The sequence below is a fragment of the Thermobia domestica genome, chromosome 6 (genome assembly GCF_964235325.1).
Source record: "Thermobia domestica chromosome 6, izTheDome1.hap1.1, whole genome shotgun sequence".
NCBI lineage: Eukaryota > Metazoa > Arthropoda > Insecta > Zygentoma > Lepismatidae > Thermobia > Thermobia domestica.
This window is the reverse complement of record NC_137459.1, coordinates 94002246-94146424: the sequence shown is the minus strand read 5'-3', so window position 1 is coordinate 94146424 and position 144179 is coordinate 94002246. Positions and strand designations below refer to the sequence as shown.

The 144179-nt window shown below is 34.5% G+C and overlaps 1 protein-coding gene across 3 annotated transcripts; it reads left to right on the top strand.

The window, feature by feature from the left end:
• The first annotated feature begins 50516 nt into the window (after positions 1–50516).
• On the top strand, positions 50517–86994 carry LOC145688097 (DNA repair endonuclease XPF-like). Of its 3 annotated transcripts, XM_081761831.1 has the most exons (3): positions 50517–50862; positions 73142–73275; positions 82549–86994. In XM_081761831.1, exon 3 carries the CDS (start codon positions 82615–82617, stop codon positions 84229–84231), a length of 1617 nt encoding a protein of 538 aa, XP_081617957.1. In that variant the 5' UTR covers positions 50517–50862; positions 73142–73275; positions 82549–82614; the 3' UTR covers positions 84232–86994. The 3 variants fall into 3 exon arrangements, with proteins under 3 accessions (XP_081617957.1, XP_081617956.1, XP_081617958.1); XM_081761830.1 differs by lacking the exon at positions 73142–73275; XM_081761832.1 differs by lacking the exon at positions 73142–73275 and having other exon boundaries at positions 82528–86994.
• The last annotated feature ends 57185 nt before the right edge of the window (positions 86995–144179 follow it).

Genomic DNA, 144179 nt, shown 5'->3' with positions numbered 1-144179 from the left:
AATAGCACATATGCTAAGTATTTCGTTTAAATTATGAAAAACTTCTTCAGTTCCACATGATCTCTCATTGTGTGCAACTAAATTCAAAACTACTTTTTCTTTTCTTTTCTTCTGATCCAAAACAGAAACAGTAAGAAATGTGTTAAAACTACACAAAATGACTACCACATTAACGTGTTACTTGTGTGTTAATTTAACACCAAAGCACGCTGAAGGCATGCTAGCCTCTTACAAGGGTTACGCTTATTTCTTGGGAAGAGAAGGATTCAATAAATGGAAAAAGCGCAGCGGGGATGGTCTGAGCAATTTATTAAACCAAATAACTTTATTGAGCAAAAACTATATACTATTGATATGTGTTGACATAGAAGACATTATAGCCGTTAGCCATAATTATTACGAAGAGTGATGAGATGGAGGTGAGGTGCATTTAACGCCACAACAGAGTAGAGGAAAAGGGTTAGTGAGACAAGTGCATGCTATATTCTGATCCTGGGGCTGCTTTGGATCACGACGAAAAATACGATGAGCCTTGTTAGAAGAAATGGATTACTGTGCGTATGACGGAAAGATGTAATGCGAATCTGAATGACTGGCAAAGGCTGATGGGACGTTTTCGTCAGTTTAATTTGATGGAAGTGAAAACTGATGTTGCTTGAAAAGTAGGGAGAATGGGAAGTGACAATCAGGATTGTGTGTAGCGTAGTCCATATCACTGTGTAGAATATTGAGAAAAAAGAGGATGCTTTTGAGCCAGTTTTTTGGTGGTGTAGGAGAGTCGAAGTTTTTCTATGTGGCAAAGTATATGAGGAAATGGGAGGCAATCGTACAAGTCTTGTGTAGGGCTAGACAGTTTTATAGGAAACGCAATGCGCAGGGCGTGGCGTCTAGGATCTTGAGCTTATTGTAGAAGGTAGAGTGTGTAGCGAAACAAACTGTGAATCCATAGGTGAGCACAGGTCGGAGGAACACTTTGTATGTCTCGAGAATAGTATTTGGATGTAATCCCCAAGTTGTGCCACTGAGGCGGCGAAGAAGATTCAGTCTGTTGTTGGCTTTAGTGAGAAGCTGAGTGGAGTGGATCACCACTAGTAGGGGAGCATATGTCATCCCGTGACAGCTTTCGTGAAGATAAGATGAGAGGGTGATTTTTTGATTTAGAGCAACCTTCTGATGAATAATTTTGATGGTGTCACTCACTGGTGCGTGGCGTGTAGACATGATTACGTCATCTAAATGGCGGACAACTCGCATCAAGAAACAAACATTATCTCCGTGTTTATGGACCGATCTTCTCTTTTCATAGCTCATTTTAAAGGAAATTAAATCTCCCATAAAAACTGTTATGTAAGTATTTCTTCTAAAAATTTAGAAGTTATTTAATAATTTAATTAATTATTGAAGAATTATTTATGAAATAAACAAAAATAACTCCGAAACCGTTAACTTTAGAGAAAATACTTAGATAACAGTTTTTATGGAAAATGTACTTACCTTTAAAATGAGCTATTAACAAAGAAAATTGGTCAATAAACAACGGAGATATTACATATAATATATTCATTACGTCATCGAAATGGCAGTCACGAATAAAATTTTACTTCTTAACATGTCATCCCGAGGCGAATTTCGTGAAGATGAGTGGGTGACTTTTTTATTTATAGAAACCTTCTGGTGAATGATTTGGATGGTGTGACTCACTGGTGCATGGTGTATACACATGATGACGTCATCAAAATGGCGGACAAGTCAATTAAAGAAATAATAATATTCGTTGTTATATTATGAGATATAACAAAAGGAAATCGCTGAAAAATACCTGAGATATGATATCTAATATATTTGTATGATGGAACCTCGGTCAATGGTAGTGACAGTGATAGCCAAATAAACATTATCTTCGTTGTTTACCAGCCTACTCTTGTTTCTTAATACCTTATTTGCTTGTTAAATAAATTTCCTTGCAGTTATTTTCGAACGAGGTTCTAATATTATTTGTAAAATGAGTTACTGAAAGAAACAGTAAAAGTATATATATATATATATATATATAATTAACCAAGAAAGCTATGTCGCTTTTTGTGGATGTCTATGTTCAATTCGCCCTCACACCGTGAGTTGAATGCGAACGGAGATAAGGCGAAGGCCAGTTGTTGGTGTGGGTACATAAAACACACTCAGTGGTTGTGACACTTCAGTTACACCGTGAACTTGTGTAAGGACATTGTAAACATGGAACCTCCACAGTGCTTTATATGGGCTTGTATACTGTACGAGTTCAAACTGGGGTCAAACGCCGCTGCATCGGGGCGAAAGATATGCCGGGCCTTTGGTGAGGATGTCGTGACTACGTGGACAGTGCAGCTGTGGTTTAACAAGTTTAAGGACGAAGACGCACCACGTCGCGGAAGTCCAACACATGTACAAAATGAAGATCTTCAGGCAGCAGTTGAGGCGAACAGTGGTAAGATATGTGAGAAATTAGGACTACAATTCAGTGTGAGTGGATAAACCATATGTCAACACCTCCATCAACTTGAGAAGCACTACAAGTTAGGTCGATAAGTCCCACATAATTTGACTCCGGGCCAGAAGGCAACGCGAGCACACGTCTGTGTTTCTTTGCTTTCTCGTCTGAGGAAGGAGCCATTTCTGGACAAGATGTTGACATGTGATTAGAAGTCGGTCCTGTACGAAGCTCCACCTCGCCGTCATCATTGGTTAGCATCCCATGAACCGGTTCCAAAACAACCGAAACCAGCACTGCCCAGAAGGTCCTTCTGTGTATTTGGTGGACTGCTCGCGTCATCTGTGCATCGGAAACTGCTACCAGCTGGTCAGAACACCAATGCAACTGTGTACTGTCAGAAGTTGAGCCGTCTCCAAGAAACACTCAAAACTCTGGAGCCAGCCCTTCTGAATTGCAAAGAGTTCTTCCTGCTACAGGACAACGCTAAGCCCCATGTGGCTAGGATGACCCGGGACACTATTGTGTGTCTTGGATGGGAAACACTATTGCATCCGTCGTACTCCCGGATATTGCACCGTCCGATTATCACCTGTTCCATTCCTTGGACTGTAACCTGAGAGGTCACCAGTTCAAATCCCTAGTAGAGGTGCAAAATGCAAAATGCACTTGATACCTTCTTTGCTTCACGGCCCACCTAGTTCTACCGCGATGGGTGAGAAAGCGATAGAACCTTCTTGGTTACCTTATATATATATATATATATATATATATATATATATATATATATATATATTGTACAAATGAAAATGAAAGATAGTACTTGTTTACAAGAAGGCGAGATCAACTATAATTTTTACATGAATGAAAGATAAAAATAATTAATATAATGCAGTTACATTAATCTGAAATTTTTGGTTGAGAATTACAGTCTTGATTTAAAATCATAAGTTAATAATTAATTCTTTTCATGGCAGGTATAAATGAACTCTGTTGGTGGCAGCTTTTCCCAGCTTGTCTGTTTATTCGGGAAGATGTACCATCGCAAACATTGAAGAATGCAAATATTTGATTTTGGTTGGGAGATTTGGCAGATGAAGTTTCTAAGGCTATCTTCATTTTATCAGGAATAAAATCTTCACTGCGTAATGAACAATGCAGAACAGAAAACTTTCCAATATGAAATTTTCCCTTTTACTAACAAAATATCTGTGCTATTACATCCGGAAAGCGAATGAAATGCTGGGAGTGCAGAAGCTTTTAATGCACCTAGAGCATTGAATACATCTCCAATCGAAATTGTCTTTTGAACTGGACACAAAATTTGACAACACTGTAAGTACAGGATATTTTCGTATGATAAGGACCAAAATATCTATACTTTGTGCAAAATTAAACAATTTATCACACTTGCCTTTTTTTCGACAGAATGGAGAATTATTTTCATATCTGACTCTTCTTGAGTGCTACGTAGATGATCCAATGAGCAATGCGTAGAAGAATTTTCTGAACGCCATGAAACTACAAAATTTTTCCTCTTCCTTTTTCTACAATAAAGCGTTTCCTGGTCCAAGTATTATGTTAGTTCATTTTTTTTTACCATCATGTGAAAGTATTTTCTGCACCTTGATATTTACTGTTTGTGCTGTCGGTGATTTTGCATTAAGTAGGTATAGTTGTATTACTTCTTTTTTGCAACGTAGTATCCTTTATGGAGTTTCCTTAATAAATGTCAAAAACAGATGAAACTCATCGTAGTTCCAGTACTTCGTTTTAATATTTTCATGAATACTTCTGCCAGATCTTCGCAGTTTTTGATATATTTGCCTTTACTTATGTTAAGTGATTGACGTTCTTTCATATACCATCTAGGACTACAACTGGAAATGATCTTTTATCAGCCGAACCTGCTTCCGAATGGAGTTGATTTTGTTCTGAGACTACTGTTTTGTGTGTAGATTTCAAAATCTCAATCATCTTACTTTTCCTGGAACATAGAATCACTGTACTATCATAGTTAAAAGTGATCTTGAGACAGCTGATAACTCGTACGTTCCAATCGTTTCATGTAAGTCGAAAAAAAGGGAGAAAGTAATCAATGATTGATTCTACAGATCTAAGGTGTTATTCCCAGTCATCAATTCTTATTGATTATAGTAACCCTAACAAATGTTCGACTATGGTCATGTATGTTTGTACTAATTTAAATGTTGTGTTGTTTTGTTCTTGTATTTTATCAAATTTCTTAATTTTTTCCATATAAATTGCTTCTTCGAACAATATTTAATAAATCTATTATCCCAGTACTTGCCTTAACTCTTTAACGTTCTTTATAATCTCTGGGTATGGATACTTCGTTAGATGTTAGTAGTAGTACCGATGTTGCTATATATGATAGTTTTTATTATTGATTTACTATTGAATTAGTATTGTCAGAGTAATGGAACTGATAATCTGCTTAAAAACAAATGTTTTCTCTATTTCGACTATCTATTGAAATAGTTACTCGGAACAATCTTATTTTTTGTTTACCACAGAGACTATATTTTATACTTTAATAATTAAATAAATAAATAAATAAATAAATAAAATCTTTTAGCTTTACGATCACGGTTATACCTGAAAGTTAAAGGAGACGGTGATGGTTTTATGTAGTTTCGCTTTATGAAGCTCTTGAAAAAAGTATATGAAGAAAGTATAAGGAAACCACTGACATAGTGTTTGTCCAGTTAGTACCCCAGACATATGAAGTGAACGCTTTACCACTTTTCTAATAAATAATTTTGTATGAACTTTATAGTTTTTATACCATCAAAACTTTGTTTGTTGGAGGAGAATCCGAATCATATGAGTTTTCAGTAGGATTGAAATATAGGATTTTTTCACAACCGCGAAACATTTTGTGACCGTCCCTGTTGGGATTCAAATTTAGCTTTTATACACCGGGGAAAGTTTTATCTAAGATTGAATTGATTTAATTTTCAGTTTACCGTGTCGTTCAACAGTAAGGCTACTTCAGCATTACGGTTATTTTTTGTAGATTCTTACAAAAAATTGTGAGGATGATTCCGAACCGTATGAAGTACTGGCGGGAATCAAACTTAGGTTTCACACAACATTGAAACTTTCTTCTGAACTCTCATCGAGAATCAAACCTAGGTCTCACACAGCAGGGATAGTTTGTGCCGATTTATCGAGAATCCGAACTCTATGAAGTACCACCAGGAATCAAACTTACTTCGTGCATACCAGGGAAACTTTCTTGTGACGCTCCCGCCCAGAATCGTATATACATTTCAGACATGAGCAAAACTTTCATGTGGTGCTTTTACCAACAATCCGAACTGGATGAAGCACCGCCCAGAATCCTACATTGGTCTTGCAAACTAAAGATATTACATAGGTTTTGCACGGTAAAGAAACTGATATTTAAATCTCGTACGTGGTTGGAATAACAGAAGTTTGTGACTGATCTTTCTTACGAAGTTTTATTGCTATTAGTTTCACATTGTGTGCATTAAAAGCAATAATTATAATTTGTACCTATTTGGTGAAAATATGTTGTACTAATAACACTCTTATTTTTATTGCAGGAGAAATGGAGCAAGAAGGATTAACCTTTTATGAATTTGAAGATTGTTCAGCAAGTGCTTATTATATGATCAGCGAGAATTAAAAAAAAATAAACTAATCCCATATTTTTCAGAAGAATGTCCAGAAAACAAAAAACAGAAGGCATATCTCTGACATCTGTGCTAATACATCATTGGCAACCATAATAATGAAAGAAGTAATAAAAGAAGAGATGCGTTTGAAGGAACATTTAGTGATACCGTGGGATTTGGAGGGGCGGAAAGAAAAAGAGCGAGAAGGAGAACAAGAAGAAGAAAAGCAAGACAATAATGTTGGGAAGGAAGAGGACTGGGAGGGGGTAAAGTAATTGTTGAATTTTAAAAAAATGAAAGAGTTTGTAAATATACTGTAAATATATCCTTCTTGTTTGGGTACTGGAGAAAAGATTTTTCTTTCTGAATTTCTACCCTCTTTAATCTTCTCTACAGTGCTGTGGTATTCATAAATGTGTAATTTTGTATTTTCTGGTAAGGCTGAAGTCATATCGAAATAAAATCAGTAAATATTGTCTGTTGAACATTCATTTTATGCAGAACATATAAGGTTATCTTTCAAGTGCAAAGTCTTACAAGAAATTATGGTAAGTACTTTTTGAAGGATACATGGATGGATTTTGAGTTTATTGTTTCTTTCAACAGTTAGGCTATTTCTTGTAGATGCTGAGGAAAAATATTGTTCCTGAGGAATAATCCGAGCCACATGAGTTCCCGTTGGGAACCGAACCCTCAATGACAGTGAACAATTTAAAGTGGCATTAGAAACTGCGGTTCGTACGAATAAAAATTTTATATGCCAAAGGAGCGGGCACTAACCACTTAGCCATAAAAGAAGTTGCTAAATATTTTAGAAAATAAAATCTTTTTTCTTTCTTTTTTGTTTTACAGGTATTACACGTTTCCACAGTAGAAAACAAACTATGATTTTTTAAATCGAGGACATATGAAAAATGTAGATACAGGCTGATTCCGTGACAAACAAACCTTCAATGAGAATTGAAGTAGTATTTTCTTAATGCTAACTGCTTAGTTGTTTTTTTAGCAGTATTACTATTTCTTGCTCGTGTTTAAAATGTTCAGAGTTTTCAACTAATGACATGAATTCAACTTAATTTTGGTTGTTTAGTATAGTTAGTATTGGTAATGTGAATAATTGGTCCCAAATACAGTATACTTAAAGGAAAAATGAAATAAAATGAAATCCTTGAATTTTACGTCCCATACTTATGCCGTTTTGGCTAAAGGAGACGGCGATGGTTATATGTAGCTTCGCTTTTTGGGAAGAGCTCTTGAAAAAGTATAAGAAACTGGGGGATACGGGAGGATTAAAAGAAAAATCCACAAGCATGATGTTTGTCCACCAAAAACTTATTTGGCCAAGGATTGATCCCGGGATCCCAAGCACCTAAGGTGTAGTATGCTTAAACAACTAGAAATAAAGTTTCTGTACGGTTGACATTTGAAATAAATAGTTTGAAATACGTACATGAAGGGCTTTGGAGAGTACAGTTTCAGTGTGAAAAGGAAAGAAGAAAAGCAGGCTATAAGTTGTATGTAAAGTCTCATTCTAACATTTAATTGATGAAAACCTAGCTTGTTTTTTCTAACTTGCGACCACTTGCAGGAAAAGTGAAAACGATCTTATTTATTTAAAAATACTAGATATCTATTTGACATGGCATTTGCCTGGCAGGACTGAGGAAAACTTCAGTTAAGATAGTCAATGGTGTTGGTGGTGGTGTTCGGGGTTGAGTTTAACGCTCCGCTTAGCAGTGAGGCTATATGAGACGTGGACCTACAGGGTAGTGTTGAATCCGAATCACAAGAATCCCCACCGAATCCGAACCACTAGAATCTGAACCCTCAATGACTGTGAACATTGGAAATAGGGATTAGAAAATGTGTCGTACGAATAAAGAATACACGCCGAAGGGGTGTAGGCTAACCGCTTAGCTATGGAGGAGCTCTGATGGTGTTTGGAATTATCCTGAATGCCCTACCACTTAACCCACATTACTCATTCAGTTTAACATGGTATGATTATATCCTATAAGTTAAGAGAGATGGATAACGCTGAAAAGTAAATGCCATTCAAAAGAATATGCACAAGAGGTGAGCACTTTACCACTAAGCCATTGCAGTCTGCAAAAAGTTTGAATTCAGTAAGCTCCATGGTTCTTCAAAAAATGTCCCTATCTTTCTCTACAACAATTTGATAGCTCACATTATTTATTTATTTTCCAACACGTTGATCTTGAGATTCAATAGGAATTGAATTCCTCAAAGCAATACTGAGTTATGGCTAACGTACTGATAGATTTGTCAACAATTGTTTGGAAAACTAAAAGTATTAGGATCAATTCCAAACTTTGTATAGCTTCTCTGCTTTGAGCACTAAATAAGTGATCAGAAAACACTCCAAAAGTTACACGTGATATACACTGTACGTCATATAGCTAAAGCTATTGAATACCTACAAGATGAGTGGTCTCAAGAACTTGAACTCAGAAGGTATACTTAAACTGAAATCTTTGTTTCTAGTGGGTATGAAGAACTCCTTTTAAGACAAGTGGATGAATGAAATGAAAAGAAGGAAGATATGACTGTGGGGGATCGAACCATAATCCATCAGAGATGTGTAACCTATTACATATACACAGTGGTATTCGAAAAAAATATTTGTTCTTTGAGTGCACAGCATATATGTTCCAGATAAATAGGAGATATACACACTTTATACGTAAAAATAAATTCTAATTTCATGAAACAGTAATTCGAACATAAGAAGAAGGCTTGGAGGAGGATGTTGGAAACTATAATTTGCACAGTTTACTAAAATATTGAAAGGAATTAGTTGTTTTTTTTCTTTGAGCTTTCACCATCTAAGGTTATGTTAGTATCTATCTATCGATAAAAAATGTACTATGCTGTAATCAATATTAGCATTGGAGATTTATCGAGTGTACGTGAGAATTTTCATGTGTTTGCAACAGTCAAAATACGTGTTTGGGCACCAAATGCAAGATAAAACCGGGACCATAAGCACTAAAGGCACGAACATAGAGTATGCAATGCCAACAAACATTGTCGTGGTCCTTAACTCTTAACGTATCTTTTGGTACCATCTGATCTTGCTTATTACGTTTGATCAGTATTATTTTCAGGTATTGTTCGTTTTGCTTATTTGTGTGCATACTTTCCGCGATAGTAAACAGATGGTGCCTCCTGGTGACAACTCTGCTGAATTTTACGCTGGAAGTAGTCTGTGGATATATTGTCTTGCAAGCAGTGCTGGAAGCAGAGGATGTTCAAAGTGGTGAAATGAAGGATAGTAAGACCTAAGCATACTCAAAGTATAAAAATGAGTATTAGGAAGGTCTGAGCGTGCTCAAAGAAGGAAAATGACCATTAGAGATTCCCAAGTATGGTCAAAGGTAAGAAAATGATTAATAGGATCAGCTTAGGATGTTTAAAGTGGGGAAATGACGAAAGGAAAGACCTAAGTATATTAGAATCTAATAGGCAAGAATTAGATAGGCTCTCTGCTGTCTTTTTAAAATTTTTACACTACACTATATTTGGGATAGTCTTTATTAAAACGAGAACAATTAAAATATAACATTACTGGTTCACCATGTACTGTGAATTCAACCTATGACCACACATACATTGAATAAATAATTAGGTGGATACAGTGAACAGTTTTTCAATTATGTGAAAACGAAAATGTTAGTATTTTTATGAAAAGATGTATCATAGAACTTAGAAAAGTAGTCTTAAACTGAACATGAAAATGAAAGTACACTCCATAATCATAAAATAATGTAGCCTATTTGCAATACAAAATAAAAACTAAGAGTTTCGGGGTCAATTGTTTTTTCATTTACCATCCCAATCTTGTTTAAACCTGTTTTAATTGGTCGTTCTAAATAAAACACTAAAAGGTCCGGTGAAAGTTATACAATGTGGTTACTAAAAATCTATGTAAATACCACAGTTAAGAAAGGATAAATCCATGTGTAACTGTTTATTTCATATCTCTTCGTACTGTTTTACATATATACGTAAAAAGAATATTTTCAAAAACTTTTTCAATAGAGGGATATTCTACTTCTTCTTTTTGTGGGTGCTAGAGATTAGAAGCCAAAATATCTAATGAAGAAGTGAAGATGTGTGTACCTGCTACTGCAATAACATTCACATAGGCATTCAATGTCTAATAAACAGAAATGTGTGAGTCTAAAAGAACCTTGTTTCTTTGCAGTAGATATACAAGAAGACACAATAAACCATAACTGCATTCTGTTAGATAAAAAAAAATGTAATGAAGACAAATAATCCCAGATTTATTGTACTCCTGCAAGCATGAATTAAAAAATCCTTCTGTTCCCAATAGATTACGTACGCTGGTGGCCAATTAGCAATGTTTGTCCTCATATAAGATAAATATCTGTTTGCTATTCTCTATGTGTGGAAATAACACATGAAATTCTCAACTATTAAGATTTTTTCGTATACAATGATTTGGTATTCGTGTGATGGGTACTGTTCAAAATTTTAACATCTTCGAGAGTACACACGTTTTGATCTGCATTTATTCCCAAGTTTTTGGTTAATTTTTCTGCTTGTTTTAACAAGTGTTTTGGATTGTCCTTCAACTGATACATTTGGAGAGGAGTTTCGTCAGCCCTTGCCATTCCTAAAATAAAGATCCTTCTCCATAGGAATTAGTTTGTCTTCTAAAAATTCACCCAATGATACATATTTCTTAATGGATCGGTTTCGTCTTTTCCTTTTTGGAGATGCAGACTATACACTTTAAACATGACATCACCACCAATCAGGAACTGCTCATTACTTTTGAGTATGTTCTATATCACAGAAAAGAGGATCTCCGGGTTTAATTCCGATTTGCGTCTCCATGAGATATATAGAGCCTTATTCAACTTCGAGACAGTACTCTCAATTGTTATTATTACTAAGTTGTTTTTATCTACATCTCTTAACGAGTATCGCATTACAAAATCAAATAATGCACGGATGTAAGTTTCCGGATCTTCGATTTCATTTTCACTCGAGCACTTAATACTTATTTTTCCCCTTAATTCCAAAGTAGGTATAATTACAAACTATAGTCTTTACTATTTCAAATTATGGTGCACCCATATCACATTGTATTTGATGTGTCTCGATTTTGTTAAGATCATAGGATCAACTAATAGTTCACCAGCCATCTCAACAAAAAAAGCCATAGGTTTTACTTACCAATATCAAATAATTGAACTTTTTACAAGTCTAGTTCTTTATCTTACCAACGGAAAAGAATCGTGCCCCATAAAGATCGGTGATAGCATGCGAAAATAATATCCTGTCTACCCTCAAAATATCTCTATAGTTTGATCAAAAACTGTTAATACTTTTCGTTGGCTACACGTATCCCCTTGGAATGGTAATTTTCAAGTAACCTTGTCCGTCTATAGTATGCAACCGCGAGGAAAGCATAACCAAATCGATACAACGAGTTCTTCAACTTTTTTGACCAATTCCATACGTGAAAATTGTAGTAACGAAATTATATTCCTGTAATAAAACCATTATATCTCACCCTACTTGAACTTCACTAGTTAGTTAGTTCTCCTAAGTAAAACACAATTGTAACTTTGAGCTTTGCACAAATATATTATTGTCCGTGTAATATTGCATTAAGTCCCACTCTTGTCAATAGTTCATAAAGCTTTAGCATTATCGGTGTGCTTTCCAATTCCTTTCAAACATTAACGTTTCATTTTTATTATCGATGTTCTTGTATGTGACAATCATATATTCGTCACCAAAGATGCACTGCACACGTTGTATTGCGCTAACACTAAGTAAGTTAAACATTTTTGTCTGCGGTAAGTCTGTTCGTTGCGACCATTTTCCGTATAATGAATTGTGGAATATTTTTGCAATATGCTTCCTGTTCGGGTTCGTTCCGATATTGTCTTGATTTAGTTGCATGCCTTCATATGCATGATATGCTTCAATGTATTTTTTCTTTGTCTTCTTCGCTTTGGCAGTAAGCAGGAAAGAATTTACATAGCCGCGGAAAAGACTATTTGAATTACTAACCTCAGAACGAACTAGTTCGAAATCCCATCTTTGACATTTCATTTTCTGTGATAATTCTGTTTATTTATTATTATATCATTTGTTGTAGGAACGCGGTAAAGCTTGAGCATACAGTAAGCGTTAGTGATGGTATCACAGTGTTTGCAATGTTAACATTACTTTCATCCACAACATAACTCGTACGTGTCTACTGTTACATGTATATATCAGAATTAATCCTTTGATATTCCTTTACTTTGTGTATATTTTTTGTGTTATGAAACTTTACTCATGCATATAGTGTTGTAACATCCAAATACTAAATTGATAGATTAGTTTTACATTTATATGAATAAAAGTCTATGTTTTCTCACAGTATATCTTCATAAGATCATGTATATAATTATCATAATCAATCAGAATTAAAAAATAAAAGTGACCTTATTCTGACGGATCGAATTAAATATCTTTCTATTTAAAACACATGGATTGTAATTCAATACGAAAACAAGTATTGCATTGAAAATCTTTTAACCCTTTCCGGATCCTATGGTACAATTTTGTACCATACGCGTTTTTCATGGTACATTGCGTTATTTCTCTTCTATTTGAGCTTTTTCGTCCGGGTATTTTTTGTTTTCCAAGTCCAGAGGCCTTGTAGAAGACATTACGTATGGTTCCAGACCGTCCTGCGTCCAGACATAGGAGGTAATGACGTCATAAATCAAAATTTTCTTTTCTCATTTTCTAAGCCTATGTTCAATATTTTTTGGCGGGCTTATTTTTCTACGTAGAAGATTGAAATTTTGCACAAACATTCCGTTCACCGAGTAGTATTTACCAGATTTTTTGTTTCGATGTCAGTGCTCAAACAGGGGGAAACCAGAGGGGCAAAGTGGTAAAAAAAGGAATTTTTTACCCCAAAAATCCCGTTCTTCGTCATTTTCCCGCCTTACGTACATGATAGGACCACGTGAGTCATACCGTCTGAAAGGCAGTTCCATTCTGAACAGAACGACGGTCGAATTATTATCCTAGGGTAATTAGGGATGTCTCAAGGAATTTTTAAAAAATATACTTTTATATAGGGAAAAATGGGGCATTGTCGGTATATATATTTTTGGCGGGCTTATTTTTGAACGTAGAAGATTGGAATTTTGCACAAACATTCAGTCCACCGAATAGTATTTACCAGATTTTTTTCCGATGTCAGTGTTAAAACAGGGGGGAACCAGAGGGGCAAAGGGTTAAAAAATGGGTTATTTTTATCCCAAAAATCCCGTTTTTCGTCATTTTTCCGCCTCACATACACGATAGGACCACGTGAGTCATACCGTCTGAAAGGCAGTTCCATTCTGAAGAGAACGAAGGTCGAATTATTATTCTAGGGTAATTAGGGCCGTCTCAGTGAATTTTTATCCAAATATACTTCTGTATAGGGTAAAAGTGGGGCATGGTAGGGAAATTTTTTCTGGCGGGCCTATTTTTTTACGTAGAAGATTGAAATTTTGCACAAACATTCAGTCCACCGAGTAGTATTTACCAGAAGTTTTTTCCGATTTCTGCGTAAAAACAGGGGGGTCCAGAGGGGCAAAAGTTGAAAAAAGGGATTTTTAGATCCAAAAATCCTTTTTTGGGAATTTCCCCCTTTACATACATGATAGAGACACGTGAGTCATACCGTCTGAAAGACAGTTCTGTTCTGAAGAGAATGATGGGCGAAACATGACCCTAGGGTAATTAGGGATGTCTCAGGAATTTTTTTCCTTCAGATCATGGTGTTTTGCGGTCGTTTTGGGCATGGTGGGAATTCCTGATAAAATTTCTCCCGCCCTTACTATTCAAGATAGAAACTTGAAATTTGGTACACGCATTTAGTTTACTAAGTACTATTCATCAGATTTTTTGGAGGTCTCTACGTTCACACAGGGGGGGCCAGGGGGCCCAATGTTGGACAAAAAAATTTTCCCATCAAAATTTTCTTTTGAAATCAATTTTCCATCTCCTGGTATATGGTATGGGCATGAAAGTGATACCATTTGAAAGCCTGCTCTATTCTGAAGAGAATGAGGTATGAACCATGATTCTAGGATAAATAGTGACGATGCAGTAGCTGCTTGACTGAAAGTCTAAAAAATAGTCAAAAATGCCAGGATCCGGAAAGGGTTAATATATTCATACATATTTTCTGCGCATTTTTTCGCGCACCCTTCTTAGTATAAATGATGCGCATGTGCTTGTACTAGTACAAATAAAGTGATTGGTACGTTGTTAAGATGTACAGTGAAAAACTATCTGTTTCAGCGGGTGCTAAGCGAAAAATGAATAAATACTTGCATAATGTTAAACATGTAAGAACATATTCTTCTTCTTATAATAAGAAAAAGGAAAGGTGAAATTCAAACCAATCTTTCCTTATCCCAAAGTAAATGTGTAAAGTCTAAGTATATTTCACCACGTGAAAATGTTTTCAACTTGAAAAACAAAAGAAAATTATTCTTGTTCATCCAAATGATCCTGACATTCCTGAAGAAGATGATGCATTTAAGATATTTATCCCACACAAGATATAATACGAGATTATGTGTATAGACGAGATTTCACATATCCAAATGAAATACTTTTTGAAGCGGAAGTAGTGTGTCCAAACACAATTTCTAATGACATTCTGATGTTCAATAATGTGAAGTATGATTATACTTCTAACGAAGTAAGTGAAGTTTGTGTAAAACAATTGCTAAAAAATTATAAACTTTCTGAACCATTACTTTGTGAAAGTTGTGCGATTCATACTGAGAAAAAAACTGTGTATAAATTTCTAAGTGAAAGTGATGAAGAATGAAATGCTATTGTGTGGAATTTCCTAATTAAGAAATCAACACGTGAAGAAATATTAAAACAATATATAAAAGCGCATGTGAAATATATAGATGCAAACATTATTCCATATCTTATAAACAAATTTAACAATACATATCAGGAGATTACATATAATGATTATCATATTTCTGATTTAAGAGAATCGTATCTTGAACAAGATAACTATGTGTTTCAACAATCGTCAGTGTGAACATCAGTTCTTTCCCTAAATGTGTAAGATCATTCCGAAAATCAGTGTACTTCTTTTTCTGTGAATGAACAATGTGTTACTGTGTATTGCAAGATTGAAGCCACAACATAAACTTTTGTGTTACGGTTGTTTTGAAAAATCGTAGTACTTTGGATGAATATGAATGCATTACTTTAGACTATGATATGGTATTCTATAACACATGGCGTGCTATAGTAAATGGGCAAACTTTTGATGCATTATATGAAGAATTTGTATCAGTGCATAGTGATATTGAAATTGACGATTGGACATTTACATACACAATTAAAAATAATAATGATAATTGTAATAAATATAAACAGTAGATTTAAAAAAGAGGAAAATAAGGCATGGTTTATATAATTATGCACTATGCCATAAAACAGAGCCTCACCTCAAATCTATCGAGGACGAAAGCCGAATAGCAGAGAGAGAAAATTGAAATAAAAGTGTATATGAGAGAGAAAAAAGGCAGAGGCAAGTTGCGACTGGCCTATAATAAGACCGTAAGAAATCGGCCAAGGCATGCAGAAGTGGAGGCTTAACAAAAAATTAGATATACACTATATAACATATTATTAAACAAACACAACGATGAGTTAATTACGAAGTTATTCTTACAAAAAGATTTGCAATATAATATGCATTTTTAAACTTGTAAAATAATAATAATGGAAAATAAAAACTCTTCTGTTAATCATACAAAATATTAAAAACAATGTGTGTAAATTAATGAAAAACTGATAAAAGACTCTCAGCATTAAGTTGGTCAACATTTAAATGTACATATAATATTATAAATATTGATTGTATAAAACAATATTTCAATGAATGTTAACATTTTAAAATCACAATTGTATTTGTAACATATAACTTATTGAAATTTGAAAATAAAATTTTTATCACTTTATATTACTTGTTTTTATTATTATTTCCCTGCATGTGTTTTTAAATTTCTTATGTGTAAATACGTTTTACATTATCGTATTAAAATATTCTGTAAAAAAATATTTCTTGCAATTAAACATTTGTGTGCATTAACATGTGTATATGAAGCAGACCTTTTTGCATTTTATAACGCACGTATGTGAAAAAATAAGTTTCTGCATTTTATAATGTGAAAAAACTTTCTGCATTTTATAAAATGAAAATTTTTTCTGCATTTTATAATACGCAAAAGAACGTTCTGAATTTTATAATGTAACTATGTGAAAAATAACTTTTTGTATTTTATAATGCAAGTATATGAAGGAAATTTTCTGCATTTTTAATGTAAGTATGTGAAAAAACTATCTGCGTTTTATAATGTATGTGAAAAAACTTTTTACATTTTATAATGTATTTGAAAAAAACTTTATGCGTTTTATGACGTGAGAAATAACTTTCTGCATTTTTATAAGGTAAGTATATAAAATAAAAATCACACTATAACATTACAGGGTTTCTAGAATTATTTAATATATCAGTTTCTGTTTTTTATATTCACTTTTCCCATTGGGAAGTCGGTATTAAGTTTTTGATTGTGAATATTTTATTCTCTCGTATTATTTAATATCTCGTATTTATTTACTCGAACACTTTGTGTGAACGTATTAAGAATTCGATGAACAATATTCGATTGTGAACTTACAAAAATTCACTTCATGTAGAAGCTCTCAACACTCGATGAGTGTGATTATTTTATTCGCTCGCTTCCTATGGAAGCTCTTTGTTAAATAATTGTCTCGTAAACTCCTAAGAGCACCTGCGGTGCGAACGTACAAGTAATTCGTATTATTTACAATACTCTTTCAGCAACATAGTTGTGTACTGTTAAATAATTACTACGTTAAGTCCTAAGAACACTTACAGTGTGATTATTTTATTCGTTACAAAAACTCAGCTTATGTTTTCTTTCGTTTCGATTGGAAACTCATTGTTAACAATGCCAGAATATTAAATTTCTTGTAGAAACTCTGCTTATTTACTTATATGCTTCTTTCGTTACACGAACTCTTTAGAACAGAACTTTCAAAAATTCGTTTCTTTTATTTTCCTGGATCACTTCATCCGAAGCTCATTAGATCACTTACAGTGTGAACTTGCAAAAATTCGTTTTCAATTATGAAAAATAAACTAGCTGTCAAATGTAGTGTAAACTTTTAAATAATTCAATGTACAGTTATCAAGAAAACAAAAAATACTCATCAAACTTTTAAATAGTTCAAACTAATAGTAAAAAATTCAAGAAAAATAAAAAACACTCATCAAATATCAAACTTAGAGGAAAGAAATAAAATCATGTACCATAAATTTAAGAGTATAAAATAAGGTTATATATGATGTATTTAACCCTGTAAAATACCAATGATACCTTTCCTTTAGGATTTTTTATTATATAAAGATCAAGAAACGATATTTGTATACATTTATTTCCATATAAACACATAATATATATAAGGAAAGATACAAAAAGATTAATATATACAAGTATACAAACATAATAACACAGATAACAATATAAAAATAATATATACAAGTATACACAAATAATAATACATACACTCACACACAACTATAGAAAAATAATATGCATACACAGAAAAAACAAAAAAATGCAAATCATGATACTATATACAGAAAAATTACACATTACAACTTTTACTTATGTCTTTCTCCAGCAGTTAATTTGCCAAATTTTCAATATAGTCTGGATTTGTTAATAACTGTTCATATTGTTCATCATAGAACTGTTCATTTGTTTCGCTATTAGAATATGATCTCACATAGACATCATACACTTCGTTTTTTACATTTTTATTTGTTATAATGCACCAGGCTTCCGCCACAAGTGTTAATGTGTTCACGAGCTGAATTGATCAAAATAATTTAAGCTGCACCCTTGACAAAGTAGTCTTTGCTTTCAGTTTAGAACACTGTTTTTAATGCAATTTTAATGTACAAAGTCACACTTACACTTGCACATAGAGTTTTTTCCCTTTTTACTGCACAGACAAATCCAATGGAAACTTTAGATGTGAAGGCAGAAAATCCAATGGTTAAATAGTTGCTGGTGGTGTGTCCGGTTTGCAATCATCCAATTCGTCAAAGAATCGCTGCAATTTTTCTTCCTCTTCTTCATTAAATAAGTCGGGAGATGCTGACCTTTCTTCTTCAACTAGGGTCCACTTTATCGCTGGAACTTGAAAACTTAGTTCTAATATTCCTGCTGCTGTTGCGGCTGCTGCAGATAACCGTGATAGTGGTGAGGATGATGTTGTTGTCTACATTAATGATGGTGTTGTTCTTGATCCAACAGGTCAAGTAGGAATCGATATTGGCTCCCCTCTCAAATCTATAATTTCTGTTTCTATAAAACGGTCCGGCGAAGCTGTCGAAAAATTGTAGGTTTCCTCCTCTATAAACAAGTCCGGAGATTCCCTTAAAGGTTTGAACTGTTTCTTCTTGGGGGATTCAACAAACTCGAACGGAGAATCCCAGTCTACCTCCTTGCAGAGCTCAAGTTCTCGTTGTACCTGACTGTCAAACGACTCCATGATGATACCATGCCAGTCTTCTCTTCATACCCCATAATTAAGGAAAACTTTACAACGACGTCATATCACGTGGTACTTTAAAACAATGTTTTCAAACACTCCTCGTACAACAAATAAAATATTTTCACCAGTACTTTCCTAATTCTCTATACATTTTCCATAGCTATAGGACGCAGAAAACATGTAATTACATTACATTTACGTTCTCATATATCATTCACCTGATCAAACCATTCTTTTGAAACATCATCATTAATGCTAATTACACTGTGCTACGGTCATTCACATCTTACAACAATATTCCCTCAATAATGTGATTCATATGGAGTACCAATCAATCACTTGTCACCTACGTACAAAGAAAAGATTTACAAGGTCCGTGTGCAAATAAATGGTTTACATGTTTTTAAAAGAAAATCTATGGTATTCATATGGCCATTTACATATTTTATTACAATAACATTCCACCATTATTGTTATTTGCGTAAACAAAACATCTACCAGGCAATCACATATCATCTACGTAAAATAAAAGGATTACAACTAATATTCTCTTATCAATACCCTTCATGCTAACAAACTTCCTTTGTATTCGCATTCGGTATTACATCGCGTTCATCCATCAATGTGACAATCTTCTTTTGTATTTGCGTTCAGTACCGCCTCTGTTTAATAGGATCATCCATCATTTAACAAATGTTCTTTTGTATTCGCGTCATGTTCTACCATTTGTGGTGCCAAACTTCTTTTGTATTCTCCGCTGACAATGTCTTATGTCTACCTACCACTCAATCAACTTCTTTTTTATTACCTGCCGGTATTCTGTGATCTTTATCTACTGCAACCTCAATCTTCGTTTGTATTCAACACGGACATTGTCTCGTGTTCATCTACCACACCATCAAACTTGTTTTTATTACTCTGTCGGCATTCTGTGATGTTTATCTACCGCAATCTTAATCTTCTTTTGTATTCTCCGCTGACAATGTATGATGTCAACCCACCGCGGTACCAAACTTGTTTTTATTACTCTATCGGTATTCTGTGATGTCTACCTGACGGGACATCGCTCTTCTTTTGTAATTGTGTTCATGTTTTAACATGTACCTGTAAGGTCATTATCCAACAACGCCATATTTTACTTCCACCCAACAGGTTTCAAAAAGTTCTTTTCGTCTCTTGAGTTCGACAGCGAAAGACGTACGAAAACCATGCTCTGTATATGCAACAGTATCAAGAGCTTTCACAAGCTCTTCGCAACGAGTATGATATGCATACGATCCATCAAATTAAAAATAAAAATATGTCCCAAATGAATAAAGTTTATTCCCTCCCATTTATAACAACGAGTATTATTATTAATAATACGAAAGAACAAATATTTAGTGTGATCACACTTTTAAGTATTTTCGGAATATAATTCCTCTGTGCTTCCTTTAAAAGCAATCTCTAAAATAATTTGATCATAGAATAGCTGTTCTAATAGCTCCATATCAAATCGAAAGAATAAATAATTAGCAATGAGTTTTTTAATATTTCGGAATATTTTTACAACGAGTATGTTTTGGCATACGATCCAACACATATGCTGAGTTTCCTATAGAAAGAATCCCTATAAAAATCATATGATACAGGTCATTCAACCTTTCTAGAAACTACTCCTAACGGTCAACCTTTCTAGGAACCAGTGTGACCACCTAACGGTCTGGCAATAAATCTTTACCCTCCTAATGACCTGTCCGACCACAAGTGACAAGAAAATATACAGAGTACCAGTTTAATTAGACCCCCTTGCTGTTCTATTATTGTACATAATCTTGTCATTCTCTACTCCCACCATGATCCTTATTGACCCACCGAAGCCCCTCTTCATCAACTCTGGCCCATAATGCACGTCCTCCTTTCAACTGAATAAAGAGTTTACACTTGTAATAAAACAAGGCTGTGAAATTATCGCTAATCGGAGTTTGAATTTCTACGGTGAATCGTTCAAGCAACGCTTTGTTATAATACCGGTTGATCTGACTTTTACGATATAAAATGGTAAAGTGTTTGTCATGGGCCAAATTACGATGAATTTCAACTTAATTATCAAATATAATTATTTCCTTGTTGAATGACAGGTACTTTTCAGTGGAAAATAGGATGAAATTTGAAAGTCTCAAAAAATCAAGGTAAAGTAGGTCAACGTAAAGAAAAAAATAACAACTTTCCATAAAATTCAACATACAGTGCAAACTTAAAAAACCCATGTAAGCTTACAATATAAATTGTGCTTCTATTTTTCTCACAATTCTATGACTCGATTCTCTTGTGCTCGAAATGCTCCATATCATAAACACAAGCTTCAGCAATTATTATAATAGAAAGCAGTTAAAATACGAACCACTGTAGTTGTTGTTTCTCAATTCTAATTCAAATGTAGCTGTCCCAGGTCACCTAAACTAGATAGATGGTAGTAGGTAGATTATATTTCAGACGAGTACTAGAAACTGAAGCTTTCGTCTATACATTCTTAAAATAACTTACTAGTTATTAGATAAAAATACTAACTTCCTACTATCTAATACTAGATAATCTCGAAAAATATTTCTGTGTCGATAAAATTAATCTTGAAAACTTTTCAAAGGTACATGTTTCCACTAAAGAAAATTCATTTCAGTTATAAAAATCTTCTTTTGTGTAAGTTGCGTCTTAAAACTATGAAAATTCAATCACCTGGTACCATGATTAATCTATTTACTTTATACAATCTTAATATAACTTATTTCGATGGATATTAGAACATGATCTAGTCACCCTTCGGTATTTCAAGCATGATTAAGTGTTATGCTTAATTTCTTTTGTTTATGTAGTAATTATTAAATATTTTATTGACTTTTTTTTAAAATAACGAAACAGCATTGTGCTTGCAGTATAAAAATTACTTACCCCAGCTTAAAGCAATGCTACTCACTAAAGCGTACTTTTGAGTTTTTGAGTCAGAAAAACGTATGAGCCAATACGACTCTTTGGTCCTGAAAATTGAATAACCTCTTTTGGGACAGAAGAACATATTGAATGCAACGCTCCTCTTGATCTAACTTGTAAGACCAGTTCGTAAATGAGAGATACGTTACTGTTTTTTTACTGTCTTTTAACGGCAAGGAGAAGAGATGGAGCTACGTCGGTTTGTCACAAAGTAGGCCTTTCAAAATTATATTGATATATAAAGAAAAACGAAAATCTGATTTGGAAGTTTCCCTGTTTCTCATATGACGATTTCATCATCATCATCATAGCTACTCTGCCATTATTGGCAGGTCACTTGTTGCAACTGAGAAGTTTCGATGTACGGTGGTCCTCAGCTAGTCTCTTCATCTTGACGTAGCAATTTTCTGTTTTAATACCTTTCTTCAACTACAGTCTCATTGGCTCCCCTCCCTCTCTTTCCTTCCATCATACCCTCTACCACTTCCCTCATAATATCGTTCCTCAGCCAATGTCCCAACCAGTTCCTCTTTCTCCTCTTAATTGCATCTAAAATTCTTTTCTCGCCTACTGTAATATTTGTAACACCTCATTGGTTTTCCGTTCAACCCAGCTAATTCTCTCCTTTATTCTCCATGTCTTGAAAGCCTCCATTTTTTTTTCATAACTTTTGCGTAAAGTCTATATTTGTGCCCATAGAGTACACATTGGAATCAGTAAAGCAAAATCTCAATATTTAATTCAACGTTTGTACAATACAAATATTGGTTAATCGTGGTTGGAAAGCAAAAATCTGAAGCCTTTAGAGTGTAAAAATAATTTTGCAATTCATGGTATTTCAGTAATCTTCGCCGTCTTGATTTTCTTTCGTGCGTCTTAGGGGTAGCCTCCCCAGCCTGAGAACCAGTGGAATATTGTATATGTTAAAAAATATAAAAGGATTACGAAACGTTGTGATTTATCATATAAGTAAAGAAGCTTGGGCGCCCATTCACAAAAAAAAAAAAAAAAAAAAAGATCATCGCCTATATTATACACTATCATCATACTTACACGAAGGAAAACTATATTATGAACATATATTTAGAAATATACAGTGTATTTCCCTTACTATTGGCGCATTGTAGAATTTATTATCCCTTATATCCAGAGTAAAATTTACCTATGACAAGGATAATATTTCCTAAAAGCTAAACTTGCAAGACTCTTGCAAGCAAGACCAAGACCAAGGGTTCCAGTGCAAGACCAAGATTAAGACAGAATGTGCAAGACCAAGACAAAGACCACCCGGGTCTTGATCTTGGTCTTGCATTGGCTCATCACAAGTTAAACGATCATTTGCGGTCCGTGACATAACCTTTCATTTTAACTTCACGTACAATCAAGGCTCAGATCTGAAAAATGTAGCATATCTGAAATATACTATAATAATAATAATAATAATAATAATAATAATAATAATAATAATAATAATAATAATAATAATAATAATACTGAATACCAGCGGTAACAGCTGTTAGTAATACAGGGTGAGTCAAAAGTCCTTGGACACCTGCATAAGTTTGAAAATTGACGGGAAAAGTAAAAAGTGATGATGGGAACAGAGGTTTGATGATGGGCCGCAACTTTTGGAGTGTATGTCATAAATGGCTACCATCTTGAAATCCGCCATTTTGGATTCAAGTCATTTTTTTTAAATGGGAAGGAGGTGTATGACACACCAAATAACACTGGCTTGAGCTCAGGAATTTAGTGATGTAACTTGTTTTTTCGTATCTTGTACAGTTTAGAAGTTATTAATGTTCAAAGGTGGGAAATTACCTTGATACTGACCCAGTTCTCTCTTTGTTCCAGGTGATCTAAAATGGATCTTACACGTGAACACAAGATCGAAATCATCCTTATATCAGAGGAACGCAGCTACCAAACAATAGCAGCTGACTACAACAGACAGCACCCAGAAAGAGAACCGGTATCGCACAGCACGATGGCTCACGTGATCTCCACATTCCTGGAGACGGGCTCTGTTCAAGATAGTGCACGTAGTGGGCCACCAAAGACTGCCACCAATGAGGAAACTGCAACGGCGGTTGTTGCGTCGTTTGTGGAAAGTCCTAAACGAAGTACCGTCGTGTGTCCCTAGCATGTGCAATAAGCCAATCCTCCGTTGTCCGGATATTGCACGCCAATCAGTGGCATCCTTACAAGCTACACATGCAACATAAACTGAACGAGAATGACCCTGATCGCCGGTTGGAGTTCTGCATGTGGGCTACTGAACAACACGAACTGGATCCTGGGTTTGCCAAGGGCATACTGTTCAGCGACGAGGCGTATTTCACTTTGAACGGGGAGGTTAATCGACATAATTGTCGATACTGGTGACGCAAATCCAAACTGGGTTGGCCTGAGTGGAGAACATAGTCCAGTTAAGGTATGGTGTGGCATATGGGACAAAATCATTATTGGGCCATTTTTAATTTACAACACCGTAACTCCACCACAGTATCTGATGCTGCTGCAGGACCTTGTGTTCCCTGCCACACTGAACGCTGACGGCATTTTCCCATCTTATTTTCAGTACGATGGAGCCCCTCCACTCTATGGACTTGGTGTCCGTGAATGGTTGGATGAACAACTTCCAGGGAAGTTGCTTGGTCGCCGTGGTCCCGTGGAGTGGCCGCCCTGATCCCCTGACTTAACGCCCCTTGATTTTTATCTATGGGGACATCTTAAGCTGATAGTGTATGCTGAGACAATCGGAGATTTGAGACATCTGGAGGAACGCATCCAACAAGCCTGTGACCAAATTTCAGGAGACCTTCTCCTTCGTGTGCAGTCAGAGTGGTTTCGGCGACTACAGTTGTGCATTGCACGGGACGAACAACACGTAGAACATGTGTTGTAGCATTCAGTATCAAGGTAATTTCTCACCTTTGAACATTAGTAACTTCTAAACTGTACAAGATAAAAAAAAATTACACCACTAAATTCCTGAGCTCAAGCTAGTGTTATTTGATTGTCATACACCCCCTTCCCATCTAAAAAAATGACTTGAATCCAAAATGGCGATTTTAAGATGGCGGCCATTAATGACATACACTTCAAAAGTTGCGGCCCCTCATCAAACCTCTGTTCCCATCATCACTTTTTACTTTTCCCGTCGATTTTCAAACTTATGCAGATGTCCAAGGACTTTTGACTCACCCTATACTATAATTATTATTAATTAATAATGGTAACGTGTAGAGAATAGTTAATTACGAGTATGAAAACTACTTGCTACAAAAGAGTTGAATGCGATAAATATATGTGTAAAAATAATTCAAATCAGCTCAGAAAAAGCAAAATTTATTACGTATATAACTAAAACACAACATTATGTTATTAATACGATGTCAATGGTGTGGAAATAGGAATAAACAGACATTATGAAAGATCTGAGAATCAGATTTGACAGCAGTTAAAATTTTGTAACCATACAAATGCTATCATAAAGAGAGCAAGAAAGGACAATAGGCTTTATTTATTTATTTATTTATTAATAGCACCATTAATCCGCCTCGCTAATAGTAATATGTTTCGTCACTCAGTCACTTTTTACTATTAGTAAAGCACTCCTTGATATTGGTCATTTTCGATGATTTTTATTTATCCCCTCTCCTCCCATGTTCCGGGTCACGGCATCGAAATTGTCATTGTTCATCTCAGCGACCCTGGAAAGTATGAATTCGACACTGATATTAGTCATTTTGATTATAAATATATATACATTAATATATCCCCCTCCAACAATTTTTGCGGGGCTCAATTTGGATTTAAAAGGCAATCAGAAGTGTCACTGTTCAACTCAGCAACCTCAAAAACTATAGATTCGACACTAATATCGGTCATTTTCGATAATTTATAAATGTTTTTACCCTCCTTTCAGTTACATCGTCAAAGTGATATGACAAAAAATCATCTCATGTTCGAACTTAATCTAGGTTGAAAATTTGATCGAGATCGGTTCGGTGGTTCAAGAACTATTGTTTATTTTTTTTATATATATCTATCCTTCCTCCCTCCTCCCTTAAGTTCTATTGTCAAAGTGAATAGATAAATATCATCCCAGGTCCCAACCTCATCTATGTTGAAAATTTGATCGAGATAGGTCAAATGGTTCAAGAGTGAAGTGACATAAACAGTCACTTTCATTTTTATATTTTTTACATATATATCTCCGCCTACTCCTCCTCCTCCCCTATGCTGCACCATCAAAGTTAAATGATAAAAATGATCCCAAGCCCGAACGTCATCTATATTGAAAATTTGATTGAGATCGGTCTGGTAGTTCAAGAGTTATTAAGTTTCATATATATACATATATATGTCCCCTCCCCTAAGTTCTACCGTCAAAGTGATATGATAAAAACCACCCCATATCCGAACTTCATCCATATCGAAAATTTGATTAAGATAGGTCCTGTGGTTAAAGCGTAATAAAGTCACAAAGACAGTCACTTTTATTTTTTTTTACATATATCTCCCCCTCCCATAGGTTGCACTGTAAACGTGAAATGAAAAAAAAAAAAGCATCCCAGGCCCGAACCTTATATATGTTGAAAGATTGATCGAGATCGGTCGGGTGGTTCAAGAGTTATTACGTTTTATTAATTTTCATATATTTCACCTCCTCTCCTCTTCCTCCCTTAAGATCTACTGACAAAATGAAATGATAAAAAAAAGAACTTCCCAGGTTTGAACTTCATATATGTTGAAAATTTGATTGAGATCGATCGGATGGTTCAAAAGTAATTAATTCACGAACATAGTCACTTTATTTTTATTTTTATTGATTTTTGTATATCTCCCCCTCCACCCCCTCCCCTACGTTGCTCCGTCAAAGTGTAATGATAAAAATCATCCCAGTCCCGAACATTATCTACATTAAAAATTTGATCACGATCGATCGGGTGATCCAAGAGTTAAGTTTTATTTATTTTTTCTGTCCCCTCCTGCCCCGCTTTTAACTTCTACTGTCAAAGTAAATAGCCAAAAACACTCCCAGGCTAGAACCGCATCTACGTTGAAAATTTGATTGAGATCGGGAGTGCGGTTCAAGAGATTAAGAGTCTCAAACATAGTCACTTTCAATTTTATAATATAGACTAGCCATTAGATAGCTGAGTGCTCCGCCCCCAGACCCCCGAGTTTGCTCGGCCGACGGCCTAGCATTTCTTGTCTATCGGCCTTTGAATAAACAGTGAATTTCGTTAACTTGCTCTTCATATTTCCTTCATTTCCCCATCCGGGGGCTAACCCCCCCCCACACACACTGTCTTTTCTCAGCCTACGGCCTCGCACCTCTTGAACCTACAATTCTATCGTTTCTTTTCCTATTTCAACTAACTAAAAGATAAGATTTTGTATCCCAAGAAAAAACCCATTTAAATAGCATGGGAATCTCTTCATCGCCCTTAGACCCCTAAAAAATTAAAAATATTCACTTTTAGCAATTTTCCTGTCAGTTAGTCTTGGAAGGCTACAATCACGCCAAATTTTATCATTCTAATCATGCCTGAAGTGCCTAAAAATTTTGGGATGTAGAAGACGTCCCACATAAATAACATGGGAAAGATATTTCAGTTCTCCATAAAACCACTCTACGGTTGGAAATTTTCTTTCTGGTGATTCACTTAGGCAAGACTAACAAAAACGTACAAGCATATATCGAATTTCAAGTTTTTATTCCAATTCTAAGTACCTAAAACATGATATTATAGGTCGAAAAAAGATCTTTTAAATAACATGGGGAAATTCTTCGTCCCTTGTTTAGACCCCCTAAAAATTAGAAATATTTATTTTTGGTAATTTTTCTTTGGGTTTGTCCCGAAAAGCTACAAACGTGTCAAATTTAATCATTGTAGTCCTACAGGAAGTGCTCAATAATTTCGGGGGTGTAAAAGGTGTCCCATATAAATAACATGGGAAAGTTTTTTCAATTCCCTATAAAACCACTGTAAAGTTAGATTTTTTAAATTTTTACTGATTTACTTAGGTACTGTTAACGAAAACGTACAAGCATACCGAATTTCAAGTTTTTATTCCAATTCTAAGTACCTAAAACATGAGATTATATGTCCAAAAAATTCCCATTTAAATAACAAGGGGAAATTTTTCATCCCTTCTTTAGACCCCCTAAAAATTAAAAATATCAACTTTTGGCAATTTTCCTGTCGGTTAGTTCCCGAAAGCTACAATTATGCCAAATTTAATGATTGTAGCTCTACAGGAAATGCTCAATAATTTATATCAGCTCAAGTAGTTTTTTATATAGTTAAGATTTCGGAACGATAGAATATGTACTTATATAAATTAACTTACTTGTAAGAACTAAGCTAGAATCTGGTTTTGTAATATGAAACGGTATATCTAAAACTTTGATTAACATGTTGACACTATTCTTGGCACGGACGTGATGGTAGCGCCACAAGGGATTTTTAGGTCTAGTACCGTTTAGAACTTGAGCCGGGAAATGATTTTTAGATCTTGTGACGTTTAGGTCTTATTTCATTTAGGACTAATGACGGGAAATGATTTTTTTTTTTTTTTTAGATATTTTCCCGTTTAGGATATTTGCCGCGTTCCCGAGGGGAATTACACCCTCCTGTTCTGCCCAAACAACTCCCCTGGGACATTTGGTTGCAATTACTGGGAAATAAAATGAAATTAATCATTTAGTAACACTCATTTCTGTCAGTAGATTTTAGAGCTCTACGCCTCCATTACACACTTTGGGAAGCACTTTCGTGATTGACAATTTCCATAGATTTCACAAGAGCATCTTCCTAGCTTGATGTGATATGTAATCTTTGAAGAAGGGAAAGAATGCAAATAAAGACGTTTATGCAGCTATGGGAACATTTTGTGACATTTTTCTTAGTCAGGTCCTAAAAAGGCATTTCAGAACGAACCAATGAGACGGGTTTAGAGTTATAATGCTTGTAAACATGGTTTCTGTTTTTCCGTCTGAATAGAAAGAGTATATTACACCACACAGACTGCTTTATACGAGAAGAGAAGTAGGAGGGGAAGGAGTTGCATTGAATACCAGAAGCTAGTAGATATAGACGTGTGTTTTTGAATACATAAATACAAGGCGCAAGAGCTTGTCAGTAACTTGGACTTAAACTTTTTGTAACAATTTCTAACAAGTAAGGGACCATATGGTTGTCGCGCAAATCAAATGCAGACATACGCCATCTGATTGAGCATGAAAAGTTATGGAGAACACAGAAATTTAAGGTGCTAAGGGCCATAGGGAGCGGAGCGAGGAAAGAGGAAACATTGAATGTCGGCAAAATTGAAGAAAGTCAGGAATGACGGGAAAAGTTAATTTCTTGCAAACAGGGAAAGAAAGTCAACCAAAAGAAAGAAACTAAACATAACAAGGGCATCAAGGACGAAGAAAGATCGTGATCAGGGTTGCCATCCGGACCACAGTGTTGCCAGCTCTGCATAACATTGATATGGAAGGTATAGCACAGTATAGCGATTCGTGCACAAGGAAAAATATTAGTAACACAAAAGACAATTGAAAAGACTCTGTACACGTGCATAAAGAGGTTTAACGATAGTCGTGAATGAATAATGTACATGAGGGAGGACAAGTATAGACATGAAAGTGAAGAGGGTACACATGATAACACAGAAACGAAAGTGTTTGGGAGCATCGTTCCATGATGATGATGATGATCGTTCATCACAGATACGTTAGTGTTCTCCAGTATTAATGTGTGGCAACGTGAGAACTTTCTCCGCCTTCAGTCATTTGTTCATTACCAGTTTTCCTCTAGGCGATTCCAAAAGATTATACGCTTTGCGTTTTTCAAATGTGGCTACTCCAATGAACATCATGGACAGTTTGAAACACCTTCCGCATATTGCTTTGAAAAAGGACTCACAGAGGAATGCTGCAGAGACACGTGTGACCAGCTTGCTTTTATCTGCTGTGCTCACTGCGTGAAATGTTTGTGTTGACCACGCATTCATTCGTGATCTTCACGTCAACTGCAATTAAACTACAAATGGAGCGCACTGTTCTCTATTTCCCTACATTTGTATTCACGCGGGTGTAATATTCACTCACGACTACGTTAAACCTTTTTACGCACGTGTACAGAGTCTTTTCAATTGTCTTTTCTGTTACTAATATTTTTCCTTGTGTATCAATTGCTATACTGTGCTATATTTTCCATATCAATGTTATGCAGAGCTGGCAACACTGCGGTCCGGATGGCAACCCTGATTATAATCTTCCTTCGTCCTTGATGCCCTTGTTATGTTTAGTTTCTATCTTTTGGTTGACTTTCTTTCCCTGTTCGCACGAAATTAACTTTTCCCGTTATTCCTGACTTTCTTCAATTTTGCCCACATTCAATTTTTCCTCTTTCCTCGCTCCGCTCCCTATGGCCCTTAGCACCTTAAATTTATGTGTTCTCCATATCTTTCCATGCTCAATCAGATGGCGTATGTCTGCATCTGATTTGCGCGACAACCATATGGTCCCTTACTTGTAAGCCACAAACTGTTCTTCGACATTACTGTATATTGAGTCTGGAAATAAAGGGCCTTATGGAGAGTCGTTCTGACGCGTGATTAGTGCAGTACTAAAGCGTTTGACTAACATTTGTTCCCTGCAGTAGTTAAGCCTTAAGTATGACGCTAATGATACTTCAAAACGACTCTGCATAAGGCCTAAAGAGTTTTAGTTAGATTTCGAGATCTAGAGCCAACCTTGCGTACCGGAAACAAGGTTACTAGCAAGAACACATGTATTTAGCGTTACCCTATTTTCTGCCCTTCTATCTTTCCATAGTTGTTTGATCTCTGACAAGTAGTTCACAAATAACGCATCTAGTTGTTTAGCATTGGTGAGTGAATATTCTTTTTGCTAAACCTTTTACTTACATTGAAAATGGAGAAGAAAAAATAGTGTTTGGTTTAGAACTTTTAGAAAAGTGGGAAAATGAACTGGATTCGAGTATAGCATTCGAAAACGAACATTTGTACAAAATTAACTTGTTGTATCTTTATCGTAAAAATCAAGGCTTTATAGATTTCTAACTACAATTATTCATTTTGTGACAACATTGCATGTTCAACACTTAATAGTATACTCCATGTGGACGCATACAAAACCTGCTACCGGCTTAGACAATTTACATGACAATAAAAATACAAGTTATATGCAGTGGTGCTATTCTAATCTTTTAACAACCGGTTCTCTGCTTCATATATGTATATATAGGGTGTTCTACCACGAAGTATTTTGAGGATTGATAGTCTTGGTTATGACAAGCAATCGATCGAGATATCGATGAAAAGACCACTTCATTTTGTACACATTGATTCGATGGTACATATCTCGAGAACTAATAAACACATTGGAGTCATTCAAAAACATGTTACAGAAGGCATTAGAGGGAATTCAGGTATTAAGTAACGCTGTTTTTGATCAATTTTACCCCCCCCCTCTCTTGTCACACTTCGTAATGCAAGACTGAACCCTCCCCCTTCGTTAGTAACGCTTTTTGATTTTGGTTTTTTCACCAATTTTGCTTATTTTGGGGGTTATCACAATAAAAAAAAAAAACAATGACAGAAGTTTTCATTACAAAATGCTTGAATTTTGAACACATTTGTAGTGTTTTTCGTCAACAAATCAAAGTATTAGAAAATGGCAATACCGTAATAATATTTTAACCCCATACCTCCAAAGATTTACCCCGCGCTTCCCACATTTTCCTGTTCAGGTTTTTGAACATTTTTCTTATTCTTTTGCAGTAGTACTTCTCGCACCAGGAGTTTCTCAGAGGGATAGTCGGAACGGGTATAAATTCCACATGTAGGGTTCCAGTTTTCTTTCTAACTCACCCTTGCGCCGCCACTGTTGTCATCACCTATGCATAATTTTTGCCTTCTTCGGATGAGGTTTCCTTTGATACCTTTTGCACCGACACTGCTACTTTTCTCCGTTACCAAGATATTACTACATGCGGCCTTCCATAGGACCTATAGGGCTTCAACACAGCCATTTTCACATTTGTTCATTCCCATTTCTTGCTGGAAGTTACATGTAGCATCACTTCGTACAGTTTCTCAATGCAATTTGTTTAATTTTCTCCGAAATTCATTCACTTTCTATGTTGCCCCTTGGCGTCGCCACTGTTTCCTGATCACTTGTGCATAATTGTATTCCTCGGATGGGGTTTCCTTTGATATATTTTGATCCGACATTCCTTTTTTCTCTCAGTTATCGCGATATTGCAAAGTGCCGCCTTGGAAGGTGACATTTCAGATGCCTCTAATGTCCAAACGAAGCCGCATTCACCCAATGTTCATATGACATTTTTTCTTGTTTTTACCTGTAGATTCATCTCCCGAAGTTTCCGTCTACGATGCGCATTCACCCTGTACATATAGAATTTTTTTTTATTTCTCCGCAATATGCCAAACACCCAAACCTACTTTAATACGCCTCTGTCTCTACGAGAAGTTCTCTGTACAAAGACCCCCATACGCAACGTTAAAATAACCGTTTTAGTTTGCACTGGTAGACATTGCAATTAGATTGCTTTTGGTATTTTGTAAGTTTTGAGTTTCTTTATGCTCCGCAATGTTTGCGTAGGCTGATACGAAACATCCCTGTGTGAATTTGTAAATGATGTCTATAACAGTTTTTTATTAATATAACGCAAAATTTGCAATTTAATTTTGGGGTAATCGGCATAGCAATTATAATGATTTTTTTCCCCCATTTTTTATGATGTGTTATATTTGCAGAATTTTGCTAAAGTTTGTGCGGAATGACCCTCTTCGTATCATGTATATGATCCTCAGTAACCGTTATCACAGAGTCTTCATACATATCATCATTTTAAAATTTCAAATATTCTGTGGTTAAGAAGCAGACGGTTAGTTGTGACCGAAGATGGTAGGTGCACAAAGTTCGGAAGTAATAGAGTAGTACTATTTATTAATTTAGTTTTTGAGAATGTTTGTATATGTCAAGGTATTTGCTATATTGTATTGTTTCAGAACAAATTGTAGGTTTTAAATTTGCACACATTTAAGAATGGGCATATCAATTTCTAGTGTGACAGACGGAAGTCGTGCAAAGTAGGCTCATTTGGTTTACAGTAAGCTATAAAATAAATAAATACGTATGATATATGATATGACATTTCCTGTAGTGTATGTTTAGTGTGTCGTAATTCATTTGGAAGAATGTAGAAGTAAAGGTTTCTCACTTGACGCATCCAATAATATTTAATTCCACAGTCAGTTTTGAAGCCAAAATGAGTACTTCGGTTTTGATTTTCCTCTGGAAGTAAGCTTAGAAGCTTCAGGTAAGAAGACTGAAATAGGCCTACTAATCTGATTGTTTCTTCACGTAAAAGAAGTTTGTTCGCGCCTTACTTTTCTCGGAAGGAAAATCTTCGAAGACCGTTTAAAAATGCAGGTGAACAAGATGTAGGAATCGGGTAATGAGTATATTTAATATGTGCAGATTGTGCATCTGCGTGCCAACATTTTAAAGAGAAGGCTCTAAAATTTTGATCCACACATAAGGTAAACGTGGGTTATAGCCAGGTCGGCTCCTTTCTTTATCGAAGCTCAATAGTTAATTATCAAGTAATGCCGACCGGTCGATAGCCATTGTAGGCGGATTAGTAGGCAGGTTAATTACTTTCTTTATCTTAACTAAATGGATGTAGATCAATTTTCTAGAACCCTGCCTATTTCAAATGTACCTATCTGTTATGCATTTTTAAAGTTCGAAAGCACCACCAGAAGTAACTGTTAAAGGTTAATTTTTCGGTGCGGGTAAAGTTTAGGCACTCTGCATGTTTCGTAATTTATAGGTAGTGTTCAATACTCTTCACGGAACTACATCTTTATAAGGAACAAATTTTTACAAGCATCAGAATTAACCAATGTGTAAGTGCTATATTTTATGTTTATAGGTGTAGGGTTGCTAGTGTAAGATCAATGCAAGTGCTTTATGACAGTTAAAACGAGTGATTGGAAATGAAAGAGAGAGTATTTTGGGATAAGTTCTGATAAGCTCCATTGTACCAGACCTATGTGGTAATTTAATTAACGAAACAGAACCTAACGGGCAAGGTTCTAGAACACAGGTTCCCCTTCCCATTTAGCTGCAATAAAGACCGAAAACAACGTACCCTGCGGTGCTCTAACCCGCCTTTACTCGCTAACTCTCGCTCGGCACTACTATTTAAATTAAATATTAAAATTTGGTACAGAAAGGAACCATCCTAGGTACTAACCTATATGGGGGGGACCTGTGTTCTAGAACCTTCCAAACCTAACGTAGTTCATAAATCATTATTGTCGTATTGAAACGTCGGTTAAGTACATAACTGCCCGATTTTCCGTGGGCGAAGCATTTCTACGCAGTGTAGAAAAGCTGTATTTTATGTTTGTTTACTATTGTGAAACCGTTATACATATAGGAACTCGGAAAAGCACGTGTTTTCTTTCCCTTTCCTTAAGCGCATATCTGCGCGGGCCCATCGCTGTTGCCCTGTCTCGACTCGGTTAGAGAACTATCCGTGCTTTATAATGGCCACCTAGCAGTGGTTTGTTTTTTGTATTATAGTTTTTGTAACACATATGTACGCTATTTGTATATCCAAATTGTGACTGAATTGTAATTTTTCAACAATTATTTCGGGTTAAGTGCTGTATCGCCGGACCAATTTTAAAGAATTTACCTTGTCAATTTGGAGAATTTATTTTGGTTTGTGAGGAAGAGTAAGTAAAAGTCAGGTGAGAGGATTAGTTGAAGTTAAGAAAGTGTTTGTTTTTCATGTACGCGGCACTGTATGTGGAGGCGGAATGGTACATTTATTATGATTTAGTAGTGGGAAAATGTCGCGTATATTTTGACACAATTTTCTACTAGAAATTGGAAAAGTTTACAGGCGTCTGTTCGGAAGGTCTAACCAAATGTACCCTCGTATAACCCAATTTAATACATATTGATACTTTTTTGGGTAGCATTAATATCTCCAAATCCACACATAAAGTGTTTTGTGCCATATACAATGTTTAGCACTATCCACGTTTATGTATATACCCACCGTCGCCGACACGCCTGCTCCATAGGGATGCACCCTTTCCCTTCCGCTCGGGCTGTCCTGCCTCGGTTAGATAGCATTCGTTCTTTTTAGTGGTCACCTAACACAAGCTGGTTATTGTCTTTGCAGAATAGTACTTACTGCGTACCTACACTGGAGTCCTACTAAATTGACTGTGCACAGGGCCCAGGTTTTTAACCGACTTTTTTGCGATATTCTATTCACATTCGGTTAGGTTAGGTTATTAACATTTATTTCAGACGGTATTGCCAAACGAGCATTAGCGAGTGAAGGTGGGTTAGAGCCCCTCATGGCACGTTGTTTTCTGTCTTCGTTAGTGTTGACCTAAGTCTGCACCCCTATCGACGGCTCCGGAGCCGGTACTTTAGCCAGTCACTACCAAGTTATTTGGTTCAGACACTGGATAAGACTTTTTTTTTTTCTATTTCTTGGAAAAGTTTACACACCTCTGTTTTGAAGGTCTAACTTAACCTACCTAATTTAGTGCACTTCTTTATCTAATTTAGTGCATTTTGAACGTTTTTTCGTGTCGTTCGACGTTACAGCACTAATGCTATTATTTCTGGTGGCCCCGTTGAACTTTATCAATTCTAAGTGTTGTGTTGTCATGTCACCTGGTGCAGATCTTTTGTAGGACAATAAAAGGGAAATTAGAAGCAATTCTAATTTTTCGAGTGGTGTGCCTAAACCTGACGTCCTCAATTTTTTCACGAACTAGTTATATCGATTTGGAAGATGTTTCCGCCCTCTACAGGACATTATTCGTATTAGGTATAGGTACAGTAGTTAGGGGCCACCACAAACATGGCAGTAAATATGCTTTTCAAAAGGAATAACTGTTGTAGAGACTCTTTCTTGTGACCCTGGTCAGCAGGTTCTCTCTCCTACTAGTGTGCAAGAAGTGTTGCCAGCTCATACGTTAAAAAATAATACTGTAGCTGCGTGATAGTCTTATTCCAGTGTCTACATTTATTGCCACGATTACAGCAACAACTATCACTGACAAAGGTTATTATACATCCAAAACAGATTTGTGTTACAGCATGCGATCATCGGTTTTACAATTTAGAATTTGACAAACTAGTAACCTTTGGTGACACAGATGAATAAAGGTTTATTGAACGAAATGCAAGAATCGCTGACGTATGTGGATTTGCATTCTGCTTTTTAGATGCTTTTCCCTGAAGGAGGAAACATGCTCCAAAACACAATGCTCAGCTGCGAGACAGGAAGTCTTTCTTCGAGGAAGATTCCACGGGATTTTTTTTTTTTTTTTTTTTTTTTTTTTTTCGCGTTTGCTTCATTCAGTGAAGTTTCAACATTCAGCAGGGGAACGAAAAATTAGGGGAACCAATTTGTTTCTTACCAATGACAATGGTCACACGGAAGCGTGTAACTGGAAGTCCCTTTTCGGAGGAGTATTCCGAACGACATGCTTGCCATTGCAAGGTGTATATTGAATAGTAGTCGGTACGCATAATTTCCCGTTAGCCTTGGGTTACCTTGTTAATATTATTCAGACATTCTTTCAGTAAGAGCATGACTTTTCATTTTTTTAAGAAAGACTTCATTAATTTTTAAAAAATCCTTTTTTTCTTTTTCTGCTTTAAAATTCTGTTCATAATGTTGAAGCTGTTTTGTTTTAAACGGGAAAATCCCATCTTCAGTCTTTATTCAGGCTCTCTCCGATCCTAAAACAGGGTGACTCCAAACATCAGGTTAGTTTTAATACGATGAGGTCTTATATCAGATTGCCACTTGAGTATGCTATTTACACCACTTTGGTTTCTCTGCTCAGTTGCTTCGTTTTGGAAATAAAAGTGAACACACTTTTCATTTTTACTAAGAGTAAGATATCCTACTAAGCTCAGTATTATGGACCTTTCAAGACAGAGTGTATCACACACACACAATATATATATATATATATATATTGAAACAATATTTTGTCTTGAAATGTGTAATAAATTCTGTCGTTTCATTCAAACACAGTGTAAAATCTGCTATAACTTTGGTTAAACTAGCAAATTCTCTTTTTTAAAGGCTGTGGGTTAACACATACTACCAATATATGTGATTCCTTGTTCAATCCTTGGTGGAGGACACAGTCTTGGAAAGAAGACAGCGAATACCTCAATTCGTATTACTATATTAAATTCACTGTTTTTATATTTTCGGAGTTATGTGATCTATGATTTCAAGGGATGGCCAGGGGAGAGAGTTCTATCGCTCTCCAAAAGCTGCGAAATTTTCCTAGGTGCATATCCCCGACCACGTTCAGCGTATGCTATGAGTATTTTCTCCGTACTACGAGTATTTTCAACCCCTCCCCATATAAGATGGTGGTGTGATCTATGAGTTCGTACTACTGCTGAACAAGGGGTGTATGTACGATCGCGAAAGCGTAGTGCGCCTGTCACATGATCGGTAAGCTCCATAGTCGAGTCTCAAGAAACCTTTCCAGTTGTAATGCCTTAAAAACCCATTTCCTATTATCGAATTTCTATTTAGACTAGACATAAACTTATTAAAGGCACAACAAACATGAATATTAATAGTTACGTGGTGCAAATCCTTCCGTTAATTATTTAGAAACTTGTGTTGTAATAGTAATCTTTCATTTTGACACGATATGCTTGTATGAGGGGACGTGCAGATTACGAATGTGGGCGCCACATTATAGAATTATTGTTTTAACCACAGTTACGTGGGTTGTTGTTTTATACGAAGTTTTTCAAAGATTTCTACGTTATTTGATTCGGGGATTCAATTGTTGTAGGGCCCGATTTCTGGAAGCGACCTCATCGAAGTTAATTTAAGGTTCAAATTCATCCTTCATTGGTTTGAGGAAGGGAAGGGGTTTGGATTACAAATTTTTATGATTACACTTTGAAAAATGCGTATTTTAAGGGAAAGGAAGGGGGTTCAAATACTTTCGACAAAACTTTTCTCCTCATGCTAAGAATGGGGATTTCAGCAAGTTCCTTTTAAATACGCCTTTCGATGACGAGTACTCAATTCCACCTGCAAAGTAGCAGATAGTGTTGTCCTTTAACTTCATTTGCACCTCTTTTAATTCTCATAAGAAGAGTAATATTTAAGAAACGTACGTAGTTGCCAAAAATAGAGTATTAACGTAGAAGTAACATTAAAAGTAGTGTTTTGTATTACCATGCAAATGTAAAGGTGGGGCATAACAAGTATTCTCGAAAGTCACATGACGCTAATATATATATGGGTGTGTCTGTCTGTCTCTGTTATTTGCGAATTTTTCAATTTTGAGCCCTCCATTCGATAGAGCATCAAAAACTATTTGAAAGAAGTGATGGAATTTTTCGCGTCACTCCTACCGTTCTCGATGTATTGCTTTTAAAAAAAAAAAATCCGATTTGGGAGATTTAAGAATCATATCTCGCGAACTATAAGTCATAGAGAGGTCATATTGGTGTCGATCAGTACCTAAGAGAATGGTGAACATTTTGATACCAAATAGTAACCGGTAGCCACTAGCCAACTGACCACCGGGGCGCGAAATATTGGCCAAAAAAGTTAGGATTTCGGGAGACTTAAGGAGCCATTTCGGGAACCGTAAGTCATAGAGAGATGATATTTTGCATTTTTCTTTTTTCAATATTAAGAATGTCTTCTTAAAACAATATATCATAGAATGTTTTAACAGAACTCTTAATCAAAACATGTGGAAAAAATTTAGTGCTCAAGCAAATTATAAATTAATAAATATATTACAAGGATTATTTAATGAATATTATAGTAAAGTACATAGAACAATTGGTGTTCGTTGTGGCAATGCTCTTGGAGCATTCTAAACTGGTTTTGATTTTAATCGATTAGTTTCTGTACATCTTTTCTATTCCAATATTGAAGAAGATTGGTTTTTCAAGATAGAGTATTTTACAGGCTATTAAATATCGCAGTATACCCTGTAATAGAGAAAGTATAGGTACTGTGTTAATTAAGTCTGCCACCAGTATGTTACACACATACACATGTATATGAGTCCTGTTTTTATTCACGTGACGATGTTGTTATTTACAGCGTTGCCGCGTGTGCCATCGTTCTTTGTTCTTTCCGGGAGACAACCCACTCAGGATGTTTCTTCCTTTAGTTCCAAGGTGAAGAGTTTACTGCACAGACGGTAAGAATATTTTGTTATGCTTGACAGATACGGAAATATTGTAGCATAACTAATAGAGATTAAGGAATTCTTGAATTCATAATGAGTAACTAACGTAATTGTGCCAGCATAGGTAAGAATTATACTATTATTGATACATGTAATGTAATAAGAATTGAATAAGAGCTCTCATGGTTGTATGGTGAGCGTCTCGCCTTTTGTTCGGGAAACCTGGCTTCGATTCTTAATGAGGAGGTCATGTAGTTGGAATCCCATGTTAATCTGGTGTGGGAGACCCGGGTTCGATTCCCGGCGGGAGCTCATGTGGTTCGGATTTCACGTTAATCAGTAGGTCCACGTATCATATAGCCTCGCTGCTGAACGGGACGTTAAACTCAAACCCATGTTAATGTGTTGTCCACACGTGCTCAATTCCAAATCAACCAACCAACCAAGAATGGAGTTGAATAAATATTGATGTTTTTTTCTAAGTCTCAGATTTTATTTATTTTTTTTAAATTCAAACCAGATATAAGTATATAAGACATTCATGTCTCTTAGGGATTGGGGTCTGATATTTCTGTAGAATCTTTTCCCTTGTCAGTAGTTCAGCAATTTTAAAAAAAAAATCATAAAATCATACTTGTATGTACAATGTGCTAAAAGGTTTGTATTTTCAGTTTTATTAGGCGAGGTAGTGAATGTTTCTTCATCAATTGTGGTTCATATACAGATGGTGATCAGAAAAATGGAAACACCTGTAGTTGGCAACACGTCAGATGTATGGGTTGGCAGTGGTGTCGTGGCGCCCGCAGCGCCGGACCGCTGGTGGTGGTGTATTAGGTCGGTCTCCATACTACGTCAGTCGCAGTGGAACAGCAGTGTCCAGTGGCTGCAGCAGACGGAGGTAGCGTAAAATGGGAGACCTCTCAGATTTTCAAATAGGGTAAATTGTTGGTGCGCATTTATGTGGAGTGAGTGTGACGGCAGTGGCTACTGTGTTAGGTGTGTCGCGTGGGACAGTGTCGAAGGTGATGACGGCCTACACAACACACGGGAAAACCACATCGGGGAAGCGGAACAGTGGGCGGAAGAAAATCATGAGTGACAGGTCACGCCGGGTATTAAAGCGCATTGTCACGCAGAACCGTCGTGCCACTGCGGAGCAAGTCACGGAGGAACTCAATCAGCACCTCCCCCACCCTGTTTCGACAATCACAGTCCGCCGCGAATTACATGACATGAACTTACGGGGTCGTGTTGCACGGGCCAAACCGCTCATCAGGGACCATAACGCTTTCGCACGCCGCAAATGGTGCCGCGACCATGCAACTTGGACCGTTTAGGACTGGAAACGTGTGATATGGTCGGATGAGTCATCCTTCACCCTATTCCCAACCACGGGCCGTGTTTATGTGTGGAGAACGCCCAAAGAAGCCTATGATCTGCAGTGTCTCCGCCCAACTGTGAAACATGGCGGCGGCTCGGTGATGCTGTGGGCCGACATATCATGGTTTTCATTGGGTCCTGTGGTCACACTTAGCGGACGAATCACTGCCAACGATCATGTCGCAATTTTAGGAGACCACTTGCATCCTATGGTCCGGATGTTGTTCCCGGACAATGACGCCATCTTCCAGGACGATAATGCACCCATTCACACAGCTGGCGTTGTTGCAGCGTGGTTTGAGGAACATCAGAATGAAGTTCAACACCTCCCCTGGCCCGCCCAATCCCCAGATCTCAACATAATTGAACATCTGTGGTCCGTCTTGGAAACACGACTCCGGCGACGATTTCCACCTCCATCCTCCCTCACAGAACTGGCCGATGTCCTGTACGAGGAATGGTGTAAAATTTCACTTGCTGCCATTCACGACCTCTATGCTTCCATCCCACGTCGCATCAAGGCTGTTCTGAAGGCGAAAGGTGGCCCGACACCATATTAATCTGGTAAGTTGCAATTTCGTTCAGGTGTTTCCATTTTTCTGATCACCATCTGTATATGTATATATCTCAAGTTGCAACATTGCTTTGTATAAGCTTAGTTCTTAGATTTTTATTTATTCATTTACGAGCCCTTACGCTTCAAGAAATACTCGAGGTTTTAAGTTGTCATTACCGAATGTGAAACTATATCCGTGGAGAACCATAGGAAGTAAATATATTTTGAAATGAAGCTTCATGAGGAGAGAATGACGGTGGATTTATCGACACTGAACGAACAACTTTTCAAAACAATTAAAAAAAACTGAGGTGATTTTTGAAGACTACGCTCGTTTGGGTGCCAATACTTCAAAATCTAGGCTGACGTATGTACGCCACTGGAACATGAAAAAGTTCGGAAAGAAACTAACGGGTTGCAGCCGTTTGGACTTAGGATTAGAGTCAGGCATCAGAAAGCGTGCTACCTTGTTTTTCCAAATAATACCTACAGGATTATGCAATATTCTGTTAGCGTCAAAGCATCATTGCGAACTAGTAAACTTCCCACATATACATTAGTGGGGGGGAAGGGGGTGTCGAAAAAATCGAAAGTTTCAGGATCCTTTTGCGGTAGTGCGGAAAAGTTATATGTACGTATAGGTATTAGTGTGCGAAATTTCAAAACCCTAGAATCATAAGTTATGTTCTGGCAGGAGGTGCAAAATTTTGAAAATTCATTGAAAAATTCAAAACATTTATTTTTAATTTTTTTTTTTTTTTTTAATACTATACATTTATCACAGCATCTTTCAGGTAGTAGCGAAAAGTTGCGTTTACATATATTTAACTACCATAAAATGTTTCAGAACCCTGGGATAAATCTTTCTCTTCTGGCAGTTGGCCTGAACTTCCATATTTTTTCCTCCTAGTACTTGAACCATATTCTTTCAATCACAATTACACATGTGTTTCAAGTAAAGCAGCATCATTTTAGAACTACACAGATATTAGGCTTCAAATGTTTCATTCACACAAATACCTGACATATTAGAATATTAATGTTTATGTTAAAAAAAAAAAAAAAAAAAAAAAAAAAAAACAGAAAAATAAACGAATACCTTATAAAATTTATCGGCTTTCAAAGGTTTCACAATTCACATATTATACTGACCCTTGAACCTGACATACTTTTTCTGGATTTCAAGGTATCCGAATGAAGTGGTCACAGTTTTCATGATCAAAAAATTTCATGGAGGCCTCCTTAACTAGTTGTACAGTTCTTTCCATAGCTTGGGTGTGGCATGGGAACTCAGCGAATGACCATTCAGTTGGAACCTCTTCTTGCAGCATGGTTTGCAAATCATCGGATGTTATGTCATTCAAGACTGCTGGTGGGGTCACTTGGGTTGTCTGCCAGTTGATCATGTAAATGTAGTCCTTAGCTTCAAAATTTATTTTAGGAATGTTTAATTTTCGAACACGATCAGCTTCACCTATTGCTTCAACTTCTCTGGTTCTTGCTTTTGTAACTCTTCGACCATGTGCTCTTTGGTCGGTTAGCATCGCAACCATAAGGTTTTCTGGAGATGCGACGAAACCTTTCGCGAAATCACATTGTCGATTACGTCGAGTTGAGTTTTGTCCAAATATCTAGAGCAGCGTTTCCCAACCTTTTTCAACTTGCGGCACACTACGGGTGTTACTTGGATTCTCGCGGCACACTTATAGATATTATTATTTGTAAATATAAAACACAGTGGTATTTTTCTGTGATTATTGATCTTCTTACAGTGAAGAAAGCTCTATCACTGTTTTTCCCCCGTGGTAAATCATTATGCTTATTTTTTATTCTAATTTAAAAATACAAAACAATTGCAATGAAATATTGGACTCAGCTTTTTAAAAATACGCTTTCTTTTTAAAAACTGTATCCAACGTTTTACTCAGAAGGAAGATCACTAAATACCGAACGAACAAACAAATCTCTCTTACTTTTAAAACACAAATGTAGGTAATTTGTCGAAAGGATGGAATGATATTTTAAATTTTCAAGTTACGAAATAGTCTGCAATAATAAAGAAGCAATAATGGTCATAACAATGATAACCATTTTTTTTTCAACATTAGAAATATACAGAACAGTAACCTGGTATAAAACTTAAAATTGTAGATTCATAGTAGAGGTTCATGGTAATGTGAAATGCAAATATACACTTTTCCCTACGTTTTGCAATTTGATTACTATAAAATTAATAATTTTGTTTCGATTCCTCGCGGCACACCAGCGGCCCATTCACGGCACACCGGTTGGGAAACGCTGATCTAGAGGTTACAATGAATTGGTGTACGTGTCGAGCTCCATCCTTAATTGAATGTTGAATTTTGATACGGAACCAGAATGGAACACACACTCTTATAATGAATTTAACTCTACAATGGTGTTAGGCCGTCCGAAGGTTTCGTTGTAGAAACATACAGCTGTAAGATCCTGTTCGCTGTTGTCAACCAGCGAGACCGCGTTGGGTCGCCCTGGTTCACGTTTGGCTAAATCTGTTGGACAGATTTCTGAAGAAATGGCAAGAACAATGTCCATCAGATATTTTTGATCCTTGCTAGGAATGGATGGTTCAATTGAAGACAAGGCACAATCAATTGGCTCATATGTTACTAATGGAAGCTGCTCGCAGCCGTCCAAAGACTTTCCAATGCTGCCAGAGTAAGAGGAAGGGCCAGAAGTGGGGCTTTCAAGGAACTGGAACAAGTGACGTAGGGGTAATTCATTAAAATGAAGGAGGCAAATAGCCCATTGAAGAGATTTGCATAGCGTCAATTCAAGGCGGAACAGTACTCCATTATGGACTCCTGAACACTCCTGTGTTTCATCACAACCAAGCACAATAACGCTGTTGAGACCTCCAAGCACCTCTGTTGAGATATAGTTGATAATATTTTCAGAAATGTCCAGACTGGATCTAGCGGTAGGTGTAACGTGTCCAACGTAGAAGGAGGTTCTTCACAAGAGAATAATGTTCTCTGAAGTACTTCTCGCCAAACTTTTGTCTTGACAATGCGTTATGAAGTCGACCATTAAAGTGAAGGCCTCAAAATAGAACCACATACATTTTCCAAATTCTCACTTCTTAGTTTTTTCATAGTTCGAGATCTTTCTTTTGATATTTTGCTCTTGTCAACCACTAACGTTGTATCGGATGTGCTGATCAGGCCTACGTTGTGTAAAACATCTCTGGCTATTGCGGCAATGGTTTGAAGCGATACCCCGAATCTTTGACTTAATATGGCGGTATGTGCAAGCTTCAGTAGCATTTGGGACGACGCTGTTCGATGCAAAGAACGTGCACTTGTACCGACGTCCACCTCCATTTTGTTTGCGTCTTTTTCCTTTGAGAATGTTGAATTTGTTGTGAACTGCATATCCTGGTCCGATAACGATGAGCCATGAAACGAGCTGATTGAGGCTTTACTTTCAGAATTACAAAGAAAACCATTTTTATTATTATTATTGTTTATTTTCTCTTTTATTTCCTGTTTCACTGTTACATATAAGAAAGACATGTTCGTGTTTTTTATGTCTAAAACTAGTTACCGGGTAAAATATTTTCTAATGAAGGTAATTCATTTCCTTGTTTAGGTAAATTTTGGTGGACTACTTATTATCGCTTCTTTCTAACTTTTAGACAAGTCATTGCAGGCTTTCAAAGGACTTTCAAAGCAGTTCCTCCCGACAAAGGAAGTTTGTCATTGGATCATGAGGGTGAGTGCGAGCGCCTTATGGTGAAGTATATGGTTTGCTTGAAGGAAAGTGGATATATGAGTACTGCTTGCCGTAAAGAAGCTAAGAGTTACTTGTCTTGCCGTATGGACAAACGGTTAATGAGCAAAGAAGAATGGAAGAAATTAGGATATGGAGATGTTGATGACTTGAAAGTTGAGCATAAGAAGGTACGTTGCTAATAATTGATTGTCGTGATATTGTGTATTTCTTATTTAAGCCATCGCATTGGGTGAGTACATTTGAATCATTATGTTTGTGTCGGATTAACAGTTCACTCTAGTTTTGCTGTAATAAAGATTCATTGTGTAAAATAGTTAAGATATGTATACTACAGTAGTCCCGAAAACTCGGCCTAATGTGGACCGAATGGTGGCCGAGTTTGTGAAAATGCTTGGTTAACGGGAATGCGGTTAAAAAACAACGATTATTTCCTCAGAAAATACAGTACTGTAGTTTGATGTATTGGTTGCTTGAGAATACAACAGAGAATAAACTGCTCAATTACCCTCAAACAAAGGGTACGTACTTTATGAAGGCCTTTACTATACATGAGAATGAATTTACACTGTACAGTAATTCACCTGATAAGACAGACGTCAAAAAAATACTTCAATGGGTCGGCGCGATGTTTTTTCGACCTGCAGGGTGTGGCCGAGTTATCCGGACTTCCGGGTTATCAAAAATGAAATGAAATCTTTGAGTTTTATGTCCCACGTTATGCCGGTTAAGCTAAAGGAGACTGTGATGATGAGAAATGAATGAAATGGTGGAAAAAGAAAGTGATAGGAAACGGGAGAACCCCGAGAAAACCCACGGGAATGGTGTTTGTCCACCACAAAGTCCACACGGTGCGAGCAGGGATCGAATCAGGCATCATAAACACCGAAGGTGAACGCTCTACCACTGAGCCACCGTGCCCCCTTGCCGGGTTATCGAGTGCCGAGTTTTAGGGACTCTACTGTCCTTAAGATGCTAGTAGCTGTGAGAAGGTTTTGAAAGAAACAATCTCTCATTAATTGATTAACGGGTAAGAAAAGTGGCCCATCTTGTGCCTCCATGTCTATTTCTTTATTTGAATATTTCCTTCCTCTTTCGGAACGTCATCACCACCATTTTTATTGCTGTATCACCAGATCCAATTTTCTGCATCTCTTGATTTTGTTTTCTTTAAAGAACAGTAAGTACGAGGTATTCAGTGACTTAATTTCGATTGATGATTACCCTTAATAATTAGAGTTTACAAACGTAGTGTATGTGACAAAATTACATCAATATCGGTGAAGAAAAATATTTCTGGCGGAAATGGTTAATGTTGTGCCATCGTGAAGCTGAAATAATTTTCCATATCTATTTGTTCATAAACCGCTATATTTTCTACAGAAGATGACCATGAGTTTGATACTGTTCGATAAACACTTACTATACGGAAGTCAGCAAGAGATGGTCTCTGCTAGTTCGTAGCAGCGCTGCACTATTCACATCTCAACGCTTAGGACCGAGCGAAAAAATGTCAAAAATAAACACGCTTATCTACACATATAGGCGACTCACGTCTAGACTATGAAATTGTTACGGCGAATTGTGAATATTTATGTGCAATACGCGATTATAATATACCCAAAATGAGGAAATAATTAGACTGAAGAGATAATAGCCATCGCCACATTGTTATTTAAAAACAATAACAAAAAGCGTTTCAACATCTACCGTCAATTTTACCTTGAAAAAAAAAAAAATCGAAATGAATGACTTTTTAACATTCATACATTAGCTGCTAATGCTTATGGGTAGGAAAGGTGCGGACAAGGAAGAGTAAATATGAGGCCATGGACTTTTATGAATTGGTACCGTCCTGTGATTTGCCTGGTGGGACTAAGAGAAAATCGATGAAACCCGTCATGATGGTTGGCCCCAATTTTCGAACCCAGAACCTTCCGAATACTGACCCAATACTTTACCACTGAGCCACGGGCGCTCGGTTTAAAAACTTATTTTTGTGAAAGCAAATAAAGAGAAGTTCTTGTTGCTATTGACTTACCTCCTTAACAAGTTTGCATCGGATGTTATATTTCTTTCTCTAATAATATTCATAAATACGGCATCGAATCGCGTCCTCTTGAAAGGCGTCCAGAGCGGTCTTTGCACACGGTTTTGGTCGCGTCTTCCCGGACGTTCGGAGCACCTCTACCGTAGAAATGTCGAGATTGTCTGGATATTTCTTCCTTGTTATTCTTTGCACCATTGTGGCGATTTTGATAGCTGCAGCAGCTCTTTCAACTACTTTTATTAGTGTCAACAAAGTAGTTATCTCCTTCTGGCTCCAAATTAATCCGCAAATTAAATAACTCTCGACATTGGCTGTTCAAGGTAGCTTTTTTGCCAAATTTGCTTTATCTTTTTATTATTATTATTATTATTAGATGGCACTAGAAAATAGATGAGTGAAAGCAAAAGTAACACAAACCCGATAAGACACTGAAAATGGATATACACACACAAACACGCCAGTGGGAGAGAAATAATAGTTAGTCTCACAGCAAACACTGGTAGATAATCACAAAGTATCATAGTCAGTTAAAATACTATTGTACAAATATTTGAGAATTTAATTTAACATCAACACAAGACAGACAACTCTCTCTTTTTCACTTCACTTTCAGAACTTACCAACTTGAAGACTTACACGTAAATGACAAGGAGAGAAAGAAATCACAAAACCGGCAACTTGTAACATGTGTTTTGGGAGTCTTTCGTAAAAATCAGTTCTTTTGAAAGTGTTACCAACAACACAATAAAACATACTAATTCTAGAATCAGATAGCATACGACTTTGTACTAAACTGAAGATTAGTAAGTTTTATTGTGCTGAAATTAGTCAATAGCTATTGTAAGAATTCTCCAAATTATCATTGTATATTTAATAGAACACATTTTTTTTTTAATAAAATAAGTCTATTTTGATAAGTTTCGCTTTTTTTCTGTGTTGGGGTCGTTTCAAGAGGAGAAAGAATGTGGAACGAACAAAACAGTAGAATGGCCAGTTTAACAAAACCAGAAGAATTTGAAGGATGGTCAGCAAATGGGGCTTGGTATTGTTTCAAAAGTTCCACTGCTGCATTATTTCTCTTCCATCCTCATCGTCTTCCCTCCTTCTGAAGGAAAGTTTGTTATAAGAAAACTTGTTTCCAAGTAATAATAGCAGCTAAAGAAGCAAATTGGTGCATTGGTTCTTCATCTTTGGAAGGTGTAGAATTGACTTCGAGTAGTGTCGTGCATGTGAAGAAAGAAAGAAAAGAAATGATAAAAGAAAGAAAACGATTGAAGTAGCTCACTTGGTTAACGGGTGGTGCAGCTATGGACTTGGAAGGCTTGATGTTCGGGTTCTAGAGTTCAAATCCCTCTAGGAGCAAGCCATCCTAACTTGTTTTCGGTAGTTCAACCAAGTGAATGAAGGGACGGTGGTCTGTCCACGAGCTAGAGTAAATAATTGACGAAGCATAATCCCACAAAAAAAAATATATATATATATATACTCTATAAATTCAACTTACACCCAAACCAGAAGCCCTTACTGATGATTTTCCAGTTTCACGGAGTCTCATTAGGCCAGTGTGGGATAGTAGTTTACTAATAATAAGACCATGGAACTTCCGTCTTTTTCCTGTCCATGAGCCACGGTTGCCATTGATGATATCTCAACTAAACAAATTTTCTTGATTATAGGTGCCCATACGGTTTTCCTTCGTCGAATGTAAAGAACATGACCCGCAACAAGAAAGTACTGTATACAGAACTTGGGTCATTTACTTGTGCATAGAACTCTACAGCATTCAGACTTTATATATAGGCCTGATGGAAATGTTTCCTGTTTCGTATTATTTATTTATTTATTTCCTAGATGAAATGACACTTCTTAGAACAGGGGAATAGTTTGTGAAATGTATTTGATAGGATACAAATTAAATTGCAAGTGTACTGATAAATCCGTAATGTCGCCCCTTTTTGACCCCGTCAACCTCTCATGTCGATGGGGAATGAATTTGAACTTAAACGGGGTTGAAGTACACGCCAAAGACAAGACATTTCTCAAGTTTCGTGGGCAACACTAGGTAATCCAAATCTTAGATCTCACACACTGCTTTAGAAATCACTTGTGGATAAGCGATTAGCATATGCACATTTGGCGAGGGAGACTCGGGTTCGATTTCTGGAGGGAGTTCATGTAGTTTGGATTTCACGGTTAGCTATAGATCCATGTCTCTTATAGCTTCGTTGTCGAAAGTACGATAAACTCAAAATTAAATCAAACACTGCTTTAGTGTTATATGAACTATAGTATAAAAATAATAAATGGACAAAGCGATTGAACGAACACAGTGAAGAGCATTTATCAACGTTAAAAGATACGCAAGTTATTAGTACAAATTACACTCCAATAATAAATTTAGTTTACATGTTGTTATATAACTCCCTTCGTGGACCTCTCGTTACGCGGAGGTTTTCTTTTTAAATATAATTTCTAGATGTAATTAAGAATAAAATTAGGCCACACATTTACAAAACGAGACGATACAAGCATTTTAAAAAGAATTGAGACGAGAACACTTTATTTCTCATCTCGTCTTGTGTCGTCAACACTAATCAAGTGTGTCACTACTCACCTCACGTTCAGTTATTCAGAAAACTATGGATTGGACACTAATATTGGTCATTTTCCATTATTTTTATTTTACCACTTCATTTTTCATGGTATATATAATATACTGTCATATATATGACCCCCTGTTCACTTAGGATGTGCATTTTAATCAATTTAATATCGAAAGATCCGAAGGTTGATAATCATGCCAAGTGTCACTTTAATGGTTTCAATAGTTATTGCGTGATATTTTATATGGTCCCCCGATCCCCTTACGATATGCATTTTAATCAATTTAATACAATATGATCCATTTGATTCCTAAGGTTGATAATCATACCAAATCTCATTTTAATTTCTCCAGTAGTTGTTGCGTGATCGATGAGATAAACTCATATTCAGCTTTACAGTGATAAATCTATCTATTGAACACATACGTGTAGAAGAATCAGACTTTCACTTCGAATGTCAAAAAGAAAAAAAATAATAATTTTCTGAAAATGTGGAAATAAAGAAATAACAATGAACATTATTAGTGAAGGGAAGAAAAGTCCTCCTTTTCGTCCCATCTATAGTAGCAGTTTCTTTAGTCGAGTGAAACAGACTGGTCGTGGTTGGCAACACTAGTGTCAAACTGGGGGCTGCAGTTATCCCTTGCACATGGTAAGAAATATCAGAGACCATCTCTTACTGACTTCACTATAACAACCAGTAAAGTAAAAGATCTTCAAGTTTATGCACATTAAAACTTATTTTGGAATGTGTCATAAGAATCAATATTTTGTTATTGTATCAAAGCTTCGTAGGAAGTTTGGAAAAGCATTTGTTGGCTTTTCCATCTGCATAACAGTTGACTTTTTATAATGTCAATTTTCTCCTTTTATTTCCTGTTTCGCTGTTATGTATAAGAAAGAGATGTTAGTTTTTTGTATATATATAAATATAGACATATATATATATATATATATATATGCGCCTGGAACTAGTTACGAGAGAAATATTTCCTAATGAAGGTAATTCTTTTTTCGTTTAGGTAAATTTTGGTGGAAGATGTGTTATCGCTTCTTTCTGACATTTTAAACAATTCATCTCAGGCTTGTTACTTTTTGTTTTCCCTGTGTCTCGTATGACATTTGGACAAGAGTCTTTCAAAGCAGTTCCTCCCGACAAAGGAATATTTCCATTGGATCATGAGGATGAATGCGGGCGCCTATGGTGAAATATATTGTTTACTTAAAGGATAATTGATATATAAGCTTCCGTGCCGTAAAGACGCTAAGAGTTACTTGTCTTCCCATATGGATAAACAGTTAATGACCAGAGAAGAATGGAATAAATAAGGATATGGAGACGTTGATGATTTGAAAGTTGAGGATCAAAAGGAACGTTGCTAATAGTAGATTGTCGTGATTTTGTGGTGAGTATTTCTTAAGTCATCACATTTTATGAGTACATTTGAGTCATTGTCGGATTAACGGTTCACTCTAGTTTAGCTGTAATAAAAATTCATTGTGTTAAGTAGTTAAGATACGCATACTTAGAATGTTAGTAGCTGTGAGAAGGTTTTGAAAGAAATAACTATCCCGAAATTAATAATCGGATAAGAAAAGTGGCTCACCTTGTCCCTCCATGTTTATTACTTTAATTGAATATTTCCTTCCTTTCTCGAAACGTTATCAGCACCTTTTTTATTACTGTATCACCGGATCCTTACTTTTACATCTATTATTATTTTTTCTCTTTCTTTAAAGAATTAGTGAAAAGTATTCCGTGACTTGTTTACGATTTTTGATTTTTTTTTTTTTTTAATTGTCTCTGTATTTCCCGTCAATTCACTCATTTTATAAAGCATTATTCACATTAGTAATTTATGCTGTAAGTAGTTGTTCCTCAATTTACTTTTCGCTGCTGTAAACATTAAGTCTACTGGCAGATTTAACACTTCGCAAATTAAAGAACAAGCTAGTTCCCTTCAGTGGTAAGCTAACAAGGATAGAAATGGGTGAGAGAAATGTGGTAGGTAAAAAGGAATACACACCACCAAATAAATATAAGGTCGGAGATGGGTACTAAAACCACGAGCAGAGCACAGTGAACAAAAGAAAGAGCTTAGTTAAAGGAAGTGCGGTGTCTTACGTTACGTCACTATTGTCAGATCTAAAATATACATCAAAGGTAGGTAACTAGGTTTTATCAATGTTGCCAAGGTCCAGATTTAAAGCCGATTTATATTTATGAATAAAGAAGATTATTTATTTGCTGACACATCATCCTGCTTTATATTATGTTTGTTGTTGTAGGTGAAGTCATGTCACTTGTTTGTTAATCTTGCTAATATCGACATATACCTGAGAATTTTTTTTCAGACCGGGGTGGCTCAGTGGTAGAGCGTTCACCTCCGGTGCACGGGGTCCTTGGTTCGATCTCAGCTCGCGCAAAGTGAACATTGTGGTGGATGAACACAGTGTGCGTGTGTTTTCTCGGGGTTCTCCCGTTTCATCCCACTTTCTTCATTTCTCATCATCATCGTCTCCTTTAGCCTAACCTGCATAATCGTGTGACGTAAAACTGAAAGATTTCACTTTTACAGATTTATTGGTTAGGTTTAAAATTCAGTTACCTTCCTCTTTCCATTCTAGTATAAGAGATAATTTGTTCTGTTGAAAAAGCTATTGACCTTGCATCCTATATTAATTCCGCGCAGCCTATTAGAAATGAATGTTTAGTGAGTGTCAATACATTCTTATACTCACATAGAAAAGCAGGCCCGTATTCAAAATCAGGTTATGTACAAGGGCTTATTACACAATTTAGAAAATTTCTTGAACATGAAATTTGGTGTTTAAAGGCTAACAAAGGAAATCAATTTTTAATTATGTCTAAACAGAGATGCGTTTCCGGTGTTTTGAAAATAGCTGAGAAATGCAATTTTGTTTGACATCCGCGCAACCCATTGTCACAGGCCATAAAAACGGCACAGTCGACAATTGATTCTTCTCCACTGTTGAATGACTCTTAAAAATATAAGATAAAAATACATGCCCCATGCCTTTCCGTTATTTATGGCCTTGCGAAAGTGCACATTCTCCTTCGTCCGATGATATCAAGTTTCAACCATCCAGTTTACTTACTATCTAAATGGTTATACAAAAAAACTAAATGATTACAATAGAAGCTTCAAATATGTTGTTTAACATCAAGATTATTTTTTACAATACTTACCACTTTTAAATGCTAATGCTATACTTCCTACTTCCCAGATATCGGTCCCAGCGACTTCTGTCCCTCCCCCCCCCCTTCTCCTCAAGTTAAAAGAGCATATTCGCGGGAAGAAGTTTGAAAAGAATGCGACTGTTACAACACATGCTGTGGAGCAATGGCTTGCTGACCAACAGTTTTTTCTTCTTTCTTTTTACAATGTTTAAGCTTCCACCTTTCACAAATATGGGCAAAATGCATATTTCAAATGGGTGACAGTGTGGAAAAACAGATTTCATTCCATATCCCGGAGAATAATTGTTGAACATTCCTCGCATATGTATAATTGCAATGGAAATATTGTAAATGAGTGTAAATATATTTGTTGTGTTTAGTTGACAGTCAAATAATTTAAGTTTTGTAAAAGTTTGTAGTATACTTTACAATTGGAATGACATGTGGTGCAGTGTGGAGATTTAAGTTTTCTTCGTTAGGTGTAACCTCGCCAAGGTCAGTAAGAAACAGGAAACTGGGGAATTCTGTTGTTCAGTTCTGGGAATTGTGGTGTTCAGTTCTGGCAATTGTGGTGTTCAGTTCTGTGCTACTGGTATGATCAGGACACAGTGAGAGTAGTCTACTGTTTGGAGAAACATGAGTTTATCGTTAGAAGTTTTTGGAGAACGAAATACGTTGTTGATACGCAGAGGGCATTTAGAAACCAAATTGCCTCACGTTCTGCCCCAGACACGAACATATGATCGCCAGTGAATAAATTGGAAGAAACAGGATTACTTCTGAGTGAGACAGAAGCATCGAACCCTGCAGGCAAGGAATTGTGGAAGATGTCAGTTATCGACTCCTTAGTTCGCCCAAGAAATCTCTCCATCGTTTGTCATAAGAAACCAGCTATAGCTATTCAACATGTGATTTATGAGTGTTACCACTAACTTAATTTGTATTCTGTAATTTCGCTTAAAAAATCCAAAACCTCATTCCAAGTGCAATGTACACTGGCTAATATTTGCTGTTTTTCTTGAGGTGTGACCGATATTACGGTGGATGAATTTAAACTAATAAACATAATCCCATAAATCTCCCATCCTTCCTTGATCATTTACCATAAACCGCATGGAAATTGAACTTAAGTTACAAATTCTAGACCCAAATGAAACCCATGAGTTTTAAAAGTTTAAAAAGAAATCACCCTGTATATACGCTATGTGATCAAAAGTATCCGGACACCTCCAAAAACATAAGTTTTTCATATTAGGTGCTGCCATCTACTGCCAGGTACTCATTATCAGCGACCTCAGTAGTCATTAGACATCGTGAGAAAGCAGAATGGGGCGCTCCGCGAAACTCACGGACTTCGAACGTGGTTAGGTGATTGGGTGTCGCTTGTCAGAAGTCTGTACGCGAGATTTCCACACTCCTAAACATCCCTAAGTCCACTGTCTCTGATGCGATGGTTAAGTGGAAACGTGAAGGGACACGTACAGCACAAAAGCGTACAAGCCGACCTCGACTGTTGACTGACAGAGAGCGCCGACAGTTGAAGAGGGTCTTAAAGTGTAATAGGAAGACATCTATCCAGACCATCACACAGGAATTTCAAACTACATCAGGATCCACTCCAAGTACTATGGCAGTTAGGTGTGAGGTGAGAAAACTTGGATTTCATGGTCGAGCGGCTGCTCATAAGCCACACATGACGCAGGTAAATGCCAAACTACGCCTCGCTTGGTGTAAGGAGCGTAAACATTGGACGATTGAACAGTACAAAAACGTTGTGTGGAGTGACGAATCAGGTACACAATGTGGCGATCCGATGGCAGGGTGTGGGTATGGCGATTGCCCGGTGAACATCTGTCAGCGTGTGTAGTGCCAACAGTGAAATTCGAAGGTGGTGGCGTTATGGTGTGGTAGTGTTTTTCTTGGAGGGGGCTTGCACCCTTTGTTGTTTTGCGTGGCACTCTCACAGCGCAGGCCTACATCGATGTTTTAAGCACCTTCTTGCTTCCCACTGTTGAAGAGTAATTCGGGGGTGGGGATTCCATCTTTCAACATGATCGAGTACCTGTTCATACTGGACGGCCTGTAGCGGAGTGGGTTGCACGGCCATAACATCCCTGTAATGGACTTGCCTGCACAGAGTCCTGACTTAAATCCTATAGATCACCTTTGGGATGTTTTTGAGCGCCGATTTCGTGCCAGGCCTCACCGACCTACATCCATGAAGAATGGGCTGTCATTCTCCAAGAAACCTTCCAGCACCTTATTGAAAGTATGCCTGCGAGAGTGGAAGCTGTAATCAAGGCTAATTGTGGGCCAACACTATATTGAATTCCAGCAGTACCGATGGAGGGCGCCTCATCCAAGTGTCCGGATACTTTTGATCACGTAGTATATATATATATATATATATATATATATATATATATATATATATACAGGGTGCGGCACGTAAAACCGGCCCGTAAAGTGAACACATAAAATGAAATGTAATGTATTGAATATGACTACTCACCTTCACAGCAGGTGCTGAAAGTGTCCTCTGCCCACTTCAACACACATGTGAGCACGATTGAGGAGATTCATATATACCCTTGTCAGTTCTTGTGTTGTAATGCTATTGGTGACATCCTGGATCCTGGTCTTGAGTTCTTCAATTGTGTGTGGATTTGTTTCGTATACTCTTCCCTTTAACAGTCCCCATAAGTAAAAGCCACACGTGGACAAGTCTGGTGACCGAGGAGGCCACAAGCCTTTGCTGATTGTCCTCTCTGGTGTAAACATCTCATGCACAAGGGACAATGATGCAGCTGATGTGTGGCATGTTGCACTGTCCTGCTGAAAGTAACATAACTGACGCTCCTCTTCGGTCAAGTGTGTATAAAACTCCTCCAGGATTCCCATATACACGTCACTGTTCACTGTCGTCTCAAAGAATATGGGCCCAATAACGCGTGTGGCGGAAATGGCACACCAAACACCAATCTTCTGATCATGCAAGGGTACCTGGTGGATTGCGTGTGGATTTTCTGTCGACCAAAACCGGTTGTTTTGGGAATTTACGTACCCAGACAGGTGGAACCACGCCTCGTCACTCATGATGAGCATTAGTGGATCCAAGAAACCACTGGCAACATTGCTCAACAGCCATGAACAGAAATGCACCCTCTTCTGCAGGTCAGGCTCCTTCAGTTCTTGCAAAACACTTATCCGGTACGGTTTTAACTTCAGTCCCCTTAAAACACGTCTGCAACTTCTCTCACTCGCATGAACCTGTTAACTCAATCTCCTGATTGACTTTCGAGGACTTCTTGTCATTATCTCCTCCACCTGCATCTTTAATTCAGGTGTGCAGACAGATGGTCGTCTGTTCCTGGGAGCATTTTGAACCGATCCTGTACGCCGCCATTTTTCAATCAATTCCTGAATGGTGCTTTTTGCTGGCACAGAACGTCCTGGAAATTTCTCCCGAAACAAATTCTTTGTTTTTACTAAAGATCCAGTGAGAATGAACCCTTCAATAATGGCAACACGCTCGGGTATCGAATACGGCATTATCACACACTGACACTCACCCGGCTTAACACAACGAGGCCTTTTTCTCAACTGGTTTCGACAAGTTTCACTGGCTGCGGCTGTACGTGACTGCTGCAGGTCACGTAAGTCGACCCGACCTCGACACGCCATCTCTTGGTAGGAAGGTAGATTATTTAAGTGTTGCCAAAAACACAATATACCAGAATATTACGACGGGCCGGTTTTACGTGCCGCACCCTGTATATATATATATATATATAATACATACTAGGGATTTGAATGCTGTTAGTCACGCATTTTGCTAAAAAGGGGGAGTTTTCGAAGCAGCAGTAAATGTCGAATGTAATTACTTTCCCTTATGTGATACATTCTTAAAATTTTTTAACGAAGCCCATTTAGTTGTGATATTACCTTTGTGTACAGAAATGACATGGAGGTAATAGAATGAAGAACGCAACTTTCACTCCTAATATTTGTTTTTAATTAATTCTTTTTCGTAATAATTGTGGATATTTTCTTGTTTTTTCAAGGGAATTTCGAAATATAACCAGCCTGATACACACACACACACATATATATATATATAATATGTGGATCTTCTAAGTGCGTTCCACGAATAACATTAAGGCTAGTCTCCTGAAGAAACCAAGGCAGATAGAAACACGTAACATTTTGTAACTTTCAAGGGACATAAAAAGCAATATTATGCTAATAAGGAAAATCGCTCGTGAAGGGGGTTACGGGAAGTGACCTCAAAATTTTAAATAGCAACCCTTATCGTGTGGTACTCGTTTGGAAGGTAATCACGTGTAGAGTTTCAGTTCCGGAAACTGCATGTCGTTAGCGTGTCCCTAGCCAACATGGCGGCCATTCGTAAAGTACGGTCGAAGAAACATTACAAAGCTGTAAGGAGAAAGAAACATGCACCGCCCACCTCCCAGTAGTAACGTAAACGTTGGACGAAGTCCTTTCGAACACGATTAAAAGTCATTACCGGTATGGAATGACAGGCATCAATTATGCGTTGGCGCACCTCCGCAATGCTGTTCGGCCGTGTGCAGAACACCATAATCTTCAAATAGCCCCAGAGAAAATGTCGGGTGGAGTCAGTTCCGCCAACACTTTATCTGTCTCTCCTCCGTAGCAACACTAGGGTTTCGAGGCTTTGGGGCATTGGTCACACTGCCTGTCATAAAGAATTTGAGTAATAAATGGGGTATAAAAGAAACACTAATCAGGTTACGCACGTTTTGTTCATTGAAGAACCGTGCTGTTGCACTGTACGAACGATTCGTAGCGCCAAAGCGTAACATAATTTCAATTCTCTTATCAAGATACCATATTTTGTCTGAATTGTAGAAGGGTCAAACGCACTAACACACGTGTAAGGCCTTCAGACCTACTGCTCCGGGTTGTAATATAGCGCACTGTTGGTCGGAAAATCACATCTGATAATGGTGCACGAATAAACACTGTAACTTTGCTCAAGTACGTGTGTAAAAACACCGAAACACAACAATTGGCAGCTCGTCCTCATGAACTACATCTCTTTGCCCGCAAGAGTAGCAGTTCGACAGTAGCACAGTGGGAACGCGTGCGGTCCGGGATTCGAGCCTGAGAGAGTATATTTTTCGTTAAAATATTATAGTACTCTTTTCTATCCGTTTCAGTTCAATTTGCATGCTGCAATATAGTTACAGTGCTAAACGTGTGGTACGTGTATTGTGGGTTCGTTCCGAACTAGGTCTACTTTATACTTTAGAGTTGGCTGTGAACACGATCTGGTCTCTACACGTGATTACTTTTCAAATGAGGTACTACACGATGGAGGTTGCTGTATAAATTTTCGTAATTACCCCTTGTAACCTCATTGGCCCCCCTTCATGGGGGATTCTCCTTATTAGCATAATGTTTTTTATGTCGCTTGAAGACTACAAAATATTTCATGTTTCTCTATGCCTTGGTTTCTTCAGGAGACAGGTCTTAGTGTTATGCGTGGAACGCACTTCGACCATACTTTACGGATGGCCACCATGTTGACTAGGGATACGCTAGCGACATCCAGTTTCCGGAACTGGTCTCTACACGTGATTACATTTCAAACGAGGTACTACACGATGGGAATTGCTATTTAAAATTTTGAAGTTATTCCCTGTAACCTCCTTGAGCCTCTCGTGGGGAATTCTCCTTATCAGCATGATGTCTTTATGTCCTTTGAAGGTTACGAAAAGTTTCGTGTTTCTATCTGCCTTGGTTTCTTCAGGAGATTGGCCTTACTGTTATTCGTGGAACGCACTCTATATGTTGCATGAACTGAAAATTTGTGCATGACGTTGGAGTTTTAGAATCAAATGCTTCTGAACATTCTACAAGAAGATAGACTACTGGTTGCAGCCAAAGGTTTAGGAATACACTAAGTGTTCCGTAACGTAATCAAATCTTACTCCGATCCAGGTAACTTAGTGTTAGTTCTAGGAACTACAAACAAAGAACAAGAATTCGTAATTAGTCAGATTGATACGGAAGGAGGTAAACCTTTGCCGCGTGTCATTGTAGCTGACTTTTCTGTCTCTGAAAGAGAAAGTGTACAAAGAAGGTGGAGTATTGTTTATCTTATCACAGATACTGATTGCTGATCTTCTGAAAGACCGTGTTCCCATTTCCCTTGTGACTGGTATTTTGATTTATAAAGCACACCATATCCTTGAATCGTACCATAAAGCTTTTACTTTGCGCCTTTATAGAGAAAATAATAAAGTTGGTTTTATTAAAGCGTTTTCAGCCTCCCCAAGTCCTCCATTGTAGGGTTGTACAAGAGTTGATCGTATTATGCATACATTATTTGTGCGCAATTTGTACCTGTGACCACGATTTCACGCTACAGTTTAAAACAGTTTCGAGAAGCATAAGCCTCAACTTGTAGAAATCCATATACAAATGACATCTGGAATGATACAGATTCAGACTACTGTTTTAGACCTAATGAACTTCACCGTCAAAGAACTGAAAAGATTATACAGACGAATTAACTGTTGAAAATGCTATATCTGAGTCATCCACCAAATCTTACAGTCCCGGGTTCAAACCCTGCTCCCGCCAACTGAACTTTGTGGTAGACAAACACCGTGTGCGTGGATTTTCTCGGTGTTCTCCCGTTTCCTCCCACTTTCTTCATTCCACCATATCATTCATTGCTCAACTTACCGTCTCCTTTAGCCTAGCCGGCATGATCGTGGGACATAAAACTTAAAAATTTCATTTCATTTCACAAAATCTTGCAGTTAGACCCTATTTGGTATCAGTTAAGTGCTAAAACAAAGCAGCTTGTTTCAGATTTGAAGACTTCGAGAATAGTCCTTAACTACCTGACCCAGCATGGTTGTGTGACATTTTATACTTATATCCAGTCATTAAGAAGTGCAGAGTATACAATGAAGAGTTCAGGGTGGGTTATTCTGGGCACGGCTGAAACCTTGTTTGTTCTGGCTGAAGAGAGTGTGTTTGGGAATTGTGGCTCTTTTCAGAAAGAAAAATTAAAAGGGAAGGAAGGCAGCCAAAATGAACACAAAGATGAAGATAATATAACATCATTGAAAGTAGAAGTTATTCCTAAGTGTTTTGCATTATCAGAAATCCGAGAACAACAAGAAGAAAAGGAAGAAAATTCGTAGCCCAAAAAGCGCTTATTCTTGCTGAAGATAGTAGAATATGTAGTCAGTTAGTGGACGTTCTGTCTACAGGTCCAAGTGATGTACTATTTCAGTTGTACAACAAAGTAGTCAGTTGTGAAGAGTACTCCAAACCCATTGCAGAGGAAACAAAATCGAAGAAATCACTTAAAAGCAAAGAGAATACAACTCAAACCTTAACGCAATTGGTAAAAAGTAGAGATAAAAGAGAGGACAATATAGGTGTCAGTGAAAATGAGAGAGTTGAATATAAGCAATTCAAAAACTGGATTAGTAAAATTGATGAAGTCTCCAGTTATTGTTTTGCAACCAATAAGAAGTGAACAACCATGCAGTTTATTACAAACACTAAATGATGATAAACTGTCGTATGTTGTAATCTATGACTCTGAGATGGCGGCGGTTCGTCAGTTGGAAGTTTATTCCAGTTACCATCCGGACGTAAATCTTAAGGTGTATTTAATAATTTACGAAGGATCTGTGGAAGAACAAGCTTGTCTGACAGCAGTCCGTTGCGAAAAAGAAGCTTTTGAATTTTTGATCAAGGAGAAGGTGCTGATGATCGTTCCCAAACACTCAGAAGGCCGGAAAGATGATCGTGGTGATCTCGTGCGAAATGTAAAAAAACCCAGTGAGATACAAAATCTTAATTTACCAACTTGACGTGGACGTGTACAGTCGGAGGAACCTACTAAAAAAATAATTATAGTGGGTATGTGAGAATTTTGTAATGAACTGCCTCGTCCTATTAATTATCGCGGTGCTGACATCGAACCAGTGACACTGCAGATTGGAGATTAGAAATATGTGTTGAACGAAAACGTGTTAGGAACATTTCATGTCTAATCCACAAGTCATCAGACTTGACCATATAAAATTTTTGTAAAAATTGGTGTACAGCTTTATTACAGTGGGAGATGAAAAAATCCCAAATATTACCTCTCCCCCCCTGAAAGTGTCTTCATACAGGGTGTTCAAAAATGTCTAAAATTTGATTTTTTCAGTTACAGTGATTATTAAAAATTGTCATAAAATGGTTAATATGGGCACTAGAGACGTGAAACAAACACCATTGGAAAGCTTATAGATTGCTCTATAAGTTGTACTATATTGAAAAAAAATGTAAAATAAAAAACAACACTTCAAAAATTCAAATTAAGGTTTGAATTTAGCATAGAAATGTCCCTCTGAATTTGTTCAAAATTTTTCAGATTGTAGTCTCATATGTGTACTAAAACACCACAAAGTTGTATTTTGGGTACTCAATGGGATCCGATTCAAAATTCAACATAAACCAAGCATTGCACGATATTGACCATGTGAATATCTGGGTTCAGATCGATAACCATTTGCCTGGAGCTATTTACCTGAAGCATCAAAGGAATTTATATCGTGCAATGCTTGGTTTATGTTGAATTTTGAATCGGATCCCATTGAGTGCCCAAAATGCAACTTTGTGGTGTTTTAGTACACATAAAACTACAATCTGGACAACTTTGAACAAATTCAAAGGGACATTTCTATGCCAAATTCAAAATCCAAATTTTAATTTGAATTTTTGAAAACTTATTTTTTATTTTACAGTTTTTTTAAATATAGTACAACTTATAGATCAATCTTTAAGCTTTCCAATAGTGTTTGTTCCACGTCTCTAGTGCACATATTAACCATTTTATGACAATTTTTAATAATCACTCTAACTGAAAAAATGCCTTTTTTTGGCATTTTTGAACACCCTGTTTGGGGACACTTTCAGGAGGAGAGAGGTAATATTTGGGATTTTTTCATCTCCCACTGTAATAAAGCTGTGCACCAATTTTTACAAAAATCTAAGATCGTCAGATCAAGTTTTGCCATTTCATTGGTTGATTTCACATGGAATGTCCTATTAGCGATTTAATTAGTTCACTCAATTCTTGACGTTTGTATTCTCAAGCTAAAGCTATGAGAAATCCATCTTGTTGATAGAATTTGATGGAAACAAGCCTTTTTCAATGCAAGAGTACTACGTATTAAATGATTTATATAATAGTATTCTAGGGAAACTTCAGCTCTTGACAATGCATTTTCCCGAACTACGAATTGTATTGATCCCCTAGTCCGTATCTTCTGGTGTGAATTCGAAAAATATGCATATTCTTCTACGGAGAATTGAAACTCTAGATGCACTGGTGAGCCAAACACAGAAGGATTTGAGAAAAATATTGGAAAATAGTGCAAATGGCATTGCTTTATGGGAAGCTCTTCATAATCCGATTCGTCCACGAGAGGATTCTGGTTCTGGTGCTGCACAGCCGAATACAAGAGAAAAGAGGAAAGGTTTCCATCGGAAGGACAAGAAAAGTAACACTGAGACGTCTGTTAGAAGAGATGAAATTTCATGAGTGAAGCAGAATAGCCTTAACTTCTTATACACAATAAGAAATCGGGAAAAACTTATGGACCTTATTATCCATTGATTGGGTTATTAATAGAAGTGTTAGGTATGTACTATTATATCTGTTACAAAAAGGCAATGTTTTCTACAAGGCAATGTTAACAATTGTAGGTAGAATATTTTATTTGGGTTTCTAATAAAAATTGATCAAATCTTGCTTGTTTTTAGTAATCAGATAGTTTTGAGTTGGTTGATTTTTTCATATCATTTTTACTGTAAATATAATGTAAACGACAACAAGTTGCGTACTTGGTTAGCTCATTCTTCATTCTTTATATTGACATATATTAGTTTTCTCGACATTTTTAGGTAATATACCTGACTATGAATAATTACTGTCTGTTGGTTGTATTGTGACATTGCCATTCAGTACCTGAGTTGACGATTTAAACCTGTTTTTAAGTTGTTTCCTTACTCAGTGTACAAGTTGTATGCTGTCAGGCGCAGGATACTGTACCCTGTGCGCAAAACGAGATACCAGAATTTGCAATATTCTCTTTCTATTATAATTTCTGTCATACTTGTAGCAACTATGTATGTTTCATAGTTTCAATGAGGATCTAATGTGTGAATGTGGTTATTTTAGTTTAATTAAAAGTTGTTCAAAACTGAAAAAATTGTTTGAATTAGTGTAGTTTTCTGTATCAGAGGTTTAACTTTCATCTATAACTAACATTTAGGATGGATTCAATCTGTATGTGCAACACATGTTGAGATAAATATACCAATAAATTATTTTGGAAACCTCAAACTGCTGTTTTGATTCATGTAATAATGTCAAACTGGCGCTTGAAGGTGCACATAGTGTTCAAGCTTGTCAGACCAACTTCTTGAAAGTTTTTTTTTCACGTTTTAGGCTCATAAAGCAAGTGTGTCTGTTAAAACACATCAAGGCAAAAATATCAGTGGTGTGCTTCCGCTTATGTTTGACAGGATGAAATGTCCATTGTTCCAATGAGGAGAATTGGTTTATGGAAATTATTTAATCCTTTTCCCCATAGGGTAAACATTTCAATGGAAGTGTAATAAAAAAAATCCGGATATCACCCCCTGTGCCGATGCGGGATAATGCTAATATAGTTTTTAAAGAATATTTTGACTTTGTCGTGGTGACGAGAACAGCGTAGTACTTGAAGTAAATATATAGACTGTTTTTAGTTAATTGCCACTGGGAAGCAATAGGAATAAGAGTAATTTATATTTTTCTTTGCTGAATACTTGCTATGCCTTTTAGTACTCAATGAATAATACTGAAGGTAGTATTATCCATTTTTTCTGTAGTTCGAATAATAATTGCTTTCTTTTGATGGCATACATGAGAGAGATTATCTTCTTTCGCGACAATGCCATCAGGGATTGTCTTAAGATTTATGACATCATTCTTCAATTAAATTTATATTAATAGCTTGGTGAAAATGATTCGTCGTGCATCATAAGTCGTGCTGAAATACTATATTACTTAATTCAGAAAATTCTCGCGATGATGAGCTCCATAATATTGGTTATTTAGAATTTTGTCATTCCGTGTAGAATTATCACACTATATTCAAGAAAAAATAAATATATAAACTATAAGTTATTTCATCAGAATAGTCTATGAAAGTGACATTCAATAAACTGAGTTATTTCATCAGAACAAGTAATGAACGGTAATTTTTAATTGTGTATTATCTTGACAGTATTGAGAAGCATTGGTGACAGTTCGCGAATGTACAGTAGGAGGGGAATATATACAAAGGCTGTTGCAGAAAAGGTGAGACTAATTCCTTTGTAGGAAAACCGTGACCTCTATTGGCTAGCAAATACTAGGATGAAAATCTGGTTCATTAGCTTTCGATTGAGATCAAACTATAGTGACTGCGTAGCAGTTCAAATACATGTATGTACATGGACACCTCCAAGACTCATTAAAACGAAAAAACCTACAAACCACAATATTTTTATTCAGTATCAGCCATATTGAGTAGACGTAGATCTTTTTCAAAATAGGCACTATTGACTGCTAAGTGTATGTATGCACCTGCCACGTTGTGAATGTATTCGAAAATTTGTCGTTAGGTAGTGAACTGGAGAAAATTTCCGTTGTGGTGATCACTTCTTTGTTCGTCATGAAATATCAAGCACATAAAGTTGCATTTAAAAGAGTAAATAGCCAAAAGTCGCGGGGTGCAAGGTTCGGGCTGTATGCTGGAAAATATCTATTTTTCTCTTCTCGAGTAATCCTGTAAAGCCCGCACGGTATGCGGGCTGGCGATCGTGGAGCAATATGAAGGAGTTCTTCAAATGCGGTGTTTTTTCTACGTGCTGGCGCAGTATCGATGACTCCTTGGTAGCGCACTACATTCATTCTTCCCTGGGAAGTACATTGTGTGTTGGTACACCATGACTTTTCGATCGCAAAATGCGATTAGCATCACCTTACCTCAGTAGCGTAGCCAGGATTTCTGTTAGGGAGGACTTAGTGTTGATACATATTATACAATATATATATATATATATATATATATATATATATGAGCATCAATAGATTGAATTGAAAAAAAAACAGTAACATGTTCCGTTAGTCATTTTTTACTACTACTAAAGCGCTCTCTTATATCGGCCATTTTCGATCATTTTTGTCTTCTCACTCCTCCATCCCATGTTTAGTAGCGTAATATGGATTTATACGGCATCGGAAGTGTCACTGTTCATCACAGGGACTCCAAAAACTATGGATTCGGCACTAATTTCGGATGGCTAAGCGGTTATCGCATGCGTCTTTGGCGTGGGAGACCCGGGTTCGATTCGCGGTGAGAGCTTGTGGTTCGGATTCCACGTTAATCATTAGGTCCCGTCTCATATAGCCTCGTTGCTGAAAGGAAGTTAAAATCAACTCAACCCTACCCTTGTTGCGAGGCACGGCGTCAGAAGTGTCACTGTTCATCTCACCGTTACAAAAGGCTCCTATTGGTTAAGATAAGAAACAAAAAATGACGAGCGGAAATCGAACCCGGGACCCTTTGCACGTGAGGTGTAGGTACTCCGTACTGTCACGCGTCATATATATATATGTGGCAAGTCGGAAACATTAAGTCACATTTTGTCTGCTATTTCTGGCTATTACACTCGGCCAGTTTGTAATATTAACACTTTAAATGTGCACTACTACCTCACGAAAGATGGCCCCGAAGTTCATTTGCTAAAGTCTTCTTTCCCCTCGTTAGTTTTCATCAGTTCACTTTAATTGAAATACCCATCCTAAGGGAATGAAGGAGGTTTAAATATTTCTCAAATAAACCTCTTTCCGTTCAATGAACAGATATTTCTGCTATTGGGTAAATAAATAAATGTAGAAACTTTCAGGATCGGTAGAAGTGAATTTGTTGCAGATTCAACATTAAGCTGTATGTCTAAGTCTTATAAAGATTCGGAGTTACAAGGAGTCGTTAACTTCCAACAATTAATTCATAAGTATTTTAGGTGATAATAGACTGAAGTAGTAAACCATTTGGTGCTATTATTAGTCCATAAATAGTGCCTGGTTATTTATCACCTTCGCGAAATACAGTGCACGCATATTCCAGTGTAAAGTAGAAAGGAAACATCCCTTGGATTTCTTTTCTAATACGGTATTCAGTAAGACTATTGGGGCGTTAAGAGTACAATGGAAACAAGTTATATTACCTAAGTTGTGAGACAAATAGACATACCGTTTACAAAGAACGTTTAGTAAAACGAAAAACGTTTACACTGTTTTTTCTTTACCTTATAATAGTTATTTACAATACCTGGACATGAAAAGTTGAATCTTATAAGCTGTGAAGGGGGAATATGTCTAAAACAAGTGAGTTTCGTTGCACAATTTGAAGCTACTGTAGGCTTACAAATTATAGGAATTCAGTACTCAAACTTGAAGTAGTATATTTATAAACAGTGGTTGCAATAGATTAATAAAATCAGAGGTAGAATCTGTTCCTCGGACGCTGAATCCATATCACAAAGCCATTACTCGCTATCCCTTACCGTTTTTATTCGATAGTGCTAAAGATTGAAATCGGAAATAGTTAATTTGAATCGCGTCCGGCTTGAATAGATGGTTAAAAGAGAAGATATAACGTACTGTTCGAAAGCCGAATCGATTGGATAAATCTACATCTCGGTAGCTCTTACAGTTTTTGCTGTACAATAATCGGTATTGAAACTGGAAGTAGTAGTAAATTTAAACCATTCCCGGTTTTGGTAGTTTTCGCCATTTTCATAATACGTTGCTTTGAAGCGCTGAATCGTTTGCAGAAAAGCGCTTGCTGTTATCTAATAACCATTTTGTTCTATGGATATAAACGTTGAAACCGAAAACGATTAATTTGAACAACTTCCTATTTGAACAGAGAGTAAACAGAGGAGATGAAACCTATCCTTGGGACGCTGCATGGATTTAAAAAATTCGTTATCTCTATCATTTACCGTTTTGTCCTGATACCTGTCGACAGACGGACGAACGGACAAAGCTGTTCTATAGGACTTTCGATACTTATGCATTGCACAGTTTGAAAGTCTCATACCTAAAATGAACCTGATTCCTTTGTGCATTGAATGCCAGTTTTCAATATAAAACACTAGCTTCTGCAAGCAATCAAAACTGTGTAATAAAAGTTCGTTTGTAGTGAATGACGTATGAAAACTGTCACTTCTAAAGACATTCATCTATACTTGATATGTGATAGACTTCATGCAAAAAGGAAAAAAAAAATGCTTCACTCGTATTAAGACTACTGTGCTAAGCACAATACAAAACACACAGGCAGGGGCTACAACCTAGTGGTTAGAATGTGTCACGCAGGTAACTGCTTAAAGGAAAAACAGCTTGCCATAGCAGCAGTGGTAGCCGAAGGATTAACACAAACAAGCGTTGAATCTTTGAACAACCATAAAAATACTACATTCAAATTCAGATCAGCTGCGACAAGCCATTTGTATACATATGATAGTATATAGCACGGTCGCAACAATTGATGATTGAGACAATGAAATTACTGGACATTAGACCCTATTGAAATGGAATTATTTAGTTTAATGTTTCACGTTTATTCTCTTCAGGTTAAAAATGACGGATAATTAATGAGAGTAAATGAAAAGGTAATTTTTTGTTCTAACGGGAATAGAACCCGGAACCGCGTGCACCAAAGGCGCACGTGCAACTCGCTAGACCAACGGGAAGGGTTAAAAGTTAATATTTTATCTGAGGATACAATATTGTATTCACAAGTATTTGCAGTACTTAGTCATTTACCGTTAACAAAAAAAACTTTTACAAGAGACCAAGTTTTACGTCCCATAGTTATGCCGTCTAGGGTAAAGGAGACAGCGATTATGAGAAACGAATGAAATGGTGGAATAAAGAAAATGGGAGAAAACAAGAGGACCCAGAGAATACCCCCACACACGCTGTGTGTCCACCACAAAGTTCACTTGGCACGAGCTGCGATCGAACCAAGGACCCCATGCACCAGAGGTGAATGCTTTACCAATTTTTTAAATTTCCAGAGACATTTTCTATTTCAACCTAATTTCAGAACTACTAGACTCGATAGGAACATGAACACAGAAATATCGTGTATAGTTAAAATTACACCCTTGCTACTAAGACCTCAGACCGCTTGGCTACACCCACCGACTTCCACTGAGCCACTGCGGCCCCTACCTTTGTAACAGTTTGTAATAATATTCATTAACTTCAGTCTCGCAACCAGCTATCGAGTCATGGTAATTAAATTATTCATAATATGTATTTCATTTATTTATTTACTAAAATATTTACGATACAGTCAAAAGACCATTATTTTTTGTAAAATGTTTTATCATTTTCATGAAGTAGAGTGAATATTCTACTTGGGTTCAGAACTATCGCTACTTCACTTTTAAATGACAACTAATAGTTCATGTTCACTATTTCTGTCCATTTTCTACAAATTACTTGCAGAGACTGTTCGGAGTAAATGTTTCAGTTTAGTAATATTTCATTAAAGTTTAGTCATATATTAATTACCAAATATTTATAAGTTTCCCCTTCCGGTTAGGATAATAATTAGAAATGAAATTTTCTCTTTTTATAAAATTTTTGATAATTGTAATACTTTTTTAAAAGACATAATTCTGGATTGTTTGTATCAAATAAACTAGAATGAAGACTAGAATACTAACGAACATTATTAGAACAAAACATTGTTGTTTAACGAATTGACAGGATCAAGTTTTTCTAAAAAAAAAAAAAAAAGTTTGTGTAGGGTATGGGATTCGAACTGATCATCGTGGATAAAAGTAAAATACTTGCGGTACGCACGCTAACCATCTACTCTACGAAAGAATGTTAAAGTCCGTTTCCTTAGTAGACGCATATCAGAAAATCACTACCAAAAACTGCCTGATCGCTTCACATATTTTGTGGGTTGTCCTTTTTAATTGTTTGTTTACGTGTAAAGTGTTTAATACCTATGATTAATAGAGCTGTGCAATAGTATAGTAACTAAGATTATAACAGATTTACGTTGTATTTCTAATAAAGCATAAAATTCTTTCTCTGTAAATTTCGCTGCGCGTTTGCCACGTTTACGAAAATGAAACTTAGAATTTGACGATGAAAGTTTGAGATATTTCTTTTAATTATAACTTCTTAATTTCCTGTAGATTTATTTTGAAATATGTGTTTTGTTTATCTTCATACTTCTAAGACGACGTTTAACAGTTTTAATCATAAGAGAGAGAGAGATTTCTATTTACATAATTTTGAAAGACATGCGACAGAAATTCTGGACAGAAGCGTGCAATTTATTTATTAGAATTAAGTTTTACCATTAATTAATTACACAATGTCATCCAATAAATAAACACATAAATGTTCATAAAGATTGGGAATCTTCGTAAAATTCTAAGACGTTAAATTATTCACAAATATATTCATTAATGTATATTATAAAATTGAAAGTGAGTATGTAACTCTTAATCTCTGGAACTGCCTGACAGATCTCGATCAAATTTTCAACGTAGATGCAATTCTGGCGTGGAAGTGTTTTTAGCTATTTACTTTGACGGTGCAACTTACGAGAGGGGGAGGAGGGAGACAGAGAAAAGTAAAAAAAATTAAAAACTTGAACCACCCGATCAAACTTTCAACATAGATAAGGTTTGGTCCTGGGATGTTTTCTTCATTTCACTTTTACAGTGCAACGAAGGGGAAGAGGAAAGAGGAGTTATACAGTGGGTCAAAAAAGTAAATGTATTGTAATATTTCTTACAAAGTACAGAAAGAAAATGACAATTTCTATAAGGAACTCCATAATAAGCATATACATAAGAAAATAAAATATTTGGAATCTTTAATTCAGAAGAAAATCAAATACACACGAAATACTGATCATATTACAAATCAAAGTTTCCGTACACATAAGGAAATACACGTAAACAAGGGCACTATGTTGCGTTTCGACCGCAGTTAGTGGTCAGTTGGTCCTCCTTTGGACTTAAGCACTTCTCGCATTCGTTTCTGCACTGCAGCGACCAATTTTGATGTGGTTGTAGGGGGATGTTCCTCCATTCTTCACGTAATGCATTTATCAACTGATCCTTATATCTAATATTGTGTTTCCTAATATATTTCCCTAATTCATCCCACAGATGCTCAATGGGATTAGAGTCAGGAGATTGTGGAGGGGTATGAAGATGTTCTGGCACATTATACAACAACTACTCTTTCACTTTTCGTGCAGTATGTTTAGGGTCGTTATCTTGCTGGAATATAAAAGAGACTCCCATATTCAGTTTCTTTGTACTGTTGTGGAGATTCTGTTTCAAAATGTTTAGGTAAACATGTTGGTTCATTGTATCTTTGATAAAATCCGAATTTCCTACTCCAACTGCACTCATGCACCCCCAGAAGAGCACACCAACATCTCTATGCTTCATAGTAGGACACAGATACTTCGGTTCCATGTGCGTATTTGGTTTCCTCCACACAATAACTCTTTAAGTCGGATCCATGAATGTTGAATTTGCTCTCATCACTAAATAAAACAGTTCCAGAAGCTAATGGGCTTGTCCATATGAGCGTTTGGGAACTCGACACATTTCTTGACGTTTGCTTTACTAACATATGGTTTCTTTCTGGCTACGCGACAGTTGTAGCCCGCTTTTCTGATGGCAGTGCGAACTGTTTCAGGAACCATTTGTACACCATATTCAGTGTTATGCATACTAGCTAGTTTTGGAGCACTTGTTTGAGGTTCATTTCTGATAATTCTTAAAGTAACACGTTCATGATTATCTTTTAGCTTTATTGGACGGCCACTGCGCGGTCGATCTTTGCAACTCTATTTGTTGCAATATACCTATTTAGAATTTATTGTACTATAGAATGCGATTTCTTTATTGTCTCTCCTATGTTTCTAAGAGATTTACCTTCTTGTCTTAATTTTACTATTAGGTCAAATATTGGAATTAGCACTCCCGTTTTGACGAGTCGTTTTACTGCCTCTGTAGGTATCCCTTGCCCAAATTATCTGCAGTAGTACCTTATCACTAGTAAAGCACGTTACTGTCATCTGTAACCAGTGCAAACACTGTTTGGTATATATTTTGTTTCCTTCTTTTGTATATTTGTGCCGTGTACGGAAACTTTTTTGACCTCAATTATCAGCAACTTTATGTAAATCGTCAGTTATACTATCGGTATATTCGATACCATCACTATAATGTGCACACATTATAAGTAGACACGAACAAATTAAGCTAATGTAATTGCGTTTTATTATTTATTCATTTTTAGATATTATAACATTTTGAAATTACTAATCCCTGGTGTACAGAAACTTATTTGACCCACTATATGTAAAAAAAAAAAGTAACAATAAAAGTGACTGTCTTTGTGACTTTATCACGCTTAAACCACCCCACCGATCTTAAAAAAATTTCAACATACATGAGGTTCGGACCTGAGGTAGTTATCATATCACTTTAACGGTAGAACTTAGAGGAGGCGAAGGGGAGGGGAGAAATCTATAAAAATAAATGAAACTTAATAACTCTTGAGCCACCAAACCTATCTTAATCTAACTTTCAACATAGATAAGGTTCGGGCCTGGAATATTTTCGTTATTTCACTTTTACGGTGGAACCTAGGGGAGGGACATACATACATATATATATATATATAATGTGTGTGTGTGTGTGTAAAAAGAAAAAAAATAAAAGTGACCGTCTTTGTGACTTCACGCTTGAACCACAGGACCGACCTTAATCAAATTTTCAATATGGATGAAGTTCGAACCTGGGGTAGTTTTTATCATATCACTTTGACGGTAGACGTTAGGGGGAGGGAGGGGAAATTATAAAAATAAATAAAACTTAACTTTTGGGGACCACCCAACCGATCTCGATCAAATATTCAACATAGATGAAGTTCGGGCTTTGCATAATTTTTATCATTTAACTTTGACGATGCAATGTAGTGGAGGGGGGGGGGGGGAGGTGGCGGAGATATATATGTAAAAAATGAAAATGAAAGTGACTGTCTATGTGACTTCACTCGAACCACTTGACCGATCTCGATCAAATTTTCAACATAGATGAGTTTCGGGCCTGGGATTGTATTTATGTATTCACTTTGACGATAGAACTTAGGGGAGGAGGTAGGAGGGGGAGATATATAAAAATAAGTAAAACATAGTAACTTTTGAACCACCGGACCGATCTCGATCAAATTTTCAACCTAGATTAAATTCGAACATGAGATGAGTTTTGTCATATCACTTTGACCATGTAACTTAAAGCAGGGGAAAGTCATTTACAAATGATCGAAAGTGACCGATATTAGTGTCGAATCTATAGAGGTCGCTGAGATGAAGAGTGACACTTCTGATGCCATTTATATCCAAATTGAACCCCGCAAAAATTGTGGGAGGGGATATATATATATATATATATATATATATATAAATCAACTACCAACATCAGTGTTGAATTCATATTTTTCGGGGTCGCTGAGATGAACAATAACACTTCCGATTCCGTGGCCCGGAACATGGGGAGGAGAGGCGAAATAGGATAATCGAAAATGACCAATATCAAGGAGCGCTTAGTAATGGTAAAAAGTGACTGACTAATGAAACATATTACTATTTTTTCTTAATTTAACCAGCGAAGCGGGTAAATGATGCTAGTTTTAAATAAATTAAAAATATTTACTACGATGTAATAAATTACTTCATTTTCTTGAGATGAAATAGACACAGGGAGCCAGTACTTGAAAATTCTTAACAGGGATGTACTTTATGTTGCAGGGTTTTTTACTACCTTATAGAGTATCTTTTTCTAAAGATCTTCTGCATATTGTTTTTTCTTCTCTTATTGTATGTTATACATATATTTTCTTCAAACAATTCAAGTGTAAATATACAAGAGAGTAAATATTCTTCTGAAATCTTTGTTATATGGTACAAGTACAATACTAGCTTAAGTTTATATATTTATGCATTTCAACAATGTTGCCATGCTCATGTAGACACACAAAAGCTTGGTAATCTCAATTTTCACAGAATCCTTCCACATGTGAATGATACAGTCTCCAAATATGTAACGTTCAATCAATGGGGTTAATTTTTCCATGGACACCTTCAAAATTCCTATCGAGTTTTGGTCAATGCAAATGACAAAAAAAGATTGAAAAGTTCGTTTTCAATAAAATTGTTTGGTGAACGGTTAACTATACCTAATTAATTATAGATTAAATTGTTTCTTTAAGAGTATTTATCCAAGGTATATTCTATTTCTGTTTTACCCTTTCCAATCAGACAGTGCATGGAATGACCCAACGGTACGTAATATTTCGAACAGCAAATTTGTTACGCTAATCTTTATAAAGTATTTGCTAAAGGGTGACTTCATATTTTGGAGTGTACTTCAAGAAAGGATTATTTAATCAAAGGTAAATATTTGTGCATTCTTTCAATTCCTTTCTTTTTAACTCTTTCACAGCTATTAAAAATTTATATGTTGAAGAGCTTACATTCTTGAATTCTTTAGGCCTTTATCCTCTCCCCTTCGTAAAAAAAAAAAAAAAAAAAAAAAAGTTACTTTTCTAAAATTTGTCGTTATTTTTGCAACATAATATCGGGATCCCTCCAATTATCTAGCATGGTATATTTCTCAAGGAAATTCATGAAATAATAATAAATCAATAAATAAGTAAAAAAAATTAACGTCTAAATATAAAACGAGATGTGATTTGTAATGGAAAACGGAAGTTACATTAGCCATTTCTATATACATCGCAACCCTTTCTTAATATAGTTTGACAATACAATACAAATTTTTCACATAGACATTGAAATAATATAATCAAAGCCATATAATTATTTGTATTATACTTCTCGTAAGAATAACGTTTGTCTCATATTTTTTATACATTACTTAGTTTTGTGTCAAGAATGGTTCAAATCGATATTTCCTACATTCTAGACCGCTATGTTATCGAATTTTTACTTTTGCATTTTGCTGTACATTTTCAATGTAAAGTTTTATATATTCTTTCGTAATCTCAAAGTAAGGTGAGAATTATCTTCATTCATCAAGAGCCTGACATACTAAAATGATAATACAAAATTTACAATTTTTCTTTTGCTTGTTTGTTTGTTTTTTTTTTTTCATAAGAGAAAGGAGATAATGAAACGAAACTTAACAAATATCATAGATAATGCTATTCTACAACAGAAAATATGAACCTGAAGAATTTTCAGTGTTGCCATCCATAGAATTACAGAGTTCCCAGAATAACTTCTCCCAAAATCTAATTAAAGCAGCGACTAGAGGAACGAACTCAACTGCATTTGATTAGGTATCATGTTGCCTTGGAGTCCTGTGAACTGCTTTTTAAATAATAGTTGTATTTAGTTTGTAATAAAAAAAAAAAAATAGAGTTAACATACAGTTATTAAAATTAAATAATAATGGTATTTAAAAGGTAGTTCACAAGATACGAAAACAACATGATACGTGATCAAATGCAGTTGAGTTCGTTCCTCTAGTCGTTGCCTTAACTTAGATTTTGGGGAAAAAGCTATTCTAGCAACACTGTAATTTCTATGGAAGGCAACACTAAAAATTCTTCAGGTTCATATTTTCTGTTGTAGAACAACATTATCTATGATTGTAGTAAGTTGCATTTCATTATCTCCTTTCACTTATGAAAAACAAGCAAAAGAAAATGATAAATTTTGTATAGTTTTAAGTATGTCAGGCACTTAAGTACATTCAATATATCATTGTGGTTTTAGAATAGACTTAAAATTTCTTAAACTTTGTATGAAATATGTTAATAATAAAAGTATCTAATCTAATTTACACTACTCGCTCAGCAAAACAGTATGTTTATGGTAAAAAAAGTTGTACGTTACGCCAACTATCCACTTGCCGTCATCAGACACTAATAGGATAGTGTCTGATGAAGCCAAATGGATAGTTGGCGAAACTGTTATACGTTAACTTTCACAATGAATATATTGTTTTTCTCAGCAAGTAGTTCAAATCAGGTTTAAATCTATTAAACGCAAAGTTTGTACACTCCGCATCAAAAAAATTGCGACAGCTAACGCCGTGCAGTTAGCCCATCCAATATACACCTTCTTATTCCATAATCGTGTCAGGTAAAGAGAACCCCTCTCTCTCCTTTCTTCTCTCCCATACTAAAATTAGCCAACAACATGAGCGCAATTCTAATTTCAAACTACACATGTATTAGCTTCGATAAAATGAAATAACAAAAACGAAACGAAACAAGATTCATAGGTTGACGTAGGGAGAAACTGAAACACTCACAATGAAAAATTGAAACCAATGAATGTCTATTACACAGAGATTCAGAAATGAGGCAGAGAGGGAGAGATAGAGAGAAGAAGAAGAAGAAAAAAGGGAGAACAGAAAAAACTGTTTTTCAAACGTAGTAAAGAAAACCTAACATTATAAAGTTCCGTTTCCAGAAATCCAATATTAATATAGAAATATTTTTTTTTTTTTTTCATATTTTTTCAGAATTATTCGAATATATAGATAATGTTTTAAACATTCATTATGTCACTTTCATAATGGATAGCATACTCAATGTCCAGTAGAACTGTATATCCCCGAGACACATCTCTTATAATGCCAAAAGTTTAACACACATGCTTTGTTTCCCGCGTGGTTCGATTCAAATTCGGTAGTGTTCATTAGACGTACTGATCCAAAATACATTCTTATACCCAGTAGATAGCGTTAGTCATATCCTCCATTTCAGACTACTAATGCAAATGGAACAAAAAAAAAATAATTAAAAAAAAACGAAACGAAAAGAAAGAAAGAAATAGAAAATTGAAGTGTTATTTTAGTGCTAAATTTCTATCAGAAATATCCTATATTAAAAGTCCAAACTGTACCATAATGAAAAGTTACAAATGTTAGAAAGGAAAAGTTTATGTTCCTCCTAGATGTAGCATGTTTCAAATTTCAATGTGAATAAAACACGTTGAATTATACGATGGAAACAAATTTTGTGTCGAACTAGTATAAATAAAATTTTGTTTTCAAATAACCAACGAGGTTACCATTTTCTAGTCTTTTCTGAAGATTTATCTGTTCCGAACACGCTAAGAGCTCAAATGGATCATCATGTCAGTCGAATGATGTCGACCACCACTTGGTCGACGACTCAAATCCGTAGTGACCCGGTAATTCGACTAAGACTCGGTAACCCAGAGGATAAAAAAGAGATTTTACTCATTCCCTTGCGCTTAAACAGTATTTCTGTCAGAAATGACCAGAATTGGAGATGTTATCGCTCAGAGCACGGAAAACACGACGCCGAAGTTCCCAGTTAGTTAGATTCTCCAGAGAAGGTATATTACGCTCTTGCTCCGTTTTAACTTTGGAAAATGAAGTGCTTGTATGCGTGTGAGAGAGAGAGAGGGGAGAAATGAAAGATGCAGACAGGATAGGGAAACGTCAAGAAAGAGAGAGAGGGAGGGGGACGAATATAAATATGAAACATACTTATCATTGCAGTGTCTCATGTAGAACGCACACACTTTTTACGCGAATTATCGCCAGTGATGCTTTGTAAGTTCACCACAAGATGAATCTCTATTTGCAGCCATTATTTTATGCGAAGAAATCATACTACCTGATGGGGAATCGAACCAATATTTTCCATTTGGAAGTCTAGCACGCTACCACTACACCACCGATTGCTTTAGCCAAACTTTATTTAACAAATGGTGTAGTGTTTCTTTCTGAGAACGATAACACGAAAAGTGTATACTGCAGATCAATGATGTCTGGAATGTTCTGGTAATTCCCTTGTTCTTTCCCAGCCAACATTCGTAAATCGTTTCTATCATGACGCAGGTGTTTGCTTCCACATTCTTATGTATTGCTTGTCCAGTATGATAAGTCCGTTCTTCACAATCACTTTGTAAAATAATTAACTTAGGCGTGAACAGGATTTGAACCTATGTTAGGTGTATTATTCATAAGGCCATTACGTTACTCCTACACTATCGAGCCACCTGAAATTACAAGACAAATATTACTTTAGGTCTGATCTTTGGAACGAACCAAAGTGGAGAACGAAATTCATTTATTCGACGGCCTAAAGGGAAGTTGATGCCCACTAATAAAGGAAAAACATACAATCCAGGAAAAATTAGAGAAATAAAACATATTTTGCAGTAATTTCCGCGTGCAAGTTCAAAAGTACGTGAATAAATGTTCACATTCAGAGTATAGTTGTCTATTATTATTATTATTATTATTATTATTATTATTAATTACACACTTCGTTGGGTTAAATTGAGAAAAGATAGTAATATGTTCCGTTACTCAGTCACTGGTAATACTAAAGCGCTCTGATATCGGTAACTTTCGATGAGTATTATATATCTCCTCCCCACCCCATGTTGTGGGGCACGGTATCTGCAGTGTCATTGTTCATCTCAGCGAGCCGGAAGACTATGAATTCGACACTAATATTGGTTATTTCGATCATTTTTATATCTCCCCCTCTTCCAAGTTGCGGGGCTGAATTTTGATTTAAACAGCATCAGATGTGTCACTGTTAATCTCAGCGACTCCAAAAATTATAGATTCGCCACTAATGCCGGTCATTTTTCGTTCTTTTTTAAATGTCCCTTCCCCTCCCAATCTCTTAAGTTACACCATCAAAGTGATATGACAGAAACCATCTCAGGTTCGAACTTCATCTAGGTGTAAGATTTGATCGAGATTGGTTTTGGTGGTTCAAGAGTCTTTAAGTTTTATTTATTTTTTATATCTCCCTCTCCCATTCCCCTCCCCAAGTTCTCCCGTGAAAGTGTAATGATAAAAATCATTTCAGGTCCGAACATCATCTATGTTAAAAATTTGACCGAGATTGATCCTTTCTTTCACGAATTGTTTTATTTCTTGTTTTTAACTCCTCCCTCCCCTCAACCCAAAGTTATATTGTCAATGTAAATAGATAAACACCATCTTTGGCCTGAGCCTTATCTATGTTGAAAATTTAATCGAGATCAGGCGGGTGGTTCAAAAGTGATGAAGTCACAAAGACAGTCACTTTCATTTTCATTTCTTTTACATACATCTCCCTCTCTCTGACCCCTACGTTGCACCGTCAAACTGAAATGACAAAAGTCGTCCCAGATCCGAACCTTATCTATGTTGAAAGTTTGATAGAGATTGGTCTGGTAATCCAGGAGTTATTACGTTTTATTCATTTTTATATATCAACCCTTTTTCCCCCTAAGTTCAACATTAAGATGAAATGGAAAAAGCTTCCCAGGCCCGAACCTTATCAATGTTGAAAATTTGATCGAGATCGGTTGGGTGGTTCAAGAGATTAGGAGCCATAAACACAGTTACTTTAAATTTTATAATATAGTTTATTATTATTATTTGCGAACTTTTGAACTTGCACGGAGAAATTACTGCAAAATAAGTTTTATTTCTCTAATTTTTCCTGGATTATATGTTTTCCTTTATTAGTGGGCACTAATTTCTCTGTAGGCCGTCGAATAAATGCATTTCGTTGTGAACTTTGGTGCAAATAATGTTACGGGAACAAGCCAGTTCATTCCAAAGATCGGGGCTAAAGTAAGTAATATTTGGCTTGTAATTTCAGGTGGCATGATAGTGAGGGCCAACGTAATGGCCTTATGGATAATACACCTATCTAACATAGGTTCAAATCCTGTCCACGCCAAAGTTATTATTTTACAAAAAGATTGTGAAGAATCGACTTATCATACTGGACAAGCAATACATAAGAATGTGCAAGCAAAACACCTGCATCATGATATAAACGATTTACGGATGTTGGTTGGGAAAGAGTAAGGGAATTACCAGGACATTCCAAAGACATCATTGATCTGCAGTATACACGTTTCGTGTTATCGTTCTCAGAAAGAAACACTACACCATTTGTTAAAGTTTGGCTAAAGTAATCGGTGGTGTAGTGGTAGCGTGCTAGACTTCCAAAAGGAAAATATTGGTTCGATTCCCCATCAGGTAGTATGATTTCTTCGCATAAAATAATGGCTGCAAATAGATACATCTTGTGGTGGAGAACTTACAAAGCATCACTGGCGATAATTCGCGTAAAAAGTGTGTGCGTTCTACATGAGACACTGCAATGATAAGTATGTTTCATATTTATATTCGTCCCCCTCCCTCTCTCTCTTTCTTGACGTTTCCCTATCATGTATTTGCATCTTTCACTTCTCCCCACTCTCTTTCACACACTCACACGCAATTCATGTTCCAAACTTAGAACGGAGCAATAGCGTAATATACCTTCTCTGGAGAATCTAATTAACTGGGAACTGCGGCGTCGTGTTTTTCGTGCTCTGGCGATAACATCTCCAATCCTGGTCATTTCTGACAGAAATACTGTTTAAGCGCAAGGGAATAAGTAAAATCTCTTTTTTTATCCTCTGAGCTACCGAGTCTTAGTCGAATTGCCGGGTCACTACGGATTTGAATCGTCGACCCAGTGGTGGTCTACATCATGGACTGACACAATGATCTATTTGAGGTCTTAGCTTGTTCATTCTATTTGTGCAAATAGAACGAACAAGCTAAGAAGTAAACGTTATGTTATATCTGGAAGAGATGAAATCAATGCTGAGTATTCGGAAGAGATACATCTTTGGAAAAGACTAGAAAATGACAACCTCGTTGGTTATTTGAAAACAAAATTTTATTAACACTAGTTCGACACGAAATCTGTTTCCATCGTATAATTCAATGTGTTTTATTCACGTTGAAATTTGAAATATGCTACATCCATGAGGAATATAACTTTTCCTTTCGAACATTTGTAACTTTTCATTATGGTACAGTTTGGACTTTTAATATAGGATATTTCTGATAGAAATTTAGCACTAAAATAGCACTCTTCAATTTTATATTTCTTTCTTTCTTTTCGTTTCGGTTTTTTAAATTTATTTATTTATTTATTTTATTTATTTATTTATTTTTTTTTTGTTCCGTTTGCATTAGTAGTCTGAAATGGAGGATATGACTAACGCTATCTACTGGGTATAAGAATGTATTTTGGATCAGTACGTCTAATGAACACTACCGAATTTGAATCGAACCACGCGGAAACGAATCATGTGTGTTAAACTTTTGGCATTATAAGAGATGTCTCTCGGGGATATACAGTTCTACTGGACATTGAGTATGCTATCCATTATGAAAGTGACATAATGAATGTTTAAAGCATTATCTATATATTCGAATAGTTCTGAAAAAATATGAAAAAACGAAAGTTATTTCTATATTACTGTTGGATTTCTGGAAACGGAACTTTATAATGTTAGGTTGTTTTTTTTTACTACGTTTGAAAAATATTTTTTCTGTTCTCCCTTTATTTTTCTTCTCCTCTCTATCTCTCCCTCTCTGCCTCATTTCTGAATCTGAAATAGACATTCATTGGTTTCAATTTTTCATTGTGGGTGTTTCAGTTTCTTCCTACATCAACCTATGAATCTTGTTTCGTTTCGTTTTTGGTATTTCATTTTATCGAAGCTAATACATGTGTAGTTTGAAATTAGAATCACGCTCATGTTGTTAGCTAATTTTAGTATGGGAGAGAAGAAAGGAGAGAGAGGGGGGTCTCTTTACCTGACACAATTATGGGATAAGAAGGTTTATATTGGGTGGCCTAACTGCACGGCGTTAGCTGTCGCAAGTTTTAATGCGGAGTGTACAATGGTAAATATCTAATCAGATTTAGCCAACAAATATCGAAAATCTCGTTTAAAGAAAATTAATGATATATCTTAGTTGTACCAATATCTTAATAAGATGTTGGAAAACGCAGATGGGTTTTTAAGCGGGTTAGGCCTTGTTGGCCAAATGCTGTGTTGACACGTTTCGTTTGATTTATTTGCAACAGAAACAATACTACTGCGTATGTGTTACAACTTGAAATCTTTTAAATTCCAATATATATATATACCCCTAATTTTCTAGATCCAGGAAAGATACCACAAATCAGATCGTATTCTACGACTAAACACGTGTTTGTTCCTCCATCTGGTGTTACCCTATCTGTGCCAAATAGTCTTCGCTGATGTGATTATTAAGTTTCTACGAACAGCTTGCCCACTCAACACATTACTCGTTATTTTTTCATTAAGAGTCATGCATATCAAGTCCTGTAGATATTAGAAATTGATTTGGATAAATTTAAACACAGTGGTGCAGGAGAAAGGAAATAGGCAATATCGAAACCTTGCCATATTAGTGACTAATTTTCCCTTTGCGAAGGATTTCCAAAGGTTATAAAGTAAGATAATGCTATGAATAAATTGTTTTTAAGCTAATTTTGACTAAATATACAATAAGGGAACTAAACCTGGTGGTCATCACGCACCAGGGGTAAGCGCTCTTTCTCTTAGCCAGTGTGCTCCATGATATTTTAATGAATAATAGGTGAACCTGCGCTCTCTACACAGCGCATCATTCACATATGAGCATAAATCTCCTTCTCATTCCTCACAACATCTGTACATGTCCCTTTACAGACACAAGTGAAAGACGCATTGTTAAAAAAAAGCCAAGGGGTATCATAAAAGGGGAGACTTTTCGATTATTTTCTCAATATCACGCACCGTTTGCAAGATTTAAGCCTACTTCCGGTTGGAGTTTCTAATTCATGTATGACCAGTGTTTTCTTTCTTCTTGCATGCAGTCTGTAATAAGACAATACATTACATACACAATTAATTACAATGTCAGTTATATATAATGTTCATTGGGCAAAACACTCCAAAAAATAAAGGTTCATCTTCGACTGCAGAAGTGGTTGTCCTTCCTTTTCCATTATTATTTGGCCATGAAACAAACGCCTGGGACATATACAACCCCTATATACAAAAATGTGGTGTTGGAATGTATGACGCATAGGATATGATGCTTTAGTTTTTTTTTTTTTTTTTTTAAATTTCAACGCTTCCAATGTAATAAAGAAATAGGGCCATGTTTTTTAAATGTTCAATTAGAAATGGACAATCTACATGAAATTTGCAATCGATCAGTCAAAACGTCATCTTTCTAGAGCCTGTAGTTTCCGAGATCTCATTGTCGAAAGGATTGACCAGAAACATATAAACGTCCACAACATATAGTTTAAAAGAACTCGGAAGATGGCAGCACAATTCACGTGCATTGATTTTAGAGAAGGCTTATTAAAATACAAAGGCTTTTTGAACAACAATTTTAAATCATAAACTTTATGAAAATGATGTATTTAACTAATTTATTTAAAGTACACATACTCCAAATGTTATGTTTGTCTCTGTTAAACGTGAAATTACACATAACCGTAAATGAAAGATTTGAAAGCCAAAGTTATAGGTTGGAGCTGTCACTTTTAATTGCTATTGTAGCATTTTAATAGATAGATCATAAAAAATCATACCTATCAGGGATTTGAATGCTGTTAGTGAGAGGAGCAGCAGATGTCAAATGTAGTTGCTTTCCGTTATATAATACGTTGTTTGAATTGTTAATGTACTGCTTTTAATTATTATATTACCTTTGTGTACAGTTGTGACATGAAGATAATTGAATAAAGAAAGAATGCAACTTTGACTTGTAATATTGTTTAATTGTGCACAATGTTTTCTAATAATAATTGTAGATATTTTCTTGTTTTTCCAAGGGAATTTCGAAGTATAGCCAGCAAGATATATACGGATCTTAAGTTGCATGAACTAAAAATCTGTGCATGATGTTGGAGTACGAGAAAAAAATGCTTACAAACATTTTACAAGAAGATGGACTATTGGTTGCTGCCAAAGGTTTAGGAATAGGACAGGTATTCCGTAACGTAATCAAATCATATTCAGATCCAGGTAACTTAGTGTTGGTTCTAGGAACTACAAAAGAAGAAGAACAATTTATAATTAGGCAGCTTGATACGGAAGGAGTTAAACCTTTGCCGCGAGTCATTACAGCCGAATTCGCTCCTTCATACAGAGAAAGTTTGTACAGGAAAGGCGGAGTGCTGTTTATTTCGTCGCAAATTCTAGTTTTCGACCTTCTGAAAGACCGTGTTCCTGTTTGCCTCGTGACTGGTATTTTGATTTATAAAGCCCATCGTATCCTTGAATCGTGCAATGAAGCTTTTGCTTTGCGCCTTTATAGGCAAAATAATAAAGTGGGTTTTATTAAAGCGTTCTCCTCTTCACCAGAGTCATTCACTGCAGGTCCTACAAGACTTGATCGTATTATGAGTGATTTGCGTATCCGTAATTTGTACTTGTATCCTCGATTTCATACTACAGTTAAAAACAGTTTAGAGAAGCATAAGCCTAAGTTTATTGAAGTCCACATACAAATGACATCTGAAATGCTACAAATCCAGAGAGCTGTTTTAGACCTTATGAAATTCACTGTTAAAGAACTGAAAAGAGTAAATCCAGTGTTAGATACAGAAGAATTAACCGTGGAAGGTGCTATATCTAAGTCATTTAACAAGATGTTACAGTTGCAGTTGCACCTTATTTCTCATGAGTTGCCTGATCAAACAAGGAATCTAATTTTAGAGTTAAAAAGTTTGAGAAATGTTCTCAAATGTTTGCTGGAGGAAGATTGTGTGACCTTTTATGCCTATATTGTTGCATTAAAAAGCGACAAATGTAATAATAAAGTTCCTAGTTGGACTAAACTCAGTACGGCAGACATCATTTATTGTTCTGCAAAAAACAGATTGTTTGGAAATCGTTTGTTCCAAAAGGATATAGCAAGTGATAGCAATGAACCCAGAATAACAAAGGCTTGTAAAAAGTTGGCTGTAGAACAGAATCCAAAGTGGACTGCATTAGAGAATTTACTGCAAAGAATATTCAATTCTGAAGATTTTTTAAGACTAGAAAATAAAACCATAGTGATTGTGTCTACAGACAAATACAAGTGTTATGAGTTGGCTAGTGTTTTGGCTTACGGTACACAGCGTGTAATGAAAAGTCAGTATTGCAAATTCTTTTGTGATCAGAGAAATGCACATGCCACGAAATTAGAAGTTACAATGCAAGAGTTTGAGGCTAATTCTCCCATTGACCGACCTTTGCCCAAATTGGTATTTTGTGCATTAAAAAGTAACGTTGAATCTTTCCCTAATATTCTGACATGTCACAAACCACATACTGTGATACTGGATACAGTAGACGTTACAGCTGTTCGCCAAGTGGAGGCGTACTCCAACTCCTACCCAGAGATAAATGTTACATGTTTTGTGCTCATACATGACACCTCAGTGGAAAGGTATTCCCTTCAACGTACAGAGAGTCAAGAACATAAAGCCTTTCATATTTTAATGCGAAAGAATTCTGTCAAAACATAACATTTTTCTATCAAAGCAAAAATGCTATGAGCAAAGTAGAGTGCAAAGTTAAAAACCGTTTAGAGAAGCACAAGCCTCAACTTTTAAAAATCCACTTACAAATCACATCTCGAATGCTACACATTCAACTAGTGTTTTATACCTGATGAATTTCACATTTAAAGAACTGAAAAGAGTAAATCCGACATTAGATAAAGACGAATTAACCGTGGAAAATGCTATATCTAAAGCTAAGTTGCCACATTACAAGAATCTTGTACCTTTCATAAAAAAAAAACTTGCAACCCTCCAATATTTCTCCATGTAAACATAGTATTGAAAGGGACATACAACATATTTTTAATCTTGCAAGAAGTCTACCATGTACGACTTTCTGCGTCGTCTTGCTTGCTACCTGCTATCCCCCTCCCGCTGACATAGAGAAAAAAATAGTTTCGCTGTTTCCTAAACGACTGATTCTTTTCTCCCGGAACGGGAAATGCGCCAAAATACACATTTTTAATGAGAAGGTTCACTATTTGTCCACTAGAGTGCAGTGCTACATGGTTGAAGATATCTTTTTTACTTTGAGAAAGTTGTAATGTGTAAACAGTAAATGGAAAGATCGTGCTGCAAGATTTTTTAATGATAGCTACAAGATTCTTCTAAAGTGGCAACCTAATGTAAGTCATTTCACAAAATCTTATAGTTGCAGTTCGACCCTATTTGGTATCAGTTAAGTGCTAAAACAAAGCAGCTTGTTTCAGATTTGAAGACTTTGAGAATAGTCGTGATCTCTTGCGAAATGTAAAGAAACCCAGTGAGATAGAAAATCTTAATTTACCAACTCGACGTAGACATGTACAGTCGGAGGAACCTACTAAAAAATAATCATAGTGGATATGCGAGAATTTCGTAATGAACTGCCACATCTTATTCATTATCGTGGTATTGACATCGAACCAATGACATTGCGAATTGGAGACTATATCTTAACATCAGAAATATGTGTTGAAAGAAAATGTGTTAGCGATTTAATTAGTTCACTCAATTCTGGACGTTTGTATTCTCAAGCTAAGCTATGACACCCATGTTGTTGATAGAATTTGATGGAAACAAGCCTTTCTCAATGCAAGAGTACTAAGTATTAAATTATGTAAGTACTAATAGTATTTTAGGGAAACTTCAGCTCTTGACAATGCATTTTCCGGAACTACAAAGTGTATGATCTCCTAGTCCGTATCTCCTGGTGTGAATTCAAAAAATGTGCATATTCTTCTACGGAGAATTGAATCTCTAGATGCACTGGTGAGCCAAACACAGAATGATTTGAGAAAAATATTGCAAATGGCGTTGCTTTATGGGAAGCTCTTCATAATCCGATTCGTCCACGAGAGGATTCTGGTTCTGGTGCTGCACAGCCGAGTACAAGAGAAAAGAGGAAGGGTTTCCATCTGAAGGACAAGAAAAGTAACCCTGAGACGTCTGTCAGAAGAGATGAAATTTCATGAGTAAAGTAGAATAGCGTTCATTTCTTATACACAATAAGAAATCAAGAAAAACTTTTATGTGCCTTATTATCCATTGATTGGGTTATTAGTGGAAGTTTTATGTATGTACTATTACATATGTTGCAAAATGCAATGTTTTCTATAAGGCAATGTTTACAATTGTAGTAGAATATTTTATTTGGGTTTCTAATAAAAATTGAAAAATACAAGGCAGATATAGGTATGTTTCATACTGTTCTTTTCACAGATTGATAAGAATACAGACTGTACTGCACAGTGTGTCATAGAGTAATTTATCAAATCTTACTTGTTTTAGTAATTGGATATCTTTGATTTTGTTGACCTTTTTTGTGTCATTTTTGCTGTAAATATAATGTAAAGGATAACAAATTGCGTACTTTGTAAGCTCATTCTTCATTGTTTGTATTGACATATATTAGTTTTCTCGACATTATTAGCTAATATACATGACTATGAATAATTACTGTATTGTGACATTGGGATTCAAGTACCTGAGTTGTAGATTTACAGCCCGTTTTTAAGTTTTTCCCTAGTCAGTGTCAGGCGCAGCATACTGTACCCTGTGGACAAAGCGAGATACCAGAATTTGCACTATTGTAATTCTTTTATAATTTTTGTCATACCAGTAGCAACTATGTTTATCTCGTCGTTTCAGTGAGGATCTTGTAGTGTGCGAATTTAGTTATTTGTTTGATTAAAAATTGTTCAAAATGGTGAAAAATTGATTTGAAATAAAGTTTAGTTTCTTGTATCAGAGATTTAACTTTCATCTATAACTAACATTTAGGATAGATTCAATCTGTATGTACAACACATGTTGAGATTGTTGTTAAGTTAAATATACTAATAAATTTTTGAAATCTCAAACTGTTGTGTTGAGTCACGTAATAATGTCAAACTGGTGCTTGAAGGTGCACGAAGTGTTAAAACCTATACCAACATCTTGAAAGTTTTTGTGAGGTTTTAGTCTCATAAGGTAAATGTGCCTTTCTTAAAACGTAGCTATCAATGTTAAGGGATTATTTTTCTTAAAGGTGTAGAGATAAAACGTCTGTGATATAATTGTGATCTTTTTTGTGTAAGTTTAATTGTTATATATTTTTATATGATTCTGTAAAATGAAAGTTAGTAAAATTTACTGTTTTTGGAACTTACTATTTTAAATGGTGTCCTGTAAACTTCATCTATATGGATTGTGAAAATAATAAAAATATGTACACTTCTTTCCTAAGAAACGTAACCCCATACTTCCTGTTGAAAAGTTCCCTACACGGACTTGTAGATAAAGGTTTGGCATGTAGGTTTCCAAGAAAGTTTCTATGCAAAAGAAAAAGTACCGTGCTACAGTTTTGTGTAAGTTGATGGTTTACAGAAGGTTGTTCCGGAATATGCGAAAAAGTTTGATGCAGCATTGCTGTCTGCAGGCGAAAGTACACACTGTTTCAAAAAGAATTTACGTATTACGAACAATTATTTTGTCCAAGCTATCGATCGCTGCGCCTCGGCTCGGCTATTGGAGAAACGAATACATAGTCTAGTTTATATTAATAGCCGCTAGATCCCAGTTGTCTTTTGTTTTGCTCGGTAACCGCCATATGTTTAAAATGGCTACTCCGCAGCAGAAACTATTTTGTGTTCTTGAGTTTGCGAAGTGCAATTTCGTGATTGCAGTGCAAAGACGTTTCAGGTTGAGGTACCAAATTGATCCTCTGAATGGGTGGAACATTCGCAGAGGTATCGACAGTTTGTAGATACAGGATCTGTATGTAAAGGAAAGAATCCTGGTCGCCCTTGTGTTCCTGAAGAAAATGTTGCATGAATTCAAACTGCTTTCCAACGTAGTCCTTCAAAATCAACTCGTGCCAGTCGGGAGTTACAAGTGTCGACAACAACAATTTGGCGTGTTTGAGACGTTTGTTGGTTATGAAACCGTACAAGTTACAGCTGTTACAAGCTCTGCGTCCTGATGACAAACGCAAACGTGTGGCATTTTGTAACGACATTCTGTATACTATTGACAATGATAACACTTTTGCACATCGCATCGGGTTCAGTGATCAAGCGACTTCCGTGTTAGTGGTCAGGTAAACAAAAAAATGTTCGAATTTGGGGCCTACAGAACCCACATGCAGTCATTGAACATGTACGAGATTCGCCCCAAGTCAATGTGTTTTGTGCGATATCCCAATCATCTGTTTACGGCCCATTCTTCTTTAATGCAAAACACGGTTAGTCAGCAGTATCTCGCTGTTGCAAAACTGGTTGTTTCCGAGGCTGCACGAAAACAACTTCATTGTTCAACAAGACGGGGCACCCCCTCACTGGAGTCGCGAAGTGCGTGAATATCTCAATAAAACTACGGAACCGTTGGATTGGTCGTCAAGGAGCTGGCGACTTAGCATGTCTCAGCTGGCCTCCATGGTCACCGGATTTAGCAACTTGTGATTTTTATTGTGGGAATTCGTCAAAGACAGCGTTTATGTATTACCACTCCCACAGAACCTGGAAGAGTTGAAGAAGCGGATTCGTACTGCCATAACATCAGTGACGCAGGACATGCTCGCCCGAGTATGGGAGGAATTTGAGCTTGAGAGGTTCGTAAATATGTGTGTAAAATTTCATATTTGTATGTCTTAAAGTTTAATATATATATATATATATATATATATATATATATATATATATATATATATATATAAGCATTCGAAATACGTATATTTTTGAAACAGGGTTTATTAGTGAATTCCTTACGACACTTATTACTACGTAGCTTCCTTTACCAAAATCAAGGTTAAAATACGTAAGCAATACAAAATCGCGGGCACTCAATGCTTGTGGAAGTGGTATTTTATGACCATGGCAGATTATGACAGTGTGAAACTATACAGTGGTTTCACAGCTGGAATGCAAGTGTACTCATGCTGTAGTGACGGATTACATTAATCAAGGTTCGTAGGAAAATGCAACAGAAGACATCCGCAAAACGACTACGGTAAAAATATCAAAAATAGTTCTGTGACATAACACCGGACAAAAATTAGTCATCTAGAATAATTTTTGGTTTGTTCTGTGGCGTGAACATTATCACCCAGTGGCGAGGCTATAGGGGAGACAGCGTCTACACTTTAGAATTTAAAATTTATTACGCCCATTACTAACTTAACATTTTGTAATTTAAAGATTCTGAACCTAAAATTTTCTATAATTTGTTCTGAGCTTTTTAAAAATGCTTCCATATGAAAGACAGAAACCTTGATCATTATTCCTCTGCTGCATCCATTTAACTTGCATTAACCTATAGAAGCGTAGAAGAAACAGCCACGTGAGAAGTTAAAGTCCAAAGACTCGAGCTGTGTAGTAGTACCTGCGAAAAGACATTGGCTGTTCTGTCCACGTTTACAGGGCTGCCAGCTTATTTTGAGCTGGATTTGTAAGTGACAAGCAGACGGCTATTTCTTCTGGTTTGTTTTTATTTTAAACCATCTTTCGAACTCCCTCTATAAAATGTTAAATTGTTATAACGTACCCTTGAAGAACATTAGTATATATATTTTGTACCTATGTGTCTCCAATATCAGAATAAAAAAAGACCCCCTAACGACAAGTTAAGATGTATTGGCATTTCTATCACTTTTATGTTTTTCGCGAGAGTGACAAGTACTTTTACATGTCCTGGTAAACTCCCCCCCTGGTTCGAATTTTTTTAAAAAAAACTCTTCGTCTTGGTCTGGGGCCTTGACCAAGGTACCCGTGACCAAATTTTGGTAACTCGGTCCACTCGTGTGATACACAGGCCGCACACAAACACAAAGACAGACAAACACACAAACAAACTCTATTTTATTTATATTAGATTCTTCGCTCAATAATTGTGCAGATGAAAAATTTATATAGAACCAGAGGGTGAAAAATCCATTAGACGTGGAAAGAATCTTCAAGTTTAGCCTGCAACACTTGTTTGGTTGTCGCCTTCGAGTTTTGTTCCCACAGAACCGAAACATGTGTTGCCAGCACTCTTAATTATACCATCATTATACTTGTATTGTGTAGGAATATAAAAACTTTGACATTCCTCTTATTAATTTTTACAATGTACTACCAACCTGAGGTATGGTGATCGGGATGTTCCCAAGTGTTCGAAAAAGCGAGGAGTTAGCATTGGTAACCAAAACGAGAAGGAACGAAAAGTTTTTTGAGGAGCATTTTACCTACATATTAGTACAGGATGATTATGAAGAGTAATTAAGCGTGTGATAAAATCATTATTGTGGTATCAACCGAGGAAGTGAACAAAGTGATGTTCTCGTAACTATCATCTGAAGTACAGCATTTTCCGAGTCACGAAGCTTCATCAGGAGTTAGTGTTTCCTCTATCCCCCCACACATTGTCCCAACTATGCAGTGAAAGTCTCATATCAGTGCAAATAATAATCATACAGTGCAAGTGATCGCAATAACAGAAGGGCTGTTTCTAGTGTTTTTATATATCATATACATATCCACGTCTACTATACAATATTAAGTGTTTTATCTTCCACGATTTCATTCATTCAGTTGTGTGTGTAATTTCTTCTGTTTGAGCATTCGTGCCATGTGAAGTGAAAATTTTGTGTGTTATTATATCTTCCATTTTACTCCGACCCGAACTATACGCCAAAATATTGAGGTACATCGACGATCTCGCCTGTTTTACTGACACTTTTGAAGAACATCTCCAGCTGTTAAATCTTAAAGAAATTTAGATAATTTAACCTTACTCTCAATATTGAGAATATAGACTCAATTCCTTTTTTAGGTTTTCTCATCACCTCTGAAGGCATTAAAAAGGATCCCAAAAGTGTGGAAGCAGTACGCAATTTACCCCGACCTACTAACATAAAATATCTACAATCTGTTATAGGACTTTTCAATTGGTCGTTCTTTTGTCCCTCATTTTTCAGAGAAAATGAAACCACTCTTCGAACTTCTTAAAAAAGGTAAGAAATGACGTTGGGAGGATATCCATGAAAATGCCTTTCAGCAAATTAAATCTGATATATGTAAAGATGTTCTTTTGTCACATCCAGACCTTAACCTGCCCTACTATATTGAATCGGATGCCTATCGGCTCGGAATCAGCGCAGTCCTCTATCAGTATGTAGGAGACAAGAAAAAAGTAATCCAATTTATTAGTAGGACTCTGACGTCACCAGAATCCCGGTAAAGTGAGAGTGAGTTAGAATGCTTGGCGATCATTTTTGCCGTTCGAAAATTGCGCCAACTATTTATCGGTCATCATGTCATTTTCATTACAGACCACGAAAACCTCAGCTGGCAGGACAAAGCTAAACCTTGAAACACCCGTCTTTTACGGTGGAGTATTGAATTACAACAACTGGATTATGAAATTCGTTACCAGAAGGGTTCCGACAATTTGTGCGCAGATGCACTTTCACGTTTATTTCCTTCTACAGATCTACCTACTAAACGTGTTCATTCTTTACAGGTCATTCAAGATGAAATTCTTAATGTATCACCTGAAGAACTTTGCCGTTTACAACGTGAAGATTTTGAATATTTACCTATTATTTCTTTTCTAGAAGGTGAAATAATGGAAGAGTTACCACGAAATTCCAAAAACTGGTCAAAATCCTTTAAGTTAGATAATGATATTTTATTGTACAGAGATTTTCATTTTCCTGACTCATGGAAAATTTGTATCCCTAGATCTTTAGTGGGGAAGGTAATAGTTGCTTATCATGATCAATTTCATTACCCAGGTACTGAAAAAACAGTGAGAATTATTTCGAAGTCGTTTTATTGGAGCAAGATGAGATCTGATGTGAAGAAGCACGTCAGGGACTGCATCAAGTGCATGCAGTTCAAACAGGATCAACATCCACCCACTCGTTTATTGTCTACTAATGCTTATTTACGTCCTAGGGCATTATTAGCCTTAGATTTCCTAGGACCTTATCCCACAGGAAAAGGAGGCGCTCGTTTTGCATTAGTTACGGTAGATGTTTTCACTAAACACTGTACAGCTTATCCGTTGAAATTGCCACAGCTATGCTTCTCTGCATGATCATTGCAACGAAATGCTAATAGGATTTTATTTTAGGCATACGTTCAGTCACAGTTCGAGATAGCGAATATGTGAATGTTATGATAAATATACATGTGTCGTTAAATGAACATGTTGATGTATATTATTGCAGACTGCGGAAATTATGGAAGTGCCGATGAGCATCCATTACGCCAAGGCTAGGCGTTTGTTTACGATGGAATTTTGCGTCATAAGAGACGATTGCATTTATAAATATGCCTTTACATTGTTGTCATGCATTGCTGATTTTGTGTTAACAAAAATTTACTATCCTCTTATAAGCATTAGAAGCCAGACTTCAAGAATCCCCTTGGAAGTATTCAAGATCAGTATTCCTTTACATTCTTATGTTTTGTTTCGAACACTATTATTTTCCACAGACGTCTTGTGTAACATCTCACTGCCACATAAAGACTAATGAATATTCTTTTACATACATTCTTCGATAATGGTTAACTATTTTTACTTTAATAGGATCAAAGAATGGTTTCGATGGAACTTGGCATCTTCATCAGTTAATGGATGAGATTAGTCAAAATGATTTAACAAGATATATGCGTACTGGCATGCGAATTCGTGAAGTGTTTTGGATACACCTGGATGAAGGGATAACTTGCAAATGTTTTTTTTTAGAGAATTCTTCTTTGTTGGGAGTATATATGTGTTCTATCCATATTTGGGAGTTTAATTTTTTTTGTTTATCATTATACAAGATTTTGCGTTCTTAAAGTTCTCACAAAATTAATTTCACGAATGTTTGTTCGTATAAATCCTCAGGATTATTACGAATTAACATTCGTTTCCAGGTGAATTAACCTATGTTCTTACGATCATTCATAATCAGATTAATAAATCAAACTTTTTTATAATTCTATTTGAAGTTTATATATTCGCTCGATATACTCAAGTATTTTGAAAATATTCAGTATTTTTATATTTACATTTTGTCTATATTTGTCAGTTTTTATCTAAATATTTTAACAGTCTAAGCATGAATGCTTTAAGAAAAAAAGGAACTAAGAATATAAATAAAAATAAATAAATAGAAACAAAACTATATAGCCCTATAAACATTTTCACACATACAGGTGAAACCACGTATTCATTTTCACGTAATCACTTTAGCCCAAAGTGTTAAACACATCACAGACGTATAGTGAATATAATAAAAGCTTGTTTTGTAGCAAATTTTTGCAGTGAAGTGAGAATATTTACTCTCAGTGTTAAAAGAAAAGGCTTTCACTCATGTGCTACAACTTTCTTCGCACCCCATATCCTTAATTGTCGAGGAAACTGGATTCTACCAATTGAAACTCTCACCGCAGAAGAAAGAAGACATCTGGATATGGAATTTTCAGGAGCCACTCATGGAATCTGGAATCAGCTGATAGTCATCCGTCTAGATCAACAGTGTTTCAAACAAATAAATAGCCCTAGTGATTCATAGTGAGAAATCCATATTATTGTAATTATTCACTGCGAATAGTGTTCATCGAAAACAGTGTTACCAGTGTTTTCCCCATAATCCACCACGCCCAGTGAATCAAGAATAGTGTTGCCAACTCCATATTTTGAAAAGAAGCTAATCTTCAAACTTATCTTCCCACATGCATTTATCCAGGATTCTCAACACATTACTTCGCTTACTCGCAATGTGTTGGTCCCTCACGGATCGCCAAGTTGTGACCGTCAGCATGACTACAAAGTTACACTTTTGAATAGACAGTGCATTTCTCTTTTAAGTTTTATTCATACTACAAAATCATTATTTTATTTATGGAAAAGAAAATCTTTTTTTCTTGCTTCGTTCTGAATGCTTCCAAGCTGGTGAGAAACTCAGTTCTTTCTTTAGCTGCAGGTGTTCCTCAGCCTTTATCACTTCTAACAACAAAACAAAGAACTTGTTGTTTTCCCAACGCAACTGTTATCGTCTTGACTGAGTGCTTTGAAACAGCGAACTCCTTTTTTTCTCTCCCTAAAAGATGTTACCAACCTATGGTTTTCGCCACTATGACTGTTTTACATATATTTTTCTTCATGACTACATTTATTACGGTTGGAAATCTTTTTAGGTATGAAGTTGTTACAGTGTGTGAATGAACACTCGTCGAATGTTGCGTTCCCACGCATTAACGTTTCGTCATCCTTCCTACTGTGAGAACAGTGCTTGTAGCTTGTAGGAGTCGCAGACGAAATGACTAAGCTGCACAATTGCCAATGTGCATTGTCTTCCACCCAACTGTTTTATGTAGAACTAGAGGGTGAAAAATCCATTAGTCGTGAAGAGAATCTTAAAGTTTATCCTGCAACACTTGTTTGGTTGTCGCCTTCGAGTTTTGTTCGCACAGAACCGAGACATGTGTTGCCAGCACTCATAAATATACCATCATTATACTTGTATTGTGTAGGAATATAAAAACCTTGACATTCCTCTTATTAATTTTTACAATGTACTACTAACCCGAGGTATGGTGATCAGGATGTTCCCAAGTGTTCGAAAAAGCGAGGAGTTAGCATTGGTAACCAAAACAAGAAGGAACGAAAAGTTTTTTGAGGAGCATTTTACCTACATATTAGTACAGGATGATTATGAAGAGTAATTAAGCGTGTGATAAAATCATTATTGTGGTATCAACCGAGGAAGTGAACAAAGTGATGTTCTCGTAACTATCTTCTGGAGTACAGCATTTTCCGAGTTACGAAGCTTCATCAGGAGTTAGTGTTTCCTCTATCCCCCCACACATTGTCCCAACTATGCAGTGAAAGTCTCATATCAGTGCAAATAATAATCATACAGTGCAAGTGATCGCAATAACAGAAGGGCTGTTTCTAGTGTTTTTATATATCATATACATATCCACGTCTACTATACAATATTAAGTGTTTTATCTTCCACGATTTCATTCATTCAGTTGTGTGTGTAATTTCTTCTGTTTGAGCATTCGTGCCATGTGAAGTGAAAATTTTTGTGTGTTATTATATCTTTCGTTTTATTCCGTACACACGTAAGTGTCTATCCAATAAATAAGAGTTCGTTTAAGGGAATATTATCTTCTACATTTATGTGTGCGCTTGTCCTTACGAGTAGTCAGCTTGCCAGTCACGTATATGTACATATATGCGTATACTAAAGTAAGTATAACCAACCTAAGTCTCGAAATCTCTGAAGCTGCTCATGTCCAATTACTTGTTTTATTTTACTATCACCAATTTGCGCCTGGACAGGACATGAGCTCCGACCTGAATTATCAGCTGTTTCTTCATGGAATGCTCCGGAAGCCAGCACCCGATGGAGACGGTAGGTAGCAAAACCTTCAATATACATTATTTAATAATAGGGTATACATTATTTAATAATAATATATCATAGCCTCGTGATGATTCTATTGCAAGAGAGAAAGATGAAATTAAAAATGCTTTATATACAACTAAAGTTAATTCAATATTTTGAAAGAACGAATATAGCTGTTCTAAAGATTGAATTTTGTTTCGAGAGTCACAACTTATTAAACGCTTGCAGGGAGATGTGTTTACTTATAAGTACATGGAAGTTCGTCAAATCGTAATGCTACAATTATAAAATGCTTTAAAATATCAAATAATACTTTCGATAAAGTGAATACGTTTAATATCTAATAGCACTTTCGATAAAATATACCGACACCATATTTAGGAAGAAAAATAACTAAAAGCATGGAAATCGTATTATTCAATTCAAAATCTTTTGTCGTTGTAAGTTCTACCGAGGAAGTTAAGGTTTAAATATATACAACGATAAGCATGCCTGTTGTACTGTATAATTATGACAAATGGTAGCTTCCTTACTCTGAAGGAAGTCCTTTAGGTTAAGGGAGGGGCTAATTAAGCCAATGAACGAATGCCGTAGGAAATGGGAGTACGCGGAGAAAAAAGCATGTTGTTCACCACAAAATTCACGTGGTCGGTTTTGAATCACGAACATCAAAGATTGTCCTTCTACCACTGAGACACAGTGTTCTCCTGCTTTTCCATATACTACTTCATTCTGTTATAAGCATGAATCTTTTTTTCCCATATCCGACTATACCTCACTGTGGGTTTAGAGGTTTTCAAGATGTTACAATACAATAGTTATTGCCAGAAACAAAAAATAAAGCGTCTGCAGTGTGTGTCAATCCGTTATATCTAGATTTTCTACTGGTTGCCTAAAAAAGGGTTGTGTTTGATTTTCAAGTCCAAGGTAATTATTCACAACAGTACAATTTTGTCTTACTATATAAAATGGAATAAGTATCTCTCGTTATCATAATAAGAAGTGATTTTTCTGTATCCTCCTAAGCATTTCATACACATTTTATCCTTTACCTCAAAGTATTGAGCTCTCTAACATTTATTGCTTTTTTAAAGTATATACCAAGTATGGGTCTGCACACACTGAAATTTTTTGAAGGGGGATCCAGCACTAACAATCACTGTGGTTAAGCATTATTGAAGTAGCACTATTTTACTTTCAATAAAACGATACGTAATTTTAAAGTATTGTCACCTATATTCTCAGCAAAATAGTACACTAACTTTTTTTATAAGAAAAGAAACAGTACAAGGGTAGTGTAACATCAACTTTCTACAGTATATCACGCATTTCTCCTACAGCAACCATAATTCTCTTTAAAAAGTCTTGAAATGTTTGCTAAGTTATAAACTTTTGGATGTGGTCCGGTCCCATGGATCTCGCGTGGGTGCGCCCTTGATTCAGTGCATTTTGCATACAAGGTTATATGTTTTTTTTAAATAAAGTTATTAAGTAAACAAGAGTTTTAAAGTCTTCATATCATAAGCTAAATACAATGTATTAACCTCAATAACTCCCGTTCAATGGGCAAGCAGTTCATCATTCACTTACGTTGGCAATGGCTGTAGAAATTTAAAATAAAGTATTAAATATTTTTATAGATTTCTACCATATTCTTCGAAAACAAGTATTTTGTCTTCTAATGCAATTATTTTAAAATTAAATACAAGTCCCTTTATATAGCATACAAGAACAACTAAGATTATGTTTTTAATATCAATTATATTTATAAGAGAGCAATACGTTAATCTCACTGACAATTCAGTTGCAGGAAAACAACAGTAATTCAGTATTTTAGCTTTAAAGTATTATTTACATGTGTTAGTTCAATTTTTGTAATTTATTGAATTCTTAATATTACAATAATACGGATTAATCCATTTATAAAATAATATATACAGTCGACAGTTCAATTCCCGGTAACCGTTTGTAATTTCACAAATTACATCGAAGTATTTAGCCCTAATATGTGAGGACAAAATATGTTCTATTAATACACAATCGAATGCATATGTTACAGTGTCTGTGTTCATTTACAGGATTAAATAATGGCGTATCTTTCTCCAAAAACATTTCTACTAATTCTTTGATATAAAAATCACACTCTGTAATGTACTCATATACCAGATTATTTTTTCTCCAGAGTATAAGTGTTCTTAATATTACAATCTTTAAAATGTTTCTTTAAATTTTAGAGATTTTCTCTCTGATTTCACGTTTAATTAGGATCGTCCGCACCTTTTGTAGTAATTCTTAATCATATTCCAGCAAACATTTGTGTTATTTTTCATTTTCATTATATTACATTCAAATATTTTATTCGAATTTCCTGTTTAATAATGTTTCAAGGGGATACAAAATAAATCTTTCCTAACAAACAATTTGCTAATATGATACCACGTATGTTCTATTATTTTTCAAATATACTCCATGAACTTATGTTCCATTATAATAAAATAAATGTATAATAGTAAAATATAAAATTATATATTTGTCTTATTATTATTGGCAATATCTTCTACACGTAATGTAGAAACTCTAATTCAAGACAAAAATCTTTTCCTCACAATAAGGTTACTTCTAACGTACTCTCCTACATTCTTCTTGTACATTTTCACACCATATCAGTACATTTCCCGAAGTCTTTCTCTAGTAAAATTTTCACTATTATAGGTCTATATTCAGTCACACACATGATCTCTGAAACGTTCAATAAAGTTCCACGTAGTCACAAACAAATGTCCATGTTTTTTCCTGTAAATTGATAATAATTCTTTACGAACCTCAACTTTTCTTACATCTATAGCTTTTCGTTCAAGCGATTCCGTATTCAACATCCAACAATCATGTTTTAACTGTCCATCTTCCATAAAACTGCAGGAAACACAAATACATAATCGTCTGGTTTCCAATATACTATACACTCTTATACAATCCGCTGATGTACGTACTACAGTACATTCACATGGTAACTCCCAATTCTCCACTGGGGAATTACTCACTCTTGGTAAAGGTGTAGGAAATATTCTTTTTCATGATCCGCGCACAATGCATCATGTGACGGGGTAAATTCTGTTTCCAGTGGCGGAGATTGCGGGGTCACTTCCGGCAATGCTAAAAACTCTGTTCCCGGCAAAGATGAAGACTTTGAGAAATCACTTTCACCTCTTGTACAAAGATCCAAAGATTACAGGGAATCCCTGTTTTAAAACCAATCTATAACTACTCTACGCTAAGAATCATCGCTATATTTCAACAGCATACAATTCACGAAAATAGGTGTTATTCTCCAGCGTTTTTGTTGGTTATAACAGTTTCTATTTGCTTCACGACCTAGAAAAGAAAAAATGCAATTAATTACTTACCGTATTACGACTGTTCAATTACAAAAAAAATATAATATTCAAAACAGCAATAACGTTCCAACCGTATAAGTAACGCATTAGCTCTTCATGTGAGACAGAAATTTGATTCCCGGAGCGGATTCTGCTGACTCCCTGTCTAATATAAATTTTTTCTTATACAGTAAAGTTTATACCATTTACAAGTGAAAACTCCGCACTGCGAACAAAAAGTTTAGCTCACGATTCTCCACGTGAGAAAACCTTGGTTCGATTCCCTGTAAGTCTGCCAAATTACTGTCCAATATAAGCTTGTTCTTACAGAATAAAGTTTCTACAATTTATAATTACATATAAGTAAAAGATCGGACTACAAGCAATAAAGGCTTAGCGTACAGTTTTCCATGTGCCAGACCTCTGCTTCGATCCCCGATAAACCTGTTAACTCCCTGTTCTATGTAAGATTGTTCTTACACAGTAAAGTTTATAACATTTAAGAGTAAAAAGTTCGCATTGCAAGCAAGAGGTTTAGCGTACGGTTTTTCATGTGGAAAAGCCCTGCTTCGATTCCCGGTAAACCCTTTAACTCATTGTTCAGTATAAGTTTGTTCTTACACAGTAAAGTTTATATCATTTATAATTACATATAACTGAAAATCCACAGTGCAAGCATAAAAAGGATTAGCGTACAATTTTTCACTTGAAATATCCCTGTAGTCATGGCTTCCTGACCAATATAACTCCCTTCTTATCATATACTTTATAAATACCTGTTATACGTCTTACACAATTTATATCTACATATAAGTAACAAAGTCTGCTAAGCAAAATGTTTAGTACACACAATTTCCACGTAAAAGTATCCCGTTCGATTCCTGGTTAGTCTGCTGACTTCCTGTTCAATATAAGATTGATCTTACACTGTAAAGTTTATACTATTTATAGTTACATATAAGTAACAAATTCGCAAGGCAAGCAAAAGGTTTAGCTTATGGTTTCCCAAGTGGAAGAATTCTCGTTCGAGTCCCGGTGCAATAAACAATCTAGATTCCCTGTAGCCTACATATTACATTACACTATACCTTAATTAATTTATAATTCTATATAAGAACACCGAATAATATGATTTTCAATGTCGGAATATCTTAAATCAATTCCCGGTAAAAAATCAAATACTTCGTTTCTTTTATACTCTCGACAACTACGAGTGTTTCGTTTACAATGCCACTTCCGATATAAAAAGAAAACTGAACAAGTATAAAACAAAAATCGAAGTTAGTGCCTACCAATAATTTTCTCTTCAAATGCCTTATGTCAATTTTATTCTTCCAACACTATACTTGAGCTTCTTATCTCGCATACGTTGTACGGATAATGCAAATGAGTCGGTATTTATACAACTAATAACCTTGAGAGCAATCTCGAAAATTTTACAATTTTCTTTCGCCCTTCCAATGATTAACATCCGCAGACATGCTAAGAAAGCGATGTGAGATGATCTGCATATTTCATTTGTAAAGGAATTTATATTGTGTTTGTCAAATTAAGATTTTTTAAAAGCTGAAAACATTCATTATACGTCACATTCACTTTCCATATAAAACGTCCGTACTCTTCTTAATTCATAACTGCATATATTGTCATATTTCTTCTGTGTCATTTACATATACATCGTGGATCATTATTTATGCGCGAAAAGATATACGTATTATTCTAATTGTCATACTATAAAAGAACCGCCCGTGAATAAAATTATGATATATAATTAAAAACTCAAATGTTGAGAGTCTCTACGGAATATGCAATTCAAAGCTATTAATCACTGTGGAGAACTACACTCATGAATATTCATGATTGTGGAGAATTATATACAACTGTTGTATCCCTTGTTAATATCGTCTGAAAGTTTTTTTAGCAGATTGTAGAAAAATATGTGATAAGTAGTATATATTGGTTACTACGAGCGCAATTTTCCCCGTCCACCCCTAACTACCAAAAAATTATGAAGTCACCATTGACCACAGTACTTTAACATAGAAGGATAGCACAAATTGAGATTGAGTATTGTCTCTGCGCATAGGCTTTTATAGCATTTAAAAATCATAAAAACTTCCATCTAAAAACTATAATATAAATAAATTTTCAAAGTAAAAACCAGCAAAACCTGTGCACAGGTGGACCTCAGACGACTTACGCCTTTCTCTTATTTGTGTGTTTCGTTTTGCTTTTGGCTGCCTCTCAGGCTCCTTTTTCTGTTTCTGTTGCGTCTGCTGCTGCTTCTCTTGTGCCTCTGCTTTCCTTTCCCGACTAGCGCTAGTCTCCATTCACATCACCTCCCTCTGATCTGTTTGGCTTCTAGAGGAGAGTGAAAATCCTTCTTCCGGTTTGGAGGCGATTTGAACCTGCGACGACCACGCCGATAACTACTCATGCTTGGCCAGACCATGAGCGAGCACACACGGCTAACACGTACTTAAAGAAATCAAGTGAAAATCGGTCCTTATATATGAACAAATACTTCTACAAGCAATGCCATCTATTAGCAAAGTGATGAACTATATATGCAACGCCTACCATTAGTGAGTAACTGCTTGAGTATGTTTACCTAGACGCCATATTTAGCTTAAGCATCAATGTTCAAAAAGAAAAAAAAATGTCAGTGTTGCCAGCCCACTTATCAAATATAGTGTTTACCCCAAATATGTTTAAGAGGATAGTTTTACCCCTCTATAGTTACAATATGCTAACTCATCAAATAAAAAAGTTGGCAAATTTCAGAAAAAAATTGAGTTTGCAACACTGCAAAAAATAAAAATTAGGATATTTGAAAAATAAAAAATACTATCATAATCCACATAAAATTCTAAGAATTTTTTACAGAATAACTCTTTCCCGAAACCTCAAAGATAAACCCGTAAAAATTCCCGAAATTTTGAATTTGTTATAACTTCGCCAAATATTCATCGATTTTCAAAATTCAAACCATAATTTAAGACAAATAAATTTACTATCTACTAAATGTCTTGTAGGTTGCATAACTAAGGATATTATTTAAAAACTTAAATAACTCCCTTATTTATACATTTATCTTTAAAATTCAAATGACATTGTGTTCTGTATGTCCAAAGGATTTAGTTTTATAGATTTATAACCACAAAACTCTTAAAATCAATTAACTATAAATTAAAACATACTTAAAGTTACAAGTTTGGATACTGATAATGGAATGTTTTGCTCATTTCGTTCTCTATGGGAAACAATGATTTCTTAAACTCAGTCCGTTGGTCATAGTTTAAGCTGAATAAACAACCATTAATTTCGAAGACGACTTCTGTGCTTTCTTGAACATTCTTAATTACATTGAAATTATTAGTAAGAATAAATTTCTTTTGAGGCTGCATACTAACCACTCCATTTTTTACTTTGAAAAAAAATTTTAAATCATTTTTGTTATTTTTTGGATTCATTTCTAAAGTAAAACTGATGTATTTTATAGCCATTTTCCAAATCTTTCAAACTTTCATACTTAACAAACAGCTTATATTTTTCATGTCTTTCAACACTTGCTCAGTATCATCATTATATCTTTGGAGTAATAATGTCTTATATTTCTCATCTAAATGTACTAAAACTCTTTGACCATTACGTTGTGTTTGAATCAATTTCCATAATGTTATCTCGTACGATTTAGCTTTTCCTAACTCATCTATCCGAAGGAATTTCAATGTTTAACGTCATTTTTCTTATTAAAATAATTAGCCATAGCTTATTTGTTATAAAAAAAATGTTCGTTTTATGAAAATTTCATAAAACCTCTTTCCATTTGAAATTTACGTACAAAACTCAACAGTTGGATAATTATCTTTTAGACCAGTGTATTTGATTTTTAATCCATCTTTAATGATCTCATCAATCATTTTATCTGTTAAGTGTTTTGTAAATCTAGGTGGAAGAAAGACCTTAAACTCTTCGCATTCAACTAAAATGCTCTTTCCAAACTTAGTTTTGATCTTTTCCATTTTCACAATCTTATATTCTGTATCTAATTCTAATTCTCGTAATCCAATAACTTGTTTTTGCTCAAGACTTCCAAGTTTATTTAAAAGCTCAATATGACTCGCCATCGTATTTATTATATAGAAAATCAATGATCATTCTTTAATTTTTATCTTCAACAAAAATCTTTTTAATCATTTTTGCTAATTTTAAAAATATCGTTTATGGAAAACCTCCATAAACATTACAAAAAATACATTTAACTATCTAAAACTCTTCTACTACTTCCTCATTCTTAGGGTCATATGTGAAGTTCTTTTGTCCAATTAAAATCGCATAGCATATAGTATTACCAACCACAGCTTCTGCTAAGTCTACTAAAATCTTTGTTTGTTCTCTCATTTACCGATACGTTCTTCCTCTTACTGCAATTAATCACATACATTGGTCTGTTATCTATATACTCTTTAGGATCATAGTACATTTCGGTATTACCATATGTTATTCTCTTAAATGCAGTATAATCTTCATACATCTTAAAATAATCCCTGTTAGCAATATCTAAGTTTCTCGATTCTTTTGGAAATATCTCATTCCTTCCATTCTTAAGATAGATATTCTTTACCTTACAATGATCGAACTTACTTGCATCTGCTGTTTGTTTGCTACTTCTATCAGTTTGGAACATTACAGCTACGAAATCAGGCATATCAAACTGTCTAGAATTAAATTGCGTAGTAACGTCAAACTCCAAGAAAGAACCTACAACAGTCTTCTGAACACACTGATAAGTATGGAATGAAAACACGATTTTAGTTTCTTTAAGAATATTCAACTTTAAATTGTTTTCGTAATTAGATTCGTATTTAATAATAGGCATTCTTATCTCCATTCTCTTTATTGTTATTTTTCCATCATGAGGAGCTGTTGCACCTGCTCCTGTTCCAGTCCATTTGTACAAGACATCGTTATTGTTGTTAGCTTTTGTAAATGTTATTCTCAATCCACCTTTCCACATAACCTCTTTATAATCACTTAAAAAGCCCGGACAAACTTAATGGGTACAAAACGCTAAAGTCCTTTCGTAGACCTAGTTTATCATCTGTTTCAAATCCTGCTTGTTTTAGATATTCAACTTCTGGTTTGGAAATCTTGAATGTTCCACTAGCTGTAGATGTTATTCCAGGTAGTTCGATCTTATCTATAACAACTCCATGCTTTCTAACCTCAATTTGAGAAAAGAAGAATGGTAAGAAGTTATTTACAAGTTTTATAGTATCATTTGCACCAAATGTTCCTCCAGCTGATGCACCAACAACTTCAAAAGTCATATGACAATCTGCTTTGTGTGTATGTATAAACCCTTCCCCCACATCGAAATCAAATTCAATATCTTTGTTAGCTTCATTCAAATTATTAAATGTTCTTGTGTTAGGTTTAAAACTCTGTAACTTATATTTTAACTCTCAATACTATCCATTTATTATAAAGAAAATCTTGAAACAACGCTTTTATGGGATGTGCCCATAAAAGAATTATACATAATAACATTTAAAAAATTATAATCCCCATCCTAACATAACCTTAGCATTCATAGCAGTACCAACTCCAAAAGCAGCTAATCGTTCACCAATTGATGAATCACTACTAAATGCTCTATTCCATGCTTTAGTTTCTAGTTCCTTATCTGCAATATGTCTTGACTCTGTATCTTTATTGTCTCTGTAGTATATATCGTGTTCTTTACAAGCCTCATCTAATGGGTTAATACCTTTATCACCTCTTTCTAATCTTTCTTGAAGCTTAGTGCCTGGACCACAGTACGAAAATCCAGGAATATGTAGCTCAAACGGTAATTTATTAATTAAGTCATTTACTAATTCTTTTTCAAGCTGCTTATCATTCCAGAATCGTGGTGGTAATGTATTTAAGATCTGAATCAAATAACCTATACCTTTCGGAACATTAGGAATAAATTGCGAAAGCTTATTATTAATCATACTCACTATACCTTCTTTCTAATTATAAAAGTTATTATTACCAGCCTTTTCTTCTCCATCTATAACTAATAACCGATCAATTAACTTTCTAACATCATCCATCCATATATATTCTTTAGGTAATTTGTTGTATATTTTTATTCCTTCCCCAGACTTTGGTGTTTTCTTTCTTGTTGGTGTTGGAGGTAAATATGGCCTTATATAATCATCCTAAATAGGCTTGATAATATTACTGTACTTAGAACCTCTATTAGATGCTACTTTTTTATCTCGATTATATTTTTGGAAGGCAGCACCTGATTCTATTATTATTTCCTTGTACTAATCAAAATCGTCATCATCATAATCTTCAATGGTTTTATTAGTATTCACCGTTAACAATTCCCATAGACCTTCTGTTCCTTTATAAGTTTTACCATTAATTATCAAATCATCACCACTCACTCTAACTTCACAATTTCCTATCTTATTTATTATTCCTCCACCTTTTCAACAGCCCTTATTCCAAATACACTATCATTTCTTCTACTATAATATTTTGTTGCAATCTTACCAAATGATTGTGCTGTTGTTAAAGGCTCTACTACTTCGAGTTTGTCTTTAATTTGTTTTCTCATTTGTTTTATTTCTCCTGTTATAGGTGTATCACTACTACTTGGAGGACTATCATAAGTTATCTTTTTAGGTGTTTCTAGTAGACTAGGATCTATTGAAACCGTCTTATGTACAGATGGAACAAGTTCAGTTATTAGATTTTTATTTTGTTGTGCTACTTTTTTGATCTCATTTCCTAAATTTTGGATAGCATCAATTACAGGTTGTTCTTGCGTCTTAAATTTATCGTATATACCTGCTCTTTCTTTCTTCCAAGATTTTAAGCCCTTTATCAATAACTTCTTTAACTTAATATTCTTATTAATTTCTTTCTCATCCATTTATTATATTGAAAACGAACAAACGTCAAAAAACATCAATAAACGTCAAAAAACGTAAAAAAAGTCAATCGTTTATAAAGTGTTTTATCTTGTTCCTATACTTCCCATCGTTTACCTTCCTTGTCATATCAATTACTATAAAACCATAATCTCGCCAACATTTTGAACATATCTCTAAATTTATCATAAGACATATCTCCTCAAACAAACTCGTTATACACATGTTTAAGATTAGTATCATCTTGTCTAAATACACGTAGGAAGTTAACGTTATCACTTATAAACTCTTTAGGTACTTTTGAATATGTCTGTGCAAGACAGAAACAGTCTAAATGTCTATGTCTACCTCTTGTAAAGTAATTTCTAACAGTATCTTGGTTCTCCAAAATGTAATCATCAAACACAACGACAGAGTATTTTTCACATTCATCAATAGGTACAATACAGTCATTACTGCTTAAGAACGTTGCTATTTGCTTCTTGAACTTTAGTTCTTCTTTTTCAAATCGTTCTTTTAATTGTTCATACTTTGGCTGATTCATGCTTTTAGAATATATGTAGAAGTAATTATTGTTTAACCAACCTGGCTGTAATAAGTTAAATAACAGAAAAGTCTTACCACAACCGGATGGACCCACAATAAGACATCATCAGGTATAAGTTCTCCATTTCTTTTTTAGCTGTTGTTTCTTTTATCATCTCTTTTACATACCAATTAATAGTTTTCTTACTCATTTATTATAGAGAAAATTTTGATTCTGACCCGATAAATCGTCGGGTTCTATATTATAAGTTAAGCCTTGGGTGCTAGCACCTTTTATGATCTTATATCTTTAAGTTGTTCTCTGATTTTATGCAACGTATTTTTTATATATTCTTCATCCATTTCGCCATTTAATGTTATAATCATCTCTAACTGTTCTTTAAATGAGTTAATACAAGTGACAATGGTTTTATATTCATCTTTTCTTTTGCTTATGTTTAATTTAGAAGACAAACCTGTTATAAAGAAGAATCTCCATTATGAATTACACAACAGTAACAAATATTTATGTATAGGACTAGTTGGGTTTTACAGTACATATCTAACTCCAAACATTACAGAAAGAAATAATAAACTAACATTTTGTAGTAACATTCATCGCAGTCTTACAAAACAACTCATAGTTCAACCTGGTCAATATAATTTAAAAGAATTAGAATATATTAAATCAAATCTTCCATACGGCGCCAATGCTTTTAAAAATATTAAATTTACTGAAGACAGAGAGAAAAATAGAGTTAAAATATTTAGCGAACATTCTAACATAATTTTAGATACAATTAATACCGTATTAGGTTTTAGTGAGAAAAACTTGACCAAAAACATAGAACATGTTGAAGATACCTAAGTTTCATCCGTTCTATACAATTAATATTCACTGTAATGTAGCAGATGGTATGTTTGTTAAAGATACGGAGTACTTACATAGAGAAACAGGAATTATTGCATCACTTAAAATAGATGCCGAGTTTAAACATAGTATTACTTACGAGCCTACTTATCCATTATTTTTCCCTATATCTAAAGACAAGATTGATAATTTTGAGATAAGGATAACAGATTAGAATGATTCCTTAATCGATTTTGGTGGAGCTAAAACAACTATACTTTTACAAACTAAGATTTTCTCTTAAATAAATAGGAAGATGTGTTCTATTAAAGGTTTTATGTTTAGTGTTCCTTATAACGAACTAAAGGATTTAAATATTGATCATGTATTAACAAAGAAACAACTTAGTGATAAATCTAAGAAAATTAAAGAAGATAAAGGAATGGATTTAACTTTAACTACTGCACAATTGAAAAAGATTAAGAAAGAGCATATGGGTGGTTTTATTTTTACAATTCCGGCCATTTTAGCAGCTTTAGGAGCAGTTTGCTCATTAGCAGGTGGTGCAGCAGCGATTACTAAAACTGTACTTGATGCTAAGAAGAATAAACAAGAACTTGAAGAACAAAAAAGGCGCATTATGGCTATGGAAGAAAAGCAGGGAGCAGGTAAACCAAAGAAGTCAAAAAAAATAAAACCATTGACCAACTTCGATATAGAGAGGTTGGTTAAAGAATTAAAAATAAAACGATTTAGAGGTGTATTTATGAGTGATACCCTACGTAAATGAGTGTGGTATAGTTAACTTCGATAAATCAGAAAACATTGGTACTCATTGGATATGCTATTGGAAAGATAACAACGAAAAGTACGTGTTCGATTCTTATGGTGGTGTTCCTCCTAAACAACTAGTACAATATCTTGGTACCGAAAACTTATTTTACAATGACGAACGAATACAAAACTTTAATTCAGTTATATGTAGTCATCTTTGTATTAAGGTTTTAAATCTTCTAAATTAAGGGCATTCTTTTAGTGACGTTATGTATATGATTAAAGTGATTAAATATTAATTTTAAGCGCTTTTATGGTTTGTATCCATAAAAGTTTCGTTTAAGATAAATATGGAAGCTATACACAATAGATTTTTAGATTATTTTGAGAAGCATGAGGATGAACTGAATGCACTAGATAGATAGAATTTTTATCAGTATTTTCAGCATGTTAGTGAGATACACTTAAAAGATAGAAACAACGTATATAAAGTTATTGATTTATGGAGAACGTTAATACCTAAATTTTTGTACACGGATGAAGAGTTGAAAAAGTTACGTCCAATAATTTCCTTAAAGGAGTTGTCAAATTATAGCTCTAGACCATTAGAATGCAGTAATTGTGATAGTAAGTCATTAGCAAAAGGTATGAATAGCTACATTTCTAATGATTGTTCTGTAGAAAGTGGTTGGGTTTACAGTACTAATGAAGAAAGGAAAACTGGTTGTGCAAGAAAACCATGGTATGATACTACAAAAAGATTTAAGTTACAGTTATCTCGTTTACAAGCTTTACAGGATAGATTATTTCCAAAGATGTGTTCAAGGTGTTAAATGATGAATTTAGAGATATGCCAAAAGATTTAATATCAACAAAAGATGTTCTAGAAGTAAAGTACTAAAGAAAAACAAATACACAAAATATTATGATGATGTCTATTTAATACACAATCACGTTACCGATCAAAAACCATTAAAATTACAACATATGGAACAAACACTTATAAACGAGTTCGAAAACTTACACGAGGCCTTTAGAGAACTGTATCCGAAAAGAGTATTGTTTATAAACTTAAAATGTGTATTGTACTATCTGTTGAAAAAACATGATGTTCATGTTGATATTGATTTTAAACACTCACCTAAACAAATAGAGATGTTAAAGAAATGTTTTGAAAAATTAGGATGGACATTTTCTTTATAATAAAATGAGCATGGATATATTTGGTAATGTTGCAGATAGAAAAGGTAATGTTAATATTAGTGAAGAAAAATTAAAATTGCTGGAGAATTGTTAGCGTAAGTCAACTTAAGTCAATAGAAGCTCAATTAGATAATGATAGAAAACGATTTGAAGATGCATTAGAAACGTTGCAAGACATATACATAAAGAAAGATGATTTTCAAAAGATTAGGACGGATACTACTAAATTGATTATGCAAAAAGAAACTATACCTCTATTATATCGATTGAAAACTAAGAATGTCAAAGACCCAATCTTTAGAATATTCAACCTTTCTAATGGTTATAGGTTTCTCTATAATGGCGCAATAATGCACATGGAATTAAGTTTGGATAAATACTTTCTAGATATATATTTGGGTGATACTTTGATTGAATATTCACCTTTTAGCTTGAACAAGAAAGATATAATTACAATTAAACCAACTAAAAATTCTGCCATGGAAGGAGGGCAATTATTGCTTGTTGTTATGTACATAGAAAGAGAGCTTTTGTAAAAACATTTGCTATAGAATAAACATGGATACTTTTGGTAATGTAAAAGTAGAATAGAATAACCTAAAGAATATAAAATAGATAAAAGTTTTTAGATCAAATTACACATCCTGGGTTGATTTTCAGAATAAAAAATTGGTTAATGTATCTAATGCTATCGATAAACAAGATGTTGTAACATTAGAACAGCTTGAATCAGTGAAAGAAGAGTTTAATTTAATTACACGAAAAGAAATTGTTGAATTACCATATCGATTGACAGAAGATGATGTTAGGAAACCAGCCTTTTTTGTATATAATTTAGCTGCTGTCTACAAATTTCTTTATAGAGGTAGGTTAATGCATATAGAATCAAGTCTTAATAAACGTCTTATAGATCTATTTTTAAATGAGAGAATAGTTGAAAGTTTTCCATTACACTTTAATATACATGATCAGTTAACAATTAGACCATCCAAAGATTCTGAATTGAAACACGGTAAATTATTATTATGTATATAGAAAGAGAAGATGAAGGTGAAAACAAATCAAGTGATGATAATGTTAAGAGTTTAGTATTAGGTAATGATGATGAATATTAATTTTTTGATTTTCTATGCAATAAATAATAATGATAATGTATTGAGTTAAATGTAAGAAATCAACAGATACGAAGAAAGATACCATTAGAATTGAACAAAAAAGAATGGAAGATATCTAAAGAAAGGTATATGTAGTATATGTGGAATAAATAAAACTCAATTTGTTAAAAAGAAAGGTTGACTATATAAAGGTAAATGTGTTAGAGAAGACATTATAGAAGAAACTCACAAACCATCTAGAAAAAACTTTGACAGACTAAGTGTGGTTATAAAAGGTATCCATGATCTTTGGCAAGCTGATCTTGTTGAAATGAATAGTGGAGTATTGAAAGGTGTTTCCAAATTGAATAAAGGCTATAAGTATCTGCTAACAATTATAGATGTGTTCAAAATATGCGTTTGCTGTTCCTGTTAAAGATAAAAGCGGCAAGAATGTTATAGAAACATTTGAATCCATATTAAGAGCGAGAAAACCTAGTAACTTACAAACTGATCAAGGTAAAGACTTTTACAATAAAGAATTTAAGAAGTTGATGGAGGAAAATAAGATTAATCATTACTCAACCTATAGTGGTAAGAAAGCTTCTGTTGTTGAGAGACTTAATAGAACACTTAAACAAAACATGTGGAAGAAATTTACAGCACAAGGAAATTATAAATGGATAGAAATATTACCAACATTTGTTAGTGAGTATAATAATAGAGTGTATAGAACGATTGGTTTAAAGCCTATAGAAGTTAACAAGAAAAATGAGCGAGCAACATTGGAGAAAGTTTAGAAGAAACAATATAAGCGTGTTAAACCCAACTACAAATTAGGCGATCATGTTGGTATAAGTAAATCGAAAGGATTATTTGAGAAAGGATATACACCTAATTGGTCAACAGAAGTATTTGTTATCAGCAAAGTTATTCCATCTAATCCACCTACGTATAGAATTAAAGATTTAGAAGAAGAAAATGTGCAAGGTAGATTTTACGAACCAGAACTATTAAAGACGAAACTTAAAAATGAATACTTGGTAGAAAAGGTGTTAAGAAAGAAAGGTGATAAAGTATACGTTAAATGGCTAGGATTTGAAGATTCACATAATAGCTGGATATATAAAAGTAATGTTGTAATGTAAATATAAATGTTGTCTTTTATGGAATAATAACCATAAAAGGTTAGTTTGTATGAAACGTTACTCTTCAAACAACAAAGGGTATTATCAAAGAAAACCAGCTTCCCAGTTCTCCGGGAGGCTGCAAAACCCATCTTACATAGTAAAACTAGATGGTAACGAAATAAAGTTTTAAAAAATGATTTTTTATACAATAAATATGAGTACTATGGATAGTTCCCTTAGTTTAAACGATATTTGCTACGAACATATTAAAGTTAATTGTTGGTATGGTATTTTTAGTGATTTCAAATTGATTGTGGATAAGAGTACAGGTTACTTCAATGCTACAAAACTATGTAATGATGGAGGTAAGGGATTTAAAGATTGGATAAAAATAAAGAATCAAAAGAACTAATACAATACTATAATGAAAAAATTAACAACACAACGGAAAAGAGCAATGGAGCACTTTTGCTCTGTTGCTCTACATATCTAATAACAGGAGGAAATAAAGAAACATCATCAACCATCTCAGGAACATATGTAGATAAGAAAATATTTCTCGCTATAGCTTTATGGATCACAAGACTTCTATGACAAATGCTATGATATTATCGAAGACTATTTTGTTTCTAGTTTTGAACAGATTCAAGATCAAGAAGAGTAGAAGAAATATATCAAACAATGGAGAGATTGAGAATTCAAAACGAGGGCTTAAAAGAAATTGCAGCACCATATACAGACGATAATTCAAAAGATAACTGCCTAATCATATATAAGAAGAACAAACTTAATGATCCTTTCCCTTATTATGCTATCAGATTGCCAAAAGAGAAGCCTATATAAGCCTCTTAATGAAGCAGAAGAAAAATTTCCGAATCATGTAATAATATACGAAAAGTTTAGAGATCCTAACAGTATTAAGCTATTCAACCTAATGCAGCAAGAACTAGATATTCGTAAAGGTAAGGGTAATGAGTTTTGGACATCCTTATGAGAAGAAGATTTGGTTAAAGAAATAGATTGTTTATATGATCAGTTATTATCTGATAATTAAGGTTACGACTTTTATGGTATAATAGCCATAAAAGGTGATTAGTAAGCATCAAACAAAACATCTGTTGTAACATCGAATGCTAAATTCAATATACCACCTAAATCGGAATTATTTTGGTATCTTCTTATTATCCAATCTACTAAATGTCTAAATAAATATATAAACTCTACAGAGAGGTTTTGATAAATTGAAATGTTATGCCAATGAACACTGGCTTTGAACTCTGCAATTCTTCTGTTAAATTTTGAAACATTGAAATCATTGCCCATTTTACTTTGTCAGCGTAATCTCTTATAAGGTTTTCTGATAATTTCTGGGTCCACATAAGCGCCACCAAGAAAGTTTATCTGCATGTTCTCGTATAAAAGCTTCAGAGAGTTTGCTTCCATAAGATATAGCATCAAAATTCACTTTGTCTATAAACTCATTAATAAATTCTTCAGATAGGTTTTGATTAAACGATACTTCTCTCCAATGCAAATTCTCTTATAAAGTCTTCTGCTAAGTCTTGTCTTCTCGAAATAATCTCCCAATCAACTTTATCAGTCAATTCTCTTACAAACTCTTCTGATAACTTTTTCCATGAACATATTTCGCTCAAATTAACTTTCTGCTGATATTTACGTATGAAGTCTTCTGTAATGTGATCATAGTTATATTCCTCCTCATAATCATCATAACCTATAGATAACCATTGTTCATCAGTCAGTGAATCTAACATCTCATCGGACAAGTTCATAACGTTTGCATAGAGAATGTTTTGTATAAAATACGAGTTCTTTAGTAGCTTTCTTGAACAAATGATCTAACACACCTATGGACACGCTAAAATTTATTTTGTTTTCATCATTATAGCCACCAATATCTAAATGTTGACATACACAATCAAATATAGGTTTGTAAGATAATATTTCCTTAGCACTAGTCATATTCACCTGTTCGTTTTTATTCTTGGATTTTTTTAAAATTTATTTCATTTGTGGTTTTCTATATAATAAATATGGAGAAACATTTTGATTTATTACATGATAGACTTAAACTAATTCATGAAGATCTTAAACTCTTAGCAGCACTACTAGAGAAGCAAGCACTGTTAATAGAGAGGCAAATAGTGTTAAAGGAAAAAGTATTATTAATAACACAACAAAAAACACCTGATTGGTTAGTGATGAATACGAATATGATAGTGATGATTATGATGATGAGTAAGTTTACAAAAATGTTTCAGTTTTAAAATGTGTATATGTAACTTTGGTGGGTCTTCCCATGAAAGCTCTATAGTAACACATCAAGGAAACATATGTAAGCAATGGCAGACGCATGCAGATGTTTAAATGATGTGTTAGAAAAAAATGAATGAAAATGATTAAAAAATTTTTGGTGATGATAAAAAATTGAAGACTGATAGTAAGATTTTCTATATAATAAATGAGTAATTATAATAATTTACTGTAGTAGAGTTAAGATGACAATGTAAAGAAAAAGGAATCAAAATATATTCCCGATTAAGAAAACATGAACTAATAAACCTTCTTAAACAACATGACGAACAAAGCAGAAGACAGATTAGAAATATATTCTCATTTAAACAAGAAGTATTTGAGGAACCAAGAATCAAAGTTGAATCAATACCAATCGATGTAAAACGTCAAAATATTGCATTAAAATCAAGATTAGAAACATGGAGATTTAAAACAGATTATAAGCCACAAGATCCACTCGAACAATATATTACTGCAACATCTAAAGCTATATTAAACAGATTACAAATTAGCTTAAGTAAACATAGTTCATTTAAAGCTAATCTTTATATAAGTTGTACATATAAGAAAGGCGAAGAAACTCAAAACTTCTATTTTAACACTGAAAACCAAGAAATATATCAATCAAGTAATTTAAAAGAAGAAATAACTAAGATAAAACAAAGATTAAGGACAAGAATGGATGAGTTCCGAGCTAGAGGTTCTGGCTGGGCTCTTATAAACATTAACTTTCTACAACAAGCAATTGTCAAATATACACCATATAGAGGATCAACATACATAGATTTACCTGATAAAATTAAAAATAAACAAGCAGTCATAAATGTAAAGAACGAAGATGAAAAATATTTCTTATATTTAATTTGTTCTGCACTATATCCAGTTAATAAAGATCCACAACGACCTTCCAAGTACAAGCAAGTTGTTAAATACTTAGAAGAAAAATTAAAAAAATGTTCATTTTCCTGTAAAACTAAGCGATATTCCAAAAGCTGAAAAATTACTTAATATTTCTATAAATGTCTATGCGTATGATAAAGACTATTCAATCTATATACTACATCACACGCAAAATAAAGAAAATCATGTCAATTTATTATATATAAAAGAACAAAATCAAGATCAAGTTAAAATACATTATTGTTGGATTAAGGATTTAAGATGACTAGTATGTGCACAGTTAACTAAAAAGAGAGCTCGAAAATATTTATGTGATAGATGTTTGTTATACTTTTACTCCCAAGACGCTTTAAAAAAACATGGGCAAGATTGTTCGTAAAATGAGCCAGTAAAAATAATAATGCCTGAAGAAGGTAAATACGTTGAATTTAAAAACTACCAATACACAATGAAAATGCCATTTGTGATTTATGCTGATTTTGAATGCTTATTACATAAAGTTATGAGTTGTCAAGAATGTTATCCAGATAACGAATCATATACGAAGAAATATCAACAACATAAACCATCTGGATTTTGTTATTATGTAGTAAAGAGCGATGGAAGTAAAACCAATCCTGTTTTGTATAGAGGTAAAAACGCTGCTAAGAAATTTATAAGACTGTTAACAAAAGAAGCCAAACACATATCGAGCATATACAAACAAAATAACGAATTACCATTAACAAAAAGTCAGAGAAAAGAGTTCAATAAATCTAAATGATGTTATTACTGTAAGCAGAAGTATACTAAAGAAAATCATAAAGTTAAGCATCATGATCATATAACAGGAAACTTTGTAGCACCTCTATGTAATAACTGCAATTTAAAAGTTAGAGTGCCAAAGTTTGTACCAGTGATCATACATAACTTGACGGGATATGACTCACACTTGTTTATAAAAGAGCTTGGATGTAATAAAGAAGAAATAAATCTAATACCCAATAACGAAGAAAGATACATATTCAGTAAAAAGGTTGGAAATATTAAATTGAAATTTGTAGATTCATTTAGATTTATGGCTTCTAGTTTGGAAAAAAATGTCATCGAACTTGAAACCTGAACAAATGATACATACCCAACACTTTTATCCTAATCAAGAACAGTTTCAACTTGTAATAAGAAAAGCTGTTTACCCATATGATTATGTTAACGATTGGAATAGGTTTAGAGAAAGAAAATTACCGCTAAAGGAAGCATTCTTCAACAAGCTTATGAACACACATATAAGTGAAGATTATGAACATGCAAAGAAAGTATGGGAAACATTCGACATTAAGAACCTCGGACAATACCATGATTTTTATTTAAGAACGGATGTATTATTGTTAGCAGATATATTCGAAAATTTTAGGGAAACGTCTTAAAGCTTATGATCTTGACCCTGCTTGGTATATGACAGCACCAGGTTTAGCTTGGGATGCAATGTTAAAGATGACAAATATAAAATTAGAATTGTGTGATTATGATATGGTAATAATGGTAGAGAAAGGTATAAGAGGTGGGATTAGTCAATGCTCAAAAAGATATGTTAAAGCAAATAATAAGTATATGGAAGATTACGATGAAAATAAAGAAGATTCTTACTTAATGTACCTAGATGCTAATAACTTCTATGGGTGGGCGATGAGCCAATATCTACCGTATAAGGGATTTAGATGGTTAAGCGAAGATGAGATAAGAGAAACAGACTTCACAAGTATATCTGATAATTCTGATACTGGTTACATATTAGAAGTTGATCTTGAATATCCAAAAGAATTACATAATTATCACAAAGACTATCCACTAGCTCATCAAAACATATGTCCGCCTGGTTCAAAACAATCAAAGCTGTTAACAACTCTATATGACAAAGAAAAATATGTAATTCACTATTGAAACCTAAAACAATGTCTTTCACTTGGATTGAAACTTAAGAAGATACATCGAGTAATAGAGTTCGAACAATCAGATTGGTTAAAGAAATATATTGATTTAAACACACAGATGAGAACGAAAGCAACAAATGATTTTGAAAAAGACTTCTATAAGCTCATGAATAATTCGGTATTTGGGAAGACTATGGAGAATATTAGAAAGAGAGTTAATATTAAACTTGTAAGTGATGAGAAAAAATACGAGAAGCTTGTAGCAAAACCAAATTATAAGAGTACTACAGTTTTTACGGAAAATTTAGTAGTTGTTCACATGAACAAGGTTAAAGTGCAACTTAACAAACCGATTTATGTAGGTATGTCAATTTTAGATTTATCAAAGCATTTAATGTACGACTTCAATTATAATGTGAAGAAACCAAAATACCAAGACAAAATAGAAGTATGTTATACAGATACCGATAGTTATATATACCATATTCAAACAGAAGATGTTTACGAGGATATGAAAAAATATATTGATTACTTCGACACGAGTGATTACTCTAATGGTAACAAATATAAGATACCACAGGTTAATAAGAAAATACTTGGTAAGATGAAAGATGAACTTAAAGGAACAATCATAGAAGAATTTGTTGAAGATCAAAAATGTATTCAATCAGATTCGAGAAAGATATATGTTGTAAAAAAGCAAAAAGAGTTAAGAAAAATGTTATAAGTAAAGAACTGTCATTTAACGATTATAAAGACTGTTTATTCAATCAAAAATAATATTATAAAAAGATCAATTTAATCAGAAGTTATAAGCACGATTTGTACAGTATAGAAGTAAATAAGTTAGCTTTAAGTTGTGTAGATGATAAAAGATGTGTTTTAGAGGGTGGAGTAAATACTCTACCATGGGGACATTTTAAGATAGAAGAGATGTAGTTTTAGATGTAAGTTTTTATGATTTTAAATATCATAAAAGCCTATTCAATCTCACTTTAACATTGTAATTATGGGAATACTTTGCGCTCGTAGTAACCAATGTATACTACTGTGATAGGAAATATATATGTGTATTCATCTATTTTCATGCCTGAGACGGCTTTGAGTTTAACACCCCATTCAGCAGCGAGGCTATATGATTATGCCTGAGACGACAGGAAGCGAAAATATTATACAATTTTCCAAACTCTAATGCAGTGTAACGATTTAAATTCGGTCGAAGAGGACCCAAAACCAATTGAAACATTAATGAAAGTGAGATATAAATTATGGTAATGTAAGCGAACATACAATAGAAGGTTGGTTCTAAAAAATTCTGTTATACTCTTGGAGGATAGGGAAGATCACTAACGTCGTTCGGTTGTTAGACACTACCAATTGAAGCTGATTCCCGAAGCAGTTCGGCGGAAAACGACAACACGAGGAGTTGCAAAGAAACTACGTGTTTATCATTCGATTGTAGTATGGCATTTTGAGGAACTGGAAAATGTAAAAATATGAATGATTTGATCAAGAACCAAAGAAATCGACTATTTACATCTGCTTTACATTGCTGCTACTTACGGGCGACGAAAGCGATACATTTTTTGAACATATTCACACAGGAAGGAAAACTAAATATTGTACGGTAAGCGATATCTCCTATCCATGTTTTAAGTTATGAGACTAGTCAACCTTCACTTCGGTGTTGTCAAAATTCAGCATATATCAATAGATATAATAAGTCACAACTCGGCTTAAACCATGAATACGCAAACCTACACTACTTGACTCATAACAGTTCAAGTAATCAAACCTATAGTACTTGACTCGTGCTTTAATACCATCCATCAACTGTAGCTCCTTTCGCCCCCCTCTGTTTCTCCTGCCGCCATATGAACAAGCACGTTCTTCATGACGCAGTTCCTTTCAATGTAATGTTGCAACCAGTTTATCTTCCTCGCTTCTATTACACCTAAAATTGTTCTTTCCTTTCCTTCTATTTCTAACACTCTCATTTGTTTGCCGTTTGACCCAGCCAGGCACGTAGTCAAGTGGTGGGTTCGGGAGGTCCTGACACCTCCCTTCGGAACCGGAAATGAAAAAATTAAGGGAGGATAGAACAAAAAGAAACGAGAAAAAGAAGAATCAGCGTTAAAAATATAAAGCTACAGCAAGCGTTTGGTTACTTTTTCTTGCAAGGATCTTTGTGTGGAGAAAACGGGGAGGAGGGCGGTCATGTTGAAAATGGATATTATTGTAACGGAGCATTCCGAAGTCCATCTAGCTCCATGCTAATAATATGGACTACAAATGACGATCGATAAACCGATTCGATCAGAGAGACTCTCAGGCTGAACTTAAGAAATGCCTATAATCACCAATAATATGAGCCTGGCAAGATTCTAGTTACACTTAGTAAAGAGATTTTCAATTTCGTGGCAACACTAATCTTCTTTATAGGATATATTTACTGCCAAAAGATATTTTGTTATTATCCTTGGCAGCATTAAACGAAGATAAGAGAAAGAAGAAGACAAGAAGAGCCGAGTTCGAATGACCTCGGAAGACTATCTTTTTTCAATAGTTTTTTTATATTCTTTTACTCGAGATTTCTTCATAGCTTCTTATTAAAATACTAACATATCCTAATTTTATTGTCCTAACAAATCAATATGGGTATGTTGTCAGTAAAATATTTAGACTGATCGAGCCCCTGGTGTGTAACCATTCGTCCGTCCATCAAAAGAATACCATGATTTCAAGTAAGACTCTACACTTTGCAGTCTATGAAAGAAAAAACTTTGTCTCATGCATACTATGAATTTTCACCACACATTATTTGACACTATTATCAGAATATCTCAGCACTGTTAAGCAACTCAATCAAACTAATAAAGCTGAATAGCATTATTACGATAGTTTGTAGAAAGAGGTAAAACAATTTTCCTCTGCCCAAACCAGCACAACACACATTTATTTTTACAGATTTTTACAATTCTTTGTTTTAGTTTATGTCTTATTTTTTTTGATTTTTTCAAATCTTCCATTTTTCTACATTTCTCAATACAAGTTCATCCTCCCCATCATTTAAAAAAAAAACTCCCACTTCTACAGTATTACCACCTCTCCCATCATTTCCAATGCTACTACTTCTTCTACCGGTTCCACTGGTGCTGGTAGTTCTACTGGTTTTTCTTCAATCGGTTCGTTTGGTGCTGGTACTACACTGGTCTTTCTTCAAGCAGTTCCTCTGCTGCTGTTAGTTTCAATGGTCTTTCTTCAACCGGTGTCGCTGTTGCCCGTGCTGTTACCAGTTTCGCCACTAGTAAATATCTTTTCCTTTTGTTTTTCTGTTCAAATTTTACTCCTCCTCTTTTCTTTGTTTTCTTCCTTCCACAGCGTCTAATAACGTATCCAATGTATTAAACCGGTCTGCCGTGGAAGCTTGTGCTCGATTCCGGGCTTCTAAAATAAAAATAAATAATGTTATTAGTAGGTCATATTCTCTACAAGATGTACAAATTATAATTAGTGATTTTAGTGTATACAATACGAAGTTAATACCAATAAAATCACCACAGTAACACTTCTTAACATTAATCTTCCATAAACCCTTGTTATTTTTTTCTTTTTGTAAAAAAAAAGCATATTGTACGATCTTAGATTATCAGTTTTTCACTTGCTTTCTTTATAGTCAGCATACATATATTTTCACCGTGGAAGACCGCTGTTTATTTTTTTGGTAAAAATCTACATAAGAAAAGTTTCACTTCTGTGAACAAAACTATGTCCAATTCCTGGTAAGAGTTCATATGGTGCGGATTGTCAATAAGCCATCCCCAAACAAAGTTTCGTTGTTTTGCAAAACCTATGCCTGATTCCCAATAAGTGCTCATATAATACGATTTATCCGTTACGAACAATATTTTTGAGAGAATGTACAAAAATACCCTCGCTGTTGAACATTACGTTAAACTCAATCTCATCTTTAAAAAAGTTTCGGTGGTATGTGTCAGACCTATGCTTAATTCCCAGCGCTTCTTCAATTAATTTATATTCTAGATAAAATATCTCCAAACAAAGTTTCGTTGTTTTGCAAAACGTATGCCCGCTTTCCAATAAATGCTCATATAATACGATTTATCCGTTACGAACAATATTTTTTCTGAGAATCTACAAGAAATATCGCTGTTCAACACTACGTTAAACTTAAAACCAACTTAGTCCCAACAAAAAGAGTTTCGCGATTGTGAAAAAATCCTATATTTCAATTCCAATAGTGACTATTATAAAATAATACAGGAGAACGATCCTTGATAGGGTTCGCATAAAAAAAGTGTCATTTCCGACAAAAAACACGGATGTTTGTGACACACTTTGATACACAATAACCTAATAACAAGTAGTGTAGTGCTACAGACTTCACTTCATATGATTGGGGTTCTTACTTATATCCCAGCTTCAAACAATTACTTTAACTTTTTTCAATTTGTATAAATTGTTGTGATCAAGCATCGTATGCGTGATTTTTCAGTTTTTCCGTCACCTTTTACTTTCTTCATATAGTTTTCGAAGAGCTTTTTTAAAAACCGTCACAGTCTCCTTCAGCCTACCGGGATGATAGCAGATCGTAAAGCTCAAAGATGTTGGTTAACATCTAATAACATAGTTACTCGGAACAATCTTATTTTTGTTTACCAACAAAACTACATTTCATACTTCATTATTTTGTGTGAGCGCGAGTGGATGTGTGGGTGTGTGTGTCGCTCCGGCAAAATACGGTAAAACGTACGGTTTGCAGGCTGAGCTGGAAAGTGGCCGCTTGTCTGTGGACGCGTAAAGGTATAACGTAAAGGTGTGCGAAAATAGATGTTAAAAATTTTAAAAACTTACGGACATATTAATAAAATATCTAGTGTTTTTAGTGTATTACATGGCAACTTTTAAATGTTAAAAACTTAAGACGTGGAGACTGAAGAGGAAAAGAAATATTTGCAAGCTTGCATTTTGTGACAAAGTGTAAATGAATTGTGAGTGACCTAAGTGTGCGTGAATTTCTCCCGCGGAAACTCATCCTGTATAATGTGTTGTAGTAAACAATAGTAAAAGAGCACGTGTGCATATAGTGACATTTGTGGCTGACTTAAACATCAACATAACAGGACTTTATAGCTTTCTTTGTTTGTTTTTTTCTCCACTGACTTTTATATGCAAAACAGATAAGAACTTTTCGACATAAACAGGGGCGGGATGCCCCCAGAACTAAGAAATACAAATTAAATAAAATGGATAGACTACCGCGATATTCAAGTATCTCGTATGACGATATGCTTGATAAACTGGAACAGGAACAAGGACATTTAATGTACTAAAGTGTAAATTCAAACCAAAATAAAAGTATAAAAAAAGGAAGATGAGGAAATATTATCAGGCGACGAACAAGAATTAGCAAGAGAAAAGGACAAATATCAGGAGGAGGAATCAGTGGGAGATATATCACGGACTTATGAATCTGCTTTAGAATTTGTGGAGAACGCAGTAAAAAGGAGCAAGGCTAGTGGTGCTATTGCAAAAAGCATAAAGGAGCTAACAAAATGGCTCATTCAACAATCAAAAACTCTAGGCAAAAACGAGCATCTCAAAATGGAAAACGAAAAATTGGAGCAAGAAAATGAAAGACTGAAGACCGAAATTGCAAAATTAAAAGCCGAAAACGAAAAACAAGTAGAAAACAAACCAACATATTCCTCAGTTCTTTCGGTAGCACAAAATACAGGACTGACTAGCAAAAGAGCACAGGTGGTGCAACAAGTAATAACAAAGCAGAAGCCCGCAATATTTCTGAAAGGAAAAAACAACGAAAATGTAACGGAAGTATACCGGAAATTCTGTTCAAGTGTAAACCCGGCAAAGGAGAAAATAAAAATTACATCATTAAGGAAAATGAAGAACACAGTAATTGTAGAGACTGCTACCGAAGAAGACATGAAAAAAATAATAAAGAACAAGAAACTTCAAGAAATGGTAATGGTAGAACAACCCAAGAAGGAAAAAAACATTACTCATTATATACAGTGTCCCATCTGATTGCAAAGATGAAGAAATAATAGAGACACTCATAGAACAAAACTTCGAAAAAGAAGAAACAGGAGAAGTACAAAGAGAAATAAAACCAAGGTTTCGAACTGGACCCAAAAATCAAACAAAATGTCATTTAGTCATAGGTCACCTCTAGAATTAGAAGAAGGCTACTACAAAATGGTAGGGTATATCTCATGTATGAGGCCCATGCAATAAAAGATTTTATAACTATTCCCACGTGTTCGGTGTGCTGTGACTACCTACACATAAGTAATTACTGTAAAGAGGAGAGGAGAATCTGTAACAACTGTAGAGAAAAACATGACCGGACAAATTGTCCTAACAAGCATAAACAGAAAGTATGCATCCCTTGCACAAAAAGGAAAAACAATGTAGTGCAAAAAACGATCAAGACTGTGCAACTTACAAATTGTTATATGAGAGAACAATAGCAAGAATTGACTTTTAATAGAAGAAAATAGTAAAATAAAAACAAAATCTTTGAACTATGACAAACTCATATTAACAAAATGAATAACCAAGCTAAAGAAGAAAAATAACAGTCATTCAACTAAATGCAAAGGGAAGCAAAACAGTAATGGATGAAATCAAAGATTTGGCAGAAAAAGTGGAAGCAGATTTGATTATCCTTTAAGAACCATATACAAGAAACCAACAATTAACAAACATGGGAAACAATTGTATCTAAAAGTCACACAGGAGGAGACCATAATTTAAACATTACAGGTGAAAAACCACAGGCAGCAGTTATAAATAGGAACAAAAGTATAAAGATATTAAATATTACGCAATTCGGAGATAATTGGACTGTGTGTTTAGAGTTAAGGTTTATTTTAGGAAATTTCAAACTAGTAAACTGTTACTGCCAATATAGCATGGATATAGAGCCGTTTTTAAACAATATTGATGACTTCTGTCAGATTTACCAGGGAGACAGTATTTTAATATGCATGGACTCGAATGCAAAATCAAATTTATGGCATAGTAATATAACAGATAAAAGAGGAGAAAGAGTGGAGGATCTAATAATGAACAATAATTTAATAATAATCAATCAAGAAGGAAACCCTCCTACTTATAGAAGCAGTCAAGGAGAGTCAAATATTGATCTAACAATAGTATCAACGAAGATGTATAGCCTAATAAAAAAATGGAAAGTTTTAGATGCGGCCACTGAAAGTGACCACAATATAATAACCTTCGACATAATAAAAACAAAAACTCAAGAAATAGTCACAAACGAGGGAGAGGAAAGATTTCTATATAACCCAGATAAAATAAATGGGAAAAATTTTGGAACGAAATAAAATTACCAAAAATAGAAGATTGGAGCAACCTAGATCAACTAGCCCAACAGATAGAGGAAGCAACAAAAAGTGCAATAAAAAATCAACTAAAACAACAACCAGATTAGAAATAAATAATAATACATTTTGGACAAACGAATTACAAAATTTAAAGAGGAAGACAAGAAAAGCGAGAAAATTATACCAAAATACTATAGATACTAATCTAAGGGAAAGAAGGTTAAACAAGTACAGAAATTTAAAACAAAACTATCAAAATAAAATAACAGAAAGTAAGAAAAGAAGCTGGCAATCTTATATTGAAAAAAATCTGAATATAGATCCGTGGGGAGAGCCTTATAAAATAATAATCAAAAAAAAATAAAAACACCTACCACTCCTTCAACCTTCAGAAAACAAGACAGAACGTACACAAAAAATTGGAAAGAAACAGTAGAATACCTTATGAACATCTTGCTGCCAAAACACGATCAGCGGGAAGACAATGAAACACAGACACAACTAGGAAATTTAATGACGGTGACTCCAATAAAAGATAAGAATGAAGAAATAATAAATCACATTAAAAGATTAAAAAATATAAAGGCACCAGGTCCAGACTGCATAAAACCAGAAATTTATAAGAAAAACGCGGATAAGTGGGCACCATACTTGTCAAAGCTGTTTAATCTATGTTTTAAAAAAGGACAAATACCGAGAAGATGGAAACAGGCTAACTTAGTAATTTTTAAGAAATCTGACGATAAAAAAGATTATGATCCGAAATCCTATAGACCTATATGTTTACTAAATATTATAAGCAAACTGTTTGAAAGAACAATAACGGAAAGGATTAATCGGACGAGAGTTTTAGAAAATGATTTATTACAATATGGTTTTAGGAAAGGAAAAAACACAGAAACAGCTATTAAAAGAATGATAGACCTGATAGAAGAGGGAAAAGTAGAAAAATATCAAGTAGTGATTTATGCTGACATAATTGGAACATTTGATAATTTATGCTGGCCAGCTTTCTTCAACGAATTAAAGAAAATGAACATCAGTAAAACACTGTATAATATAATCTTGGATTATTGTAGCGGAAGACAAATACAAATACAAACACCGGGAGAAACCATTAAAACAATAAGCACAAAAGGCTGCCCACAAGGCTCGATATCTCGGGCCCTTAATGTGGAATGTTACACTACAGCCATGTTTAAATCACTTAAATAATATGTCAGAAACAATCGGTGTTGTGGGTTATGCTGATGATCTGGCAGTTGCATTTTCAGCATCATCAAGAAATGAAATAGAAACAAAAGGAAAAGTAGTATTAACAGAATTAGATAATTGGTGCAAAAAAATAAGTTAAATTTATCAGCAAGTAAAACTAAATACACGGTCTTTGGTCAAATTTTAAAGAGAGATCCAATAATAAAAATTCATGATACAAAAATTGAACACGTAAATGAATTCAAATATCTTGGAGTATGGATCGATAAAAAATTAAAGTTTCATAAACATATAACAGAAATAACAGTAAAAGCAAAAAAGGTAGCCAACAAATTACTAACAGTTGCAACAAAGGACTTTAGATTGGACAAAAAGATTTTCAAGTTATATAACAAGACAATTTTAATGGCAATCTTACAGTACTGCGTGGGCATATGGGGACACCGAATTTTTATGAATATTAAACTAAAAGAAACATTGACAAGAGTACAGAGACTTATTTTAATAAGGATAAATAACATAATGAAGACAATCCCAGCCGAAGTACTGCAATTACTTACTTATGAAGAACCGATACATCTCCAAATATTAAGAAAATGTATCAAGACTTGGATCCAAAATAAAGAAATGACGAAGATATTAGAAATCACAGGAGTTGAGTTGAATTTCATTTTAGCGTCCCTTTCAGCAGCGAGGCTATGTGAGACGTGGACCTACTGATTAACGTGGAATCCGAACCACATGAGCTCCCGCCGGGAATCGAACCCGGGTCTCCCGTGCCAAGGGCGCGTACGCTAACCGCTTAGCCACGGATGAGCTCGAAATCACAGGAGAAATACCAAGCTTCGATGAAGATATTGAAAGAATCATCCGAACAAAATGGGAAGAAGAATGGAAAAGTTCCAGGAAAGGTGCCAGGACTAGAAATATTATACCAGATTTAAAAACAAGAGAAAGGATGGGAAATATAAGTAAAGATGTGATAGAACATATATCAGGACATGGACCATTTAAAACACATTTTAAAAGACTAAACTTACGAAACGATGATAAATGCTTTTGTGGCGATCCTCACACTCCGGGGCATATTTTCTGGTCTTACGACAGATATATACAATAAAACAATACAATAAAAGAAATAAGGAATGAACTGAAACATGATAGCATAAAAACGATCATAGAAGAAGAACAAAAACTAGAAAAATTTAGTACTCTGGCTAGGCATGTTTTGGAAAACCTTTGGAAAGAAAGACGAAGGAAGAAGATAAATTTTGTGTGATACACTAAAAATAAAAATAAAATTAAATACATTTAATATCAAATAAAAAAAATCAGCTGTGAGGAAGCCAAGAGCTAAAAACTTTATCTGTTTAGTGTTTTAGTGTTAGTGTAGTGTTGTAGTGAAGAATGTGTAGTGTTTGTGTTCTGTCAAGAGGCAAAATTAAAGTCTAGACAAAAAGTAAATAAACAATGAAGATAAGTTAATATGAGAAATTTTTTGGGAAATCTGGAGTACCGATCTCCTAAGAAACAAGAAGAAAAACTTAGGAAGTCTGGAGTACCGATTTCCTAATAAACGAGAAGGAATTTTTTGTGTTTTTACTATCATAACTATCATTTTTAATGTCACTTTTGTATATTATATTAATATTTTTTATTTTTAGTCTGTTTTCAGGTTTTAGGTCTGTGATCGTCTGTGTATGTACTTTTGTAAAAAAATAATTATAATAAATATAAATAGTAATTTTTAAAAAAGAAGAAAATAAGGCATGGTTTATATAATTAGGCACCATGCCATAAAACAGAGCCTCACCTCAAATCTGTCGAGGACGAAAGCCAAATAGCAGAGAGAGAAAACATGAAATAAAAGAATATATGAGAGAGAAAAAAGGCAGAGGCAAGTTGCGAATGCCCTATAATAAGACCGTAAGAAATCGGCCAAGGCAGGGGAAAGTGGAGGCTTAAAAAATTTCATACTTCATACTTTTTTCTTGGTATACCCACCACATTAATTCGTTTGTTTTTAAGTTTCCTACGAAAGTTTCACTGTCGATACTTTAACAACAACAATAATAATAATAATTAATAAAACTATCATATATAGCAATACCGGAGCTAGTAGCGATACCTGGTGTCAAATATTTGAACTAATGTTCAATTTAATGTGAAGTGTTGTTCAGGTCCGATGTCCGTGCGTGTAGTCTCCATGTTAAGGTATGTAAGCACGTTCTGTGACATGTAAAATTATTCTATATTATATACATTTATAAATAAATGGCAATTTTAAAATTATTGTAAATAAAGAGCGTTTTAAAACAAATACAGGAATTTAATAATGAATGAGGGTTTGCGTGTCGTACCACCAGTCCCGGGGCTCTGCAACTAATGGCATACACAAGTCCAAGTCGAAAAATCTGCTAGCTAGTATTAACCACCACCAATAATAGTGCTATAACATTCTTCATAGGATCACAAATAAATTTGTTCAGAGCTTACACAAGCGAATCAGCAAATAATTAGTATGCTCACATTGAGTGTTCGAGTATTTTAATAATGTTTTCTTACTTCACTTGTAATATTGGACTCCTCCTAACAAAAATTGAAAGCAATCCGTAAAAGAGACACAAACTGGTAAACATATGCATCTTCTGTGGTAAAAATTTAAGTTTGAACCCCGGCAAAAGCGCCTATTCATCGCATCTGGCGTTAAAACCCTCAGTTCGAATCCAGGCGGACCCGGTGTACTACCGCAAACAGTTTACAATAAAACTCGCATTTGGCCCCATGCAGTAAGTCATAATTCACACCTCTAGTGTGAAATGACCCGGATTCAAACCTTAAACAGCAAAAATTATGTGATTCAAATCCCTCCCAGAACATAGTTTGGTAAATATTAAACTCAAAATAAAATTGTTCTCCACGCTTTTCCTCCCACCCACTATTGTCTTTTTAACTATGTAGGTAGCTATTAACGAATTGAAGATTGGCTTGTAAAAAGTGTAGGTTCACGTCTCGTATATCCATGGTGTTGAACAATAAACTACATATAACAATAATTCAACTATTGCTTTCTAAATTCTGCATTTATCTTATAAAACATACATTTTAAAAACACAACAAATTTTCTATGATCGTGACTGCTGCCGTTTCCTCCTGTTTTCTTCAGTCCAATATTTCATTCATTTTTCAAGGACTTATGAATACGTACATATGTACTAAGTTACTTCTCTACAAGGTAGGTTTGTACCATGCGTTAACTCTGTCCATGGATTTCCCGGGTTCTCCCATTTCCTTCCACTTTCTTCCGTCTACCACTTTTCAAAGATTATAACTTATTACAGCATAAGTGTATGCTAAGTTCCTTCTCAAAAAGCTAAGTTTTTAGTATACAATACCTGGGTCCGTGGCTTTTCCCAGGGTTCTCCTATTTACTCAGACATTCCCATCCCACCATCTTTTCAAAGATTATAACTTATTACTGCGTACATATGTGCTAATTTAATTCTCAACAAGGTAGGTTTATACCAAATAATTACATTATGTCCGTGGGTTCTTCCGAAGTTCTCCCGTTTCTTTCTACATTCACATTCCACCATTTTTCAAAGATTATAGCTTATTATTATGTATTATATCTTAACAAGTTCGTCTAACGCATTTTCATAGAAAAGAAGAAAATAAAAATACACAATGTGGCTTCTCAATAATCTAGGTTTGGACTAAATAATTACATTATGTCCGTGATTTTTCCCGGACTTTCTCCCGTTTTCTTCAGTTCAATATTTCATTCATATCTCAAAGATTATAGCTTATTATTGCATAAATACGTGCTAAGTTGCTTCTCAACAAGCTAGGTTTATACCATACAATGCGCTTGTACTCGTGGGTTTTCCCAAACTTCTCCCGTTTTTTTCAGTCCAATATTTCATTCATTCCAAGATACTACCTTATTACAGCATAAATATATGCAGCACAGTTTTCAATAAGCTAACTTTGTAGTTCACAATGTGTTTGTACCCTGGGTTTTCCCGCAGCTCTCCCGTTTCCTCCCGCTTTTAATCCCACCATTTTCAAACACTGCAAATTCCCTCTTAACCTTTTTTCATACAAAATAGACAATAAACGTCATTTTTTTAATTCAAATAAGTAGCCATAGCTTATTTGTTATAAGGATAATGTTCGTTTTATGAGAAATTCATAAAACCAATCCTCATTTGAAATTTACATACAGAACTCAACAGTTGGATCATTATCTTTTAGACCAGTGTATTTGATTTCTATTCCATCTTTAACGATCTCATCAATCATTTTATCTGTTAAGTGTTTTGTAAATCTAGGTGGAAGAAAGACCTTAAACCCCTCGCACTCAACTAAAATGCTCTTTCCAAACTTAGTTTTAATCTTTTCCATTTTCACAATCTTATATTCTGTACCTAATTCTAATTCTCTTAATCCAATAACTTGTTTTTGCTCAAGATTTCTAAGTTTATTTAAAACCTCAATATGACTCGTCATCGTATTTATTATACAGAAAATCAATGAACACTCTTCAATTTTTATCTTCACCAAAATATTTTAATCATTTTTTGCTAATTTCGTTTATGGAAAAAAACCATAAAACAATACAAACATACATTTAACTATCTAAAATCTTCTACTACTTTCTCATTCTTAGGATCATATGTAAAGTTCTTTTGTCCAATTAAAATCGCATAACATATAGTATTAGCAGCTACAATTTCTGCAGTCTACTACAATCTTTATGTTTGTTCTCTCATTTACTGATACATTTTTCCTCTTACTACAATTAATCACATACATTGGTCTTTTATCTATAAACTCTTTAGGATCATAGTACATTTCAGTATTACCACATGTTATTCTCTTAAATGCAGTATAAACTTCATACATCTTAAAATAATCCCTGTTAGCAATATCTAAGTTTGTTGATTCTTTTGGAAATACCTCATTCCTCCCATTCTTAAGATAGATATTCTTTGCCTTAAAATGATCGAACTTACTTGCTTCTGCTGTTTGTTTACCACTTCTATCAGTTTATATCATTACAACTACGAAATCAAGCATATCAAACTGTCTAGAATTAAATTGAGTAGTAACATCAAACTCCAAGAAAGAGCCTACAACAACCTTTTGAACACATTGATAACTATGGAATGAAAACATGATTTTAGGTTCTTTAAGAATATTCAACTTTAACTTGTTTTCATAATTAGATTCGTATTCAACAATAGGCATTCTTATCTCCATACTTTTTATTGCTATTTTTCCATCATGAGGAGCTGTTGCACCTGCTTCTGTTCCAGCCCATTTGTATAAGACATCGTTATTGTTGTTAGCTTTCGTAAATGTTATTCTCAATCCACCTTTCCACATAACCTCTTTATAATCACTTAAAAAGCCTGGAATTAATCTTAATGGGTACAAAACACTAAAGTCCTTTCTTAGACCAAGTTTATCATCTGTTTCAAATCCTGCTTGTTTTAGATATTCAACTTCTGGTTTGGAAATCTTTAATGTTCCAATAGCTGTAGATTTTATTCCTGGTAGTTCAATCTTATCTATAACAACTCCATGCTTTCCAACCTCAATTTGAGAAAAGAAGAATGGTAAGAAGTTATCTACAAGTTTTATAGTATCATTTGCACCAAATGTTCCTCCAACTGATGCACCAACAACTTCAAAAGTCATATGACAATCTGCTTTGTGTGTATGTATAAACCCATCCCCCACATCGAAATCAAACTCAATATCTTTGTTAGCTTCATTCAAATTATTAAATGTTCTTGTGTTAGCTTTAAAACTCTGTAACTCGTAACTCTCAACACTATCCATTTATTATAAAGAAAATCTTGAAACAACGCTTTTATGGGATATACCCATAAAAGAATCATACATAATAACATTTAAAAACTTATAATCCCCATCCTAACTTAACCTTAGCATTCATAGCAGTACCAACCCCAAAAGCAGCTAATCGTTCACCAATTGATGCGTCACTACTTAATGCTCTTTTTCATGCTTTAGTTTCTAGTTTCTTATCTGCAATATGTCATGACTCTGTATCTTTATTGTCTGTGTAGTATATATCGTGTTCTTTACAAGCCTCATCTAATGGGTTAATACCTTTATCACCTCTTTCTAATCTTTCTTGTAGCTTAGTTCCCGGACCACAATACGAAAATCCTGGAATATGTAATTCAAATGGGAGTTTATTAATCAAATCATTTACTAATCCTTTTCCGAGCTTCTGATCATTCCAGAATCGTGGTGGTAATGTATTTAAGATCTTAATCAAATAACCTATACCTTTCGGATCATTAGGAATAAATTGTGAAAGCTTATTATTAATCATACTCACTATACCTACTTTCTCATTATAAAAATTATTATTACCAGCCTTTTCTTCTCCATCTATAACTATTAGTCTATCTATAAGCTTTCTCACATCATCCATCGATATATATTCTTTCGGTATCTCGGTATATTGTTTAATTCCTTCACCAGTCCTTTTAGGAGTTGGAGGTAAATTTGGCTTAATATAATTATCCCAAATAGGCTTGATAATATTAATGTACTTAGAACCTCTATTAGATGCTACTTTTTTATCTCGATTATATTTTTGGAAGGCAGCATCTGATTCTATTATTATTTCCTTGTACTGTTCAAAATCGTCATCGTCATAATCTTCAATGTTTTTATTTGTATTCATCGTTAACAATTCCCATAGACCTTCTGTCCCTTTATAAGTTTTACCCTTAATTATCAAATCATCACCATTCACTTTAACTTCACAATTTCATATCTTATTTATTATTTTTCCATCTCCTTCTACAGTTCTTATTCCAAATACACTATCATTTCTTTTACTATAATATTTCGTTGCAATGTTACCAAATGATTGCGCTGTTGTTAAAGGTTCTACTCCTTCCACTTTGTCTTTAATTTGTTTTCTCATTTGTTTTATTTCTCCTGTTATAGGTGTATCACTACTACTTGGAGAACTATCATTAGTTATCTTTTTAGGTGTTTCTAGTAGACTAGGATCTATTGAAGATCTATGTTTATCTATCTATGTTTAAGATTAGTATCATCTTGTCTGAACTTCATAGGAAGTTAACGTTATCTCTTATAAGCTGTTTAGGTACTTTTGAATATGTTTGTGCAAGATAGAAACAGTCTAAATGTCTGTGTCTACCTCTTGTAAAGTAATTTCTAACAGTATCTTGATTCTCTAAAATGTAATCGTCAAACACAACTATAGAGTATTTTTCACATTCATCAATAGGTACAATAGAATCATTACCCCTTAAGAACGTTGCTATTTGTTTATTATACTTTAGTTCTGCTTTCTCAAATCGATCTTTTAATTGCATGTACTTTGGCTGATTCATGTTTTTAGAATATATATAGAAGTAATTATTGTTTAACCAACCTGGCTGTAATAAGAAGTTAAATAACAAAAACGTTTTACCACACCCAGATGGACCCACAATAAGACATCGAATATCATCACGTATAAGCTCTCCATTTCTTTTTTTAACTGTTGTTTCTTTTATCATCTCTTTTACATCCCAATTAATAGTTTTCTTACTCATTTATTATAGAGAAAATCGTCTCTTTTATGATCTTATATCTTTAAGTTGTTCTCTGATTTTATGCAACGTATTTTTTATATATTCGTTATCCATTTCACCATTTAATGTTATTATCATCTCTGTTCTTTAAATGAGTTAATACAAGTGACAATGGTTTTATATTCATCTTTTCTTTTGCTTATGTTTAACTTGGAAGGCAAACCTTTTATAATAGCACTTCCAGTTGCAAGAGACGTTGTTAATATTGAGTAAATTGTTACGGGTATAAAAATATTAATAAAGCCAGTTGTTGCAGAAAGTATAACCGATAACGTAATCAAAGTGTAGTATGCATATCTAACAATTCGTAGTTTTCTCTTTTTCTTCTTTAAGCTGTATTGTAACTTTTGAATGATATCTTCTATTAACTTGATTATTTTCTCTCTTGGAATATCTCTAGGTAAATCAAACTCATTCATTTATTATATAATAAATGGCTAAGGTATTTATGTTAACGAGTGACATTTGTTTTAAAGAAGAAACTCCATTACGAATTAGACAACAATAGCAACTATTTAAGTATAGGAATAGTTGGGTTTCACACAACATACTTAACTCCAAACATTACAGAAAGAAATAATAAATTAACATTTTGTAGTAACCTTCATCCTAATCTTACAAAACAACTTATAGTTCAACCTGGTCAATATAGTTTAAAAGAATTAGAAGAATATATTAAATCAAATCTTCCATACTCCGCCGATGCTTTTATAAATATTAAATTTACTGAGGACAGAGATAAAAATAGAGTTAAAATATTTAGCGAGTATTGTGATATAACCTTAGATACCATTAATACTGTATTAGGTTTTAGTGAGAAAAACTTAACCAGAAACACAGAACATGTTGGAGATAAGATACAAAAGTTTCACCCATTCGATACAATTAATGTTCACTGTAATGTAGCAGATGGTATGTTTGTTAAAGATACGGAGTACACACATAGAGAAACAGGAATTATAGCATCATTTAAAACAGATGCCGAGTTTAAACACAGTTTTATTTATGAGCCTACTTATCCATTATTTTTCCCTATATCTAAAGACAAGGTTGACATTTCGAGATAAGGACAACAGATGAGAATGATTCCTTAATTGAATTTGGTGGAGCAACAACAACTGTACTTTTACAAACTAAGATTTTCTCTTAAATAAATATGAAGATGTGTTCTATTAAAGGTTGTATGTTTAGTGTTCCTTATAACGAACTAAAGGATTTAAATATTGATCATGTATTAACAAAGAAACAACTTAGTGATAAATCTAAGAAAATTAAAGAAGATAAAGGAATGGATTTAACTTTAACTACTGCACAATTGAAAAAGATTAAGAAAGAGCATATGGGTGGTTTTATTTTTACAATTCCGGCCATTTTAGCAGCTTTAGGAGCAGTTTGCTCATTAGCAGGTGGTGCAGCAGCGATTACTAAAACTGTACTTGATGCTAAGAAGAATAAACAAGAACTTGAAGAACAAAAAAGGCGCAATATGGCTATGGAAGAAAAGCAGGGAGCAGGTAAACCAAAGAAGTCAAAAAAATAAAACCATTGACCAACTTCGATAAAGAGAGGTTGGTTAAAGAATTAAAGATAAAACGATTTAGAGGTGTATTTATGAGTGATGAACTTCCACAAAAACCCTATGTAAATGAGTGTGGTATAGCTAACCTCGATAAATCAGAAAACATTGGTACTCATTGGATATGCTAGTGGAAAGATAACAACATAAAGTACGTGTTCGACTCTTATGGTGGTGTTCCTCCTAAGCAGCTAGTACAATATCTTGGTACCAAAAACTTATTTTACAATGACGAACGAATACAAGACTAATTCAGTTATATGTGGTCATCTTTGTGTTAAGGTTTTAAATCTTCTAAATCAAGGGTATTCTTTTAGTGATGTTATGTATATGATTAATAATGATTAGGTTTAAGTGCTTTTATGGTATATCCATAAAAGTTTTGTTTCAATATAAATATGGAAGCTATACACAATAGATTTTTAGATTATTTTGAGAAGCATGAGGATGAACTAGATAAACTAGTTAAATATAAATTTAATTGGTATTTTCGGGATGTTAGTAAGATAGACTTAAAAGATAAAAACAACGTATATAATGTTACTGGTTTATGGAAAACGTTAATACTTAAATTTTTGTATACGGAAGAAGAGTTGGCAAAGTTATATTCAATTATTACCTTAAAGGACATGTTATCAAATTATAACACCGGACCATTAAAATGCAGTAATTGTGGTAGTAAGTCATTAACAAAAGGTATGAGTAGCTACATTTGTGATGATTGTTCTGTAGCGAATGGTTTTCTTTACAGTACTAATGAAGGAATGATAGCTGCTTGTGTGAGAAAACCACGGTATGATACTACAAAAAGATTTAAGTTACAGCTATCTCGTTTGCAAGCTTTACAGAATAGAATTATTCCTGAAGATGTGTCCAAGGTGTTAAATGATGAATTTAGAGATATACCAAAACATTTAATATCAACAAAAGATGTTCTAGAAGTACTAAAGAAAAACAAATACACAAAATATTATGATGATGTCTATTTAATACACTATCACCTTACCGATCAAAAACCATTAAACTTACGACATATGGAAGAAACACTTATAAACGACTTCGAAAACTTATACGAAACCTTTAAAGAACTGTATCCAAAAAGAGTATTGTTTATTAACTTAAAATGTGTATTGTACTATCTGTTGAAAAAGCACGATATTCATGTTGATATTGATTTTAAACACTCATCTAGACAAATAGAGATGTTAAAGAAATGTTTTGAAAAATTAGGATGGGCATTTTCTGTATAATAAATGAGTATGGATATATTTGGTAATGTTAAAGATAGAAAAGATAATGTTGGTATTAGTGAAGAGAAATTAAAATTGTTGGAGAATTTAAATGATGTTGTTAGCGTAAGTCAACTTAGGTCAATAGAAGCTCAATTAGGGAACGATAGAAAACGATTTGAAGATGCATTAGAAACGTTACAATACCATACATAAAGAAAGAAGATTTTCAAAAGATTAGGATGGATACTACTAAATTGATTATGCAAAAAGACACTATACCTCTATTATATCGATTAAGAGCTAAAAACGGTAAGGAGCCAATCTTTAGAATATATGGTTACAAATTTCTCTGTAATGGGAAAATAATGCACATGGAATTAAGTTTGGATAAATACTTTCTAGACATATATTTTGGCGATACTTTGATTGAAAATTTACCTTTTAACTTTAAGAAGAACAATATAATTACAATTAAACCAACTAAAAATTCAGCTATGGAAGGAGGTCAATTATTGTTTGTTGTAACGTACATAGAAAGAGAGCTTTCCTAAAGACGTTTGCTATATAATAAATATGGAGATTTTTGGTAACACTAAAAGTATAAAAGAACAATCTAGAGAAGTTTTTACATCCTGCGTTGATTTTCAGAACAAAAGATTGGTTAATGTATCTAATGCTATTGATAAACAAGATGTTGTAACATTAGAACAGCTTGAATCAGTGAAAGAAGAGTTTAATTTACTTACAAGAAAAGAAATTGTTGAATTTCCATGTCGATTGGCAGAAGATGATCCTGGGAAACCAGCCTTTTTTGTATACAATTTAGCTGCTGCTTACAAATTTCTTTATAGAGGTAGGTTAATGCATATAGAATCAAGTCTTAATAAACATGTTATAGACCTATTTTTAAATGACGCTTTAGTTGAAAGTTTTCCATTACACTTTAATATACATGATCAGTTAACAATTAGACCAACCAAAGATTCTGAATTGAAAGAAGGTAAATTATTATTGCTTATTATGTATATAGAAATAGAAGATGAAGGTGAAAACGAATCAAGTGATGATGATGATTATGTTAAAAGTGTAGTATTAGGTAGTGATAAATTTTAATTTTTTTGTTGATTTTCTATACAATAGATAATGATGATGTATTGTGTTAAGTGTAAGAAATTGACAGATACGGAGAAAGATACCATTAGAATTGAACAAACAAAGAATGGAAAATATCTAAAGAAAGGTATTTGTTCTGTATGCGGTGTTACTAAAACTCAGTTCGTTAAAAAGGAAGATTGACTATATGATGGTAAAGGTATTAGAGAAGACATTATAGAAGAAATTCACAAACCATCTAGAAAAAACTTTGACAGATTAAGTGTAGTTATAAAAGGTATCGATGATCTTTGGCAAGCTGATCTTGTAAAAATGGATAGTGGAGTGTTAAAAGGTGTTTCCAAATTAAATAAAGGTTATAAGTATCTGCTAACGATTATAGATGTGTTCTCGAAATATGCGTTTGCTCTTCCTGTTAAAGATAAGAGTGGTTAAAATGTTACAGAATCATTCGAATCCATATTAAGAACAAGAAAACCTAGTAACTTACAAACTGATCAAGGTAAAGAGTTTTACAATAAAGAGTTTAAGAAGTTGATGGAGGAAAATAAGATTAATCATTACTCAACCTATAGTGGTAGGAAAGCTTCTGTTGTTGAGAGATTTAATAGAACATTTAAACAAAACATGTGGAAGAAATTTACAGCACAAGGAAATTATAAATGGATAGAAATATTACCAACATTTGTTAGTGAGTATAATAATAGAGTATATAGAACGATTGGTTTAAAGCCTATAGAAGTTAACAAGAAAAATGAGCGAGCAACATTGGAGAAAGTTTAGAAGAAAGAATATAAGCGTGTTAAACCCAACTACAAATTAGGCGATCATGTTGGTATAAGTAAATCGAAAGGATTATTTGAGAAAGGATATACACCTAATTGGTCAACAGAAGTATTTGTTATTAGTGAAGTTATTCCATCTAATCCGCCTACATATAGAATTAAAGATTTAGAAGAAGAGGATGTGCAAGGTAGATTTTACGAACCAGAACTATTAAAGACGAAACATAAAGATGAATACTGGGAAAGGTGGAAAAGGTGTTAAGAAAGAAAGGTGATAAAGTATACGTTAAATGGCTAGGATTTGATGATTCACATAACAGCTGGATAGATAAAAGTAATGTTGTAGTGTAAATATAAATGTTGTCTTTTATGGAATAATAACCATAAAAGGCTAGTTTGAATGAGATAAGGGTAACAAAACGTTACTCTCATAGCATATTTTTCCAGAGCTCACATGAAAGATTTTCTATATAATAAATATGAGTACTATGGATAATTCGTATAGTTTAAATGATATTTGCTATGAACAGATTAAAGATAATTATTGGTATAGTATTTTTGGTGATTTTAAACTGATTATAGATAAGAGTACAGGATACTTTAATGCAACAAAACTATGTAATGATGGAGGTAAGAGATTTAAAGAGTGGTTGAGAAATAAAGAATCAAAGCAATTAATACAATATTATAATGAAAAGATTAATACAATAGAAGAAAGCACTGGAGAAGAAATACGCACCTGCTCTTCTACATATCTAATAACAGGAGGAGATAAAGAAACAACATCGATCATCTCAGGAACATATGTATATAAGAAAATATTTCTCGCTATTGCTTTATGGATATCACAAGACTTCCATGACAAATGCTATGATATTATCGAGGACTATTTCGTTTCTAATTTTAGACAGATTCAAGAAGATCAAGAAGAGTTGCAAAGAAGAGTAGAAGAGATAGAACAAACAATGGAGAGATTGAAAATTCAAAACGAGGGCTTAAAAGAAATCGCAGCACCATATACAAACGATAATTTAAAAGATAATTGTCTAATCATATATAAGAAGAACAAACCTAATGATCCTTTCCCTTATTATGCTATCAGATGTCAAAAGAGAAGTCTATATAAGCCTCTTAATGAAGCAGAAGAAAAATATCCGAATCATGTAATAATATACGAAATGTTTAGAGACCCTAATAGTATTAAGCTATTCAACCTAATGCAACAAGAACTAGATATTCGTAAAGTAAGGGTAATGAGTTTTGGACATCCTTATGAGAAGAAGATTTGGTTAAAGAAATAGATTGTTTATATGATCAGTTAATATCTGATAATTAAGGTTAATATTAGATAATTAAAGTTAGAACTTTTATGATATAATAGTCATAAAAGGTAACTAGTTAAACATTAAACAAACCATCTGTTGTAACATCGAACGCTAAATTCAATATACCACCTAAATCGGGATTATTATGGTATTTTCTTATTATAACTCTCCAATCCACAAAATGTCTAAATAAATATATAAACTCTACAGAGAGGTCTTGATAAATTGAAATGTTATGCCAATGAACTTTGTATTTGAACTCTGCAATAAATCCTTCTGTTAAATTTTGAAACATTGAAATTATCTCCCAATCTACTTTGTCAGCATAATCTCTTATAAGGTTTTCTGATAATTGTTGAGTTCCAGATAAGCGCCACCAAGAAACTTTATCTGCATGTTCTTGTATAAAGGCTTCAGAGAGTTTGCTTCCATAAGATATAGCATCAAAATCAACTTTGTCTATAAACTCATTAATAAATTCTTCAGATAGGTTTTGATTATACGATACTTCTCTCCAATGAACTCTATCTGCAAATTCTCTTATAAAGTCTTCTGATAAGTCTTGGCTTTCCGAAATAATCTCCCAATCAACTTTATCAGCTAATTCTCTTTAAACTCTTCCGATAACTTTTTCCATCAACATATTTCGCTCAAATTAACTTTCTGCAGATATTTGCGTATGAAATCTTCTGAAATGTGATCATAGTTATATTCCTCCTCATAATCATCATAACCTATAGATAACCATTGTTCATCAGTCAGTGAATCTAATATCTCATCAGACAAGTTCATAACGTTTGTATAGAGAATGTTTTGTATAAGAAATGAGTTCTTTTCTTTAGTGGCTTTCTTGAACAAATGATCTAACATACCTATGGAGATGCTAAAATTTATTGTCTTCATCATTATAACCTCCAATATCTAAATGTTTACATACACAATCAAATATAGGTTTGTAAGATAATATTTCCTTAGCACTAGTCATATTCACCTGTTCGTTTTTATTCTTAGATTTTTAAAAATTTATCTCATTTTTGTTGGTTTTCTATATAACAAATATGGAGAAAGAATTTGATTTATTACATGATAGACTTAAACTAATTCATCATGATCTTAAACTCTTAGCAGCACTACTAGAAAAGGAAATACTGTTAAAGGAAAAATAATGCAACAAAAACTAGCAGCACTACTAGAGAAGGAAATACTGTTAAAGGAAAAAGAATGCAACAAAGAATAATGCAACAAAAAACATCTGATTTGAGTAGTGATGATGAATATGAATATGGTAGTGATGATTATGACGATGATGAGTAAGTTTACAAAAATGATTTAATTTTAATATGTGTATATGTAACTTTGATGGGTTATTCCCATGAAAGTCGTGTTCTAATACAACGCGTAATATGTAGACAATGGCAGGAGTGTACAATGTTAAGTGTTGTATTAGGATAAATGGAAGTAAAGATAGTACAAAAATGAACAAAAATAATCCGGCGAAGATAAAAAATTGAGTAGTAAGATTTTCTACATATTAAAAGACGAGTACTTATAGTAGATTTACTGCAATAGAGTTAAGACGGCGATGTAAAGAAAGGGGAATCAAAAGATATTCCCGATTAAGAAAAGCAGAACTAATAAACCTTCTTAAACAACATGACGATGAACAAAGCAAAAGACAGATTAGAAAAATATTCCCATTTAAACAAGAAGTAATTGAAGAACTGAAATCAACACACCTATAAAAGTAGAATTAGAAGAAACAGCATTAAAGAAGCGTTTACAAACCATTAAAGTTGAAAACACAGGAGGATATAAAGACCCAATAAAATTTTTAGATACAAGTGGAAGAGTTGCTATTAGCAAAATCAAAGAGGAATTAAAATTTCACCCTGTTAAAGTTAACATTGTTTTCATTTGTGACTATATTAAAGATAAAGAAATACAAGAGCGCAATTTTAAACATCAAACGAGAGAATATTAGAATCAGCTGACTTAAATGAATATATATCTTATGCCAAACAAAAGCTTCGTAAAGAAATGGAAGAATTTGAAGGTAGAGGATCAGGATGGACATTGCATCAAATTAAATATTTACAAATCAGATTAAACAAGTATGTACCATTAAGAGCTTCTTCCTATATTGAACTTCCTAAACCAATTAAAGAAAGCAGTGATTAATATTAAAAATAAAGACAATAAATGTTTCTTGTATTCTATTGCAAGCTATTTAAAACCTATAGACAGATGTTCTCAGTATCAAAGACCTTCACATTATAAACAGCTTGTTAATGAGTTGCAAAAGAAGTATTGTGATAACATTGAATTTCCTATACAATTAAAAGATTTTCCAAAATTTGAAAGAAGTTATATTTCTATCAATGTTTACAGCTATGACAAGAACTATAATGTATATCCACTTCAAATCACAAAAACAAAGCGAGAAAAACATGTTAATTTATTATATATAAAAGATGATCAAAATAATAGTCATTTTTGTTGGATAAAAGACTTATCACGATTAATAAGAAGTCAAGTGACAAAACATACTGAGAAGTTATACTTTTGTGATAGATGTTTAACAAGACACTTTCGAAATGAGAAGCAGTTGCAAAACCATGAGCTATATTGTAAAGAACATGAGGCTGTTAGAATAGAACTTCCAAAACCATACGACAATCAAATAGAGTTTCAAAACTATAATCGTTCATTAAGAGTCCCATTTGTCATATTTGCCGACTTTGAATGTATCTTATGTAAGTTAAAAATAGAGCATAATTGTAGTAGAACAGTAAAATATCAAAAGCATGAACCAATGAGTTTATGTTACTATGTCAAATATTCAAATGGGAACTATAAAGCCCCTGTTAGTTATATAGGTCCAGATGCTGCGAAAGTATTTATTGAAATGTTACAAAAAGAAGCAATAGAAATTATGGAAATATATAACAGGGTAGTTGATGTGACCCCGCTTAGTGAGGAGGAAATAGAAGCTTATAACAGTTCGGATACTTGTCATATATGTGAGAAAAACTTGAATGACTTACCACCAGCTGTTGAGAAAAAAATAAATATATTAAAGAAGAAAATACAGTTCTACAAGGATAAGGATGATATGAGTGAAAAAATAAAAGAATGGAAATACGAATTAAGAAACTGTTTGTATAAGATAAATAAAAATAAAGCAAAAGTAAGAGATCATGATCATTTAACTGGAAAGTTTAGAGGTGCAGCTCACAGTTATTGCAATTTAAACTATAAAAATCCCAACTTTGTTCCTGTATTTCTTCACAATTTAACTGGTTATGATACGCATTTGTTTATTAAGGAGTTAGCTTATGATACACAGAAAATTAAACTGATCGCAAATAATGATGAAAGGTAAGATGAAAAATATGTAAAAGCAGGACCAAAAAAAGATGGAATAAATTTAAGATTTGTTGATTCATTTAGATTTATGCCAAAGAGTTTAGCAGAGTTAACTAGTAATTTAAAACCAGAACAATTTCGAGAAACATTTTCGAGAAGATTTTCCCGATTGATAAACTTGATCTAGTTAAAACTAAAGGTCCATATGACTTTTTTGATTCATTTGAAAAATTGAAAGAACCTGTTCCATTATCTCCAGACAAATTTACAAACAGATTAACAGGAGAAAAAATGAGTCCTGAACGCCATAAGCTTCATGTACGAGTTTGTAAAGAATTCGATCTGAAATTAGGGGAAGATTTAACTGAACATTATAACAAAACAGTGTAACCATTTCCTCTCTCCAACCCCACAACCCACCCAAGACAAAATTGAATAAATCCAAACATGTATTGGAAAGCAGGCTGTAAGGCCAGAGAGACAAAACAGCCACACATCTGGATGAGTTATTTAACTTCCCGAGAATCTAATTTAGTTTCTGGCCAAAATACATACATGAATTTTATATACTATAGAGGTTATACTGCTGATTTTTAGAAATATTTAAAAAAAAGTCAAAAATTAACAATTGTATATATAATCTTTAATTATCAAAAATATTCAACAAGAAACTAAACGCAATTTAGTTTTGTCAACTCTAAGTTGTGGATATGTAATATTTTTAGTTTTCTTCAAAATTACCTTAACCACGAGGACACAATAGTCCTTCTTTTTGTTACAAAAATGGCGTCAGCCAAAAGATAAAAAAATGACAAATAATTATAATTATTATGTATGAAAAATATATGAACTAATACTCGGAATATTCACATAAATATATGTATATATTTTAAACTTATCTGCAATACGTATATTACTGGCAAGACTCGATTATACTGTCACAAAACTATAGATAATTGATGAGCTATAAAAAAATGAAGTTAACTCACCAGGCAATTACGTCAACTGAAGCATCCGAGAATTTGTACATGGCGAGCCAGCAAACTCCCAACATGCTCCAGTAGATAACAAGTGAAAAATTAAATTCGTAAAAACAAAACTACAATACCGTGAAGTAAAAATAATAACCAAAGCAAGGGAACAATAACATAATAATAATAATAATAATAATAATAATAATAATAATAATAATAATAATAATAATAATAATAATAATATTTTATAAATGACTAGATTCTGAATACATTACATATCACCCTCCTCCGTCTGAAAAAGTTCAGGTGATCAGGCTGAACTTTTTCAGGCCCAGAATGATACCAACCTTATTCAGAAAATAGACCATTAAAAAATATAAACCATATTATATATATATATAGTAAATGAAACAACTACCAAATATATACAAAGGAAATAAGTATTACATATAGATAATTTTGACGTTTTTGTGGCCACAAAAAACAAATTATGAAGTGCAATTAACACAACAAAACCAGCGAAACATATTTATATGTAAATATTATATATCTAGTAGTCATGCCAGACCTTCTTAAACCTTAAGGATCATTAACATGCATCCGAGGTAAGTAGCGTTTTAATAACGATACATGATAAGGAAACTTCCTATTTTGAGATTCATTGAATAACAAAGCTGTATTTTTACTCAAAAACGAGTCAATAACCACGGGCCCAACCCATAAGGGCGACAAGGATTTATTAATCGCATCTTTCTTAGACGACAGAATATGAGAGCGATACAGCACTTTATCCCCTTCTGAAAATGTTACTGGAGTTACTCGTTTATTATAAATACGTCTTCGTTCATTCCATACTTTTTCCATATTGTGAAATACCTTAGACCAAATATCCTTGGCATCTTGAGCTACAATATCGTTATCAGAAATATCCCACCTAGCCATTAAGGGATCAATGGGTTCTCTTCCCATATACAAACGAAACGGGCTATATTTAAGTTCTGAATGAACTGCCGCATTAATGCCAAATTGTAATTCTTTCAAATAACTCGACCACTTGTCTTGTTTGTCATGAAAATAACTTCTGATAGCCGTTTTCAAAACCTGCACGTACCGTTCCACGGCGTTTCCCCCAGGAAAATAGGGTGAACTGCGTATATGCTTAATACCTAAGCCATGCAGGAAAGACCTGAAGGTATAACTTGTGAAATAAGAAGCCCTGTCCGTAGTGAGAGAAATGGCGAAACCAAATTTACAAAAAAAATGTTATATAATTCGCGTGTAATAATAGTGCTATTGGCCTTCCGCAATGGAACTAAATGCAAAAAACGTGTACAGTTATCAAGTACCAATAACACATAAGAATAGCCAGAACTAGTTGGAAGAGGACCAGCCAAATCGGCAAATAGATGCCCATTAGGAA

Excerpts from the sequence above, each read along its gene's own strand:
- LOC145688097 (XM_081761830.1), top strand. The coding sequence starts at position 82,615 with ATGATGTTGGAGTACGAGAAAAAAATGCTTACAAACATTTTACAAGAA.